The sequence below is a fragment of the Hemibagrus wyckioides genome, linkage group LG07 (assembly GCF_019097595.1).
Source record: "Hemibagrus wyckioides isolate EC202008001 linkage group LG07, SWU_Hwy_1.0, whole genome shotgun sequence".
NCBI classification, from domain to species: Eukaryota; Metazoa; Chordata; class Actinopteri; order Siluriformes; family Bagridae; genus Hemibagrus; species Hemibagrus wyckioides.
The window spans coordinates 9,974,158-10,118,336 of record NC_080716.1 but is presented as its reverse complement, the minus strand read 5'-3'; the positions used below and the strand labels follow the sequence as shown (position 1 = coordinate 10,118,336).

Genomic DNA, 144,179 nt, shown 5'->3' with positions numbered 1-144,179 from the left:
ATGTTTGACCACCCAGTTAGTTTTAGTTTTCATCAACACTTCCTACAGGTTTTGCTTGAAATATTAAGGCACATTATTTTACATCACATTATCTTCTATGCTCACATTCTACACGAAGAACAAATATGGTCACAGCTTATAACTCACATATTGTAATATTGTCTACAAAAAAGGCTTCTGATAAAAGTCTTCCACTCAGTATAACGTATATAGTAGTATTTGCATATGACACATGAAATATCTTCTTCTTAATATAGCATTTTTTTTTTTTGCTGGAGCTTGAAAAAAAGGCCTGATAAAACATCAGCAATTAGCTTTAAAACTCTATCAGGATCACCTTCCATCAGGATATACAGTATATGCTTATAAAATATATGACATGGCCTTACTGGTGCTGGGGTCGCGACAGAAAACGGTTAGATATGTTGTGTTTACTCAATTTGGTGTTCAAGAAATTTAGAACTGGGTTTTTACACTAGGTTGCAGTGTTTATGTCTGTTTGAAATCTGTTCACTGAGCGCTGTGTAATATTTAGCAAGTTTGAAGCTAAGATATTTTTTCCTGACAGATTTAGTGCTGTTTGGTTTAGCTATTTGTGTAGACGTGTAGGAAGGATTGGCTGGGCTCTGATGCGAGGCTCCCAGAGCTGCAACCGAGGGTGGCTAAACAGGATTTGAACTCACTGACTGAGTCTCTGAGATTTCATTCATGCCAAAACTCCAAAAACTCTGCACAACTGAAATTCTGTATAAATTCTTTTTTTCCTGACTGTCTCAAGCTTCTCAAGTTAACTTCATGTTTTCTAACTCTTCATTTAACGATTGCTTGTGATAACGGTTTACTCCAGTTCCTTACTTTTAGTCTTCTTTTTTTCTCCAGGCAATATTGCCGATATTACTGTATATATCACCACGTTCTTTGTGTATCCAGTGTTATTAGTGTTGATCTTGCCTTGTCTGGTTTTGACCTTGTCTGTGTAAGACTGTAATAACTACGTCTAGCCCATGTATGGACCCTTGAATGTGTGGTGTGAAGCAGAATAGTATGAACGTGACCCAAGACTCTTTTAACACCATCCCAACATGTTCAAACAACATACTGTAATGTATGATATATGTCTCATCCTTTAAATGATGTAAAAACATCATGCTAATACAGACTAGCAGCTTTGGGCATGTTCAAATGAACCATCAGATTGGGGATTAAATGTGACCTGTAGAGTTTACTGAATGGAACCACCTGGTTAATGAGAGAGGTCAGTGGAGAATAGCCAGGCTGGTTAGAGCTGATAGAAGGCTAAAGTAACTCAGATAATCACTCTGTAAAATTGTGGTAAGCAGGAAAGCATCTCAGGATGCATTACATGTGGAAATTTGAGGCAGATGAGCTACAACAACAGAAGACCACTCTGCAGGGATTGTGTGATGAATCAGAATCTCAAAGAAATGGTTCTAATGTCTTGTGGAATCCATGCCATGAGGCCCTCCCCACTATTAATATAGTCTCCCTAATTAAGTGATCTGTGATTGTACATAGACAATACTAAACATTGATTAGTCATTAGGACATGATGGTGATAAGTAGTATGTTGTTGGGAAAACAAAAGTGATCATTTTGTTCAAGTTGTTTAGAACACAGGAAGCTCAGCTAATTTACAAACAAGGTACAAGAGAATAACTACAATTTTTTCTTTGTTATTTTGGACCCTCATCAAAACATCAAAAAATCTTATGTATTTTGAAGCCTTGTGCCATTTTGCCTTATTTCCACAAGTATGTTATAATAACCCAAAATTGATGTAAAAGCTCTATATGTGTTTGAATTATTTGTAATGCAGATTAGTTGAAAAAATTGGTTTACTATACTCTTCTGAAATGCATTCACACTGTAATCATGTACACTGATTCAGAGTCCGTTAACCTGGAGCACTGACCTGTGTTTCTATGTTAGTCTTCTGTGCGGAAGAAGACTTTCTTGATGAGAGAACATATAAATAGCAAGCTGCAGTGAATGTTCCAGATGGACTAATCAGAGAGAAAAGTTTTTAGTCGCACCAGACACTGTAAAAAGCCAACGTTCAACTCTGCTGTCTCCTTTGCCTCTTTGGTTGGCATACCTGATTATTACAGAGCATGCTGGATTACTTCGATGCCACTAATGAGCAGACACAGGCATTTCCTCTCTGATGTTTGTGATTGATGTAAAGACACGCTCGCCACATGCCCTCCCAGCATGCAACAGGGTGTGAAAGAAGTATTGACCTGGATCATTACTGTTCTGTCTGTAAAACTGATCAGAGCTTTGCACACACTTTTAGAAAGGTGAAGAGTTTATAGAAGCAAACTATGGTGAGCAAAAAAAATAGTAGTAGAAGTAGTGTATTTTTTTGTAGTGATTCTATTGTGTATTAGAAGAGAGAGAGAGAGAGAGAGAGAGAGAGAGAGAGAAATACTCTTACCAGATAGGATTGAACCTCAAGAGGTTTGCACCTACTGACTTTTCATGATCATAGCATTTGCGATGCTTTCACACCATTCATAAGGACCGGGCATTCTATCACTTTATGTGAATGCTTTGTAGCTGAGCTGCATTATCATTTACCTGAAACAAAGAAAGAGGCTGGACAAGACAGTGTAGGTAATGCATCTTAAACAATTCTGCACTATCCCCCCACATATAGAATGTCACCCAGTGTTACAAATCCCTTTTTCTCATACCTCATAAAAATACACATCACTCCTGGTTGTATTTTCCGGCACAAGGAAGACCCAGACCTTGCTTACTTCTCTCTCTGTCAGTCTGAGCAGTGAGAACAATCTCAGCAGGACTGGGATAGTTCTATTTCATCCATCATCCTTCCCTCTGATGGCTCACCATAGAGACCACAATACATTTAAACACAAGGTTTGGTTGTTCAACAAGGCTACTCACCCCTGAGAGATGAGCACCATGGTGGAAAAAAGAGCATGCTGTCAAAAGCTGAATTCAAATTGGAAACATGTTGTTTTTCTGAGTCGGTATACATGGATCTGTATGAAGCTTGAACATGAAAGAAAAGCAAATGATTGTTTTTCGGGAACAAAGTATCTGAACAGTATACCACAGTTGAAACAAGAAAAACATCACCTGCAGAGTGAAAGGATTTATTATAGTCAAGGAAAAAAACCTGACCTTGAAGAAAAATAAAAATCAGATTCAAATTTCACTTACTATTAGTAACACTTCGTTATTGCATGTGATGGCATGGTAAGCATTGTTCAAAAATTAATTGTTCATAAATAGCTATAAATAGTACTATACCATAGTAATAAAACTATGTAAATAGTTAATAGTTGTAATTAATAGTAGTCAGCAGTATTCACTATTATTTGTTTTTATTATTATTATTATTATTATTATTATTATTATTATTATTATTATTATTATTTTATTTAAGCTTCCAAGATTTCACACTTTATATTTACTTTATATTTATTTATACTATATAAGTTATAATTATGTAATTGTAATTATAATTATAGTTATAATTGTAGTTATTTATATAACTATATTATTTATAAATAAATGTACTATTCCTTAAAAATGTAATTTTTTTTCATTATTCCTTATTTTCTTTTGCTATTTCAGTTACTATGCATTTTTAAGGCAGCAGAGCCAATCATTTTAGCTCTCACTTGTCGACCACAGAAATTGCAATGTTTACAGTATGTCTGCAGTTCAATATACTTTTAACCTTTAAGCGTTTTACACTAGTTAGAAAATGTTATCTATATGCATACATTGTGTTGACTGTTGAAATAAATTACATCTAAAAAAGTACTGGCAGCTGTAGTCACCAGTAGTTTACTGTAAACCTAATAGTTTACAGTACAATATGGTAAAACATTTTACAGCAATGTAAACATACAATAAAATACTGGCAGCTAGAGTTGCCACTGTACCTAACAGTATTTTACACTGTATTTTACTGTGAACCTAAACATTTACAGTACTGTAATACATGTTACAGTAAATAACTGTTGAAATAAATTACAGTAGTGCCACAGCTGACAGCATTTTACTGTCATTTTACAGGACATTTTTTTAGAGTGTATATATACACCGATCAGGCATAACATTATGAACACTGACAGGTGAAATGAATAACACTGATGATCTCCTCATCATGGCACCTGTTAGTGGGTGGGATATATTAGGCAGCAAGTGAACATTTTGTCCTCAAAGTTGATGTGTTAGAATCAGGAAAAATTGGCAAGGGTAAGGATCTGAGCGAGTTTGACAAGGGCCAAATTGTGATGGCTAAACGACTGGATCAGAGCATCTCCAAAACTGCAGCTCTTGTGGGGTGTTCCCGGTCTGCAGTGGTCAGTATCTATCAAAAGTGGTCCAAGGAAGGAACAGTGGTGAACCGGCAACAGGGTCATGGGCGGCCAATGTTCATTGATGCACGTGAGGAGTGAAGGCTGGCCCGTGTGATCCGATCCAACAGACGAGCTACTGTTGTTCGAATTGCTGAAGAAGTTAATGCTGGTTCTGATAGAAAGGTGTCAGAATACACAGTGCATGATGGGTCAGGGCTGTTTTGGCAGCTAAAGGAGGACCAACACAATATTAGGCAGGTGGTCATAATGTTATGCCTGATCAGTGTATATGTATATATGGTTAGATTAATTATGGTTATAGAAAATATTTAAACTCTGCAAAATGTGAAACTGAGAAATAACGAAATTTTACAGTAAGCAGTGTAATTTTTCATGCCTTTTGAATTTCTCTTTAACAATCACAAAATATTTTCATTGGAATAAGATTGTAACACTCTTACTCATCTATTAATGAGAACTGGTCTTGGCATTAGCCTACTTCTGTCCTGTCACAGACAGTGCAAAACTGATCAGTAGAGTTACTCTGTATTGCATTTAGGCTCTTGTACATTGTTTATGTCTACTAATTGAGGTACAGCATTATGAGTGTACAGAGTTAAAAATTAAATGAAATCATAAGCTTGCTCTAAATGGTGAGTGTGTATTCTTTTTTTTTTAATAAAGTATTTCGTTTCCAAAATAAGGGTTATACAGTATCGGGTATATTGGTAAACAATGTTTATTCAGCACTATTACTAAGATAATTGTCATGGCTAATTATATATGGGCTGTGTTCTGTGTTAATTGTCATGACAATTAGTTAATAATGGTAATTAGTTACCACTGAGAATTATTACTTAACTGTCCAGTCATTTAACATTTTCAATCCACTTGGAACAGTAAAAATATTTTATATGAGTCTAGTTCGATTTTGCATTCATACTTAAAATTTTAACCAAAAACAACAACAACAACAACAACAAATTTAAGCAGAAGTATTTTAAAATAACTCGAATTCATTCATTATTGCATTTGTTTTGAACAGTCCTTAAGAATGAGAATCAACATACTGACACTACTAAGGTAATGTTTCTGAGCCTTGGATATTGTTTCATTTCAACAAATTTGGGATCGGTGTGTTTCGGCCAATAATGAGCTAACAGCATTTTCAATCTTTCTGATATGGTTCATTGTCTATGTACATCTGCGTTTATCACTTTATTGTTATATCCTTATTGTATGTCTGGCAAACACTTTCAAAACAATAACTCTGGCTATCTGTCCTCTCCTTCTAATAAAATTGTCTTTGTGGCATACTGTGAAATGATGCTACCCATGCTGATTTACGTCATCCCTGTAAGCAGTCATTTGTCACTCATCATGAAACTTGACATGATCATTAGTTAGACAGAGGAGAGAACACAGTGTAAGCATGCAATCAGCAAGTTTCAGAATGGGCCTTCTCCTGTCACGACCTCCAGTATGATGAAGACACACTGCTGCTTGGGACAGCAGGTGCTGGTGTATGTGAGGGAAGAAAAATTCTGTTTAGTTTTGCTTTAATAACAGCTTGTAAAATAACACATTCCTTTTGTATGGGAAGCTTCTCTTGTACATGAACATCAAACATTTCACCAAGGATTGGTGACATACAGTTTCTCTTCAAAAGTATAGGAAAGGCAAGGCCAATTATTTTCTTTTTGCTATACACTGAAGAACTTTGCATTCGTTTGTAACAAAAAAAAAAACAAAATGCAGGAGGAATCAGATTAGAATTCACAAATCAATACAGAAATGATCAAAAAAGGATTAAAAGATCTTAAGCAAGGATTAAACTTTACCAAAGTGATGAAAAGGCCAAAATGTGAAGAAAGAAAGGATTTGATCATAATCCAAAACATGCAAGCTCATCACTCAAGCATGGTGGTGGTGGTGGTGTCATGGCTTGGGCTTGCAAGGCTGCTTCTGGAAAAGACTCATTAATCTTTATTGATGATGTAATTCATGATGGTAGCAGCAGAATCAATTCAGAAGTTTACAAAACATTGTGTCTGCTAATGTACATGGAAACACATCCTGTCTAATTGGGAGTAACTTCATCATGAAGCAAAACAACACCCAAAAAGAAACTGGCATATGTTTCACTGTTTGTATCACTCTACTTCTCTGTGTCGTCCATTTAAAAATCAACTACCTATAGTTCAAACCCATTACTACCGTAGAGTGGACATGGCAAATGACATTTTTCATGAATGTAACATTTGACTTAAAATATGAACGCTTCTCATATGAAGATGAAAAAGAAGAAGGGAAGTCAACCTCAACCCTTCAACAGGAATGGGCAATTCCATGTCAATGAACTAATCAGCTAGCTGACATGCTATAAACTGACTGCAGCTTCTTCAGGATCTATTCTTACTAGCGGACCAAAAATAAACAAATCATTTGGCCATATTGTCTCTGAAAATTCAGTTAGTTAATACTAATTTCTTCGACTGTTGTATGAAAACAACATCACACTCGCAATCATGCGGTTACACCATTTACCAGCGTAACAGGTTATCGCCTGCTAAGTAAGCCTAAATCTTCACCGGGGAAAATTTGGCAGAAATACTGTAGAGAGCACCTAAAAGTACATTATACTGTCATGAGATTTTAAAATACAGCACTTAAAAAAGGTGCAGTAGCTTCATATGCCTTGGAGGTTGGTTGCAACCTATCATGCAACAGGGGAGAAGTACATAGGAGGTGGTAATGACTAAAATGGGAGAAAATAGATTTAAAAAAATGCAGCTGATAAAAGCAGGGATCACCAATCCCAAAAAGCCTTGATGTAGGCTATATGTAGTTTAATGTAGGCTTATGTCAAAAGCCATGTAAGGCGTTTGTAAGTATAAAACACCCCATGAACAGTCCTCCAATGTCCAAAAGAGGCCACAGATGTTTGGAAGGTAGCTGGATAGAAATGCTGTGATAATTGAGAACTCACAGTGAAGCAGGATTGAAAATCCTGAAGGGGGACTCTAGATTTACTGCCACAGCCTTTCATGCTTTTCACTAAACACAACTGACTCCACTCTGTGCTTGACCAGGACCTTAGGTTTTCCTTCATCAACCGAAAGGGCTTTTCATAACAAGACGCTGCTCCCTGGTCAACCCACCATATATTGTGTGTATATGGTGGGTCAAGAGCGAGTGTAGGTTTGGTGAAAAAGCATTTCCTGAAGTAAATGTTTCTGTTTAGCACATGTAGGCTCCTCAACAATATATGGTAAAAGGATCTGTGTTCTGACAAAGGGTTGAAAATTGTGGCATCCTGGCATGATATCGTATATGAAATCATAGTCATATGAGAAAACGCAATGCTATGAAGTTAGGGACGAGCCTATAATATACACACTATAGATTCACCAAGCATGCAGTTAATCCTCCAGTGCTTTCCTTTTTTAGCTAAGTGCTTTCTAAACCAACTATTTGCTTTACTAGAAAACAGTCTGAATTAATTTGTTGTAGACTACATTTTCTGTGGGCTTGTTGATGAGCTGCATTTGGTGTTAAATCTATCAGTATAATTGAGCCATATGCTTTGACAGAAATTGGCAGCATTTTAATGAGTCTGGGTTTTTTTTTTCTGGGGATTCACTCTAACTAATAAGCATGTATGTCCACCTGGTTATATATATATATATATATATATATATATATATATATATATATATATATATATATATATATATATATATATATATATATATATATATATATATTTTAATTACAATTATATATTTTTATGTTCTTTTTCACCCCCCCCCCCCAGGCACAGGCATCTTAAGTGTTCAGAAAAAAAAAAAAACAGGCCTCCTCAATGCAACCAGCTCGATCAATGACTCCCTGCTCTGTTACCGGCTCCTTGCCAATCACTAAAATAGCATGTGAGCATTTGAAGCCTGATCTATCTGCCACTATTCTTAGACCAGACCTTTCTCCTGACCTAAACAGAGAAGAGAGCTGATGAATTAGCATCTATCCAACAAGATGTACATTGTCTTGAGATCAATATTGACTTTTCCTCAGCTGGGCAGCTTAAATGCATTTTCGAAGAAGACTGCCAGTCGTATATGGATCGCTTAACACCACTGGCACTCTGTCTTTCTTTTACCCGCAAGCAGCTACAAAACTGTATTATGTTTCAGCTGGCTGCCAAGTAAGTGCAATATCTGCATTCAGAGAGGCAGTGTGTGACTGGTCTGAAGTCTAACAGAGTTCATGTTGTTTCCCTGTTATTTGAAGGAATCGTGTTTTTTTTCCAGCATGACGGTTTTTGTGCATCCGGAAGTAGTGACTCACCAGTAATGTCGCAGCTCCACTTTGCAGGGGATGTCTGATGTGTGAGAGTGGGCTGACTTTCAACAAGTTCGAGAGAAACTGTGTGGTAGTGAGAAGCGAAGCATTACCTCAAAGAAAATATTTCTAGAATATTTTGTAACTTTGACGTACTTTTATCCTTATATTTTGTTGTTTAAGGACTGCCAGAGGAGGAACAAAGGAGAAAAAAAATATTTCCCTGTACCATGCAAATTTCATATGGAGAAAGCGGTAGCTTGTGTTGCTGTTGCTAATGCAAACTTGTCTCTCAACTCTGCTCATTAAAAAAAGCCCTGCGTGTGAGCAGAGTGTTGCTGTGGCATCGCTATAGTCTTCTCGTCTTCTTGGCAAAATCAGCCTAACGCGGGAAATGATTTATAAAGATGCCTTATCTAAAAGCACAGAATAAACCTGCAAGGCAGAAGTGCTATTACACCGACTGTAGATCCATACAGCAAATTATATCTCTCTAATAAAACGATGATATTGAAGTCATCCAACAAACGTAATTGGCAGTGGTGTCATGGCACTGCTCCTGAATGCTCTGTAATGCACCAGTGGGACCTGGACAGAACTAAGCCTTATTAACAGAAATATTCAACATTTTATGTGTTTTCTTGTTTGGAAAAAAATAGATGCAATATACGTCCAAGAAAAATTTGTGCCTCCCACTCAGGCTTTCTTACCTTTTGGACACATATGCAATTATTATGAGATAGAGGTAAATATTATTAGCTTGTGGCTGGTAAGAAGTCACTTTTATTACAGTTATCTCTACTAAATCACCTTTAGCACACTTGCAGTGCTGCCATCAGCTGTCTAACATGAGTTAATATATATTTTCAGCTTTCTTTCATTCGTTATTTTGAGCAAAATTTCCTCTCTTTCCATTTTGTTTAATGGAGAATTGAATGTTTTGTAGGCTAAATATGACTCCCAACATCTGGTCTGTACTGTTTTACTCCATGCCTGTGAAACTAACATCAGCTGTCAGTGCTGTCTCTCTTTTTCTAGTGTCCCAGCAGTCCCAAGTAATACAGTGCAACAATCAGTGGCCTCATTAGTGTCTCTCTGACATTTGGCGTATATTTAAAAGGTGCAATTAAGTAAAATGTCTCCTTTTCAAGCCACAGAGGACCGGAGGTTATGTGAAATTTATTTATTTTTTGCTAAGATAGTTTTGCACTAATATTGCATTAAATGCCACAGACTAATCACATTTATTTTTTCCTGTTGTTTAGGAAGAGCTAAAGAACTGACTTGCATTTCCCTCATTAAAATTACACACATCAAATGAGATCTAAATTCAATCACTGGAAATTGAAGTCAATTTTTTATTATTTTTTTTTTAATTCAAACCTGAATTTATGATTAGTAAATTGGCATGCAAATGTCTTGTGACTTACTGTCAGTTTCTCAAAGGAAAAGCAGTGCTGCATATCGCTGGTGTATTACTGGGACTTTCTCACTTGATTATTCTGTGATTCATGGAGAGGAAAAAAAAACACCTTATAAGGAGAGTCCCAGGTTACACATGATTTAATTCATGAGAGCAACTATTTAACAAGAAGAATGAGAGCTAATTACTGAAATCCGGTGACACTGGAGCTGTTACAGTCACTGTGCTGGATCTGGTATCCAGTTGTTTTTCTTTAAATCATCTTTTTATGTGGAAATGTATTATTGTAAATGTATTATATTATTTACCCAATTATTTTAAAATTATATTCTGCTGCTTCATAAACACAAACCTGTTTCTGGTGGCTGTTTTACAGCAAACCCGATTCATATATTTTGTATTTTGAGATGGACAAGCATCACTCCATGGTGTGTTTGATTCTCTCAGAATGTTATTTGACTTGTCAGGGGTCTCAGTGGTTGGTGGTGCCAGTCATAAATAGTGACCTTTTCATGTAACTCTCAATATTTCCCTCATGCTTTTAGTTCTTTGTCTTGCCTAGACCCTCTGAAAGGACATCCATTATTTATTTAACTCTGACAGGGAGAATGCTTTATAAATTGGATTTCTTCGACGTCTTCGAGATGCGGGTTATAGATCAATCCCTCATTCAAACTGTGTTTCTTTCACTCACGCCCGGCTCTGTGTACATCGCCTAAAAACATGAGTGAATTTGCGGAATCTGGTCTTATTGAATGGATTCATTTAAACATAATTTCATCTTCATGGCTGTTGTTAGAAGACGTCAATCGAGACACAGTCACGTATGGCTGCAAAGCCTGAATATGTAAATAATTATGGAGGGAGTGAAAATAGCAGTGTATTTCTAGAGAAGCCAAGCATTCAACTGGTTTTACCTCCTACAGCTTCAAAAGCATGTTTGCGTACACAGCCCATGATGGGCTTTTTTTCAAGACAACCAATTTTTTGGACATTTTCTGCAACTTTTTCTACCTTTTCATTTATTAGTTACTCCATGGTTTCTGCTTGAGATTTATGCAAATGAACGGCAGCAGAGGTTGCCAAGGTTTTATAGTATATTTTTGTCTCACAATGACAGGCATGGAAATAGAAACCAGTAGATAATTGAGAACGCACAAACAAAAAGGTCAATAATAGTATATTCCAGCATGAAAGCCACATGCCAAAGCTGAGAGGACACACACAGACACAAAATATGAATATAATTTAAATGATCCACAACCACTAAGAATGAACTGTAATGAAATATAGCAATGTTTTTATGTTTTAGTGTTTTGGTGAACTGGGATGTTTGGATGCTGTCAGCTCCCCTCATTCTTGCACATTCACTCAGGTTTGGTGACAGTTAAGAGGCTGGCTGTTTTTGTTCCGGTGTGCCCTCATGTCTGTGTTACCTACTGGATCTTTCTTTTAGTTTTGCTGTCAGAGTTAGTCTTGTTGGAGTCCCTCCTAACACTCTGCACAAAACACACATTGTACTTTTAACCAGTCTGGCTTCAAAGCAGCACATTCCACAGAGACTGCCCTTTTAGCTGTCAATGAAAAACTACATGCTGCTAGATCAGCCAAACTGACATCTGTTTTCATCCTCCTTGACCTTTCTGCAGCTACAAGACTCTCTTGTTGACCCTCAGGTTTCTTGGAATTTGTGGATCAGCATGGGAAAAGTTTGCTGTCTACCTGGAATTCAGGTAATGTGGAGGGGATCAACATCTGCTCCTCACAGACTTTTCACTGGTATCTCAAAAGGCTCAGTACTTGGCCCTCTTGTTTTCTCCCTCTATACTCACTCGCTTGGCGAAGTCATATCCTCACATGGGTTCTCTTACCACAGCTATGCTGATGACACTCAACTGACCTTCTTCCCTATCCCTCCTTCAGATACCACGTCTTCTGCTTGGAACTCAGCATGTCTGGCATCATGAATGACAGTTCATCAGCTGAAACTCAATCCTAGCAAAACCAAACTGTGGTCAGCCCAGGTGATTCATCCCCAGGTCAGGATTTTGCGATATCCCTGGACAACTCTCTGATCTTCTCTTCAGCCACTGCTCGCAATCCTGGGGTAATCATGGATAATCAACAATTTCCCAGCCATTTTCATCCACACAGGCCACTCAGGTGCATGTTGAGTCTCTTGTCATTTTGAGAATGGACTACTGCAAATCTCTGCTGGAAGGTCTAACTCTGCCCACAATTTGACCTCTGTAAATGATCCAAAATGCAGCTGCATGACTTGTTTTCAAACTGCCTAGGTTCTCCCACACCACCCCACTGCTGCTTTCCCTCCACTGGCTTCCGGTAGCTTCACACATCAGATTCAAAACACTAATCCAAGCCAAAAATGGACCAACACCCTCTTACCTCATCATTCCTTACACTGCACCACACTCCCTAGGATCTTCTAGCACTGCTAAACTGGTCCCAACATATCTAAGGGTACAAAATGGGTACTCATTGAGACTCTTCTCTGTTTTGGCACATAGGTGATTGAATGAACCTCCCCTAGATAGATGTCTGAACAGTTCACTGACTGTCTTCGAACAACGGATGAATGACCTACCTCTTCATGAAATACTTGAAGATAGCAATTGATAGGAACACTTTTGGTACCAGGGTTTCAGACTATAATTGCTATCATAGCTTTAGAACAGTTTTACAATCAAATCTCCACCAGTTGATAAACTCAACAAAATACTTCATAGCAACCTAGAATGAATTTCCTGGTTACCTAATTGCATTTTTGCTCATATCATACTGTCACTCAGCTCACCCTTTGAGTAAGGTTTCTTCCTCATATCATCTCAGGGAGTTTCTCCTCAACCATCATCACCTCTGGCTGGCTCATTAGGGATGAAGTTTTAAATTTAAAATTTATATCCTTAATATTATATATTTCTGTAAATTATTTTTACAGCATCCATTGTTAAAAGCACTATGCAAATAAAATTGAATTCATTTGAATTGAATGTTGCATTCATTCATTATTCGGCTCAAAATGTAAACGTGAAAACAAACAAAGAGTTTATTTATTTATTTATTTATTTATTTATTTATTTATTTATTTATTTATTTATTTTCCTGCCACACATAATTATTATTAATAATTAAACAAATATTGACTTATTATAAAATGTTCCTTTGTGTACTGCATTATACAGTATTTCCATTTTGACCTGGATTTATACAGTAAGCAATTTTAGAGGCAAAATTTCTAGTCTAAATCATTATTCTCTTTTTTAACATATGCAAAAATATTCTTTGGATGATTTAAATATTCTTCAAATGCAGCTGAAATGATGAAAAACAAGCAACATGTTGACATGTAGAAACATGTTTCAAAACCGAAGACTTTTTGAATATTTTATTGGCATAAAAATATATTTGTCAGTTAGAATTAAAAATGAATGAATGCCACTTACACAGAGCAAGGTATTAAATGTGATTTTTATTTAAATTATCGTAAACAAAATAGCAAGATTGAAGACTCTACCTATCTATTAGTTCAATTCATTCTTTAGGAGATGTAAGCTTATAGACTGTAGGCAGCAGCATCAGAGGACATCTAATTATAGAAAATGTTTGTGTTTGTGTGTGTGTGTGTGTGTGTGTAAGTAAGTGAGAGAGCAACCAACTTCGCTCTTCTCTTAATCACACAATCACACATTGTAAGCTGACCACCTCATTATTCTCAGGAAACATGCTTCAAGTACTCCTCTATAGACCTATTTTCCCACGCAGCATCATGGAAGCAGACAAGCGAATTATCAGACGTGCCTATTGTCATTATCTATAATTATAATCCTGATCTTTTTTCTCTTTTAATAAGTATAATCCTTTTTTAATACATTAGAATGCATTGATTAATCATAAATGTAGCACATATATTGCAAAATACCTTCATTAGGAAAATCAGAACACTTCTCATACATGCAGCATTTACCTAAACAGCCAATTGTGGAAGCCGTGCAATGCACAAAGTCATGCAGGTGCTGAGTTTCGGTTCACATCAAACATCAGGATGGAGGGGTGAGTATTTCATAAACTGCTCCTCTCCTGGGATTTTTATTTTTCATGTACAACAGCCTCAGAAAACACAGAAACACCCAGGAAAAATAAGTTCTGTGGGCAAAAACATCTTTTTAATGACCGGAATTCTACAGGCATTCTCTAAATACAAAATTGAAGCCAAACATATATGTAGGCTAAAGAAACAATCCTGTTTTTTTTTTTTTGTCTTAAGTCAATTAGGTTATCTACTTTTTTTTCAAAATGATAGACAAGAGACAGATTTATTTCAGTCTTTTTTTTTGGACATATCACATTTTAAGTATGTTAAATGCTATACACACTTTGTTAGTATTTATATATCGAACACTTAGGTTCTACAAGCTTTTCACAACATCTTTTTCCCATTCGTCCTGACAGAACTGGTGTAACCCATTCAGATTCTGAATAGAAATGAATAGAAACTATTCTAAATAGAAATGAAAAAATATTGGATTCAGGTCAGAGCTTGTGACGGTCACTCCAAAACTTTTACTTAAACCAGTTTGTTACATCCTTTGAGGTATGCTTAGAATCATTTTCCATTTGGGTCCAAGTTTTAAATTTGTGTCTGATGTATGAAGTGCACCGGTCCTTTTTTCAACAAAGCACCTCCACAACATGATACTGCCACCTCCATGCTTCACAGCTGAGATCTTCAGATTAAAAGCCTTTTTCCTCCCTACATAACCCTGATCACTGGACCCAAACAGTTACATATTTTGTTTCATCTGACAAGAGAACGCTCCTCTAAAAAGCTGCCAATAACCTACAAACTTCGGTCTCAATTTCTTATGCTGGTTTTAGAGTAGAGGCTTTTTCCTTGTATGGCAGCTTTTCAGGCCATGGCGATATAAAACTCTTTTTATGGCTGACTTTTCTTCCTGATGCCTTTAATTCTTTCACCAGTTTCTCTGTTGTTGTCTTGTGATTCAACCCTTCGGTACAACGTTTGTTCATCCCTGGGAGATAATTTGTACCACTCTCATGAACAATCCAGTATATATAGTTCCAATTGTTTTTTAGAGTTGCATAAAATTGATGCCCTTAGTACCTTCATTTGTTTAGAAATTGCTCCTAAGGAGCAGCTATACTTGTAAAGGTCCACAATTCTTAGGTCTTGGCTGAGTTGCTTGGAAATTCCCACGGTATACAGGAGATAAAAAAAATCACTCCCACTCCTAATAAACTCTTAATGAATTCAGAAGCAAAAGTCACTACACAATTTTCTGGAATCTTCCAGACTGTTTAAAGAGACAGTGAACGTCTTACATGTAAATCAATCTAATCCGTTGTTATGAAATGACCTCAGATGTGAGCATGTAGATGCCCTGAGTTGTTAAAAAAAATGAAAATACTTTGAACACAGGTGTATATAAAGTTTTTGCCTCAACTGCACAGTCTTTACAATCATGCTGAGCATCTCAGAATGCACAACCACCTTCAGATAGATGATCTACTACAGCAAAATACCACACTGGGTTCCAATCCTGTCAGCCAAGAACAAGAATCTAAGGGCTACACTGAGCACTGGCTCACCAAAACTTGACAGTTTTGTCTCCTGATTTTTTCCCCAATCTTTCACTGAATGTATATAGTAATATATACTGAAGATACAACCCTGTTTCTTCTGGTTTTCATGCATTGTGCTGCTGTGACTTGATTGGCTGATTGGATAATTGCATGAAAATGTGCTGCCTAATAATGCAGACAGTGAGAGTATGTGGTTAAAATCCATGAAGGCACATCTCACTTTAAGATACTTACACAGCCTTTAGAGAGCAGGTATTTAGGTTTATTTTCCAAGTGCTTAGATCTGCTTAAATTTATGGTATCAGATATATTTGCAGTCATATTATATCATTTTGAAGCTATTTTATTCTGACAGTAGTCTAACAGTAATCAATCATTTCAAAGTCTCAGCAATGCTTTTATATGCAGTTTAGTAGTAGTGGTGGAGAACTGCTTTTGTTAAGGTTACAATATATGTTTGATTGAAGGAATTATTTAAAAATAATATCTGCCAACATAAATGACAGATCTATTTTATGCATCCTAAACAATAGCATAAATGTCACATGGCTTGTCTATTTAAATTGATCTTGCTTTTTAGCACTGGAGTGTGGTGACAGGCAAGATTGTGAAAAATGTGAAAACCTCCCTTTCTCTACAGCACAGTTAGCTCAGCACAGGCCTCTCTCCAGATGGGGGGCTGCTGAGTGAGATTTATTGGGGTAGTCCACACATGGGGCACTGGGTATTTGTTGGCTAATTCAGCTGCAAGCCCTGCTCAATTGGGAGGCACATAAAGAGAGGTGGTAAGGGGGAGAGACTGGTGGGATGGTGGGGGGTGAGTAACATGGATGTACGGGTGGTGCTGTCCCTGCTTTAGAAAACAGGCCTCGCCTCATTAGGCTGTGTAAATGAAGGCTGCTCTCTGCTTGGGTCAGGAATCCACACACTGAGAGTAGGCCACCAGGGAATTGATGCCTGCCTCCGTGAAGAATGACAATGAATAAGCCACAACTTCATGTAATTAATGCATTCACGTGCCAGTAATTTTTCCTGAATTTGTTCCGAGTTCTCGAGAAAATTGGGGAGTGGGCTGAATTTTGATTAGCTGCCATTTGCTGATGCGTGACTGAGAGGGAATCAGCTCATATGCTCCATGCCCTCTTAGATCTGTATTTTATTTTATTCAAGTAAATGGTGCAGAGGATCTTGCCCTAATGTAAATTGTACACATGAATCTGTCATAAGTCAATTAAAATCTCAGCTTGCCCCTTTTAAATTATGTGGCCTGTTAATTAGGCTGAATGTTTACCAAAAGTATCATGGGCCTTTTTATCCTGACTTGGTCTTGTAAGAGAGCTGAGGTTTGATAGCTAATTACTGGCACATGAAACGGAACATGGGTGGCACTTTGACATACACACAGCGGAGATGGAACAGCAGGAGCCTTAGCTGAATTATAGGCAGGGGACCAGCAACAGGAGGCCCAGTTTCCTTCACTGGCTTACAAAGCTCCACCTTTAACTTGCTCTTGTTCTTGTTTGGTCTAAACGAAATGCCATACAGTCCTCTTCCAACTTATCTGAATGTCAACAGATTTGACTCAATTCTGAATGTGTTTGGAACATGGTCAGCCCTTTTCTATGTTTCCTAATAAACAGTGATAAATCTTACATGTCTATTTGGGATACATAATCTACTGAAACAAATGATTTACTGGTTGAACAAATTACTGAACATAAAGGAATTAATTTCAAGTGTGTTTTTTTGTAGTTATATTAAAGGTACTGGACCATCTCGCACTCTTGGAACAGTGATTTAACACATTGCTTGATGATTTTAACACCTTCATAGCAAATTGGCTTGACAAATACTGCATCGGTTAATGTTCCTAGACTTAAGCATATATAATTATTGACACCCTTCGTAAAGCAAAGCAAAATGGAATGTGGGAATCGGTCTGTGTGGAGTTTTGCAAGTTTTTGCGTGTCAGTGTGGGTTTCCTCTTGCTTCTTCAGTTTCCTCCCACCTCCCAAAACATGCTGGTAGGCGGATTGGCTGTCCTTAATTTCTTCTAGGTGTGAAATAATGTGCTAATGTGCATGCATGGTGCCCTGTCATGGACTATTATCTTATCGAGGGTGTTTTTCGTGCACCCAGCTCCAGATCCACTATGACCCTGACCAGGATAAATCAGCTTTTGAAAGTGGAAGTATACAACAAAAATATAGCATTTAACATTAAAACATTGTATTTAACAAAATATCCAACATATATATTTTAAGCTTAAAGTTGTATGGTTTTATTTAAACACAATATCTTTTCAACCAAAAATCATTTTCACAAAAAGTGGTTTTTAAGTATTGATTTTTCCCTTCCTGCAATTTCCTGGCAAATTCTCAACTGTTTCAGACATTTTAAGGCTGTGCTTGTGCTTAATGGCATTTCTAACCGTTTTGTGGGTCAACAAGCAGCTCTCTCTTTCATATTTAAAGCTCTTTGGTTTTCACCATGGTGATGGCTGACAAATGGATTTTCCACGGATCTCATATTTATACTCCAGGGAAGCAGAAAATAATCAATAGAAATGACAGAAAAAAACATGTATGTTTTGAAAGGATGACTAGGACCGTGACAGGGATTGTGGGCTTTCCTAGTTCTTAATAAGGTCACAGTCACCAGAGTTCTAGGGCAACCCATTATATAAGCAGTTCATGGGCATTCAATTAGTGTGAAGCCTTGCTGATATCTAATATTATCTAATAATGTAATATAGATATTAATATGATCTTTAAAAGTTTTGAAGTGTTTATCTAGACTTGCCTTTGTTGTGTATGATCCTCACTTAGTGTCTCGGTTTTGCGTTTTGTATTTTCTCTTGGTTGTTTGGAATATTGATTTATACTTGGTTTATGGATTTTGAGTTTGTCTTAGTCTTGAGAGAATACATAAAAATACAAGATACACATACACAACAAAAGAAGAATAAAATAAAGATTAAAATAAGCTAAAATAAAATAAATGTTGAAAATATTGAAATGACATTTAAATGTAAATTATATAAATGTTTGCATAGCATATGCACTTTATTAGTAAACTTTAATATTACTGGGTACTTTAAAAAAAAGAGACTCAATTATTTTGGCATGGATTCCACAAGATTTGGTGACTGTTATGTTCACTGAAAAACACTGAACTCATTGTCATGTTCATGAGACTAGTTTCAGGTGACTTTTGCTTTGTGACATGGTGCATTATCATGCTGGAAGTAGCCAATAGAAGATGGGCAATTGTGGCCATGAAGGGATGCACATGATCAGCAACAATACTCAAATGAAAATATAAATATTCCCACACCTTAACATCACCTCTACCAGGATGGACTGTTGAAACAAGGTAGGATTCCTGCTGGTGGCACCAAACTCTGACATTTCCATATATGAGCCTCAACAGAAATTTAGATTCACCAAACAGGTTAACATTTTTCCATTATTCCTTCTACTGTCCAGTTTTGTTGAGCCTGTGCTCTCAAGTCTCTGCTCTGTTTGGCTGACAGGAGTGGACCCTGATGTGGTCTTCTGCTGCTATAGCTCATTCACCTCAAGGTTCGAACACCTCGGGCATTTTGAGATGCTTTTCTGCTCACCACATTCATACATTAGAATGTACCATTCTAAAAAAAAACTGTAGAGCAGGGGTGTCCAGTGTTATCTGCAAAGGCTTGGTGTGGGTGCAGATTTTCATTCCAATCAAGCAGGAGCCACACCTGATTCTACCTGTTTAATTAACTGATCTTGGCTTTCATTAGACTCAGATGTGGCTTCTGCTTGGTTGGAATGAAAACCTGCACCCACAACAGCACTTTGTGGATCAGATTGGACACCCCTGCTCTAGATTTTTTTTTAGGATGGTGCAATAAAGAAAATCCTAGGAGATCAGCAGTTATTGAATTACTCATTCCAGCCCATCTTGCACCAACAATGACGCCACAGTCAAAATCACTGAGATCACATTTTTGTGAATATTAGCCAAGACTGCAACCCGAATCTGCATGACTTTATGCACTGCACCGCTGCTACATGATTGGCTGATTAGATAATTGCATAATCTGATGCATCCTAATAAAGTGCTCAGTGGGAGTAGTTATGCTATAAATAGTAAAAACACCTGTTTCACACCTATAGCTACAATGAAGGAATTATTTTATGTTGCAGTTCTACACAGTGTAATAGTTATGTATAAATTAGTATACGCTGAATATATGCATCAAATATTATACATCCGATTTTTCTGCACATGGATGTGGGTCTCATATTAACTATTACATTATTGCTTACAATACAGAAAAAATTGGCCTAGAAACTAGGTCAATAAGTATTTGTATCTAGAGATGATTTTTCTGACCAGCTATACAGTATCACATTTCAGCATCTTTCATTCCAGTAAACATACTGATTATAAATCAATTTATACAATTTATATAGATATTTAGCTTACATTTGTCTCTGTAGTTTTCAAGGTGGGAAGTGATTTGATTTCCTTCTGTTTTTGCATTTTAAAGAATACATCAAGAGTTTGTATCTCAATCTGTACTGGAGCATGAATTTTTCATCACCATGCTTTGAGACACCAGGGAAATGAACAAAGCCAAGGTGAGCTGGCAATTTCATCTATTTATTTATTCTTTTTTTTTCTTCTTCTTCCCCCTTTCCTGTCGGGCTAATTTTTCTTTCCTCATAGAAATGCAAAAGTGAGATGCCTTCCTCATTCTCAGGGCACACTGAGATACTGACAGTTGCTTCCACCACAGCTATTGGAGGTAGATGGTAAATAAGGCTTGGATGTCGTAATTTAGTGTGAGGTAGGCAACTCTCATCAACTTCCACCACTTGGCACGTGCAGTTCTGGCTGACCTTGTCTTGGTACTGGTGACTAATATCTGAACTCTGTGAAAGGCTAAAGAAAACTGGCATGGCTCCATCAGCTGAGTTCCACAACTCAGCAGTAGGCACTCACACTTAGCCAGAGGATGCTAGGCATGACTGGTGACAGGGAAACTATCCAACCCAACCAAGCCCACATGATATTCCCGATTTATAAACCTCCCCAAGACTAGCAGCATAATATCTTTATATTTTTCCCCCATTTTTCTAATAGCGTTGGTAACTCATTGGTTCCTTTGATTAAAATGTCTTGGACACTGTATTACAATTTAAAGACACATATAGAATAAAGAATAAACAAATCGCTTTCTGAATTAATAGCAAAATGATGCATGAAATACATCCTCACCATCAGTGTCTTTGTTAGAAATAAGAGACTGCAAGAAAAATAACACCTGATAACCAGTGTTTAATACAGCAGTAGACCACTGATGCTTTAAGGCTGTTTTGCATCTATTACATTTATTTGCATGATCTTGTGACGACTGATGGGATCATGACTTTTTTTATTTCCAGGATTCTAAACCTTTTTTTTTTTCAGTTTACCAGTCAAGACTTGACCATAGATGGATCACTCAAGATCATGACAATAACCATATACTGTTATTTGACCATATAGACAGCCTGGCTGATCTGTTAAATACATATACACTACTTGTTCATGCATCTTCAAATTTTTAAAGAATGTAATAATTTTGTATTAATTTTGTTTAGACCGCTCTAGACAGTTCCATATTCCAAATTCTCATCAATCCAGGATACCCGAGCCAAAAGTGATGACCCTTGCAAGGACCATTGGCAAATAATGCCTCTGAATGTACAGTACTGTAGCTGCTGTGAAGTGCTATCAAGTTTTATATTCGGTTGTTGTGGCTTCAAGCTTCAAGACTCACAGTTATCGATCACTATTAGTACCTTTCTGTATTCAGGGAAACAATAATGCATCTGCGTTAAGTAATAAAACAATGTCCCTTTTGGTTTTGCATAGGCATTAAGTCTTATTAATTTAGTTTTAGATCTTGCTTTTGGCAAGGAAATCTTGAGAAGACAATCCATTATTAGTGTATTTGCAAGATGAGCTCAGGGAATCACTCGACATCTATGTTTTTTCCCCGTGAACAGCATCAGTGCCAAGTCAGACAGATGTACATCTCTGCAGTTTCTCTCCCTTCCTTTATTGGCACCCAGTGCTGCACTGGCAATAGGCTTTAGCTGTGGCATGGCACTCCAGACGAATGAGTCACACGCTAGCCCTGTTACACATCAAAATCCCATGCTCCACCACAACAGTGAGCCCAAACCGCAAGGTGAATATTTTGGACTCTGATGAAAATAAACTGTTTTAACTCTGTTTTAATTACAAACAGGGGAGCTAGAAAAGCACTGATTGGAGGCGCTCATTTGATATTGTCCATCTGTGCTCTCACATAAGGACCAAGAGTTTTGCAATTTGAACAGACATTACATTGAAAAGACAACTAACCAGGGCACACTGACAGCATATTCCTGAAGAATCATTCCAATAATTTACCTTGAATGGAATGAGAGATGAGAAGCATTAAAAAGAGTTCCTTCGAGCTAGTATAGCATGCCATCCTACTATTTGGTTTCTTAGATGTTGTTAATGAGTGGGTGTGTTTATGGATTCATTGTTGCCCTCTATCTATTAACCCTCTATGATCCCAGCTTATAATTCACTTGTTCAAGTGAATAATTCACTATTATAAGGAGCAAAGTGACTACTGGTTATAATATCACCATATGTGTGTGTGTGTTGCTTTGGTAATGCAGTAGCTTCAGTATTATCTCTTGGATTTGGAAATTAATGTTTATCATATCTCAGTAGATGTATTGCTTCCTCAGGCATGAAAAAATCAGCTTAATTTACCACTGTGTGAGCTCTGCAATGCTCCACCAAAACTACAGCCTTGATAGTATCACCATGCTAAAGTCATATTGTTCCCATGGAAACAGGTTATTACTACCTGAAACAAAGATGGTCTCCAAAGGCAAATGTACTGACTTCAACAGGTTTTCTGCATCTCTGACTGTCACGACCTCGGTGGAAAGAGAGGAGTAGAAGACAGATTAATGGAGTCTAAAGTGAATATATGGGCTGTCCTCCTTGAGATTACCTCTGCACTCCCCAGCGACAGAGGAGTATACAACCTTGTTTTTCATTGTCACAATTTGCCTCCTAAGTTCATACATATATGTATATAGTATATTCCATATTAAGTTGGCATAGATGGATTTTTTTCCTGTTTTCAGAAATTGGTAACTAAAATACCTGTTTTCTATACTCTGAAGCAATGACACAATATAGGGGGTAATGCTCTGTATCTGTTACATATTATCCTTATATTACCCTTACCACTGTGTCCTGGAAATACTAGAAAACATTGAAAATATGGGCTGTGGGAAAGACATTTTCATTCACATGTTATAATAACATATAGCAAATTACTTTACTCAGCTTTTTAAACCAGAAACCCAATGGAAAACTTTTTATCTTTCTATGTAATGTGACTGAGAAAACAGGTTTACTTTAAAACAACTATTTTTATTTTTATTTATTTATTTATTTACATTACAGAAATATCATATCATAAAAACGGCCATACTCGCAGTGTTTCCGTACCTTTTTGCAGCTTCTCACTGTAATGCCTTTATGATTTTCTAAAAAGATCTCGTAAAGAATAACAAAAAAACAAGCACACCGAATGTACAAATTTTACAATATTTATTTTTACGTTAATTAGATCACTTATTTTTGGAAAGCCATGCCGAGTCTGTGTAAACTATATGGAGCAACAATTCAAAATGTGAATACATCCCAGCAAGGCACTGCTTAGGTGGAGTTTAAAAGCTAGCAGTTTAAGATAGTTTTAATCTCCCATTCATACAATGTTAATAAACTCAGCAATTAACTACAGCAATTAAGAAATGCACACCACTGTTAACTTGTTCCCCTGATAGGCTGTAGAAAATGAGGAAAAAGTCTCTGCATTTTCTGCTTGTTTTGTCTTTTTGCTTATATGAGCTTATATAAACTATAAGTGCATTACCTGTGTGTAAGCTGGCAGGGTTTGAGGTTGTGTGCATTTTAAAAATGATTTTGAAAGTGGTGGTTCATCGTAATTTAATAAAAATGCTAAACTTGGCTCTTTTATTTGTTAATAAAGAATGGTCTACCCCTCCCAGCAACTATGTCTCTTGAATATACCGAGCAGAACAAGAGTATCTGGTATAAAACCTGTTTGTTCTTGTGCAGTATCACCAAACTCAGAGTCTAAGGAAGTTCTGAGCACTGGTATTCATTATTTAAGCTTTGAATGATGTTAACAAGTCACCTTGTTACAGACACCTTATTTGCCAGACAACAGAGATTTTTATGTGATCTGCTGTTACTGCTCAAACTATGTTGCTAGGCACCCATAAGCAGCAAGTCTAGCAAATGACATAAGCTATGGAGGAATTGGTCCAGGTCTGCTGAGATATCATATCACAAGCTGCCGAGATCCTTCAATTCATGGTAAGCAACACTGAAGCTATTGTTAACCAATTGTAACCTCGGAGTCACACTCCCCAATACAACATAATGTGATCAGTTTAACTAATTTGCCCTCTGTGTAATCCTGCAGTGCATCTAAGCCCCTACAATGCATAGCCTACCAACTGATGTATATCAGAAAGGTTGTACACTTATCCACCCATAACATTTACCACAGCTGATTATTAAGAAGACTGCACATGAACCATAGCACTCTTTAGTGATAGAACTGTTTCTTGATCAATTTGGACCTGAAAAAAGCATAGTAACTGATCTGAATCTAAGAACAAATGATAATTTCCAGGCACTATGAATATCCGGTGACGCATTATGGACTGGTCAATTCCCCTTTCGTCTTCTTGGCCTTTGTAAATAAGCCATTCAGTTTGTGATAATTTATATAGATGTTTTAATCCCTAGACTAAGAATATATGAAACATGTTCAAGTCCTATCTAACATACTAGACATACACTGTATTGCCAAAAGTATTCGCTCACCCATCCAAATAATCAGAATCAGGTGTTCCAATCACTTCCATGGCCACAGGTGTATAAAATCAAGCACCTAGGCATGCAGACTGTTTTTACAAACATTTGAGAAAGAATGGGTCGCTCTCAGGAGCTCAGTGAATTCCAGCGTGGAACTGTGATAGGATGCCACCTTTGCAACAAATCCAGTCGTGAAATGTCCTCGCTCCTAAATATTCCACAGTCAACTGTCAGCTGTATTATAAGAACGTGGAAGTGTTTGGGAACGACAGCAACTCAGCCACGAAGTGGTAGGCCACGTAAACTGACGGAGCGGGGTCAGCGGGTGCTGAGGCGCATAGTGCGAAGAGGTCGCCAACTTTCTGCAGAGTCCATCGCTACAGACCTCCAAACTTCATGTGGCCTTCAGATTAGTTCAAGAACAGTGCGCAGAGAGCTTCATGGAATGGGTTTCCATGACCGAGCAGCTGCATCCAAGCCATACATCACCAAGTGCAATGCAAAGCGTCGGATGCAGTGGTGTAAAGCATGCCGCCACTGGACTCTAGAGCAGTGGAGACGCCTTCTCTAGTGACGAATGGCGCTTCTCCATCTGGCAATCTGATGGACGAGTCTGGGTTTGGCGGTTGCCAGGAGAACGGTACTTGTCTGACTGCATTGTGCCAAGTGTAAAGTTTGGTGGAGGGGGGATTATGGTGTGGGGTTGTTTTTCAGGAGCTGGGCTTGGCCCCTTAGTTCCAGTGAAAGGAACTCTGAATGCTTCAACATACCAAGACATTTTGGACAATTCCATGCTCCCAACTTTGTGGGAACAGTTTGGAGCTGGCCCCTTCCTCTTCCAACATGACTGTGCACCAGTGCACAAAGCAAGGTCCATAAAGACATGGATGACAGAGTCTGGTGTGGAGGAACTTGACTGGCCTGCACAGAGTCCTGACCTTAACCCCATAGAACACCTTTGGGATGAATTAGAGCGGAGACTGAGAGCCAGGCCTTCTCGTCCAACATCAGTGTGTGACCTCACAAATGCGCTTCTGGAAGAATGGTCAAAAATTCCCATAAACACACTCCTAAACCTTGTGGACAGCCTTCCCAGAAGAGTTGAAGCTGTTATAGCTGCAAAGGGTGGACCGACGTCATATTGAACCCTATGGATTAGGAATGGGATGTCACTTAAGTTCATATGCAAGTCAAGGCAGGTGAGCGAATACTTTTGGCAATATAGTGTATATTCCAGTGTCAAACTGGAATATATGTCTGGCTTCACCAGAGCTCCATATACTTCAAACTGGAATATATGTCTGGCTTCACCAGAGCTCCATATACTTTCTGGGGTGTATTTGCAATAAGCAACATATCAGGATGAATAACTCCAGGCTCAAAGATGCCACAGAATCACTACAACTCTACTCAGTGACAGTGCTTCAGTGATTTCTTGTGTTTGTCAGTATCTACGAAATGTTTATCACACCCTTCCTTATTGAAAGGGAAAGCTAAGATGTTAAAATAATGTGCCAAGCCCACATTCACCTATGCTTTCATTTTGAGACACCTTAAACTCAGTGAAATTATGACATTGGGAACAGAGTGTTCCTGGCCGTCAGAGGCTCCCTTAAAGAACGGAGACTGTAGGTGGGGGGGGGGGCAAGCACTTACAATCTCAAGTATTTGAACTCATCCGAATGTTTTAAGCTCTACTAAGTCTTTACTTGGTTCTGCTTTATTATTACCTATAGCCTTGACTCTAAGAATGGCAAAGCAGATGCTCTCTCCAGGTAATTTAATTTCCCAAAGAACCATGCCCAATCCATTCCATCATTCTTAAATCACGCAGAATGGCCCATGTTCCATGGATGTCATGGATGAATTACCTGAGCTCAAACTGGGTAGAAAAAATCCAAAAATTCCTAATGCATCATTTTATAAGATTGAAGAGTTTCCAGTGAATTTCAGGAGACTGTACAATGTTTTGATGGTGGCTAAAGTCATTCTGTCATCATTTTGAGGCTAAACTACTGTGACTCGCTCCTGGCAGGTCTAACTCTTAGCACAACTTGACCTGTGCCTGCATGATTTATTTCAACCGTCCAAGAACAAGGTTCTCCAACACCACCCCTTTGGTATGTCCACACTGCACCATGCTCCCTCCATTCCTCTTGCACTCCTTGACTAGTACAATATTTTCTCTGGGTACAAGCATGCACCAAAAGTCTTCTCTGTCCTGGCACCTAGGTAGTGGAATAAACTACATGTTCGAACAGCTTAGTCACTGGCTGTCTTCAACAGACACCTCTTCCGGAAGTACTTAAAATAACACTTTAAACCTTTAAACAAATACAAAAATATCACCACCAACAACAAAAAAACAGTGTTATCTCTGTGCTTTTCTTGCTGTATTTCCTCCTAACAGAGTTTTGTACTGATGGTATTCTTAGTCTGTGACCTAGTGAACCAGTATCGATGTATTCATTGATAGAGGCTTCAAAAGCACTTCTGTAAGTCTCTCTGGATAATGGCATCTGTCAAATGCCATTAATGTAAATGTAATGTAAATGACATAGGGGAGTGAACACACTGGGAATCTGTTATATCCACCTTCAATCTATTACCAGAAGATCAGTGTGGACAGGTATCATAAACCACACCCACAGCTAGATATTAAGAAGGCTTTTAACTTTTGCTTCCATTGAAAAGGCTAAATACCAGACTTACTCATAATAAGACTGTATTCTGTATCGTGAAGACTGCTACAATGGATATGAAAAGTCTAAACACCCGTGTTACAACCTGTTACATGTTTTTGTGGTGTTAAAAAAAATAAATAAAACAAGATAAATCAAGTCAGAAATTTTTCCACCCTCGATGTGAAATTTCTAAGTGAAAAATAGTCAGAAACTTTTTAGATGTTTAGAGTAAACCAATCACATTCATTTAATTTTCAAAACTAATTATCATACAGCCGCCATCAATAAAATTGATGAACCACAAAATGATTAGCTGTTTCTTTAGATTTGATTCACACCCTCTTGATTTCTTGGAAGCCACGGACTGCAAGAAGCTCACAAAGCTCCCTTGCTGACGGTGTTCCATGGAACATCTAATGTTTGTTAATTCTTTTATACCACTCTCCTGATCGATATCAGGAGAGTGGTATAAAAGAATTAACAAACATTAGAGGTACCATAGAACAGTGTAAAGACCATCATCACCAAATAGAGAAGATGGAGAACTGCAGTGACATCACCAAGAACAGGACGTCCCCAAAATTTATAAAAGAGCAAGACAAAAACTTACCAGGGAGGCTGCCAAGAGACCTACAGCAAAATGTAAGGTGCTGCAGGAATATATGATAAGTATAACATTCTCTCATATTCTTTAGAAGTGGCTAGACAGAAGCCCTTTCTCACAAGCTAAACAAAATCACCCCAAAACCATATGTCAAAATGTGTTATGGTCTGATGAGAACAAATCCAGAAGTAATTATAATTCCATAATTCCAAAAGGTGTGATTTGATGCAAAAATCACACCTCACCAAAAGAACCCCATACCTGTGGTGGTGGCCGCATCAAGCTTTAGAACAGCTTTTTATTCAACCTGAACTGGGGCGTTTATCAAGGTGGAGGGAATCATGAATAGCTAAAAATACCAGTCAGTTTTAGTGCAAAACCTTCAGGTGTCTGCCAGTAAGATGAAGATGAAAAGGAGTTTCAACTTTCAGCAGGGCTATTGCCCAAAGCATACATCCAAATCAACAAAGGAATGGCTTAACCCAAAAAGAGTAACGTTTTTCAATTACTTTAGCCAGAACCCAGACCTGAATCCAAATAAAAATCAGCGGGGTGACCTGAAGTGGGCATGCACTTTTTTTGCAAAGAGGTTATTGTCAGATTTTTTCTTTTCTTTTCTTCCCTAAAAAAGCTTGTTTCTGTTTATTTTTATAAGTTGTAATATTACACTGATGGTGGAAAACATTCTGACATCGTTTTTCTTGATATTTTTTTGACATTTCAACAGACCATTTAAACAGGGGTGTGTAGACTTGTTTTCTGTCCATTGTACAAGGACAGTACAGTATCTCATCAACTTTCATATTTTCTTGCTTATGTCTGTTCACTGTTATTAGAATCAGATAAATGTGCTACCCACTGATACAAAATGCCACAGTCAATGTAATTCTCAATGAATTACATTTGATAGGTGCAATATTGCCCAGATATGAGGTGTTAGGTGTTTCTGTGAGCACATGGTGGATTCCACATACTCACAACATCTCTTGCCCTCCCATAAAGGCCAGTGACACTTTTCTGTTTGTGTCCAGTTTGAAAAAGGTCATGCAGGAAACTGAGGCTATCCTTGAAATGGTGAATGTGAATAACAATCTCACGTAGACAGTATGACATTATACCAGATCAATGCAACATCATGTTAGTGACCTTTATAACTGCTATGTGCATTGTCAAACCTCTTGGAAGTGCAAAAGGTGCAACCGTACTACTCATTTCAAATGGCTAACCTCTGCCAGTGGGATGCTATAGCGTCTCCTTGTATGGTGAGCAATGCCTCCTCAGGGAACAATGCATAGGAAAAGAACTGTTATAGTTCACATGCTTTGAAGATAGCTGCAGTATCAGCCCCTGTGTTTGTGTGTGTGTGTGTGTGTGTGTGTTTAAAGCTTTCTTTAGGAAGTACTTCATCTTATACAAACCCTCATGCATTTCGTAGAGCCACTACCCAACATTTCTTCCTTCTTTGCATTCCCCACCATCAAAGCAGTGATATTATGGAGAGCACTAGGTGCTAGAGTCATTATCAATTAATGTGCCCTTTGGACACATGTTAACACAGGCTCTGCAGGAGAAGCAGCATCAGTTACACCTTTGTGATTTTTCCCTATATTTCTATTTTTTAATATAAATACGTTGATTTTATATTTGATTTTTTTCCCCTGTTTCCTTGATGTAATGCATATTCTCTTTCAACTGCCTACAAACATCCTGAATCTCAAAATGTTCTCTGTAACGCTCATACAGTTACACCCACTTGCCTTCTAAAATTAGCCAACGTCTTATGCATAGCATGTAAAAAATTTATAATACTAAAATTTCCAACATTTAAGGGCATAAAACTTGCAAATACATAAATAAAACAAATCATATGTTAACATACACTGTAAAGGCTGTGATTTCTTTGCATTATGTTCATTCAAAAAAGTGATTTTAGCAGCATGTGACTTTAGAAGAGTTCTTCATCTTGAGATCTGGATTTTTTTTCTGTCTAATATTTAAGTGTGCTTGTGCCAATAAATATGAATAAATAAGAATGTCAGTCACATTCAGGGTAACAGTGAACTGTCTGTTCTAATTAGTTACAGTGTAATCATTAGGCACTGCACTTACTGTACAATACTTATAATATGACATTCCTGCGTGCATTGTTCAATAAATTGTAAATGTATGCTTTACCTGTCCTGGTGTAACTTAATAACTAGACATGAAAGAGAAAGAGAGAGAGAAAACAACCACTGCAAATAGAAGACATGACCAAAGCTGTGATAGCACTTAAATATTACTTCACTGTGCATGATGGCAAAGGGAAGACATAGTCCCTTGGGCCCCATGATGCAGCTCTGACCTGAGATTCTGCATGCAAGAACATACGCATCAGCTGCTGGAGTCTGGGGACATAAATGCTCTGTTCAAATAAGTCACAAACTGATGCATGTCAAGGTGTCACTCTGTATTGATCTTATTTTTCAAGCAGAGGCTTGAAAATAAAGACAGCTATCCGTGGCACTGGGAGCCTGGCTAAAAACGGCTCTCTAGCTAAATAATTGATGGTACCAGCAATTGTCAGTAGTTACAGACTGAGTGCTGATGGATGTGTCACTTCCTCCTCAAAAAGCAGCAAGGTGAGAGTCACGAGGTTGCCTCTCAATAGGTTATCATGAGGAAAGATTTGTTTTGTTTTTTGTTTTTTTGGGCTGTGTTACACTGACAAGACTTGAAAATGACTTGAAAATGACTGAAGATCATACTTGCCAGGAGGTGTTTTCAACATATTTCACACCTGATTATTATCTATAAGAACTTATCCAACCTTTGTAAAGATCGCATCTTTTTATGTGCCTGTAAAATGTCTCAGGCTTGTCAGGTGATTCTCTATGACACCGACTGAGATTAGAGCAGGCCTATGAGCAGCATATTCTGACAGTTCTAAGCAAAACATAATTCATTTTTAATCTTTCTGACAAGCTTAAGAGCTGAGAAATGAAACAAGAATAAGAATTTCACATAGAATCTTTTCTATGTGGCAAATGCGTAGGCAGAATAAAGCAGAATTACGATCCAAGAACACAGGGTAGTGATACCACCACATTTGATCCTGAGCTTTGGTTACTGTCTGTGCATACAGCATATGAGCCCACTCATATAAGGGTAATATTGTAGGTATGATGACCATGGTGCAACAAGATATTGTTACCATTAGCATTTCAGTAATATTATGAGAGGACTGGAGGAGTCTGCTGCATATTTCCTATGTATTAAGCTTCCCAATACGCATTCAAAACTCACAACAAATATTTTGCCTGGAACACTAGGGCTTAGAAAAATACATTATGGCTTTCATGTAAGACAACATAATCCAAATACCTGCTTTGGTTGCTTAATTATCCAAATTACTCAGCCACCTCAACTGTCTTCTTCTGATCTCACATTTACTCTGCATTCTTTCACAAAGGGTTGAACTTTGTGAGCCGTGGGCCAACAAGTTTTAGAAACAGAACTAACACCTCTTCTTCTTAAATTTTTTTCTTAAAGCATCATGTTTTGCTTTAACAAGAAATAAGGCTTTTGCTTACTTCTTTAAGAAATTACAAAAAAGAAGTATCCAGGTAAACTGAGGTGTTTTCCAGGCATTTTCCGACAGGATCTGGCACAAATTAAGTACTAGAAAAGATAAATAAATGGATAAATAATCCAAGAGTAGTCCAAATGTGGTTCTCCGGCAGTGCTGAGATTTGAACTCTGTAAAAAAAAAAAAGTTAAAATATCTTCAGTATAGTTGAACCTATCAAGCATTTCTGCTTAGAAGGCTACAAGAAGCTAAATCTCAGCATTATTATTATTTCTTAGACATTTTTACTGATTTCAAGCTTGCTAATTTTATACATTTATTTGTAGAAAGAAGTTACATTACCTGCCGGTAAAATAAGAAAAAGGAAAATATGTGTATAAATAGGCTTAATAGTTTAATGTTTGCTTTATTGTACTCTTATAATCGGAAATAAATTGGATTATAATCGAGATATTTCAGTTGCTAATATGTCTTTTTTTTTTTTTTCAGTGAGCTCAGAAGTTTCAGCTTACTAGTGTGAACCATTACGCTGAGCTACCATAGCTACCACAATTAGGTGGATGCTTTGTGAAACTCATCATCATTACCTTACCCGATGAACAAAAGGTTTCATCAGTCGTGGGCTGCTGTCACTTGGCTGAGTGCTGTGGGACATCAGCTGCTACAAAGATCATGAATTATAGAAGAGGGCACACTCTGGCCTCAAAGTAGTGCTAACAATTAATTATTTAAGGACCATTTGCTGGAAATATATGAACGGTGCTGTAAGGCTGTTGCAAAGGGACATAGCTACGCTGAGAGATGTACACTTGTTTTATAGAAGTTTGCAGACTGTAAACAAAACAGATTTGCCAGGTGAAGCTCCTTAAGGGGCAAAGAGCATCTATAACAATAATACTTATGAAGGCTTTATGAGTGTTAAATGTATTCAGATGGCATAATGCCCACATTAGAGAAGCTGCACTGGTGGCCCTAATTGCCTAAAAAGATGTAGAGCTAAGATTTTTTTTTAATGTACATTACATTAATACATAATCTCCTGTTGTTTTATTACCAAACATTGACTTAGAGTCTGGATAATCACCATTTATGGATCAACAAAGTGAACGAAGTTGGGTTTTTTTTTTTTTTTTGCTGAGATTTTGGCATTCGGATAAGCCTTATTGAGAAACAGCAAATCAGTGATTAGAGATGTAATAATGCAATCTGTTTGGTTTTCAATAGTAAACACAAGCTTGGCTCCCCCGGACAGGACTGACTACAGCAAATTGCAAATGCCATTCATTTCTCTATGATATGACACAAGTGTACATGTAGATGATGCATGTTCATTTTTAGCTCTGTGGAATATCTGCAGCTCATTTTGTGTTGCATTATTATGGGCTAATACATATTTTATGAGATGGGTTATTAAGAGCACTTCTCTGCCACTTTATATTGACACTGATCATTTCCTATGTGCATTCATGTGCGCCTATTAAAGCGATGCCTAGTCAGTATTTCATTGCTATTTTGTACTGAGGGAAAATTTTGGAGAAAAATAATAATATACCAAAGTCAATCAAGACTAATTATTAAACCTAAAAAAAAAAAAACATTTGTATCCAAAAGAAATAAAAAATCTCAGAATTTCCAGCTTTTTCCATCAATTTTCTTGCAGTCATAAATTCACATGCTGCACGGAACTGGGTGGAACAGGGCAAAAGGAAATTTGACATTCAAAATTTACAGTCGGATTTTGGTCCAAAATTGCTCATCTGTTACTGCCTCCTGAGACCACCCTAGACTAGTGCAGATGCAGGGATAAGATGCTATTTTCCAGACTTCAAGTGCAGCTTTACGGCCTTACATTTCTTAACACCCAGTTTCGCAGTGTTTCACTATTTGTATCACTTCCTACTAAATAAACACAACAGATCTTGTTATTTTATTTGTAATGTAGTGATAGGTACAATCTATTAGCTGCATTAAATTGCTGATGTTGGTGTGAATAGGTCTGCAAGCATGTGTGTCCATCATGCTCTGTAAGGGAGAGGTGTCCCATCATAGGTGTGTTCCTGCTACACTTTCAGTGCTCCTAGGGTCGGCTCTGGACTCACCATGACTTTGAATGAATGAACAATAATTGTTTCTATCATAATGATAGAAAAGTCTAACCATATATGCTGTAAGCAGGTTCTACCACTATAAATTGACATGTAAATCCTGTACATAAAATCTATTCATGTGTTCAATATGTAAAGGGAATGAGAGGAGCTGATTTGTTTGAATATCTCAGCAGTATTTGAACAACTCTCAGCAGTATGCTGAGATATAACCTAATATTTTCATTTGTGCCACTCTGCATCAAATTACCAGTTTTATATATTTTTGCACTGTAGTTTGATCAGTTATATAGAGAGCCCAGTGTGCTTTATGTTTAGAGGCAGGTAAATGGGAAATTGATTTCATGACAGTTCTAAAATAGTGACTAGTCATCAATCATTAATAAAACTATATTACAACTATATCGCATCACTTGCGCTTGAAGTTGCGTATTAATTTAATAATGAGTGCAAATCTTAATTCTCTACTGCATGCCAGTCTAGTTGTCCTGAAAGAAATTCCAGCAGCAACACATCCCTCACTTTTACGCAATCTATCAACCAACTTGAAGCTGCTGATGAATGAATTACATCTTGGCCTGGAGGTGTCCACTCCAACACCTAGATTGAACCATAAACCCTATTTATCGTTTTCCCATTGGTGAGGCATATTTTGAAACAAATCATAGCAAAAAATCACATTTCCCCAACCAGCGTCACTATATCTTGTGTAATATAGAAGGAGGAGTGTCTTTTCACAGTAGGCTGTTCACAGGAACATACGCACATACATACGTGCATCTTAAGTGCTGGAAGCTGCTGTAGTGAATTATTTAGTAGGGCAATAATGTGAGAGGTCTGTTTGGAGGCTGATGGTATTCATACTGAGGAGTAAATACGCCTCTAGGTGAACAATTTCATGAGAAGCCTCACATATGTATGACACAACCAGCAGGGAAATCTCCACCCCCATCACCATGATGTTTACTGCATGCTAAACAATCTGATATAATGCTATGTTAACAGGCTTTAGTGTTTATTGAATCATTTTTTTTTCCAGGATTGACTAGAAGTAATTACCCTTCCTTAGATACCTTCCATCTATAGATACACTACATATCACACAAGTGAGTGCTGAATGAAAATGTGCCATGTGTGCTGTGTATGTGGCTCAGGGCTACCTCCATTTTCAGGAGGTAATAAATGAGAACTCGACTAAGGTGTTGGGCTTAAACCTTAAATATCAGGGGACCCAGAAATCTCATTTGCTGCCCTGATCTGTCAGTGTCATCAGTGAGCCGCAAGATTAATGTCCTTAATGTGCTCTGCATCTGCTGCCATAGGCTTCCTCATCTTGGGCATAAGTGTTCAGATCAATGACCATACTATATTACAAAATGCAAATGAATTTTTGACATTTTCACACAGAGTAACACTAGGACACAGAGTAACACTCAGCTATATTCACAATTTAAAAAAAAATGAGTTATTCCATCTTTCTCAACTACTCACTGACACTGCTTCATTTTGTGTGTGTTTTAATAGAAATGAGATTCTTTTCTTTTACGTGTATTATTGATTTGTCTGGATATATTATTTCAGCTATTATTTTCTAATCTGATAAAATCCGATCTCTATTCGATTTTAATCGGATCTATTCAGTTATATTATAAATGATCTTCCGAAAAACTTCTTCACGTTCCATATTTTGATATTCAGATGAAAAATGCAAATTAGTTGCTGACATCATCTGGCAACTTGTAGTGACATTTTGAGTATGCATTAATTACTTTCCTCTGTAAAGATTTAGCAACGCCGGTGATGGTGAGCAGAGGGAGACAGAGAGAGGATGTCTCCTGAAATGTTAGATCAAAACCTTTTAGAAGACACATTTTCTACCCCCTCTTTCTTCTCACCATTGTTCGGCGTATTTATGATATTGGGATCTGATAGGATTCTGCCACACTGTCATCCATCATTTTGTGTTTGATGAGACTATAATACACAGTATATCAGGTGGACTGTAAACATTCAGATATAATAATAAAAGAATATATTAATGGAAGCACACAATAAATATTTGCATTTATCATGTAACTAAAATTGACATCATAATCAATTACACAATCAGCTCTTAACCAAATGAAGAGTATGCACCATCTGCATCACCTTACCACCTAGGTTGATGGTCATGAAGATACCAAAAATATACATTACGTCAGTCTTACACTTTGTTTTAGATGTTGGCTTTAAAAAAAATAGAGTCCCCCTCTACCCTTTTTAAATATGGTTCCTTCCTTGCCTGCTATTTATAGGTCGGAACAAAGCAGCACATTCCTGTCCTGAAGGAAATTTGGTGTCTACGGCAGGGTCATTTGCACAGCTTCTTCTTCCTTTAGGTGCCTGCTGTACTACCCTCTGCGTGTCGATTTGTCCGAATCACATATGTCCAATCACACACATGAACATATGGCTGATGTCCCATGAGAATGCAATATATATGCACATAGCGTCCTCAACTATGTGTCAACGGTGGCCAATGACAGCACTGTGTGTGTGAGTGTCCATGTGTGTGTGTGTGTCTGTGTGTGTGTGTGTGTGTGTGTGTGTGTGTGTGTGGGGCTTTGTGGTAAACTTAGTCAATCCTGCTTGATGTGACACTTCTGCCTCTCACATTTTTTTTCTCACCCATGCATTATTCATTTTTTTTCCTGCGATGAGGAAGAAGGGGTGTGAAGTGCGTGTAAGGGGGTCTCAATTCATCCTGGTCAGAGTGAAAATGTACTTCTTATCTGTGGCTTTCAATTAAGTGGTCACTCGAATTATGGCATAATAATGTAAATAATTATTTTCAAAGGTCAAATGTCAAGGCAAAGAAAAGAAAAGATAAAAATGATATTAAGACACTGCACAAATATGATACCTCAGTGTCTCAAGTGCTACAACAAATCTTTCAGAACCTTTAATACAACAATGTTTTAAACAATAAGAAGTGACAAGTAACATTAAAGTCTAGATAAAAAAGAAAAACTGGTAGCTTTTGTGTCATGAAAGTGAACAGATGGGTGCATATGCAGGTAGACACACAAAAGGATTAGGCAGTACTCAAAAGACAGGCAAATGGTCAGGCTGTCAGCTAATAGGCATAAACTAGAAGGGGAAACAGTAAGCAGACTATGATAAAAAAGAATATACAACAGAGCAAAACATGCAAAGAACAAAAGTTCGAATGTGTCATAGCTATAATGCTGGAGCAAGACAAAATAGAAGCCTGGGTTATTTATGGGAAATGAAGTGATCATGTCACAGTGTTACTGGATGTTGACCATGGGAACTTTGGGAGATGGCACTGGTATTAGACATTTGTCTGGCATGGTTGGATCCATTTGTAAATTTAAAGGAAAATAAATAAATACAAATTTGTTTTGACTGATCATCTTTATACGTTAATGAAACATATACTATATTGCCAAAAGTATTCGCTCACCCATCCAAATAACCAGAATCAGGTGTTCCAATCACTTCCATGGCCACAGGTGTATAAAATCAAGCACCTAGGCATGCAGACTGTTTTTACAAACATTTGTGAAAGAATGGGTCGCTCTCAGGAGCTCAGTGAATTCCAGCGTGGAACTGTGATAGGATGCCACCTGTGCAACAAATCCAGTCGTGAAATTTCCTCGCTCCTAAATATTCCACAGTCAACTGTCAGCTGTATTATAAGAACGTGGAAGTGTTTGGGAACGACAGCAACTCAGCCACGAAGTGGTAGGCCACGTAAACTGACGGAGCGGGGTCAGCGGATGCTGAGGCGCATAGTGCGAAGAGGTCGCCAACTTTCTGCAGAGTCAATCGCTACAGACCTCCAAACTTCATGTGGCCTTCAGATTAGCTCAAGAACAGTGCGCAGAGAGCTTCATGGAATGGGTTTCCATGGCCGAGCAGCTGCATCCAAGCCATACATCACCAAGTGCAATGCAAAGCGTCGGATGCAGTGGTGTAAAGCACGCCGCCACTGGACTCTAGAGCAGTGGAGACGCGTTCTCTGGAGTGACGAATCGTGCTTCTCCATCTGGCAATCTGATGGACGAGTCTGGGTTTGGCGGTTGCCAGGAGAACTGTACTTGCCTGGCTGCATTGTGCCAAGTGTAAAGTTTGGTGGAGGGGGATTATGGTGTGGGGTTGTTTTTCAGGAGCTGGGCTTGGCCCCTTAGTTCCAGTGAAAGGAACTCTGAATGCTTCAGCATACCAAGACATTTTGGACAATTTCATGCTCCCAATTTTGTGGGAACAGTTTGGAGCTGGCCCCTTCCTGTTCCAACATGACTGTGCACCAGTGCACAAAGCAAGGTCCATAAAGACATGGATGACAGAGTCTGGTGTGGATGAACTTGACTGGCCTGCACAGAGTCCTGACCTCAACCCGATAGAACACCTTTGGGATGAATTAGAGCGGAGACTGAGAGCCAGACCTTCTCGTCCAACATCAGTGTGTGACCTCACAAATGAGCTTCTGGAAGAATGGTCAAAAATTCCCATAAACACACTCCTAAACCGTGTGAACAGCCTTCCCAGAAGAGTTGAAGCTGTTATAGCTGCAAAGGGTGGACCGACGTCATATTGAACCCTATGGATTAGGAATGGGATGTCACTTAAGTTCATATGCAAGTCAAGGCAGGTGAGCGAATACTTTTGGCAATATAGTGTATCTATCCTGATGGGTGTGGTCTCTTCCATAGCAACTCCACCCACGCATCCACAAGACACAAGGAGCCATGGAAACGGTGTATAAGGTATAAAAATGAGTGAGGCAAATCATATGTTAACAAATATGTTGCAGTGATATCAACCTAGTGGAAAAACTTGGTAATTTTGGACTTTTGAACTATTTTCACTGATGGAACAAACGCAATGAAAATATTCAGTGATATTGAATCTGAATGTCAGTTCCTCAATATTTGTTGTTCATAGAACTGTTGTAAAAAAGCAACATTTCATTTGCAATCATGTTGTACTAAATATCAGCACGGCACTCAGCTGAATCACATTTCTGGTTACCTCCAGATGTGAAAAAGACATTTCAATCCATATAAAATTTTGAAACATGACCATAGACAATATGTCAGTGTTTTTTTATTGTAGCTATCTTTAATAGCTTAAAGCCTAATACTATTTCCAGAAATCCCCACCATCTCATATTCATTGTATGTTTAATAATAATATCCCCTTTTTTATTTATAAAAATACAAATAACATTTATAAATTATTAGAAATAAACTAGATCACAGATGGAATCATTTCACCTGGTCCTGAGTTAACAGGCCAAATCCAGCAAATGCCTCTATGCCTCTGCTTGTTGAACCCAAGTCACTAAGAGAAAAACAATACTGATGGTCAAATAATCACTGATTCAGCCAGAGGATAAATGCCCCATATGTCCATAGGTTATTTAGACATTTTGCTACTCATTAAGTACAGTATGTGATGCAAAACAACACAATGAAGAAGAAAACAATTCTAATAAAAAATTATAAAGTGCTAAAATTGTTAGAAACCACCACAAAGATATATCTAATTAAATTAACTATATAAAATATAGTTTACTATACTATATAAATATATCTATTTAAATTAACAGCATAAAGTGGTTTAAGGGCAGTGTGTGTGTATCACGCTAGATCATCTGGAAAGGGAAAAATATGTGCATTTTTGACCAAAATGTCACTCGATTGAAGGCAGTCCACGTTTGTGTGACCCAGTGTTTATTCAGTGTGATTGAACTGGTAAGGAAGAGCCCTCATTGCTCCTCTTGTGTATTTCATGTTTGGGGCAGTTTTTCCTGAGCCAATCAACCTAAGAGTTCACGGCTCAAATTTCATAATCCCACTTTTTGCATGTATAGACACGTCCACTGCCCACGAGAACACCCATCTCAAAGAAATTAATCCATTGATCCTTTTCCTCCATGTCAGTCATGGCACAATTTAGAATATGATTTATGGGATCAGTGCTATGCTTGGCTCTCTAAATCAATAATTAAACAGTGATATTTTAAATGAAATTTACAGTTTTGTTTTTTTTCCAAATAAGCCAAAGTAAGTGACTTTGATCAAGGATGGATGAGGTTGGGGATTTTTTAATAAAAACAGCTAAATATTTGTAAGGTTGTTGAATAGTAATTCTTAAGGATAAGAATTCACCTTTATATTTGAGATCTATGGCATCATCTTGAAACTCATATATACAATGTCAGTGATATGTCTAGAAGGATACACCTGCTTAAACAAGGATAGAAAAAAAAAATGAAAAAAGCCTAAGAGGATGATGTATGAATGAGGAGATATCAGTCATTCAGATAAATATCTAATAGGAGTCTGATATATTGCCAATATATTGATTTTTTGCGTAAATAATCCTAGTTGTAATTATTATTAGAATATGGCTTTATTCAGCAGCTTATGAAATAGCACTTGATCCAGCACATCCTACTATTTTGCATTTTAGTTTTAACTGTTATCATGCACAAAATTTAATGAAGCCATGGACAATAAATTGATATCATGGAATCATAGTGTTTTCGTGGGATGTAGGATATTTTATCCTACACATTTTCAAACTGATATTTTGAAGATATAAAATAATGCCAAGGCTTTTGTTAATTCAGTGCATTCTCCTGTAAAGAAAAAAAAAAGCATGCCTTTGGATAAAAGCAGACCAAACATCCAACCTTTATGTGTACATCTTAAATTAAGTGTTGTTTATAATTTGATCCATAATAGGATATTTTTATTCTTTAATAGTGTCATATTTATACACACTGGCCATATTTTTTTTTTTACAGTCAGTGGACCAGTGGACCAATAATCAAGAGGTAGGGTCAAGTCATTGTTTTGGTATAAATAATTCATAAATAACATGACTTAAATAAAATGCCAAGTCCTGCCTTAACGTTAAGTTTTGACTCAGAAAGCCAATGCAGATATTTCTAAATTGTTTTCCAGCATAATCTAGACATAATAGAAACTTTATTACTCTGTGGAATTAATACAGGTATTTGAAAGGTGCATAACAATGACTATAGAAACTAAACCATTAAGTTCACATATCAATTCAATCTGGCTTTGCCTAGGGATTTGCTTTGTGGAGCTTCAAAAGCTGATCAGTTTGAAAATCTGTGGAGGTTTGCTGAAAAGTTGGTTCACTGCACACTTTTGAATGGATCATTTGAATCTTTGGTTTTATCAAGTCCAATTGAAGTCACAATTCGTTGATGTCAAAGTGAAAGTTGAGTGGCAAGTCTTCCTTTGATTATATTGATTAAGTTGAAAGTCAGCACAATTGTCTAGTCCACGTCATGTGAGTTTAGTCCACAATAATAATCATAATCACAATAATAATGATAATCACTGATATTTGCCCTGTGGTGCAACAAACCCAGTGTTCAGGGGATATGTTCCAGATCCACCACAATCATGATCAAATGAATGAATGAATGATAAACAGATCTATAGTCAAAGTATGTGTAATGTGTAACTGTGTAAATCATAAAAAATCCATAAAATAGCTTATTTAACTCCCTGGAGTTGATGAGAATAACAGCAACGATCAATCCATGGCTTGATGCAAATTGCTTTGACCTTGTTCTCTTATAATGAGAATAATTGGATTTGAATTTGGACTGAGCTTGTAGTGTTGATTAAACACAAACAAAAATTCTTTATTAATTAAGGAATAATATCAACAGACAAAAATGAGACAGGACAGCATGTCATTGACTTTCAGACTTTTCAGAAAATGTGTTTCAGCAGACAGCAGAAGTAAAAGAAAGAAGAGTGAAAAATGTAAGATAAAGATATAATGAATAAAAAGAAATAGCTGTGTACAGCTGTGTTTGTCTGTAGGCTCCTGTAAGCATCATCCTGACTCATTCATTCTGTTTGACAGCAACAGGATAATATTGTTAGTATAACCTTTTCAAACAATCCATGCTGAAGCTATCAATAACAGACAACACAAACGGTTACACAGCATTTGTCTTAGATTACTGCATAGTCACTTCATGTTGTTCTTCAAATCAAGTCAGCAGAGAGAGGAAAAATACAGTATACTTGAAAATAATATTGTTAAAATATAAATAATATAACAAAACACTTTTTTACTTCACTGTGTACTCGCAAAACATGAAGAACTTATATTAATTTATTACCTTATTACCTATGCTTGTGGATACTGCTGGAAGTTGTACATTTTCCATTGGGATGAATAAAGTATCTATCTATCTATCTATCTATCTATCTATCTATCTATCTATCTATCTATCTATCTATCTATCTATCTATCTATCTATCTATCTATCTATCTGTCTGTCTGTCTGTCTGTCTGTCTGTCTGTCTGTCTGTCTATCTATCTATCTATCTAGAAAGTATAGAAGTTTCTAACGTGTTTTTACTATAGACAAAATTTGTAAATTTGTAATCGCCAACAATCAGAAGACTTGGAACACTCACATAATGAAATTTTCAGGGCAGCCATTAAATTCATAAAATACACAAATATAATGCAAAAATACAAGTAATCAACTTTAACAATTAAGATGTCTGGATGCAAGAGTCAGAGAACATCATACCAACTCTATCAAATAGGTTTTTGAACACTAGGGCATTTCTTGGAACACTTTTAGGGTTTGGGGGTGTTCGCTGCATTATTAGGTAGAAAATTATATACTTCATTGTTTATCCTGAGCTACAATGAGACAAACAATAATAGAACCGTCAGACAGTGGTTCAAAAGGGACAAATTATACATCTTTTGAGGTTTCTTTACCATTTATATTTAAAGTGACTGAACAATTAGGGAAATTTCATGAGTCATATTGATGATATTCTACAGAAGTTTAGCATTAATGTTTATTGCGATCACGGTAACCAGGGCAAAAGACGAAGACAGAACAAGAATCAAAACCAGAAACCAATATGGCAAGATACAGTCTTAATATTTCGTATTTTGATACTCTTGGCATGATTGTGTAAGTGAATCCAGGGGTGTGTAATTAGAAGGATGGTGAACATGAACATGACAGAGTTTGTGATGGCTGTTGGATGTTGTGGTCATCACTGGCCATGTTTGTAAGCCACTCTGTGTGACGCTACACAGATTGCAACCTCGCACACTTGTTCACTTCTCCTGAACCAGTCATCGACGAGTCAGAGGAGTTGGCAATCAAAGGAAACAGGGGAGGTTGGTGGCCTAAAACACACTGAAACAAGGCTGGAAAAGGATCAGAATGAAAGCTATAGAAGCATGATAGGTACATACATGATAGAAATGTAGATCTGTCAAGTATGTACCTATCATGCTGCATAGAAAACACATGACAAATGTATATTGAGATGTGACATATGCAGCAGATGTCATATCTGAAGCTTACTGCAGTTTGTAAAATGCTGAAGAATTCCTTGAAAAGAGGGGAAGTGACGTCACCTGAACCTTTAAGTATCTGTATGGATCGAGACAGGAAGAGCTAAAAGCAGTTAATATGCAGTGTCACTCCCATTGTAGAATGTTTATTAAAATTAAAAGCTCTGATTAAAATTTCATTCGCTATTTGAGAGAAGCCAACCCTGCTAGTTAATACTCTGTTGAAGATGCTGGTACAGCATGCTCTCCAAAGGACTGCTCACATATTCAACACACTTCCCCCACTCAAATATTAATACAGAAATATTCACATATAAATCTTTCATTATCTCCATCTTTCCGGTGTTTGCATACATTAAGGGCTTGGGTGGTTACCCATAGTGAAATTAGATTTCAGCAATGAATAATAATAATAATAATAATAATAATAATAATAATAATAATAATAATAATAATAATAATGTTTCATTTAGATAGCACATTTCTCACAACCAAGGTGACTTACAAAAGGCATACAAAAACACAAAATAATGACAAACAAACAAAAAGATTAAACAGACAGACAGACTTCTTCAAACGCTGCTCTGGCTTAATTTCAGCGGCGTAGCTGCTCACAGTCCCACATAAGACTATGGCAAAGAGATCAGAAGCTTCACTCAGTCCACAGCGTGTGGGTGGACATGCATCATGCACAGGGAAATCCACTGTTTCAAGCTTGAGTCTGGAGCTCCACCACAACTGGCAGATGAAAGACAATTTTCATTAATGACCAATTACATTAAAACAATGCCACAGAAAACATTCAACAGTGAAAAATGGGAAGAAGAAATTAAAGAAAGAACAGAAAACTCTGAGGCAGCAGCTAAAATGTGCTATTATTATTATTATTATTATTATTATTATTATTATTTATATAGTAATGTACTGCAGTACACCTAATACTAATTGTTTTCTATGTTCTGGTCTATTTTATTTTTATCTTCCACTAAATTTAGCAGAGACTGTTCATTGTTTAAATGTTACTTAAGGTGTTTTCACAATTTCACACTTGTCCAAACACTTCTGAATATGGGCTCATTTAAGGTGGCTCATAATCACAAGTTTTCATTCACATAAATAAGTTTCCTTTAACCCGTCTATTGACTGAACAATTCCACACGTCACTTTTCTGCACACAGGTTAGCTAAATGGCTGGTACTATTTCCATCATGCTGGCCATAGGCAAAACGCTGTTATACTATTAATGTACACTTTGTATTTTACAAAAATAATAATAATAATAATGTACATAACACCTCTCGCCCTCAGCTTTTGTTCTGTATATACATTTTTACGTCTACTGTTTTGTCAGGTTTTGTGTATTAAATTTGTTGGAGAAGCTTATGTTGTGCCAAGGCAGCTATAACACTCTATAGTGTATTTAGTGCTGCTATTGTGCTGTACTCCTGCTTTATAGCATTATATGATTTATAGTAGAATAATGGACTAACAGAGAAAGAGATATAGCCACTGACAGTGCAACAGGTTCAGTCTCTATATGCAAACAGGTGAAACTCTGCAGATTCTTATGGTGTTGCATTGCTGATAGTAGCTCTTGCATTAAGATAAGATAAGATAAGATAAGATAAGATAAGATAAGATAAGATAAGATAAGATAAGATAAGATAAGATAAGATAAGATAAGATAAGATGTGTTACGTGTTACACATAAGTGTTACAGTGGCATGATTAGAATAGTGAGGGAGAAAAGTATCACAGTGTCAGGAGGCAGAGATGGATTGTAGGCCTTGTCAGTCATGTTTGTAGGCCATGATGTTCTCTGGGAAATTGAGTCTGATGCTGATTGATGTGACAGACACTATCACTGTCTTAATATGGTAAGTATACAGATTGAAGGGCAACAGCATGATAGGTATAAACAAGATATTAATATAGAATGAACAATTAAAACTAGCAACATGATCAGTAAATGTCCAAAAAGAAGCACTGATACAGTAGAGTAAAATGTCATGTTGAAAAAATGCCCATGATAAATGTATACTTACTTGTGACATATAGTGAAAGACAAGAGTGCAAGGCAAGAGTGCAAACTGTTAGTGAAGCTATTGTTCATTCTGTATGTGCAATTTACAAATGCTATAACGCAAAATAGCAGTGCTTGTACGTTCCTAAAGTTAAATGATTGCAAGTGCAATGCGTAGCAGCAGTTAATTTCTGAAAAAAAAAGGCCGAGTGCCCTCATGTTTTACGCAGTTGGTGGATGGTGTCGTCAGTGATTGTTCATCTTTTTTTTTAATCATCCACCTCCTCCAGAGAGCTTACCCAGCAGACAAGTCAACAAACAAACAAATACACCATTGAATTATAAAATGTTCACTGCAGATTCCAAATGATCTCATTCTCCTCAACAGATCAACTTTGGCCCTTTCTGTATGTGACATCATTGTTTTCTGTCCAGGCTAGTTTAATTTTTAAAAATAATAATCAGGTATTCGTACTTGGGTAGCATTCCTTGGGTGATGATAGATGTGGAAGGAAGATGATTTGACCTTGGAAAGTCCATTACAAGCTCCTTGACTCTACTCACCTTCAGCTGTTTGACAGCACCGTTTCACACCACTAGTCTCCAGAATCCTCCTTTCTGTCCAGCAGTAATACACCAGAGGATAAGTAATCTAAAAACTTCTGCAGGTGACAGCAAGTTATATCTAAAGTCTGATATGTAGAAAGTGCACAGTTGATCCAGAATTCTCCCCACTGTTCACCTGTGGACAATCCTGATGGTTCATTTAAAGTGGCTTAATTGTAAGGTGGTCCAGGATTCTGAAAATTATGAAGTGGTCCCCATTATATTATCACATTGCAGTGATATCTAACAGCATGGCTGTATGGTGTTGAAAACACTGGAGAAGTCAGAGAATATGGCCCACACAGTGCTTCCTGTCCAAATGAGAAAGGGTTCTGTGCAGCAGGTAGATGTCTACATCATCCACCCCAGTGTGTGGCTGCTAGGTGAACTGCTGCAGGTCACTTGATGGGCTGGTTAGAGGTCTTAGGTTGGTGAATTCACACCTTCAGTGCCTTCATCAAGTTTGGCGTTAAAGTCTTTTGAGTGTGCAGTGTTTAGGACACCGTCCACAGGACTTACTCCTGTCTCAGGTTGCACAACTACACATAGCTGGTGTGCACATGCCCTAAGCACCAGGTAGCTGATGTCATCTGGTCCATTGGCCTTTCTCACACTGATTCTCTTCGGTTCCCTACTCAACTGACAGGTTGTGATGGACAGCAGAAACGAAAATGATTCAATTTCAGGAGGAAGGGGAGTGGGAAGAGGCAAAACACACTGAAAACAAGATCAGCATGTTGCCCCAAACCACACCCACTCATCCTTCTTATCAATGGATGTGTCTAGTCATATTAATAATCCCCTTCCATACTTCAGCCACATTCTTATTTTGTTGTCTGTCCTCCTCTGTAGGCATCCTTAGCTCTCTGATCTTCCTCTTCTGTATTCACTTACTGTTCCTGCTGTCATTGCTGTTCTCTTTTTGCAATTCAGCCGAGCCGTCATTTCAGAGGTGACTTAGGGCTTGTTGTTGGCACTGTGTTTTCCATACAGAAATTAATGTAATCAACAATGCTGTGTAAGCCTGTTACAAGGCCTTCCCAGGTATCTTATAGAGTGTTGCTCAGTCAGTTGTCTCAAAATTTCACTACCCTAAGCTGATGATCTCCTCACTGTCTTTGTGGTTACCAGTTGCTGTTGTGAAACGGAGGACTGTACAGTGACTGGAAGTGGAGGTAGTAATGAGCTGTGAGTATATTTTGTATCTATGTTTAACATTTACAAAATACAAGCCAAGGTTAGCATGTTTCTGATGTAGCAGTACACACTAAGTAACCCACTTGCAGGGAACATGGTTGAAATAATAATGATAAGAAAGAGAGCCTGTTATTGCTGGGTCAGTATTTGGCCCATGCCTGTTACCAGCTCCTGTTCTGTGTTATAATGCAGCAAAGGTACTTTCTCAATAACACCATTTATTGCCTTTGCATTAAAAACAAAATCAAATCTTTTCTAAGGAAACTGACTGGTATGTTGCTCCAAGGAAGCTTGCTTCTTGGCAAACTTAGTCAGTCCTTCTTTTTCTGCAGGTAAATCATGTGCTTTAATAGGATTTATGATCTGTTGTTTTATGATATGTAATTTCTGTTAGATTGGATTTTTCTAGATGAGACAAAATGTATAAATAATAATGTAGTTTATACTGTATACATAATTTCTTCTGTAGCAAGATATGTTGTTAATCATCATCAGGCTCATCTTTATTTATGGTGGTCCCAAAGAACAGTGCTGAAACCATGAATTCATCTTCTTCTTCTTCTTCTTCATCGTCTCCTTATTATTATTATTATTATTATTATTATTATTATTATTAGTAGTAGTAGTAGTAGTAGTAGTAGTAGTAGTAGTAGTAGTATAGGAAACTTTAAATAATTACTGAGTGGGACAAAACAAGAGAAGCTTCAAATGTTGATAAGATGGATTAATGGTGAACTTTTCTAATAATATAATAAAAGAAACTTGATTACTTAAACATAACAGACCATTAGACTGTGGATTTCAGATTATTGAATCAATTTGATGAAATTACTGGCATGACTCACCTAAATTCAGAGATAACTTTCCAGATGATAAGGTTCTAAGCTGAAGATCTGAAATCTATTAACAATAGACTGATGATTCTACTGGTACAATATCGTTGATGTTAAACTGGTATATCGTTGATTGTTAAACTAGTTAGACATGTTCTCACCAACCAGGCCAAATTCAGCGCTTCCGGTTTCCATGTAGATCTGCTTTAGCACCATCTATTGGAAATTGCTGCTATATTGTTTTCTTCTCTTTCTCATCCTTCTCACTCCTACTGTGTGTGTTGTCTATTCTGGGCAGATACAGCTCAGTAATAAAATGTGTGGGCTGGAGCAGGTCTCAGAGAGAAAGAGATAGGATTAGGTGTGCCTGAACATTGCTATGTACATTCAGGCACAGAGGGATTTTTAGCATCAATACACACACTTAACATTTAACCAGGATGCGCGCTTCCTTTCTTCCGTCTCTCTCTCTCTCACACACACACACTCACACGCACACACACACGCACACACACACACATGTAATTATACCTTTGTGGGTATTTCAATTCACTAGTGTGTTACTGTAGATAACTGGTTAATTGATGCTTCCTACACTTACTCCTAACCTTAATCTCAACAACAACAACAATAACAACAAAAACAATGTTTGGCTGTTTTATACATATAAAAACATGCCCATACAGAATGCCCTTCTTTCTTAGTCACACTTGACCACTTATAGCACTCTCAAACACATTTGTACAGACACTCAAAATGTTCAAAACACAGGAGCAACTGAATCCATAGCAATACCTCTCTAGATATCAATGTCCAGTGCATGAGTAATAGCCAGAAGGACTAAGCGCTACAGTACATAGCAGAGATAACAGACATATGAATGTAATTTGAGGCCAGAGGTTCACTGTGGCCTGAGAGCTGATACTGTTTATTGTTTTGCCTCCCAGCCCCTGACGTGTTTAAGCATGGAGTGCAATGAGGCATTAGTGATTAGCGGAACTGGCTACAGTGTGTGGGACTTCAGTAGAACACCAGTGGGCTCGGCTGTTATCGACAAACCATGCAGTTCCTGCTTATAAGGAACAGGGACTTAGTACATCCACCCACACACTTTCATACACGCTGACACAGACAGAAGACTCAACTCTGCTGTGGTCTTAATGACCAGACTTATTATAGCTGTCTTTATTTTGCTTGCGTCATCAGTTGCAAAGGCAAACAAATGGTAAAGGTTAGAATATATAGGAGGTGTTGCCTGCTCAAACATCTGGGTTTTTCAGCATGTTTTAGCCTGATGCAGAAAGATTTCTTGTTACTGGAATACTTTTGGGGAAAACACAACTTTTCTGATTAGTCATGTTAGAGGTTTATAAGAATGTGTTCAGAGAGAGTAATACATTTGTCCCCCCCAAACACGTAATTATATTCCTTTTGTGTATTTTATTGTTTTGTTCTTTTCCACTATGATGGTTGTTGTTCAGATTTTACTGGGCTGCTGCTGTGTTACCTTTTTTGATTTCTCCAAGGGGAGTGCCTGTCTCACATGTGTCTGACAGTTCGTGCAGCTAAATGGTGCGTAAAGTTGTTTTGAAAAAAGAATGTCCGCTTCCTCTGGGTTTGCCACTGAGGACAATCTCACAACGAACTCACAACGGAACCCAGTACCCACAGGATTCCTCCATTCCCTCAGATTTCTCATGTCAACTTTAAGGACAAAAAAAAGGAAGAAATCATTAAACTAGTTAGTCATCCAGGGGGTCAAATGGGGGCATGGTGAGTTTCATTTAAGAGTGTCAAATAAGCACACATCTTGTTTGAATTTGTCAGGTCTGCACAACCCTTGAATACCCCCTGCTACAAGCCTGCCATTCAGCTGAAATATTTCTTGTCAATTATTTCCCTCTCCGACTGTGTGGTATTTTTTTTTTTTTATTAAACCTATTAAACATTTTCATGCCAGATGTGATTCTCCAAGAATTTTATTCACATATATATAGTGCTGCCACATTTGCTCACATTAAGGCCCACATGGATTCCTACATTTTTAATGAATTTATTTATATTTTATTATTATTATTATTATTATTATTATTATTATTATTATTTATTTTTTTATTTATTTTTATTTTTTTTTCATTTTCATCTTCGTTTTTCATGTACACATCTTGGATGTGATTGGATACAGCTGTCCCTTCACGACCTTTCCTATTTAACATCCTTGATTTCCTGCTATTTTTGAAGTCTTGATTCAGTGATTCAGTGATCATTAAGTGATTCTTTAAAATGTGGTCCTGGACCCCCATGGGCCCATGAAGCATAGCCAGAGCTCTGCTGACAATATTTCTCCTAAATACAGTGTATATTTAAAGGAAATGACCAAAAATCAAAATAACATCAATATCAAAATAATAGTATTTGAAGAGCTTTAATAACTCAAATAAAATGCAAATAATTTGTAAACAAATTGCGTTAATGCTTTGGCTAAATAACATTAAGAAATCAGTATTTGGTGGAATAACACTTATAGTTATTAATAAACATACAAAAACTCCAAAAGAAGATAGCAACAGCCGTTTTGAATAATCTGTTCTGCCATAGAAAAAATCAGGAAGAAACAAGGGTACTAGCATTCCAATAAATAAGCAAAAAATAAAAGTAAAAACACACAAGTAAAAAGCACACCTGTTATCCAACCAAAAAACCCAGTAGCACTGGTAACTTGAGAACAACCACTTCCAGTACCATTAAAGGAAGATTTCCAGTACCCTACATTAGTATCAAGTTCAAAACATGTCCTCAGCATCTAAAGATTACTTTTCTTGGTTCTCTGCTTAGGTAAAGTGCTACTACGACAGTTCATCCTACTGGGATTCTATAGACATGCCAGACAATGGCATGGCTATTTGTCTGTACATAGGGGGCTGACATTTAATGCATCGGCAGATCCAGACTGCAGTAATGACAGTTGGGTGGTCACGGGATTTAAACTCACAACTTTCTAAGCAGTAGATCAACATCTTAATCACTAAGATAAATAAAAGATATGGACTCCATCCCCCAGAACTTAGCCAATTCCTTGCTAATCCTTATGTAGTCAATCCCTACATCAAGTGCTCACAACCCACCTTGCAAATTTTGCACTAAGTTAGCTCATGGACATATAACATCCAACTAATAATTTTATTCAAAACTGGAACAGACTTTACGTGGTACTATAGGTAGATCTTGCTAGATCTTTTTAACTGAAGCATGAGCCCCAGGACATTTTTTCTTTGGAAAATGTTCCTGAAATATCACGAGCTAGATTATGTCTGAAAACAGGCTTTCATATTCATTGAACAGTATCATGAACATTATTTAAATCATTCATATTATTATTTTAAACATGAATATTGATTGTAATGCCAGCTGAAGTGAAGATAACTTGTACATCCCCTTCAAACCATGGCTTTAGGCAATTGAACAATCATTCATAATAGGACACTGTGTCTAAGGACTGAGGAGAGGTAACTAACAGGGAAATTTCTAATTTTCTGTTAATATGTAGTTTGTGAGTTTGTATTTAGTTTAACAAGGACATCCTTTTTTCCAAATCTAATTTACTTGACACACATTTGATCCTACAATTTTATCTTATTAACAGCTAAAGGAAGGCTCACTTTTTTTCTTCTAAATTGGCATTTTTCCACCAATTATGTGATTTAGTCATCAACAGTAAAAGCTTTTTGAAGTGATTTGTTTATTTAGCGGGGTAGTTAGTTGTTAATGTTAGTCACTGTTTAGAAATTACCATTATAGACAATTTTAGCAAAGCCCTTTACAGTAAAATAAAATGTAAAATTGAACTAATGAAATGATGTCTCAAGCCATGCTACAAGTGTGCTGGAGGATGCAGACTGTGAGATGTTTCAGCAAGATCAAGCAGCTTCAAATGCACTGGGCTCCATCTCACAGAAGACCCCTCCTGGTGACATGTGTGTGTCAGTGTCTCTACCTCTCTATCTATGACACCTGATCAGGTTCAAGGTCTCCCACCGACTGCTGATGGCTTTGTATTCTGTGGCTATGGCGAGTTTTCTCTTTTATTTTTCTCATCACCTTGTTCTGAGGTACTGAGACCAAAAGGTGCTGTCCAGAGTGATGAGGACAGCGGAGAAGGCCATCAGGACTTTTCTACCCTGCATCACAGACAGCTACACCCAACAATGCTGGGCTGGGCCAAACGAATTGTCAAATTGTCAAAGATTTTCACCACACTTGACAGTCTCATCTCACTGCTCTCATCAGGGAAACAGTAGTGGATGCTGAGGACCAACACAGAAAGACTCAGGAGTTTCTACCCTCAGGCGACTGAACCCTCAGGCTACTGAATGAGGATACTGGAGAAAGTCTGCACATTCCTACCTCACACAGATAGATATACAAAAAACAATTTGAACTATAAGAACAATTTTTGCACATAGTATAGTTTACTTTGTATATGCACTATTACAGATTTAAAATTATATTTGTTGTTGCAATTTAGGATGAGGAACTAAGGAAAACAATTCACTATACCATATGTTATTATCGAAAGACCAGTGACTGATGAGCTAGGGATTTAACAAAGCTTACATTTAGTGACATAAAGAGTACATAATGTGACCATGAAAGAAAACATTACCAAAGCAACACCAGTTTTGATTTTGCAAGTTACTTAAAGTAGATTAGATTGCAGGGTGCTGACATACATCAGAGCAAAGTGGGTTCTCAGTATGAACTGGTAAGGACTTTTTATGCAAAGAGCCAGCAAAGATGTCCTACTGACAGACTTTTTTCATTACCCTAGCACTAGGGGCCTTTTGCCCAAAAAAGGCCTTGAAAGCAGGGTCTGGAAAATTAGTTCGTAAGTAGTAGTATAGGTAAATAGTTGATGATCTCTGTGACACACCTATAGAAACCATTTAGAATGGATGTGCACATGATGAAGCTTTTTGTGTCTTCTTTGGAAGTAGATGTGTTCTATGCCTTATTCACTAACAAATTATTGTCATTGTTTTTACTGTGTGAGCCATTGTGGCCCTTCTGAAGTCTCCTGCTGATATTGAGAGAGATTGCTGTTCTTGCAACAGACATTAATCTGTCTCATTTCCTTTTTCATAGACCACCTCAATTATTGTTGATGACAAGTAGGTCAGTGGTGTCATAACCAAAATAATGTGGTTTTGCTCTTTCAAACAGTAGGTTAGTAGTGTATACAGCCGAGGACTCAGTACACCAGCTTAGGAGGTTCTGGTGTTTAGTGTGACAGAGAAGGGTGATCTGTAGTGGAGCCTGACTGTCTGAGGCTCTTAGGTCTGATGAGCTCAGACCAACTGAGTGGAGTTTTTGGGTCAGTATCTTAGGTATGGTGATGTCAATGGACAACATTTTAACATAAATTTCCTTGCTCTAGTGGGATAAAGACAGGTGAATAGCATAAGATATAGCACAAGATCCCCAATTAAAACATTCCCCCAGTGTTCGGTGTGTAATAAATTACCCCCCCCCCAAGTAACTTTAAATAAAACAATTCATCAAATAATGGTGGTACAGTGGTGGTCCTGGCGTCAGGTGACTGTCTCAGATACACATGTATTTACACTCACTGAACACTTTATGAGGACCACCATTACCAACTAATTCTTGCAATTATCTAATCAACCTATCATATAGCAGCAGCGTAATGCATACAATCATGCAGAAACAGGCCAGTAGCTTTGGTTAAAGTTCTTATCAGTCATCAGAAAATGGGAAAATATGATCTCACTTTTCATCAGAAAAACATCTAGTGAGTGGCAGTTCTGCACCTTGCTGAGAGGGCAACAGAGAATGGTCAAACAGGTTTAAGCTGGCAGAAAGGCTACAATTACTCAGATAAGCACTTTATACAATTATGGTGAGCAGAAAAGCTTCTCAGAATGAACAATATGTTGAACCTTGTGGCAGAAGAGCTACAACAGCAGAAGACCATTTCGAGTTCCACTGTCAATAAATAACAGAAGTCAGCAACTAAAAAAATCAAGATTCAAGATTCAAGATTCAAGAAGCTTTTATTGTCATTTCAACCATATATAGCTGGCGCAGTACATAGTGAAATGAAACAACGTTTCTCCAGGACCTGGTGCTACATAAACATACAACAACAAGTTCAATACTAAACAACAAACAACACCACAGAGCTAGGACAGAAGTTTGTCTTAGCCACGTAAAGTGCACAGTGTGCAGCTAGATGCAAACAGAGCATAGACAAGACAGTGCAAAAAAGACAATAAATACAATAAAGACAACACAAAAGAACACAGGACACTTAGCGCTGAAAAGAAATAAAAGAACGTGTACTGGAATGTAAGTGAAATAAAATAGATAAAGTGAAATGTAAAAAAAAAAGTATTGTGCAAAAATATTGTGCAAGAATACACAGCAGCGGTTGAGGTAGTGCAAATAGAATAAACATAAATATAACTATAGCAGCGGATGACAGGTAGAGGTAGTGCAGTAAGTAATGAACAGTATAAATTATGTGTGTGTGTGTTTGTGTCCACACAGTCAAGAGAGAGTGTGTGTATCTGTGTGTGAGAGACAGAGAGTTAGTATACAGTTCAGTCCTGAGTGAGAGTGTGTGTGTGTGAGAGAGTGTAGAACAGTTCAGTCCTGAGTGAGAGTGTGTGTGAGAGTGTAGAACAGTTCAGTCCCGGGTGTTGAGGAGCCTAATGGCTTGAGGAAAGAAACTGTTACACAGTCTGGTTGTGAGGGCCCGAATGCTCCGGTACCTCTTTCCAGATGGCAGGAGGGTGAAGAGTGTGTGTGAGGGGTGTGTGGGGTCAACCACAATGCTGTTGGCTTTGCGGATGCAGCGTGCGGTGTAAATGTCTGTGATAGAGGGGAGAGAGACTCCGATGATCTTCTCAGCTGTCCTCACTATCCGCTGAAGGGTCTTGCGATCTGAGACGGTGCAGTTCCCAAACCAGGCAGTGATGCAGCTGCTCAGGACGCTCTCGATGGTCCCTCTGTAGAACACAGTCAGGATGGGGGAAGGGAGATGGGCTTTACTCAGCCTCCTCAGGAAGTAGAGGCGCTGCTGGGCTTTCTTGGTGATGGAGCTGGTGTTGAGTGACCAGGTGAAGTTCTCCGCCAGATGGACACCAAGGAATTTGATGCTCTTGACGATCTCCACAGAGGAGCCATCGATGGACAGCGGAGAATGGTCACACTGTGCTCTCCTGAAGTCAACAACCATCTCTTTGGTCTTGTCGACGTTCAGGGAGAGGTTGTTGGCTCTGCACCAGGCTGTTAGATGTTGCACCTCCTCTCTGTATGCTGACTTGTCGTTCTTGCTGATGAGACCCACCACGGTCGTGTCGTCAGCGAACTTGACGATGTGGTTGGAGCTGTGCATTGCTGCACAGTCGTGAGTCAGCAGAGTGAACAGCAATGGACTGAGCACACAGCCCTGAGGTGCTCCAGTGCTCAGTGTGGTGGTGCTGGAGATACTGCTCCCAATCCGGACTGACTGAGGTCTCCCAGTCAGGAAATCCAGGATCCAGTTGCAGAGAGAGGTGTTCAGGCCCAGGAGACTCAGCTTCTTAATCAGCTGCTGAGGGATGATTGTGTTCGAACGTAGGAGTCTTTGCAGTCCAGGTGTGTGAGGGTCAGATGCAGGGTTGTGGTGATGGCGTCTTCCGTGGAACGGTTAGGACGATACGCAAACTGCAAGGGGTCCAGCAAGGGTGGTAGCTGTGACTTGATGTGCCTCATGACGAGCCTCTCGAAGCATTTCATCACGATTGGTGTGAGTGCAACGGGACGGTAGTCATTGAGGCAGGAAACCGTGGACTTCTTTGGCACAGGGACGATGGTCGTTGTCTTGAGGCACGTAGGGATGATGGAGCTGCTCAGCGAGATGTTGAAGATGTCAGTGAAGACATCTGCTAGCTGCTCCGCACACTCCCTGAGAACTCTGCCAGGAATGTTGTCTGGTCCAGTGGACTTCCGTGGGTTAACTCTGTATAGAGTTCTCTTCACGTCAGCCGTGGTGAGACAAAGCACTGGGTCATTAGGAGGAGGGATGGTCTTCCTCGCTGTTGTGTTGTTCTGTGCCTCAAACCGAGCGTAGAAGTCGTTCAGCGCATCTGGAAGGGAGGCGTCACTGTCACAGGCAGGTGAAGTTGTCCTGTAGTTGGTGATCGCCTGAATGCCCTGCCACATGCGCCGGGAGTCTCTGCTGTTCTGGAAGTGGCCGTGGATTCTCTGGGCATGTGCACACTTCACCTCTCTGATGGCTCGGGACAGTTTGGCCCTTGCTGTTTTTAAGGCCGCCCTGTCCCCCGATCTGAAGGCAGAGTCTCTCGATTTCAGGAGAGCATGCACTTTCATAGTCATCCACGGCTTCTGGTTGGGGTGTGTTGTGATGGTCTTGGAGACAGTCACGTCATCGATGCATTTCCCGATGTAGCTGGTCACTGATGCCGTGTATTCCTCCAAGTCAATAGAGTCGCCGTTGGTTGCAGCCTCCCTGAACATGTCCCAGTCAGTGCACTCAAAACAGTCCTGAAGAGCAGAGATGGCTCCTGCTGGCCAGGTTTTAACCTGTTTCAGAACCGGTTTAGAGCGTCTGACGAGAGGTCTGTATGCTGGAATCAACATAACAGAGATGTGGTCTGAGTAGCCGAGGTGGGGGCGGGGCTCCGCACGATACGTGCCGAGAATGTTTGAATAAACAACATCCAGCGTGTTCGCCCCTCTCGTAGCAAAGTCCACATGCTGATGGAATTTAGGGAGCACTGTTCTGAGATTTGCATGATTGAAATCTCCGGCGATGATAAACAGTCCGTCGGGGTGAGCATTTTGCAGCTCGCTAATAGCTCCGTACAGCTCACACAGAGCCTCCTTAGCATTAGCGCTGGGTGGAATGTAAACTCCGATAATGAGAGTAGTGGTGAATTCCCGGGGTAAATAAAAAGGTCTGCATCTAACAGTTACAAAATCCACTACCGATGAGCAGTAGTTAGACACAAGCACAGAGTCCTTACACCATGCCGTGTTGATGTAAACACACACACCGCCACCGCGAGTCTTACCGCACAGAGCTGCATTCCTGTCGGCACGAAACACGGTTAGTCCGGCTAGCTGAATGGCGACGTCCGTCGCTGAGCCACGTCTCCGTGAAAACAAAGACGCAGCAGTCTCTGAACTCACGCCGTGTAGTTTGCTGGAGTCGGATGTAGTCCAGTTTATTATCCAGTGAGCAGACGTTGGACAAGATGATGGAAGTCTTTGTCATCTTTATCTTTTTGAAGGGCCATGTGTACTTTGATGAACTTCTAGCACACTAGGAGCTTGCTACTAATGGAGCCACCATTGGTGAGGTCAGACCAACAAAGATCCTAATGATCCCAGTGAAAGTGTAACTAAGTGTGGGACAGGCAGTCACAGATAGACTCAACCCTTGGAATGGATTTTTTTTATGATGCAGTCAGATGAGGATACTGTCTACAACTCATCTAACCTCTTCTGCCAGGAACACAACAAAATACCACCATGTTCCTTTGACAGAAAAGAGGGTCTCCAGATCTTGAGCTGTTGCTTGGAGAAGGGCATTACTACTAATGCCAAGATCAATTGCTCAAGGCAATAACAGATGCCATATCTGCAGAGATTGGCCACAGTAAGCAGGTCCATCCAGTGAAGCTGGCCATGATTTTTATGAAGTTAGGAGAGATGCCACTACCACAGCTATAGGGCTGTTCTCTATAACATGAGATTCACAGTTTAAGATCACTTAGGGTAGGCATCTTAGGTGTGCAGATGCTATTGCATACTCAGATAAGATGGTCCTGACATCATCAACATCAATGTAAGTGGTCCTGCTTGTACTGACTGTACTCTGGAAAGATAAAATGGAGGAGACCAGTAAAAAAAATAGGGCAAAGTAAAAGGAACTGGTCGAACCACTTGAGAAATGGATGTCAGACTCAGTTGAAGTGGGCTACAGAGGCTTTGCCACCTAGTCTCTCTACTAGTCCCTCAAGCACCTTGGTATCCATTTCCAAATACACCCCAGAAATACAGATTCACAATATTGCCATGCAATGGCACTTATTCATTTCTTTGTGTAATGCCTGAAATAGGCTCCACCCCAGCTGAAGAAAATCTACTCAGCTCTGAGTGAGAGTGAGATGTCTGAAAGTCTGTTATTAAAGTCAGTCTCTTCACCTCTTCAGATTGAACAGTCTGTATTTTAGGATATAAAAAGTATGCAGAGCAATGAGAAACAGTTCTATGTTAAGTTTTAGATGAAGGTGCTACCTCTCATCATCTTCTCTCCAAGCACATGCTGATTTGCACATAATTCTCTGCTGCTTCCCCTATTCCCATTTTTGAACTCATTGCAAGGACTGATACTTTTGGTGTCTGATCAAGCTGGCATCTGGGATCATTTTTAGCTTGTTACTGCTTTGGTATTTCGAAAGCCTGCTATGAATTGTGGCTTTTGTTCTTCTTTAAATCATGAAAGTTGTCTTGTATGTAGAAACATACCTAGCAGCTTTGCAGAGAATTTGTGATAGTCACATTCACCAGCTAGTGTTTTATCATAATATGACATCCCTTTATTTTCATATCTGAATGAACTTAATTGTGAAACGTGTTAATCTTCACTATGACGTATAGATAAGGGACGGCAGTGTTGTTTAATATGGATGATTTATGTATGATCTAGGAAAAGATTGTGCTACTGATTTGATTTACTTTGTCATGTTTTAGAAACCAAAATGTTAGACGTAGCATATATAGTGAGTACCTGGGATGCAACACCATCTTTGACTAATAATATTTACGAAAGAATAGTGAAGAAGTGTTATATTAGACTACAGCCTATTTTATAGTCTATTATTAATTAGACTACAGTCTACTAGAGGTAGTTGTTGTACTGACTGCACCTTGGCCAATACTGACAATTGTTTAGTATTTTAATATTGAACACTTTTTTGTCTTTCTCTAACAATGTGCTTGGACTATGTTATACCTATACCTATATTGCTAATACCAGCAAGACACAAAATAATTTCCACATTACCTGTGCCTCTTTTCATTCACCATCCATGTGTGTGGCATTTTACTGTCTCAAACTCTCTTAAGAGTTCCTTTTGCTTGAAGGAGAAGTGTGAACAAGATAAACAAGTTCACCATCAGGAAAAAATGAGCTCACAGTGTGGCTTGACGAGCCATTGCTAGGCAACATTGCTTTGCAGCCATCTGTTGTGTGTGCAGCCATTGTTGCTCCCGGGAGCGTGCTTGGGGAATTCCTCTAAAGTAAGATTCACTCTCAGTAAATGGAGAGATTTACAAGTCAGACATGAAAATCTCTAACACTTCTAGAGAAAAAAACCATCTTTCTTTCTCTCTGTCTCTCAGCTGGGAGCATCATGGAGTTTCCACGATGAAGCATCTCATATGTGTTTTGGGTCTTTTGTTCCAGAGCTCATGTGTGTTGTGGGGCTTTCTTTGTTGTTGGTGTATGTGCTTTTCTCACCTCAGGAGGCTGAACCCGTTATGGGTTTAAAGGACATGTAACAGATGACCTGCGGTATTCTAATACATTATTTAACCACTGGTCACAAAAAAGGGGAAAAAATAATAGTGTAGACAAATGTCTTTTTTTTTATGCTGTTCAGACCTCTGAGAACTGGTGAAACGTATACTTGATTGAATATGCCACGGGATCATTAAAAATGGTTTGTTTTAATTTGTCATGGTTTAATTCACATTTTGCTGCAGTTGACTCTGATTCCAACCTGCTTATGATTTTTTGCCCAAAACAAATCACAAAGTTATCCATCTCAAGATTGGAGATACAATCATCAAAAAATTATGACAGAATAATGTATGCAGTTATGCCAAGGCTCCTATTGTTTTCCTGTTTTAGTGTTTTCTGCTTTTCTCCTTCCTTGTGCTACCCTTCCCAGTGCTCTGCTACTTCTGGTCCTGTCTGGCAACCATCGTGAGCACATTTGGTTGAACCTAATTTCCTCTTCATTTTCTCCACTGGTGGTGGGACTCTCAAAGTTAAAGAGACATGACCCACACATTGACTAATCAGCAGGGAAGAAAGTCAACTGGAGCTTCTTCTGTCTTTCCAACTGCCTGCAAGTCTGCTTTTCCTCCCACTGAGTCTGCTGTTGCTCCACCTGTCCTGGGACCACATGATATGTCGGCCGTTCTCCCCAAGTACCAATTCTTGGTCTTTAGCAAAGAACAGACCACCATACTGCCCATATTGTATTGGATTGTGGCATAGACCTGCTCTTTAGGGCCCCCCTTTTGACCACTGATGCCAACAATGCTTTTGACAGCCCCAGTGTTAATCCAGCCAGACATCTCTCTCTGTAATTCAGTGTGGAGTGTGAAGCTCTAGAACAAAACCCTCATTTTTGTGACTTCTTCTATTGCCACCTGTCTCTTTCCAAATGCAACTATAATATTGAGGAATGTGACTTCCTAGCAGTTAATCTGGCCCTGGTGGAATGGAGACAGACAAACAACCATTCATTGACCAACAGTTGATTCATGGTGTGGACCAATCATGTTGCTCCAGTCATACCTGAGACTTGATGAAATTATACTTCCCTTGGCCAGCCAAGGACACAGTCACCCAGGTCTTTTTATCTTTGACTGCACCTTGTGCACCCATGGGAAAGCCTCTCTCCATCCACCTGCTGGTCTGCTCCATCCCCTGTCTGTTCCCATTCACCCTGGTCACACATTGCACCTGATTTCATCCCTGGACTACCTCTCTTGACAATGCCACCATCCTCACTACATTTGAAAATTTCTCCAAGGCAGTGCATTTTATGGCTTTCCCCAAACCTCACACAGCCCTTGAGACTGATGGCCTCCTAATCAACCATATCTGCCTGCATAAAATCTGGACCTGGACCCTCTCTCTGACCAGGAACCCCAGTTTATCTCTCAGCTATGGAAGTCTTTTTGCAGTGCAACCCAGACTAATGATCTGGCAGAACATGCCAACCAAGATCTAGAAGCCAATAAAAAATTATCCCTGGTTTGTCTCTCTTTGAATGCTTTCTAGGTTATCTGCCAACCCCATTGTCCAGGAGAACAAACACTGTGGTCTCATCAGTTCAAGCTCTGAATCCACCCTTCCTCACAGCTAAACCCCATTCTTATCAGTTCTCAGCTTTGCTTCAGCAGCCTTGGGGTTTGTGGATAGAGCAACACCAACACAAGATTAATCCTGGCCTTGACAGTAAAACTAATTCAGACCTGGGTCCAGTCTAGTAGTGCTGGAGGATTTGAGGGAGGATGGTGGTATTACCCCCCCAGCAATGTCTTAGAAGGGTATTGTTGATATTCTTAGTCCATAACCTAGAGTATTCACTCATAGAGACTTTATAAGCACTAGTGTAGGTTAGGATAATGATATGGGCATCTGCCAAATGCCATAAATGTAAATGTAATAGCAGTTGCATCTTTCAGCAGGATAATGGGCCTTGACACATTGCAGATATTGTTCAGGAATGGTTGAGGAAAATGACAAAAAGTTTAAAGTGGCCTTGAAATTCCCCAGATCCCAATCTTATCAAGCATCTGTGGGATGTTCTTGACTCAGTAGTCTGATCCAAGGAGGCCCCATGTCACAGGACTTACAGGACTTAAAGGACCTACAACTTTGTCTTGGATGCAGATACCACAGCACACTTTCAGAGCTCATGTGAAGTCTATGCCTTGATGGGTTAGAGGGGGACCTACACAATATTAGGCAGGTGGTTTTAATGTTATGGCTGAATGGTGTAATTCATCATTTTGTGTTTGTTGTGACAATAGTTTCTTCCTTTTCCCTTGCATCCTATTAAAGTTCAAGAAGGAGGGAAATATTTTTTGACAGCCAAAAAATCTTTTCTCCTTCTTTCTATCACCCAAATAAAAAGCCCCAGTTTTAATAATCTACATTTGTATACAATTAACACACATATCCCCCCATACATACATACATACATATGCCTTTGTGTGTGAGCTAATGTTTTTGTCCAAATGTTTCAGTTTTGCTTGTTCTAGCTCTCTATATATTTCAATAAATATAACATTGACAGAAATGTACTGTATTTAAATTACCTAAAAATTAAAAAAAAAATAAAATAAAAAAAATAAAAAGATTATTTACTTCAGTTTTTTATGTGATCTCATTCATTTACATTTTCTTTATGGAGGTCTCAAACATAGCATGTGTGCATCTTATATACAATGGATAATTTGGGCTTTGAACTTATGAGTGTTCTTGGGTTAAGGCAGCGTTTAAGCATCAGATTCTATGGAGGATATCTAATAACAATTCTATATCATTTCTAAAACAAATTTTCACTTTTCATTTTTAGTCTCTTACACCTTTTGGCATATGAGAAAGATATCTTTCCTTTGAGACTGAGGTGGAAATTAAATTTGTAAGGTGAATGAGGTTATAAGGGATTGATTTGATTTCCCACAAGTTTAGTTCCGCTGACAAAAACAAAAGCCATTTCTAAAAATATATTCATACTTTCCAAGATGCTTTGACATTTTCAACATTGCCCATTGTAATCCGTTTTTGTAAATAATGTTTAGAATACACTGATGAGAAGTCAGAATCCTCTTACCAGTAAAGCCTTTATCAATAACTTGAGACCTTTCTCATTTAGACAGGACTAATATCTTTGTTTATGTCTTTCTGCTTTCATGGCACTGCTGGAAGTTCTTTTGATTCCATGCCTTGCTGCATCATTGTGCAATTTCCTACAGACTCAGGAGGGGAATGAATAGAAAAGCATGCCTTTGGAATTTTGCTATGGCTGTGATTAGTATTCTGGAAAAGGGTCCCATCTGCTAAAGTGAGGTGACTAGCTAAAGGGGGGGAATTCCCCCAGGGGTGCTGGGATTAACCACTAACACCAGTGACACCGGGAGCCTGTTAATAAGGGAGCACACTTCTCACAAGACCACTGAAGTGACAGTCTGAACATGCACACACATGTGCCCTCCCCACCCAGCCCCCAAGCACTGTCTCACATCTATATTGGATTTATACATGGGCCTCATCTGCTGCTGAACTCGCACAACAAAGAATAGCATCCAAATATTAACGGGGGAACCCCCACCATGCCCCCTGATGGTGCCCTATGAGGCAATAATATATTGGGTGGGGCCACATAGCAGATTGTGTTAGGTTTAAATTGGGGGGTCTCAGGTGCGAACATGGCTTTCTTATTTAATTAATCTAGGCGAGGAATTACCAAGTCATTGATAATCAAATGTTCTGGTCCTTAAACATTAAAAATATTGTACTGTTTGTGCTATATTTACAGATTACTGACTGCTTGGCAGATTTATAATATCTCCATTATGTGTCATTTCTAAACATTGTTTAAAAAATCCTTGTCTATTATCTATAAAAAGCATAGGCTGTATACCAATTTTTCTAAGATGCTGACATCAAACTCACTGTTCCTCATTAGTGCATGCCTCATCTGCAACGCATAGGTAATCTGCCACATGTGAGGCTAAATTAGTATAGATTGTTTTCCCTAAAGACTGCATAATTAACATGAATATAGAATGTCCTTCCTTATATTGACAGCTCGCATAAGGTGTGGTGTGGACATGTAAGAATTTGCTAATTTTGAAATACTTATTTTGGTCTTAAGTTTAAAAAATGATTTTAAAATTTTTTTAATAACAGATAAGATGTCACAGGTTTTAGCTAAGACATAACCTGAGTCACTTCCAAATTAATTTAGTCAGCTGTTTGGTAAATGACAAATATGACTAGAATGCTGAATTTCAGCCCAGCTCTTGAACTGAAATGGAATTAACCCCGGTGCTGCTTCCTGATGTCTCATCTGCAGCCTGCCGCATGGCACGCTTAAAAATAGAACTTTGCTGACAAAGGTTGTTGCTCATGAACAAGCGATCAATATATTTGCTACTGCATTCAACAGGGGCGATTCGTCTTAGCAGGGCAAAATGTTTAACCCTGTTTGGCATGGTTTTAACTAGTTGCAGTCTAGTACTGTGACTGAAGTACACTTTAGCTCACTATGGTATTAACAATCAAACCAGTAACTTCCATAAGTGTAGCTGTTTTGAGTAATGCTTGTCCAATTAGGTCCAAGACTAGAATGCATCATCAGTAACCTCAGAAAATGTATTATTATCGGAAAAGGCATAACAGCCTACAAATTTGTGATTTCATTTATTCATAAAAAAACAAATCTCAGAGATAATATTTGCGAATGAAGGGGCTGTTATTTTCCCCCAAGCCTTTTTGTCCAAACAATAACCGCACTTTTTTGCATTTTTCACTACTTTTCTATATATGGGAAGGCTATGTCAGTTGACATTTAAAAGATCAACTCATAAATCAGATCTTGTATTGAACCAGTATGAGCAAATTATCAAAACTAGAGATTTCTGTCACCTGGGTGTATTGGAATATTCCTAACAGAATTTCAGTTAGATAGATTTTTATGAGATGTATATAAACAATTGATTCATAGAGTAAAGTTATTGTTTAATAATAAACTGTGGCATGATACTCACGTATAACAAAAAAGGATTGGGAGAAATGTTTTTCCTAGTACGGTTTAACCGAAACTCACATATTTGCACACATCAAATACTAGGACATTTACTTACCATCCTTAGAGAACACTGACTTTGTTAGCTGTGAAAGGTTTTGTTTGCTTTTACCCTCCATGTTGCCAATAGGCAATCTCCAGTTGTCAAATTCAATAAAGAAATCGTGACCACCTGATAACATGATCACAGAATGTAGTCTACATTCATGCAAAAAAAAATAAATAAATGATGCATTCCAAGACCCAATCATCAGTGATGACATTAGGTGAAGAACAATGGGGTTTGCTCCGATTCTAGCAATCACTAGATATATTCCGACTTTTTGTTGAGAATTGTGTGAAACAGATGTTATAGGCTGTATATAGGAATTAAGAGGGCAACTGGTGTTTCGTAAAATGTTTATGAGGATATTTGGTGGTTTGTAAAGTACTACAACTAGCTAACTAAGCCTAGGCTGGCTACATAAACACATAATGAGTTCAGTTTTAGGTTATTTTTTGGATATTCCATGTTTTTCTTTGCTCTGTGGATGATTTGCGTGTCTCCTCCATGGTTAAATTCAAACATTTAGAGAGATATGACTGAAAACATGACACTTGAACTCACAGTAGCTTTCGTCCGGATAATTGCATTACTTGGCTCCCCCTGTTCTGGCACCAATGCATGGAGAATGTTTTTATTAAATGGATGTTCTGCCTCAGGCTGTCCCCCAAACCACATACCAGCATACTAAATAGCATGTCAAAAATAGACATATTATTTTAACTTAGTGTATAGTTTAACCTTAAACATTTTTCAAAACAGACACTACAATAAGCTAGTACTGGTATTATACTCCAACAGGTGTCAGCAATAACAAAGTGTAGAATTTAGAGTATGTTTTTATATATATTGTAGGGGTTTCTCAAACTTTAGATCACTTATAACTGGTGTCCCTGCTGTCAGGCATCTTGCTGTAAGAAATGCCAGCTATTGTTGCTTAAATGTTCATTATGGCTTTGTCCATTCAAGCCTTATCTGTTCAGGACCAATTCTTCTATTTAAACATTTTATGTATTGGGTGCCTTTCCTTAAAGGTATGCACACACAGTATGCAATATTTAAAAAGAAAAATCATGAAATGGGAGAATGGCAGCATTTTCCTTTCAAAGACGAACCCCTGACTTCCAGATGAAGAAAGTAGTCACACAGATGTGCAACATGTAATCAAACAAGACCATGCTTACAAGCCCAACAGCTTTAGGAAAATTGCTTACCCTTATTCAAATGAATGTGAATGTTGATTATTGAATCCCAGATATTTCATGCAAGAGAGCTCCTTTGCCACTGGGTATAAGAGCTAATCACTGGCAGTCAGTAAACATCATTGAGGGATTAAGTGGAAATTAGCATGAAGCTCTTTTGCCATGGTTTACTCTAACACTTAACACGTTACTGCACAGTGATCCTACTCTTATGTATGGAAAAAAAAACTATTGTAGTGTAATTGATTATGTAAAGCTGGAGATAAGAATAAAATACATCAGGGCTCGAATAAAAAAACAATGCACAGAACTTGTAGAGAGTCTCACCATCAAGTCTCTTGTGGGAATGTTTGTGAAAATGCAAATGATGAACCTAGTCCTCTGCACCACTGGTCTTTATTTCACCTAAAAAACATTCCATTGTCTGTCATTTTGTATTGTTTGGGGGAATTTTTTTTGTTACACTTGTGCTTTTATTCTTTACTTTTGTATTTGGGCCTTATTTAGACCTTTGATACAAATTTTGAAGATCTCTCCTTCTTTTATTTACTTTTATTTTTATTTGCTATATGTCAAAGTAAGCTATATGTCATTAGAAAAACGCTCAGTTTAAAAGATTCAGTCAAGTACACCTTTGTGTTGTCTTCCTGTTGACCATGAAACTTCTGTCCTCCCTGGTCAGTACTGACCCGGACTGGTTTAACTGTTTTTAAAGCAATGTCTGTGTTACCACTTTTAATTAACTTTATTTAAACATATTACCACAAAATCTACAATCCTTTTTGTCATTTATGGTCAATAGACCTCATTTACATGAAATAAAACCATCTTTCTGATATAAATACATTTGAAAACGGGTCAGATTTGACCCCAAGGACAACAGGACGGTTAATCAATGTAGAAAAAAACCTGTCTTGCCATTTCATCATCTGGTGTAACCTGATCATACTAGACAATGTCATTTCTACTATAGCTATCAGTGTGTGTTTTAAGATGGATAAGCCAGCAGATTGCAGTCATCCTTGAACCCTGGCCAAACCTCAGTAAAAAAGATACAACATGTTGAAGCAAGCAAAGACTCAACTGGCTATATTTAACTATGTTATTCTGTTTTCTTTGCAAATCCCAGATTATTTTTTATTTATAGGATATTTTACATCATACAACAATTTCTTCTACTGGACGTCTGGTGGTCCATCGGCAGGATCCCGCGCTCTCATTGCCGCAGCCCGGGTTCGATTCCCTGGGCAGGGAGCTAACCCAGCCACTGAAGCGTTAGCTCTTAGTGTATTTATAATTCATTACAAACATATATTTGGCAGATTTATTTTTTTTTTACCTAATATCGCTTATATTTATTTATTCAGCCTCAATGCTGACTCATTTACTCTCTGATCTGATCTCTTAAACCAGAACTTGACATTTTGTATTGAACATAAACAGTACTTACTACGAGTTTTCCCACCCTTCAAGAATCAGTTGGAAACCTGGCAGTACAGTTGCAGAGTAGAAAACACCTTTGGAACTCTCTTATCTTTATATAACTGACCACATAATCTTCACTGTAGGGGTCATGCATAGGGAGAACATAATCCTTCAAGTATTTCACACCCCTGGTTACAACAAAGTAATCGTGTATTAAACTGTTAAACTGGGAGATCATAAGCCAGTACCACTAAGCCCTTATCAGAGATCTTTGAGTGCTGATTTCATCTGTATGTCATGTGCCTGACCATGTCATGACCACGTCCATGATTGTGTCCATGTGTTCTGTGTTAATCCTACAATTAACATTTCTGTTTATACTCTGATGTTCACTGTTTTATTGCAAAATCTACTAGTGTTTTCATTATAGATAAATCCAAGACATTTATGCCTAGTTTTTATGCCTAGTTAAAAGAGGCATGATTGATTCTTGCTCATTTTGCTTGTTTTTGATTATGGATATTCCTTGCCTGATGTGGTCTGCCTGTTCTTTGACCTTTGCTATGAACCATGACCATTATTATTGGATTAGCCCTAATGAATACCACGATGAGTTTACACACTTCCTTCCTGCTTCTCTCTCAGACACGGTACAGCAAGGTCAGTATATGTTGCAAAACTAGCCAAGTGTTTTGGTTGTTTGCATCCCATATTCCTCACATTTTGAATCTTCTTCATTGGATTAATGTAGCAATGTACACTGGCTGATTGGCCTGCAAAGAGCTACAATAATCGACCTAGGAGATGACAAGTGCCTAAGATAAGGAGTTGTGTCCCATAGGTACAGCCTCATATGTTGTTAAACAGCACAATCATGCAAAAGTCTAACTAGGAAAATTGTGTTGGAGGTAGCAATCCTACCTCCAGGAGGAAATGAAATATTTAAGACTGCAGAATCTTCCAGAAAGAAGAACATGTGGAAATGCATATAATTATCCCAGCATTGATACAATTAACTGAGCGACACAATGTGCAGTGAGATGGGGATTCCTTTGGACAAGCCAGTCACCACCTTATTCAACTTGGTTGTCATCACTTATAGAGATTGGATCGGATATGCTGGACAATCTGCTGGTTTGCCGTATCAAAAGCTGCAGATAGTTCAAGCAATATAAGAACTGAACATTTGTCAGCCTTTCATGCAGACCAAAGACTGTTCACAGCTGCCAACAGGAAAGTTGGGGGAAAGTGACAGCTCACTTTTTACTTATAACTTTATCCTTAAATGCATGGAAAGCAAAGATTGACAATACAATGTGTATCCTGCTGTCACAAGTGCAGGATACATATCTAAGTTGGAATGGCTTTTCATATCCACTCCAGAAATACAGTTGTATATGGAATACAAGCCAAAGAAACAAACATCTACTATAGGTGTAAGCTCCATAAAAAGCATGTGATATTTTTGTATGATAAACTGTTAATCAAGACAAAATGAGCTCTTCATCTCTATGCATTATTTATAGCTTGCGGTGTGAACGTGGGTAATTGGTTGAACTTGACTTTTCCCCTAAAATGACTAGTGTGATGGCAATGTTTGACAAGCAGAAAGGGTCTTTTTTTAGACCAGTGACTATAAATGTTTGCTTCTTTCTCAAGCCTTCTTCCACCAATTTCTGCTGCTTGTGACAGTTTGAGTTTATTTGCAGCCATATGGCAACATATATGGCAGTTTTCAGTTGATTTTTGTTTCTTAATCATGAGTGAGCCTGGAAATGTGTTTCCTTGCACTTCCTGGCTCAAGTCAGGGAGTCTTGTTCATTATCACAATTTTTCATTCAGGAAATCAGTATGATGTCAGGTAGTGGATGATGTGGGTGATAATGGGAGGAGGCGAGGAACAGGCATGCTTGTTTTATTTTTACTCACAAAGAATGATAAGCACACACCCTCCAAGCTGGGTGGGTGGATGGATGGATGGATGGATGGATGGATGGATGGATGGATGGATGGATGGATGGATAGATAGATAGATAGATAGATAGATAGATAGATAGATAGATAGATAGATAGATAGATAGATAGATAGATAGGTTCACCTGACACTTTATTATGAATTCTAATACTAACACTAAATCTGTTTATGATCACTCTCTCTCAGAATAGCCCCCATTCTTTATGGCATGGATTCTACAAGGCATTGGAAGCATTCCTTTCAGACTCTAGTGCATGCTGACATGGACAGATTTATCAAGTGCACATTTGTTCTTTAAATCTTCCATTCTACTACATCCCCAAGGTTCTCTAATGGATTTAGGTCTGGTAACTGGGGAGGTCATTAAAGTTCACTGAACATACTGTCATGTTCATGGAACCAATTTGATATGACTTGTGCATTTTGACATGGAAGTAGTCATTATACAATAATATGATAATGTGATATATAAGAGTTATATAGAGATGCTATGTGGCCAGTAACAATGCACCGATAGATGACTGATGATTTACTGGTATTAAGGTGACCTATACGTAACAACACCAACAGCATCCTGACCTGGATTTGAGCAGCTGATGCCAATCTACATAAATCTCATGTGACTTATCAGACCATTTTATGCTTTTACAAGCTTTAACTGTCCAGTTTCAGTTCTTGGCTAACAAGAGTGGAATCCGGTGTGGTCTATTAACTGTAAATTATACAACCATTAGGTTATGTGTAATTATATGAACTTTAGTTGAAACAAAGGTTATCTTCAAATTCAATTTACTTATACTTTAAGGTAGCAGGTGAACTTTTGTTTAAGTGAAATCATCTTCTTGTTGTTGCCAATCCATCTTAAGGTTGACCACAGGTGTAAAGAGTGGATATTTAAGTATCCATCCTGCCAGCTTGAATCAGCCAGGCCATTCTATTCTGATCTGTCTCTTAAACAAGGCATTTCAGACAGCAGAACCACTGCTCATTTGGATGTTTTTTGTTTTTCTCACCATTCTGTGCAAGCCCCAGACACTGTTGTGAGTGAAGATCCCAGATGATCATAAGTTTCTGATGTACAGACAGTGCATTTAACTAAAGGTCTCTACTCATATCTGCATGATTTATCCACAGTACTGCTGCCATGGTGTTTGTAATACAACAACATAAATTAGAAGGAGTGTAGGCAACAAATCAATTGGGAATGGTGTACTTAACAACTGTCCAGCATTTCTGTTTACAAATACAAGATTTTCTTGAAGAGGAGGGTGGTAGGTTTCTGCTTATTTTCACACTAAGAGGCACTGAGGGACTGGGGAAATAACAAAACTGTTACAAAAACATGACAAACAAATAGGCATTATTTAATAACAGCATCAGGTAAAATGCTAAATAGAAGATATCCAAAGATGAACATACAATTAGTGCTAAATGTGCTTTCTTTTGCTCTGGGGACTTTTATAGTGGCCTGCATTTATGATGTGTACAATGTTTCTAAATTGTATTGAATAAAGAATGTACAAGGCATTTATTGCTGGTGATTCAGGCTTATTTTACCAGAATTGGGAGGAAAGCAGTGAGCCATCTGTATTGGATTTATTTTTTGACATACCAGCATAGCAGGAATGTATTACCAGCTATAGGCCGACAGCTTAATGCATCCCATATGGATGACAGATCAGCACCATGGACAGCTCCGGCAGCGCCTGAGCCGCTGTGGTTTTAATGTCTCAGCTGCCAAAAAATGTGCAGACATGTCCTGCTTGCGTCGGAAACACACTTCACAAATGCATGATCATTCATTATAGCTAAATATAGAAAAAAATTTGAATCATCCAATGGCCATAGATGCTACTACTTGTTCATTCCTAGCTGTTTGTTGCATCGGAAACTGTAAGATTTTAAGCTTATCAGTGATTTTTTTTCCTGTTCTTTCATAAAAACTTTATTTTTCCATAGAAGTGTTAAGGAAATTTTGAAACCTGCAGTTTAGCAACACTGATTTTTTCATCATTTGTTCCTTAGCTGCTGTGTGTCTCTTTATAACACAGTGACAAATACGTGATACAAATGCTGCCAAGATCAGATATCATTGTTTGATATGCAGTGGGTAATTAAGGTGATATCATGCTGCATTTGGACAGTAACGTGTGTGTGTGTGTGTGTGGTTCCTCTGCAATCCCACAGTGTGGTTCATGCAGACTAACATTAATATTTTTTGTCTGTTTATTTTGTATCAAGCACTTGTCTTGCACTAGTTGAGCACAAGTATTGTTATTCAGACCCATTCATTGATTCTGAAATTATTACCTGTTTTAGACATCTGTATTTCCTCCATTTTTTATTACTGTATGAAGCTGAATCTCTGGGTTCATTTGTAGTCTCCGCACAGGCACACCAGGACCAGTCTTAATTGGAGTCTTGTTTCCACTCTTGTTGTCTGTCACTGATATGTAACAATGTGAGGAAGAGGAAATGTTAATGTAAGCAAATGTGGCTATAATGAGGCTGAAAAATACAGTAGGATTAAGTACAGATAAGATTTAATCTGTCAAGCCAACATGAAGATATGCTAGCAGGTACTGGTAAAATCTAATTCGATTTTAGTATAATCAATATTTTATTACCATTTTTTTTAGTAAGATTAGAACTTTCTGGTTGAATAATGTGTGTTTCTAGGTATAAATGAAAGAAAAGAAAGCATTGATTAGCTCAGCACTTAATTCTCAGCCTTGAAATGCAACGTAAATGTTAGTTTCACTGCCATTGCTGAAGAGTTCATAGTTACTGAATACTATGATTTTTTGCGGAATAACTAAAGAGTGTATAAGAAATTAAAAGACATTGTGTTCCCATAGAGGGCACTGTGGCTTGGGGTTAGCATGTTTGTCTCACACCTCCAGGGTGTGTGTGTAGAGTTTGCATTTTCTCCCCATGCTTCGGGGGTTTCCTCTGGGTACTCCAGTTTCCTCCCCCAGTCTAGAGACATGCTTTGTAGGCTGATTGGCATCTCTAAATTGTCTGTAGTGTGTAAATGGGTGTGTGAGTGTGTTCATGATTGTACCCTGCAATAGACTGGCATCCTGTCAACCCTACCCTGCCTTGTGCCTCAAGTCTCCTGGGATAAGCTCCAGGTTCCCTGCAACCTAGTAGGATAAACGGTGTACAGAATGGATGAATGGATGTATTCCCAACGAATGTGCCAGTAAGAGGCTAAAATAAAAATTGCACAATTATAGAAGTGAAACCAGTATATGATTGCATTTGGCTAAAAGTACTACAACAAATAGTGGGGTAAGAAACAAAGTAGAGAGGAAAATTCAAATGCTTTAGCTGAATTAGTAGCATTGCTTAACTTTTGCTTAAATCTTTATTGCTGTTGGGGCTGCAATCATTGGCAGATAGATGTGAGCTCAGGTACAGTCTTGAAACTTACAGAGTTTTGTGTCTAAGAGCCTGCGTCCCTTAGAGGCCAGGGTCTGCATATGGTGTGAGCAAAGCAATGGAACAAATATTGTTATACTTATGTTATCTTAAGTATATTTACTGATGGGACCCAGGCTGCCAATAGAGAAAGATCCCACTAGCAGATGACATATTTAAAAGAGATTTCTCGTTTAAATTTGCTTATCTGTGGCATTACGTTAGTCTGAGGGGAAATCACAAACTTGCACTGAATGAATGGCAGCACCTGGGCATCATTCACAAACAAGTAAATATTAAGCTAAACTCAAACGAGAATAGAACCTAAATGTCACTGACAACAAGAAACCATCGAACCATTGTTGTGTTTCGTGCTATATCTAATATTATGACTTCCTGTTTGTTTTCCACATCTTATATATCACATAATATAACCCTGTGTTGTTTACAGGACTGAGCTAGAAATGACTCAAACATTTAGTATTATTGAACTAATTTCAGACTTGAATCCATGAGGGAAATAATGACATAACATGTTTTGAACAAAGATAACATTCCTTTTCTGCTATCTCTGTGATATGACCAGGTTCTCTGAAAACTAGCTCATGCATTCCATATATCCAAATGATAAAATTGTATTAGCACCAATCCAATTGGTTAGCATGTCCTTACTGCTGATGTATTGTGATGGTCAGATGTGGTCAGATGTCTGACGTGATGGTCAGATGTGGTCAGATGTTAGCTCACATACACCCTTGAAACTTGCTGAATATTTTCTTCTCATGCCCTGGAGCACTGGATCAAAATACACCCTGATCCAATCTCCCAGGGGAATTTTCGAGGCAATGAAAGTGATAATGCTGCCAAGTCCTAGTGTTAAGCATGACTCTTATTTTCCAGTTTGTGCCCTAGCCTGCCTGAAAATGCACAAACATGCTATAAATAATAATTCATTCATGCCATTTAGATGGAAATACTTAAGGGTGACAGTGAACATGCTCACTGTGTGTTCTGTCACAATGCGCAATGTGTTTCTAACCAAGCGATAGGACAAATTCAGGTTAAGTGCCTTCTTGTTTAGCAGGCAAAAGGGTTGACATCCAGTCACTTTCCATGCATGTTATGCTTCATCACTCTTTCCTCTGTGTCGCTGTCTCTCTCGAGGAAGGCCATGTGTCAGAGTCAGTGTAGTACTTGGGGTTGGATGTGAGAGCAGCAGGAGAGGAGATCACAATTTGGACTGCTGTGTGTCAAACTCCATGCTTGACCAAAGCAAAGACCAGTCTTTGGGCCCATTTAACACCATCTAATAAATTCATGACACTACAGGGACATTGCATCACTGCTAAGTGGCGTTTGTATTTAACAGCACTCTAAACTCAACATTTAAGAGTAGAATCAGAGGGTTGCTGGTTGCATCACCCCACTTAGATTTACCTTTGACATACTGCTCTCTGACTGCAAATTACTCCCACTGGGAGAATGCACACACACACACACACACAAATGCATGCATGCACATAATCTAGTCATTTTTCTCCAGCAAGACGCTGGCGGTGAGTTAGCGGAGTTCCCTCCACAGAAACCCCTATATTACAGCCTTCCATCAAACATTTGGCACCTTAGGATTGGAGTGTGTGTGTGGGGGGAGGTACAACAGAAAGATGGAGGCTCCCCACATGGCACCTGACTGGCTGCTGTTTTCACAGCTTTAATTGAAGGAAGAAAGGTTCAGAATGAGCCAGTCAGCTCCTTCCTTGCCAGTTCAGACAAAAAAAACCCTCAATGACGTATTTGAAACACTGTCTATGTAAAGGTGTGAGTGGCACTATACTGAATGTGTGACTGACAGATTTACGTGAGCATGGGATATTAGATTTTACCTTTTTGTCAATGAAAAAATAACAATAAAAAGGTTAATAGGTGAAAAAGACCACCTCTTACTATGATGATCATTCTTCTGGGTTAAAATACCTTGACCACAATTCAACTCGCTCTGGGAGCCAACCTCAAATTTCGTGAAACATCTTTCCCAAGTTCTCCAGGAGCAGTCACATGCTTGATCTCGCATAGGTGAACGCACATACACTTGCTCCTCTGTGGCCTGTTGCTCAGCAACACTTCCCTGATTAGGTTAGCTGGCTATGGGAGTAAGGATCTGGTATCTATGTGGAAAGCCGGATCAGATCACGCTAATGGAGCTGCAGCCACATGCTCATTCCTGTCCCATGAGGTGGTGAAGCACTCTCTGAGCCTAGATCTCATAGAGCCCAGACTCTCCAAAGGCCATGAGCAATGCAATGGAACAAATATTGCTATATTTATGTATAAAGTATATTTACTGGTGTGGAACAGGCTGCCATCATGGAAAGATCCCACTAGCAGATGGCTTATTTAAAAAAGAGATTTGAGAATTTTTGTTTAAATTTTTTTGCATTATGTGAATCTTAGGAAAGAAAACACAAGCTTGCATTTTAAGTCAGCGGTGAATGAATAGCTGCATCTGTTCAAATACTTGTTCTTTTTCATGCTATAGCAGATTTTTCTGGTCTCTGTCTTTTTTTTTTAATCGAACACATTGAATGGACCAGTTTAGAAATGATGCAAAGATTCATTTATATTAAGTCAGAATGCATCCATAAGAAGTATTAACCAGGCCAATATTTTGCTGGATATTTTTCATTCATCCCTGCTATATTTCCAAGAGCTCTGGGTCAGCTAAGTGCCAGCCTGTGCACTTCACAAATCCTGAGTTTTCATCATTCATTTCTTTGTATTCAAGTCCCCATTTGGAAGAGCAAGCATCTGATGGAGCTTTCAAAACCCAAATCCTCAATTCTCAACAGAAGCAGATGGAGCTTCTGCCACATGGAGACTCACTCCGAATGATTTCCTTACCCACTGTGACTACAGTTTCACTGAGAGATAGTCTGAGAGACTGATAGACTCATCCCAGGGTGCAAGAAGGGGGAGTGAACGAGTGAGAAGGAATGGAAGTGTAAGAGAGAATATTTCTGGTAAGGTCAGATACTGATACTGGTGTAAGTGGTAGGACTGCAATAGGGTTATAATAAAGTTAATTTGAATTCATTTACTACTTATGCAGGCTGCTGGGCATTAAAGAGGTCTTTCTTAACCTTCAGGACTGACAGTGGCTCTTGGCGTGGGAATGTGAGTCAGGATCACACTGTGACTGGATGTTGAATCCTAGCTTGTAGGACAGAACACCCATCATGTGTAATATGTGCTGCACATGTTCATACTGTTCAGTATTGTTTGTAAAACTGTGAGAAATCACCATGCCTCAAAGAAAGAGGCTGTAGTAAATAATGCACAAATTCATATTTAATCATCGCCCTAAACTCCAATGCTGGATAAACTTTACTTACCTTTTGCACTTCTTTGCGCTTCTTTTCTTCTTTTACCTTCACACTCTTTCCGAAATGGTTTTGGATTTTGGTTTTAATTTGGTTTTCAAATCAAAGCTTTCAATGTCTAGTTGAACCATCAACCCCTTCCTTATAGCTCCCTCTTGCCTTGCAACTTGTTCATTATTTCATCAGTGTGACACCTGATTACTTTTAATCATAATTACACCCAAATGTGCGTGCACAGGAAAAGAGCCCTATGATAAGTTCTTATCAGGTTCTCCAAGCTTTACTTGCAAGTGTCTTTTGAAAACCAAGAGATTATTTCCCATTCTTAAGTATTATTTTTATTAATATGTATTATTTATTAAGATTCAGTTGACTCCATTAATGATAATCCCCATGAAATGTATGATTGCATATTTTTCAGAATTCTCTCTCTCTCTCTCTGTATGAGCATATCTGTGTGTGTGTGTGTGTGTGTGTGTGTGCTTGTTTGTTTGTGGACATCTTCCACCACAGCAGACTGGCATATATGAATGTTGTGAAACATGTACATGTTGTTGGGTCGCTATCACACACTCTTTGTGGGTTGGGCCAATCCCTCTTACTCTCCTGTCTAATGCCACTAATTGCAATCAATGAAGAATTAGTGACCTAAGGCTCTTAGGAAAATGACAGACTAGAAAAGGCATGGGATATATTGTGTATATCTCATCTAAGACTGTTCTACAGTGTTTGTTTAGAAAGATTAGACATGGATTAGAAAGTGTGTTGTTTACAAAAATTTATTCATACAAATCTTACAACACTTTTTCAACATTTAAAAACGTCACCCCCTAAGGAGTTATGGATTAATATCTCGACTTCACATTTGCTAATATTCACTTCTCACACATAATATTTCAGATATAGATAAAACTTTCACATTAAGGCTTTTGGCGCTCTTAGAAATGTACACAAGAGGCTGGGCTGTGGGCTGCACTCCGTCAGGCTCTTTGCTAGCTGACAAATAACCCTCAAGCGATGCGACAAGAAACAACACAAAATCAAGCTAGGCTTCATGGCCCTCTACATAAGCTTGGGATATGATGAGTCAGTTTACTGAGAACAATGAAACAGGAACACTTTACTTTGCCACAACAACACATTCATTGAACTTATAACAGCCTAGAGACAGTTAATACTTTTGCCATTTACATCAGTTCAATATTAAATTGGATCACAATGTAACGCTGGCCATGCTTTTGAATGGAATTAGATATCGGCCCAGCCAAATTTGGAAAGAAAAAAAAAAGAAAAGATGGTTAGTGAAATGTAAGCTAATAGTCTGCAGCATTATAGGGCCACTAAAAATTGCCATCCATATCAAGTGGCGATTTTTTTTTTGTCATACGTTGTAGCAAGGCACCAAAGCCAGAAGCCATGCTGTCTGTCACATACCACTGTCTGGTTCATATTATACATGCTCACACTCTTGCAACACATTCACACACATTCACACATTGCTCTCCCATAAAAACATCTACACTCATAGAAATCCTAGGAACTGATGCCAATTTGGGGCGGGGGGGTTTGGGGGTTAACCAAGTTCATGTCTGGAAAGAATAGTCTGAATGCTAAATTAGTGGGGAAATACGGCCTGAATATTATTGTATAGAATACATAAACCATCAACTATGGTTTATAGACAGAAAAAAAAAATACAATTTGAATAGTACTTCGGGATAAAAGATATTCCAGGATTTAAGTGCTGCATAATACTTACTACTGACTTAAACCTACAAGGGTTCAAATGGATTAAGGGATGCCATAACTTTATCTGAACATCTGGCCAACTCCCTGGATGCTTTGGTTTCCTGATCCTCTGTCCATGCATCGCTCCTTTTACTTCCTCTCAATTTCTTCAAAGAGATGCATAACACATATGACTTATGCACATAGATAATGTAATGAGTTTAATGGATTATCAGAAGTTATAACAAGAAGTGTTAGCCAGGAATGCAGTAATACTAAGCTGGAGTCCATAAGGTGTGTAGGCAAGTGTACTACTATATCTATACACTGGACCTTAACAAAGGACATTCTGAAGTTAATTTTTTTTTTGTCTCCCAAATAAGAATTCATCCCAGTGATTGAGTACACATGACTATTTTTTCCCAACACGTACACAACTTCTACATTTTCAAACAACAATAGAAACAAATCTGATTAATACAAAGATAGAAATGACGCAAAACCATGACTAGGCTCACAGCATACATGCCTCAAACTGATAAAAAATGACATGCTATATAACACTTTTAAAAGGCCATTACGCATGCACTGGAAATTAGTTTTTTGTTGTTTTTTTTTGAAGGGGGGCAGGGATACCATTCTTCTCCATTCACCCTGAAGAACTCTGCAGTAGGCTGCATGAACATGTTTAATAGTCTTTAAGAAAGCATGTCTAGGTGATACAACAGAAATGTCTTTGAAAATAAAAGAAAAACTGCCATTTTCGAGCATATGGAATGCAACAGGGACTGTTTTACAAACGACACAGAGGACTGTACATGCATCATGCATGTAGGTGCAGGGAAGATGGGATGATTGTTTTAAGTTTAAGCAAGCGACTACCAAAATAATATGACAGCACTAATGAGCTAAATTCCAGTGTCATTCATTTCATTTTCAGTCACAAATCCTAACTTTTAAAACTCAAAAAAAATAAATAAATAAATAAAATAAATAAATAAAAAATAACAAACCTGTTGCATTTAGTCAGACAGGTGACTTGCACGTCTAAAACACTTACACAAATGTAGTTGTGTAATGAGGGATTCATGTTGGTCAGTGTGTATCGCTCCCTGACCCCTCCATAGGATCATTACAGCCTGTGCTTTTTTTTTCTTTTTCTTTTTTTTTTTTAAATTAATTTTTTTTTTTTAACAGAGTCAGCCTTATGGTCACTTACATCCCAGGGCCAACTTCGCACAAAATAAAAACTCTATTCTTTTTTTTTCTTTTTTTTTCTTTTTTTTTGCACTTTTTTTTTCCATTACAAAAATAAAGTATAACATTCAGAACTTTGATTGTCTTTTTTAAAATCTATTTATTTTTCTGCATATGATGAATTCGAAAAAGATATCAAGCGCATAACGTTCAAGGTGCACATTTGTCATATATATATTTAGATATATATATATATAATTCATATATTTTTTCCTAGATTTTTTTTTAGTTTCGTTTTCAACATATAAAGCTATATACATTCAACTGAACGATTGGTCCACAAAGTAGAACTGTGCGGTCTCAAGTGCTTTTATACAAAAAAAGGAAGAAAAAAAACATGTTCTTACTAAAATATTTTTAATGGCTTGACTTCGTACATAAAATACATGTTTAAAAGAACACAGGCGAGATCCACCGACTGCTCAGTTTTAAGTTAGAATGACTTTTGACTGTATGATTGAATGGACACAAGGGAGGGCAGTTGCTCTATTTTCTCTCGCGCGCTTTTTTTCCCCCCGCTACAAATAAGCAAAGCGGCGTCCTTTGTTTCTAAACCTCTGTCTGTACCTTCTTCCCAGCACTGCTGCAAGGTATTTTTTTACGGCCATTTGTTTCCGGTAGCGGCTGTAGCTGTCCGTGAAAATGCCGTCCGAGTGGCGCTTGGACAGTGGCTCCGAGTCTTCTTCGTCCTCTTCTTCCTCACTGCGAACACAAGCGCGCGCGTTAGCTATAGCTAAAGAAAATGCTAGCAAGCTAACAGGTTTCAATGTAGGTGTGAAAATAATAATTATAATAATCAAAAAAATAACAATAAGAGATTCGATTGATGTCCACATATTCCGCTCAGGTATCACCGAAGGGAAGAACTTAGGGTGAAGGAAAGCTTTGGAAATGGTTGGTTTTAAGGCTATAAATGAAATGGATCCTATTAATGCGCCGCTGCATTGCAGATTAATAAAAGGCGCTCGAGAATCAACAGTTCGCACCGTCGATAAGCTATTGAACTTTTTTGTTGTTGTTGTTGTTCTTCTTCTTCATTTTGTCTACTCACAATTTATAACCCAACCCAAGTGTCACACCCGAGCTAGTTCAAAGACAAAGAGACACCAAATACCGGGGAGAAAAATAGAGGAAAGGAAAACAAAAAAATAGGAAGTCGGAAACAGGACAACGAAAAAAGTCACCGCCATGAAAAAAAAGAGAGGGGAGGGGGGATAAAACAAGCAAAGGAAAATAATAATCATAATAATAATAATAATAAAAAAAAGATGACGGCAGGTAAACGCTTAAAATGAAATGCCCTTACCCTACGCGAACTGCCGTCAGAGAATGCAGATATTTTCGGGCTGATAACTGAACCAGGATGTCCCTCAAGGCTCTATCTAACAATCCGTCTGCATGCGTTTCGGCTCTGAGGTAAAACGCCAAACACACACACAAGGGTCAGCAGAAACAACAAACACCAAAGGACAACGCTTTTCGATTTGGTTTACGCCAGGCAAAACGATGAAACGAGCAAAAACAAAGTAGACTCAGACAGAGTCACCGAACACTACTGTCATCTTTCTTTGCTCAATCGATCTGCCTCGTTCTCATCTACCTGTCTGTCTGTCTGTCTGTCTGATTATTGCATTTGTGCATCTACAGTATGACCTTAATCACAAAAAAAGCCAAAACAAGCGCATCTTAAAGAAAAAAAAAAACACAACACTATGAATGCGATAATATAAATGTATGTAGAATATTTTGATGTGTTTGGGGTTAGATTTGGGGGTGTGTATAGCTCACCTTCTCTCGGGCGGGTAATACAGTGTATATGCGTCCTCCGGGAGGGCTGGAGCACTGCGCGCGCTCATCGTGTCGGGCTCATAGGAGAGCTCACTTAACGAGTTTCCCTCGTCCCCGAACACGTCGTTTTCTAGCCTAAAAACCGCAATCAGGAGTGAGAAATGTGTTAGATTTTAATTGCACCACATGAGATTTGTCATATATATATATATATATATATATATATATATATATATATATATATATATATATATATATATATTCGATTGCGATTTACTTGCATTAACGCCAATATTTAACGAGAAATAAAACGAATCAGAACAGCAAAAAAGAAAGAAAGAAAGAAAGAAAGAAAGAAATGAAATGCGCAACTGAACGATGGAGATTGGCGCTACGCTTAATAACATAGAATAAATATATGTAATATATATATATATATATATATATATATATATATAATGTCGTTGTTAGATCGAATTTAATTAATTAGTCACAAAAAACAACGTTACAAATGGCATTTCGTTATCACCGCGTATATAGATATACATTTACGCACAGATATTATATATATTTACAGATATATATCGTTTTAAAAGCTGTTTCAGTGATAATTATCAGGATGCGATTCGTTAGAGGTATTTTAATGCAGCACGCTCATGTTAGTCTTGCTGCTTGTAGCCCGAACATTGCGCTAGTATGAAAGTCGCGTGATGCACATTGACGAGTTCACACTGATTCCTGAGGCTTACAGTCACACCAGCTTCCTATTCGTTTACTGCTCGAGCTTGCTGTGTGACGCCACTCGACCGTCATTCCAGATTCATTCTCATTTTCATATAAGCACGTCCCCATAGAAATATACTGCCTAAACCCTAGCGTCTACACTCTCGGGGAAAATGCTTTGTTTCCTGTAGAAACAACTTGGATTAAAATGGCAGTCCGTATCCCACAAAAAAAGCAAGTCTTTTACGATGGTTATTGGAGCAATTTCACTGCAAAATAGTCCATGTCAAAATAAATACTCAGAATAATTCATTTTAAATGCTGCTACATTAAATTCGGATATTTGTTTCTTCTTTTCCAAAACAAGATCTATAGCAATAATAGTGATAATAAAAAAAAGATCTTCGAATTATGAAGACCACAAGATGAAAGATTAAAGAATAAAAGGAGAAAAGACAGGATTTTGACAGTGTGTACGTACCTCATGTTGGGGAAGCCCATTCCGATGGGTGTGCATTGGGCGCTGTAGCGCATTAAGATCCCGTAGATGAGCAGAGCCAAAGTAGCTCTACTAGATTTGGCCATGCTGTAAAGGGAACGCGAAGAAAGTTAAATCACTTACACGCTTCAAAGAAACACTGTAACACGCCTTAAAACGTGCTCATTTAGTTTTCTGTTTGTTTTGGGGTTTGTTTTTTTTGCAGCGCTCTATCGTCAATTTCCAAGCATTCTAATAACGCAATAAAACTTCTGTCCTGACACGTCCTACAAATTCCAAACGGCGTTTCTTTAATTCTCTAAAATCCGGTCGGGCTTGAAAACTTTAAGTAGAGCCAATGACGCAAACACAGTCCTTCTCCGTAAGCCGATAAAACTGGTAGTAATAAATTAGAAACAAACAAAAAAAACGTGGAGAATCCTGGAGTTTGTGTTCCTTCAATGCACGATTTTGTGGCTTTAAGCTGAAACTAAACAGGCTAAACGGTCACGTACCTACGGCAGGTTGGACAGAGAGCGAGGCTGCGGGACGCGCTTCGGGTGCGGCTGCTGAGCGTGTGTGTGTGTGTGTATGTGTGATAAAGAGAGAGAGAGAGAGAGAGAGAGAGAGAGTCGAGGTAAATCTTTCTCACGGCACCTCTTCTCTGAAGCGCCACTGCCGTTTCCTTGTGGGCTCGTCCTGATCAACCGCCTTTGACTTTTATACAATACAAGTAGCTGCTAAAACAAACAAACAAACAAAAAATAACCTTTCGCGAGCAAAAAAAAATCGTCGTTGAAATTCGTCGTGCACGGCTTATTCGTTCGTCCACATGTCCTTTTTGCTCAACTTTCACCCCCCCTCCAGTTCCCTCCGATTTTTATCCATGAATGGAGACTCTTGCCCTTTTTTCAATAAGTCCCATTAAGTATGCCTCAGACGTCATCAGCCCCTTCCTCCCGGAATATAAGTGTGTAATTTCTTCCTCATCGACAGATAAGTTACTCTGACACGCCTCAAACGGAACTTTTCCCTTTTAAACTCCATTTTTTAAGGGACGAGACAAATTGCAACTTTTTTTTTTTTTTTTTTTTCGAAATTCGACAGGAAGCCGAGATGGCACCGTTCTGGGAACTTACGAAATTGCATACGCATCCGTCTTTCTATATAGAAATATTATCCTATAACTGATTAATGTTATATAAATAAATGGTGGATCGGACAAATAAATAATAAATAAATAAACAAACAAATAAATAAAGCTTTAGTAGGGCAAATACAGGGAGCTGTCCATTGTTGTGGTGCTGACGTCTCGACGCAACACTGAAGCTGATTATTTAGCCTCTTGAAGTGTCCTTCTGTGCTTTTTTAATGGTTCACTGGATAAATAAGGGTAATAAGGACCCTTACATGTGTTTGTGGTTTCTCTAGCAAACATGTAGAATAAATTGCCCCAACTCGCCTAGTTTCTCATTAAACTGTGCTTATAAATTATTCTTAAACCATTTAAAGAAATATTGTCATTAATATAGAGAAAATACTTTGGTTTTAACTTAAGTGTAACCAGGCCTTGCTCCAAAGACAAAGTGCAAAAGGAGCAGTTCCACAGTCCTGATTTCACACCAATCAACAACTTTAAACCGTATTTAAATCCATATTGTTTGCATGCGGCTTTTGCACTCCTTTTGATCTATATTCTCAAATCCATTCTTTAACTCAATAGGCTTTACTGCCCCGACACGTGAATCATGCGATCCGATAACAATAATTCAATAATTCACGTGGACGTCTCGTTAAATGTGACGTAGTATGACGTTAAAAGCAATTCAGCCCGCCTGCCGTGCGTGATTTTGCTACAGCGTGAATTGCCCCGCGCTGCATAGTCAGTGTTCGTGGTTATGTGTGTGTGCGTATATGGCGTATATATGGCGTGACACATTTAAACGTTTCAAGAGCGCCATCGTGCGGTTGTAGGTCGGTCTACGGCTCTCTGTTTTTCAACTGCAAATGAATGCACAGAGCACAGTTTCTCAGCTCTGGTCATTGAGAAACCCTTGTTGTGCATATTTACAATTTTTTTTTTTTTTTTTTGCTGATACCCTCACCCTTGATTAACAGCTAATTAATAAAAGCCCCAACCTGAGTTGAAGTGGATGTGTCAAATCAAAGAAAAACACTTAAATTGGTGGTACTCCAGGACTAGGTTTGGGACACTGTGAATTAGTAAATCTTATGATTTCCTCTGAAGAACTGGAGATTTGTGCACCATTTCATTTCAGCCTTAATTTTTGCGATACATAAAAGGGATTAAAAGCAATGAAGCGTTGACATAAACATAATGCCGACAGCCTCTGTTGGCTAAATTATATTAAGGATATCTGCATTTAATGCCACAAGAAAGGTCTTGAAAGGTCTCTTTTCTACTAGACTATGCCTTCTGTTATAACCTTAAAGGCATAGGTTTTAGGGTTGTAGTAGGAGACATAGTTTAGTTTTTGTTTTTGTTTCATACAGCTTTAAAATGGATATTTGGTATATTTCTAAATGATTATTAGGGTGTCAAATCATTTTAAATAACATTGCTTCAAAAAAGCCTGCTTAATTCGAATAAATATAGAACACACTGCAATCTCCCACATTTGGAATTCTTAATCAGGTCCACTTGAATCACTCAGATCACAGTTTGCCTCTCCCTGTTTTAATTAAGGGCCATGTTCATCAGTTTTCTCAAGGAATGTTGGGGAAGAAGCAAGGGGAGGGGTATGAAAAAAATGAGCCAGGATGAGTCATTGTTTCAGCCCACATATGGGCCTAGGCTAAGAAATTTGTGCTGCAACTGTGATTGCTGACGTTGTGTGTTCTGAGACTGACATATGTTATGCAGTGTTATATGTTATTAAAGATTCTTATGTAAGATCTAGGCTGAAAAGGTTTAAAACTGACATATTTATCTGAATTACTCATCCAATTGTAGATTAACCAATATATTACATAGTTACTAATGCCAAGAAATGACTGTTGGGGGATGTATAATATAAGGGATGCAAGTATAATGTCATTATGTATCTGAGAATCCATTCTGATTCATTCTTATTTCATTTGAAACTACTGCAATCACATTACACACCTGTTCTGTGCTGTTATTGTTACATATGGCAGTGGAGAAAAAATTCATAGGTTCCATCAAACAGAAGAGTTCTTCAGTTTGTCCCTCTGCTGTTCAGTGTATTGCCTTAAAACACATGGTTTCTGTTTCAGAGTAGAGCCACTTAGCCATCCAGAGAGCTCTTTAGAAAGCATCGAGCTTGTGTAGCATCCAACTGTTTAGCAAGCAATGTTCATTTTCTAATCCATGACTGTAGACTATTAGTTTGTTTTTAATCAGTGTGGCATTCTTTTCATTTATTCCAGTTAGCAGTAATACTTGTCGCTATAACTTAAATACAAATTCTATCTGACAATTTTAGGTAAGGAACATATTTGAGATCATTTCAACTGCACATGGAGATAGTAGACACTTCAAGTTTCCAAAAACCGATTAGAAACAAGTGCAAGGTATTTAGGAACATTAAGCAGTGCTAGTATTCAGGTGTATTACTCCAACATCAAGACATATATGTACTTAAGTACCCCTTGAACCTATCCACATTTTGCTGTGTGACAAGCTAGAAATGAACTGGATTTAATAAACACTTAAAAATAAAACACTTAAATTGGTTCTGGTGCAGATGCCTTCAGAAGTCACATAATCAGTTTAACAGAGTTGATGTGCGTTTGATTAAAGTGTCACCTGATCTCAGTGTGAATACATGTGTTTATCACCAGAGTTTGTAAGAGAACATACCTAACCAAACAGCAAAACATGTCTTTCTTGGAAAAAATTCAAACTTTTTAATATTCCTTGGAGCAACATTAAACTTAGTATTTAAAAGAAAATAGAAATAATTTGGCATAATTCCAGGTGATAACATCATGGTTCTGGATGGGAAAATACTTACTCAAGCCATTGTATAAACATTAGGCCTGCTATGTTATATTTTGAAAAAAGCTAAATTACTGAGTGATGAACAAGACACAAATCTATTTTCTTTTATAAGTTTTCTTTTTCATAGTTACTGTATAACAGTGTGGCTGTGATTAATAGACATTTGTCCAGCAGGCTGTGCTAAAGGTAAGTGAATTACAGCCCTTTAACACTACTGTAGGTTGGGCTACAAGATTGTGGGCACTGCTGCTGGTGATAATATTATATGCTGATGGTCTGCTGTAGTCAGCTATAGTTTAATTAAAAACCGTAACAGTTTAGAGTGTCGAAGCCATTGTGATGAAACTGGTTAATTCTAACACTTACAAAAATGATAAATACATTTCAGATTTACTTTCAGTATTAACTCTTGTTCAGCCCTTGATATTTGTTCTCACTGGAGATTGAAAACAAGAAGTTATTGTGCAAAAGAAATTACGTAAAAAGACACAGAACTCACTTACAAACAATACTGACGACAAATCTGATTCATATTTGAAATGCACCTCTGCTAGATCACATTTACCTATAAAAGTGTCACCTGTTCTCATGTCATATAAGCAAGGAAACATGACCTATGATAACTAATATGTTTAAATCTTCTCTAAATGTTTAGCTCCATCTAGTTATATTCAAAGAAGTATTAGCTATGAGAAAGAAAAGCTATAATGAACAAATAGAAAACACACAAGGCGGCACGGTGGCTTAGTGGTTAGCATGTTTGCCATCCTGGGTTCAAGTCTCACTCCTGCTCACTGTGTGTGTGGAGTTTGCATGTTCTCCCTGCTTGGTGGGTTTCCTCTGGGTGCTCTGGTTTCCTTTCACAGTCCAAAGACATGCTTCTAGGCTGATTGGAGTCTCTAAATTTGCTGTAGTGAGTGTGTCTATGTGCCCTGCGATGGGTTGGCACTTTGTCCAGGATGTATCTTGCCTTGATGCCCGATGATGCCTGAGATAGGCACAGGCTCCCCTATGTTCTGCTCACATAAAAATAAGCCAAGGCCAGAGTTTCAGGTTATAAAATGATTGCTTTGCGTATTTCATTTATTAAAAATAAGAATTAGGGCACACATGAGTTAAAAGGTATTTACGATACTCATTGAAAGTAAGCTATATTAATACTAATATTGTAGTTAAACTAATAGGTACTTTCTTTTAATAAAGGGATGACTAACATTCAAGAGCTGATAATATTGTTGACTGCAGAGCTTAATATATTTTTTCTTTAATTAAAATAAACTCAGCTATGTCCTTACCTCAGCTGTCTGCTCAACTGCCCTGTGTAACCCTTATATTTCTGACACATCAAATACGATTGTATAGTACTTTACTAATCTAGGTGTGTTTGTGGCCTGCAATGTTCAACTGGATTCTGATTCACTAGTACGTTGCCTTGGACAGGAAGCATTAGAATTAATGTTAATGATTTATAATGAAATTGCCATCAAGTGTTTTGTTCAAGGGTCCCAAGGATAATGTGATCCATTTTTATATCTATGTCACCGTGACCACAACTGTAGTGCACCCAAGGCCTCTGATTATGCCTTTCACAGCCTTGTGGCTGAAGCTAAAATTGCATACAAAGGATTGAGATTTATGACTGAATCGTCATTCTTTTTTTTTTTTCTGTATATGGTATGGCACTTTTATATTATACACATTACCATAGTGGAATAATGCGCATACACAGCACTGAATGAATACGTAAAATCAGATTCCGCTTACACAAACAAAATTTAAATATATAAAATAGTAATTAAGAAATACTACTACTAATTAAAGTCATAATAGAATTTTGAATATTAATCAATCATAAAATAGAATAATACATATTAAGCAAACAATCAAGATAAAATAAATCAATACAATATATATATTACTGAAATTATTTATTTATTTTAAAGCAATTAAAATAAAAATTAATTATGCACGATGACTGTGTTTGTGGTAAAAAAACAAAAAACATTAATTTACATTAACTGCTATAATAGTTCAGCTATGTATTTTATAAACATTTTGCATATGTTATTGTCCCTTAAAGTCACAGCTCATTATTCAGTTAAACCTTTAATTTTAAAGCACATTATTCAGTACTTACTATGGATTATTTAGTGATTATAGGGAAACTAATAGTGCAAAGTATGTCGCTATAAACCTAAAGAATGTCAAGTTGGGATTTTAACAGGTTAACATGAAGAATTGTTTTAAAATATCCTTGTCCAAGCTCTTTCTTCATTTTTTTCTAGTGGTCCCAGCTGGCCAAGTCTATTCTATGTAACTGCCAACATGCTGTAATCATGAGATGAGACAACTGGGCGAGTAGACAAGTTTTATATAGAAACATAAAAAAAAAAAAAATGGTTTGGATCTGCTCCTGTTAGAAAAGCAAGACGTTGGTCTCTAAGCTGTCTCTAGTCATTTGACAGTTGTGAGTTGTATATAGTTGTGACTTTTCTCAGCTTCATCCTTATGGTATCTTCATCCTTATGGTCTAGTAAAGCATTTAAGGTACTTGAAGCTGTAAGGGCAGCAGCATAAAATAGAAAAGGCTTCATTTAGAGATTTAAAATAGGGGACAACGACTTGTAAAAGGCTGAAATACAGTGTTTGTTTATACAGTAAGTATAGATGGGGCAAAACATAAAAACTGGACAGCTGAAGACTGGAAAAAGACCAGGTGAATCTTTTATAATATTTTATTTCTTCAGTCTATTATTAGCAGAACTTAGCTAAAGATATTGAATAAACTCATATCTCTAGAGGGCTTTATCAAATGTATGCTATGATGTTTGTGTGCCTTGCTAGATGACAAACAAATCTGACATCTTTAACCTTTCCCTCAGCCTGGCAGACCAGCCACCATTATTCCAATTCCCAAGAAACCGTCTGTCTCCTGCTAGACTGATTCTTGCCCCTTTGTGCTGACCTCTGCTATTATGAAATGCTTCAACCAACTAGTTAAATCCCACATCTGTTCATTTTCACCATGCCACCACAGACTCTCTCCAAACAGATGTACAGGCTGTATCACTGGCCTGACAATGTACATGATTCTTATATTCGTTGATTACAGCTTGGTATTTAACACAATCGAACCAGTCAAGATAATTATAATCCCCCCAACCCCCCAGAGAGATGTGTAGTAAGGCTACCTGTCAAACGTATAATGCTGTTCCATATAGATGATCCTGAGTGGTTGTGTCACTGTAAGGTAAGGCAGTATGGATGGATTAACATATGGGCTTAGAAGGGCTTAAGCCCTGGGGCCCAACCATGTTAGAATTCCACTGACTAGCTGGGGAGGGGTGAAAGTGAGGAGAGTTTATTCAGTGAATATCTTTCAATAGATACGCAACAATGAGCTAATCTACACACATTCACTAACAGCAAGAAAAAAGAGCAAATATAACAAAATATTATCAAAGCATAATTATTTAATAATAGCAAGCACATGCAAGCAGAGATTGAGCCAGTCAGCTAATGCCAGGGCTCTAATGTGCAACCTTTAACTTCACACGTCTGCATCTTAGTTCAGGTCTGTCTCTTATCCAATTGGTCAGGTCATGCCAACCTGGTAATGAAGAGTGACAACAGAAACAAAGCACACCAACATGGAACCATCTTAGCCCCAGGACCCAACCTAGTCTTAATCCAAGGTCGGGGGTGAAAGAACAGATTTTATCACAGGCAGCAATCTTCCAATTTTATTGGTGACATTTATCAGTCATAGTGGCTGAGGAAATCACATCAGATGTCTGCCTTCTGGCAAATGTTACCAGACATCCAGTCACAGACAACCAGGCTAACAAACAGTTGTTTCGTGGACACTATCAGGGCTACTAAATTGCCTTGTGTCTATTCTCACCACCAGGTTGTCACTGGCTATCTTTACATGTCCATTTTATGTTGTAACTTTACTGTCACATTGTCATTTTAGTTCAGCGCTATAAAGTGTTACTTTCATTTCTTCGAATTTCATTTCTTTCACTTTGACAGTAACTAAAAATCCTTACACTTTGTTACTCCACACCTTCTGCCTTATTGTGTGCACTTAAATTGGATTTTGTATTTTTATATTATACTTTATTTTACTTTAGACATAAAATATAAATTCTTTTGGGGGCTTTATAAGCTAGTTTAATGTCAATTAAATCTGTTCTCAGGACAACCACAGCCTGGACATTTCATAAAGCTGGGCTTTATGGATGAGTGGCTAGAAAAAAGCAATCAATAGAAATAAAGAAAAATAAAGTCATATAAAACCTCATTTCCAGATGCAGCAAACATGTGGAAAACTCTGGTATGAGGATGCCTGAGACTGAACTTTTTGACCTTTGCTTGACTTGGCCCCTTAGTTCCAGTGAAAGGAACTCTTAATGCTTCAGCATACCAAGATATTTTGGACAATTTCATGCTCCTAACTTTGTGGGAAGAGTTTGGGGATGACCCCTTCCTGTTCCAACATGACTGCTCACCAGTGCACAAAGCAAGGTCCATAAAGACAAGTCCTGACCTCAACCTGATAGAACACCTTTGGGAGGAATAGAGCGGAGTCTGCGAGCCAGACCAAAACTGGGATATCTGTCTTTCCATGCACATGTATTTAATATGGAGTTGGCCCATCCTGTGCAGCTATAACAGTTTCAACTCTTCTGGGAAGGCTTTCCACAAGGTTTAGGAGTGTGTTTATGGGAATTTTTGACCATTCCTCTAGAAGCGCATTCGTGAGGTCAGACACTGATGTTGGACGAGAAGACCTGGCTCGCAATCTCCACTCTAATTCATCCCAAAGATTTTCTATCAGGTTGAGGTCAGGACTCTGGTGCAGGCCAGTCAAGTTCCTCCACACCAAACTCTCTCATCCATGTCTTTATGGACCTTGCTTTGTGCACTGGTGTACAGTCATGTTGGAACAGGAAGGGGTCATCCCCAAACTGTTCCCACAAAGCATGAAATTGTCCAACATGTCTTGGTATGCTGAAGCATTAAGAGTTCCTTTCACTGGAACTAAGGGGCCAAACCCAGCTCCTGAAAAACAACAATGGAGGGGTGTCCCAAAACTTTTGGCAATATAGTGTATCACTCTGTCCTGGTGGATAGGGGGATTAAAAAACCAAGGAAAAACAAAGCGTCATTAAATGTAACCTACAGGCAGGGGGCGGTAGAAACCTAATTTAAAACATTCACCAGAAAGTACCCTACGTTTAAAATACCCCTCGGTTCAGACAAAGCGAGGAAACTGCGATATTTGCGCCTCCACAAAATTTGCTGACAAATCATATCTGCTTCCCATTTGCCGATTCAGACAGATATTCTCCCCGGAAGAGATTCCCGAGGCGGCCATATTGTGGGATGCATTGGCCCAATCCCAAATTCCTCCATATGGAACATAAAGTGCGCTACTCTGCGTCTAGAAGCCATTATTTCACAGGCGACATAGTGCACTTATGCAGGGGGCAGGGAGCCGTTTGGCCTACAGCCATTGGTGCAAGTTGAATCAAGCGGGCAAAAAAAGGAAAAAGGAGGCGTCCGGCTGTGGGAAGCACTCAATTCCTCAGGCTGCCTTTTTGTCATGCTAGCATAGCCATGCAATCTCTACCGGTTCCGGTTTAGTCTATTTTTTTTCTCCCCTTCTTTACCACTGTTTGGTCTCCATTTCTGTTCTCCTGTTTAGTGACGCGACCGGATTTCTATAACGGATTGTATCAACAATAACAATAACATCCAGGTTCGCGGCTGTTATGTGAAGCATGGAAACATCAAGGCGGCAGACTGGGATTTTCATTTTGTAGCAAACAGTTGCACTTTTCTGTGTCTCCCGAGTCTGTGGAAGTCAAAAGACGTATGAAAATAAAAGAAGACAGGTTTGCGTGAAGGTAAGGAAACTGGGCTGCGGAAGTCTATCCAGTGTCCGGTTTCATAGTTGTTGTTTCTTTTTTTTAAACAATATGGTTTGAGTTTATTTGTAATTTCCTTTCGAGTCATTTTGTTGGAATTGTGCGTCGAAAGTACTTGGAGGAGAAAATGGTAGAGACACGCGCGTTTGCTTTTGGCGTAGAGCGATCTGTGTAATGAAACGTGGCTCTCTCTCTCTCTCTCTCTCTCTCTCTCTCTCTCCCTCTCTCTCTCTCCCTCCCTCCATGAAAGTTCATGTCTGACTTTTTAATTTCCATGCAAACATTAGGCCCACTCAATCAGATCCCTTGTGATAACACTCCACTCATTTTGTTTTATTGTGTCTCTCACATCATCATTTCAGGCCTCAGTCCATTTCCCAAAGGTTTCCTCAGGTCCAGTGCTGCTTAAAGCTTTGTGGACTTAGTGAATGGAACAGATTTTTGTAGCAGTTTTCCTGATCACTGCCAGGGAATTCATACATCATGTGCGCGCGCACACACACACACACTTTGCATTGCTCTCCCTGAGGCGTTTTCATTGTCATGCAACACAACGGTACACACACACACACACACACAACCTTGCATGCTTTCAGTAACATTTTGTCTCCTTGTTATCCTAGAAGGACTAATATTTTGGCTCACAAGCTGAGTGCCTTACATCTGGCTACTTTGTGGATAGACACAAGCAGTGAAGTTAACTATGCTCCATGTCTCTGAATGGAGCAAAAACTCTGCCAGTTTCAGTGTGTCTGCACTGCACTTTCCATTCGGTCTCAAAAAACGAGGCCACTTATTTGGAAAAAAAAAGACATGTGGTGCCCCGGGTAAAGCGAGATCTTCAGTAAGCAGATGTGAGAGTGCAGCTTCAAGTCTGATGAGTTTCAAGCAACGAACAGATGAACAAACACAAAGAGCTTCCGAGGTCTCAGCTTTCAGCCACCGTGATTCTCTCAGTCCAGTTCATATGCTTGAATTCTAACGTTCTTGTGGTGTTAATAGTGTATGAGCTCTATCTCAGACTTTTATGTGAAGTGCCGGAGTTGTTCAGGAGTAGAAACTCAATGGTGGCTGAATTCCGTGTTTTTTTTTTTGTTTTTTTTTTTAAAAACAGCTGCTTTTCTGTGTTTATCATCTTGGTCACAGGCAAAAATCTGGACGTATAGAACTTAAAGAAGTGTAAACTTTATTTTGTAGTATGAATGACTGGAGATGCATCCAGAAAAAGGACAGCAACCGAATCAGCTACACCATAAGAACGATTACAGGAGTTAGGATTTAATCGACGACGTGAATGATGTGAATTAGAAGCTGTACACGTTGTTTATTTGTCAAGTGATTATTTCAGACAGATACAGACCACTCCTTCACATCGCTTCCTGACTCATTTGGAGCCCTGTGAGTTCTTAAAAGGAAATCGGATTAATCAGATTGTCTGAGCAGCAGCAAGGCAAGTATAATGAGAGACAGAATGGATTTACCCTGACTCCTCACACACATCTGTTTACTATAGAGAGGTTATGCAATGCAATGCCCAGCCTTTCCCTCCTTCCTTTTAAGTTTTCCTTCAACTTTCTCTCATCTCCAATCTCGTGTCCCTCCTTCTCCCCCTCACCCCATCGCTCCAGCTTTTGACAGGCACAGCAGGTGGCTTTTGTGGTATGAATGGACTCGGAAGGAAGCCCCCCCCCCCACCACTCTCTTGGCTCTGATTGGCAAGTAGCGGCAGGATGCCATGGCGATTCTGCAGTGCTGTGAGAATGTCAGCTTAATTTACAGAGTTGCACGCGAAGCCATGCTTTCGCGGTCTGTCTTTCTATTTACAAACACTGCATTCCCCAAGCAGCTCCTCCATTCGAAGTCGATAGTCTGATTCAGCTTAGTGCAAATGTTATTTACAGCAGGGAGAGCGGCGTGAAAAGAAGGAATTTGTTTCCTTTTAATTCTTAGCTGTACTGCTGTAATACCGGAGTGAGGAACATTATAAATGCGCAGCCTTGGAGAAAACAACTTCTCTAAATTCATTCGCAGAACTTCTCAGATTAAAAACTGTCCATGGAGGGGGATTTGGCTGGCAGCAAAATTACAGGGATTAATCTTGTGGCTTAGATTATTGCATAACATCATGATTATTTCGCTGCAGCATCGAATATCTGATCTCATCCAGGCTGGCTTGGGCTTAAGCAGCACTTCTTGCTATTACTACGTTACCTTGGAACTGGGAGCTTTCTTGGAAAATTCCGCCATTTTCAACCACAGTGTCTTCAAGATACCAATTTGGAAAAACCCATGGACTCAACCTGTGTTCTCCTTTTGTTAGCCAGATAACAGTGAGGTATATTTTCTTCTGCGACATAGGGGAAATGTATAGTCAGTGTGTTATAGATTTAGGAAAGAGGTTGTATACAGCACGACTCGCATCGCTTGCTAAACTTTGGTGTGCAGAAACCATCCCAAGTAAAAATGAAGGGGGCTGCAATACGAGCTACAAGTTACGACACGTCGAATGCAGCATACAACCATAACAATGCTCTTACAAGTTACCATACTAGCTAGGATTGGCTTGAATAAAGTTTAGGCTAATCTAGATTAGCCTTTTTCTTATTTATAAACATTAGTTTCATTTGTGATGGAGAGGTTGATTGGTATATTTGTGTGCACAGCTACACTTCCAGTAGTATGTCACAGCACATATTGGGGAAAGGAAACTCTCATTATGTATAAATCACTTTATATTCAGTCATTAGCAATGTAAATATTTTTGACCCCCAAATTTTGACCTGATTGGTCAGGGGGTTAAAATCTCTTGATGCCGCTGAGACTTTTCTGAAAAGTTGAACCTTTTTCAACTTTGGCAGTGCTCCACATTGAGGCAAAAAAAACAAGCAGACGGAAGCGCTATTTAAACCCCGGCATCCCATAGGATTACATCTAAAACGTGCCCTGCAGTTGAGAAAAGCAGGGCCAAGTGTGAAAGCAGCCGAAATCATTATCTGATTCCAAGTTCTTGTCTGTACTTGCTCTGTGCACACACTCCTGCTGGGTGAACTGAATGAGACGTTGCCCATGGTTTCTAAACCTTAATCTTTGTCGGTTTGTGTGGTATTACTGGCACAGGGACATTCCTTTCTTGTGGTATCCGTTGTCTGTGTGTGTACTCGCATACACAGTTTGCTTGAAGCGCTGTCTCAGCTGCATGCTGTAATAGAGATCTGTTGAATCCTGCAGCGTTAAGCAGGTTAGCTCGGTTAGCTCTGGCAATTCTAACAAAACGGCTTTGTCTATTGTCTCGTCAGCACCAATCAGATAATCATGCAAGTTTATTCTTTCTCATTTCTCTAAACGCGAAGGTTCCAATATTAGAGCACAGGTTAAGTAGGTATTCTGTAACGCGGTTTGCGACACTCCCTGAATGGGAGTGTCGTTCTTTACTGACATCACTGATAAGCCAGAGCTGGCTTGAATGATTTCACATGGCACATACATGCACATTCTTTTGTAACTCTGGTGCAAGTGTATGTTATCTCCTTATGGTTTCTCCGCTTCAGGAGTTGAAATGCTGCTAAAACTATCCAGTCCTTCGTTGTTTCGGCAGTGTGTTTTGAGTCATTGTTCCTTACAATTAGATTGGATGTGTTTTTTTGTAATTTGGCAGACAACGTTTCCGTAGATTTCTGGATTCATTCTGCTGATACCATCATGAATTAGATTAGAGAGTCTGCTCCAGAAGCAGCCATGCAAACCCAACCAATGACACCACCACCACCATGTTTCACAGATGCTTTAGATCATGATCAGGCCCTTTCTTTCTCTGCATTATAGCCTTTTCATCACTTTGGTAGTGGTTAATAATTGGTCCCAGCTTGGCTTTCAGACTCTTACTGCTGATATGTGTTTGGTATGGATTCTGTATATCTGCTATTGAAGTCGTCTTCAAATCGTGGATTCTGATATCTCTTACCTCATACCCCATACATTTCCAAGATCTTTGGATGGACTGTAGCTGTTCAGTCATGATTTAATTGTCATTTCTTTTTGAGTAGTCCTGTGTTTATGCTAGCGAGTGACAAAGTGGCAGGTAGCTGTTCATTTTCTGTTGACATGCATGAGACAGAGCTGGGATTTCTGTGACAATGGCCGCTCCAAGCAAATCAACAACATGCCCAAACCAAATTATATATAAAAGATAAGTGACTTGTTGTTTAGCTAGTGTAAACATAAGATAAGACAGGTTTTCTTGTTGAATCTGAAAATACATGGTTACCGAGTCCGAGGGGACTCTGTGTAATACAAGATGTATCCGCTCTTGGGAATAACTGGAAAATTGTTTGCACAAGTTATGTCAGCTCAGATATGTCAAACTTAATCATACTCCAAATATAGTCAGGAAAGATTTCACTGCATAGTGACATGTAGGAGGCAGCAACCGATCAAGAGTGCACGAGGGAGTAAAATTCAGCTGTATCAGTCTGATTTGGTGCGAATCTAGTGGATGATCGTCATTTGTAAGAAAAATATCGTTACAAAGCTAAGAAATTTAGCAAAGAGAGCTCTCGATAGCCGGCTTTTGACCGTCAGGAAGTGTCCGTACACGTCTCTGTGTATTTTAAACTTTGACACAACAGGTGAGGGTGAGTCATCTGTCACATTTGCTTGAGCTCTGCTGTTTAATATGGGTGGCTGCTTGCGGAAACCCTTCACATGGCGAAACTGTATCCCTCTCTACCGTTAACACGTTCTCTAATAGTCGGGAAAACTATTTCTTTAAACACATCTGGAGTAAAGTTGTAGCATTTTACAATCTGAATATCTGGTAGGTCAGTTTCTTTTTGTGAATAAGCTACAAAGCAAAACGAAAGTGCAAGACGTTATCGAACCGCCGAGTCGTTCGTAACGCATGATATCCTAAAATGCTCACATGCAGAGGATTGCTATCAGAGTTAGCAGAACCATTTCCCCACCCTGAGGAGAACTTCATCCACCTTTCAAAATGCTTTGTTTTTCACTGGCCCAGAAATGGCATCTATTTCATTTTTTGTTTTAACGTGCTTGTTAGTATTCGGTTGAAAGCTCAAAAGTCGTCTTTCTTTTTGATGAAACCGCTTATCTATTTGCCCTAGAACTCTATGCTTATATATCATCCCAATATGTTTTTATTCCGGTTTATGGACTTATTCAGAAGCACAGGTTTAATAATCACATCCTGCCACACCTTAACTGCACTCGCGGGTAGTTACCTAGCTGAACTGAGTCACAGCGAAGAGCTTTTTTGGCAAGCTGTACAACTGGACATGTTCTACAAGAAGCACATATTGTGTTGGCAAGTAGATTATCATTTAAAAGCAGGCTTTTCACTTTGTATTTTATTTTTGATGATTAATACATGTTCCCTTTTACCAGCCCGGCCGAGTTTATTACCTGGAATTATCAGGCAGAGTTATTGCTCTGACGCTGCCCGCTGTGACACAGTTATAGAGAGCTCTGTAATGAGTAACTAATATCCTCTCACGCTGACTACAGGAAGAGTCGTGTGCAGATGATGCTCATTTGACTTTCCTCGATTGCCTCATTCTGTTTTATTTAATGTTGTTACTATTGTCAGTCTTACTAAGTATTGGAAATTCCTGCATGATTATTGAGGCTTTGGACTATAAACTAGCTTCCTGACGTTCTTAATACCGTAGTCCTATTCTCCATATTACCTGATGGTGATATTGTGTTGGCTGTAGATTATTCACTGTGGTAATAAACTGTGTCAGTAATGGGGAATTATTACTTTATAGAGTTGATTAGCATTTAGAGGAACTACTGACATTAAACATTCCCTTGGCAAACTTGAAGCTTTAATAAGAGATGTATTTAATGCTTCATCACAAATGATTTGTATTTATTTATTTATTTTTTATTTAATTCATTTGTTCCTGTTCTGCTTTCACACAGGCAGTTTAGTCTGAAACGGAATATGGTTTGCATGAAAGGTTGGTCTCGTTACTAAACCTGTATGTGTTCATTTGCACTGGAACTGTATCGCAATTCTCGTGAACGTGAACCAACTCGTACTCGGGTCTGCACTTGTCCAGGAAGTAAATAAGCGTGTGTGTTTTAGATGATATCATTAGTTTGAACAATTCACGTGTGGTGAATAAGCGACAGGGGAATGTCGTGGGACAAGGAAGAATTGAGATGCCTTACTGTGCATGATAGCACCATATTAATAGTAATAAAAATATGGTGAGTCGTTCTGTGTTGTCCAAATGCATTTGTGATGACTAGCGATGCAGAAATAGAATAGAATCAAGGTTTAACCGAATCAAGTGAGTTTGAAACCAAAGTATAAAGAAGTGAACAGTCACGCTCGGATTCAGACCAAAGCGAACTTGCCCAGTGTGAAAACCATCTTAGTGAACCTGGCAATACTGGAATAGTAGCTTTCAGTAGTGCACAATCATATGCCAGCTCAGATACACATCATGCCCCAGGTCAGATACACCCTCAGCTGACGAGCAGCCAAAAAGCTGACACTACATTTTTACTACAGCTCACAGCCCCACAGAGACTCAGGTTTGATCACAGCTTTGTTCACATGGCAGGTAGCTCTCAGTAATCCTCCTCAAACACACACAGGACCATTCTGTCATCTGGCAGCAGATTGCTTGCAGTTCCCTACACCAAGTTATTTCATCTCTCTGCTTCTTTCACAAAACTTTTCTCTTCGCGAAGGATTACTCATCTCTTTCTACTCCTTCTTGGTTGATATTTTGTGATATATACACACTATATTGCCAAAAGTATTCGCTCACCTGCCTTGACTCGCATATGAACTTAAGTGACATCCCATTCCTAATCCATAGGGTTCAATATGACGTCGGTCCACCCTTTGCAGCTATAACAGCTTCAACTCTTCTGGGAAGGCTGTCCACAAGGTTTAGGAGTGTGTTCATGGGAATTTTTGACCATTCTTCCAGAAGCGCATTTGTGAGGTCACACACTGATGTTGGACGAGAAGGTCTGGCTCTCAGTCTCTGCTCTAATTCATCCCAAAGGTGTTCTATCAGGTTGAGGTCAGGACTCTGTGCAGGCCAGTCAAGTTCATCCACACCAGACTCTGTCATCCATGTCTTTATGGACCTTGCTTTGGTCACTGGTGCACAGTCATGTTGGAAGAGGAAGGGGCCAGCTCCAAACTGTTCCCACAAAGTTGGGAGCATGGAATTGTCCAAAATGTCTTGGTATGCTGAAGCATTCAGAGTTCCTTTCACTGGAACTAAGGGGCCAAGCCCAGCTCCTGAAAAACAACCCCACACCATAATCCCCCCTCCACCAAACTTTACACTTGGCACAATGCAGTCAGACAAGTACCGTTCTCCTGGCAACCGCCAAACCCAGACTCGTCCATCAGATTGCCAGATGGAGAAGCGCGATTCGTCACTCCAGAGAACGCGTCTCCACTGCTCTAGAGTCCAGTGGCGGCGTGCTTTACACCACTGCATCCGACGCTTTGCATTGCACTTGGTGATGTATGGCTAGGATGCAGCTGCTCGGCCATGGAAACCCATTCCATGAAGCTCTCTGCACACTGTTCTTGAGCTAATCTGAAGGCCACATGAAGTTTGGAGGTCTGTAGCGATTGACTCTGCAGAAAGTTGGCGACCTCTTCGCACTATGCGCCTCAGCATCCGCTGACCCCGCTCCGTCAGTTTACGTGGCCTACCACTTCGTGGCTGAGGTGCTGTCGTTCCCAAACACTTCCACGTTCTTATAATACAGCTGACAGTTGACTGTGGAATATTTAGGAGCGAGGACATTTCACGACTGGATTTGTTGCACAGGTGGCATCCTATCACAGTTCCACGCTGGAATTCACTGAGCTCCTGAGAGCGACCCATTCTTTCACAAATGTTTGTAAAAACAGTCTGCATGCCTAGGTGCTTGATTTTATACACCTGTGGCCATGGAAGTGATTGGAACACCTGATTCTGATTATTTGGATGGGTGAGTGAATACTTTTGGCAATATAGTGTGTGTGTATATGTATGTATGTATGTGTGTGTATATGTATGTATGTATGTATGTATGTGTGTGTATATGTATGTATGTATGTGTGTGTATATGTATGTATGTATGTATGTATGTGTGTGTATGTATGTATGTATGTATGTATGTGTGTGTGTGTGTGTATGTATGTATGTATATATATATATATATATATATATACTCTGCAGAGAGAGAGCAACTGAACGAATAATTAAACTTGCTTTACAGATCTGTATTAGCAGCACATTGATCATTAAGACAGACAGCGTCTTCTTTCAACAAGCCCTCAGGTGCATACAAATATCCCTGCTACGCTACTATATAGAATGAAAAAAGCAGTATGACAGGTCCGGATCGCCAGTATTCATAAAGAGTAAGCGAGAAATGGCTTGATGCTATGACCTACTGCTTCTGCCGGAAACAATGGACACTGCGCTATCCCATAAGGCAACGCGGTGTTAAACTTTGTTCCTTGTAGCTGTACTGTACTTGTTTAACGACACTTGAGTAAACATGCTGATAGTTTAAACAAGAGCAGTTTTTGCAGATAATCTGACTCTTCATATTAACAGGTCACGTGGCAGGTCATTCATTCATACTACACACATGTACTTATTACATAGCCTGTCGACGGCTGAGCAGCACATACTCAATCAAGTGTCCCAGTATGTGATTTCAGTGTGTTGTAATGCAATTTTTTAGGTGAGCAAAAGTATGTGAGTAGATAGTCTTGACATAAATAACATCTACTCTGTTCACAATTCCCTTGCTTGCAATAACTGCGTCAAAGCAGTGACCCACTCACATCACCCAACTGGCAATTTCCCGTTTTAGTCTCCTCTTCAGGAGGTGGAATGCTGCTCAGCTGGGTTAAGGTCTGGTGATTGACTTTTCCAGTCTAAAACCTTCCACTTTTCCCCTGAAGAAGTGCTTTGTTATGTTGGAAGTTTTGCAGCATGATTAAATTCCTCTCGAATATTTCGGATGCATTTCTCTGTAAATCAGCAGTTTCTTCAGAACGTTTCTGCTTCCCTCATGAATTACATCATCCAGAAAGATTAGTGAGAATGTTCCATAAGCAGCCATGCAAACCCAAGCCATGACACTACCACCGCTGTGACTGACCAATGATGGTCACTTGTATGTTTTATATCATGAGCTTTCCATCACTTTGGTAGACGTTAATCTTCCAGTTCTTTTGTGGCTCATCCCTGTATTTCATTGTGAATTCACACTGCTGTTGAGTGGTTTGTATTTTTGTTCTATGGTCTCTGTAAGTCTTCTTTGAACAGTGGATTGTGATACTTTCACCTCTGCCATGTTGAGGATGTGTGTAGATCATAGTTTCCACAAACCCAGATATCACATGGATATATGATTGTAACTCTTATTTCACCAAGGTTCCTGCATTTGAAAATCCAATAAAACAATTAAACATTACTAGACGTTTATCCATGGGCTTGTAATTTTCTCACAGTGGAGCACCTGTAAATTATGGAATGACCTAAGGACCCTGTGTCAATTTGAATTTTATCCAGATAGGGCTTATGTCTATACTGTGTGTGTGTTTTGTTCCTTCGAAAACCAGTGTGTAGAAAAAAAATGTTCAGCAAATCTAACTATTGTACTTCACTAGTGAAACGCAACCTCCACAGTCATGCCTTTCACACACTTGCACTTTGTATGTGCTGTGAAGTTTGCATTTTTCTTATTTCAGAAAACCCGATCTGCTTAAACCATTTGTCTTTGTGGATATATATATATATATATATATATATATAAGTGGTTGTTCGTTGTGGATCTGTCTCCTGTCATTTATTTAAGTACATAATCACGACTGAGCTGTAATTACAGTTGACCCAACCTTGAACTTGTTCTGACACCATTGTATGTATGGGTGAGAGAGAGAGAGAGAGAGAGAGAAAGGGAGGGCTGGGTGTAGCAGTAAAGTAAACTACTGAGAAGAAGAAACCAGGTGAAGCATCTAGATCGTTCTCATTTCCCGTTAATACTTTGACAGATTCGGATCAGATGCCTCAGTAATTCTGCACGTTTTCGAGTTCACAGTATAGCCACAGTATGTTAGTGGAGCTCCAAACCTTCTTTGGTTTTTCTCACACTTTGTGTTTGTATCGAAACGCATCCCCTGCTGCTTATAAACACTAGCTTGGATTCAACAGCGGGCTAAACACTACAGTTCCTGACTGTTTTCCGTCACAAATAAATCGGCTTTAAATTAACGCCCTTTATTTCCTGTTTTATTGCAATCAACCACTTTAAAACAGTATAATGTTACCAACACATCAGCTTCAATTCAATTTGATTTCTTGACCATTACGTGTAGTAACTCTTTGGAGGATGCTTCAGACTGTAACAGAAAACGTTTTGCATCTAGCTAGCTCTGCTTTTTTTCTCTCTTTTTTTTTTTGGGAGCTCAAAATATCTCGGATATTTGCCGATGAGTTAGAGGTTTTGCTCTTGGCTAGAATGGGCATCATGTTATACGATTTAAAAGTATCTGTCGGAAAACATTCAGCTATAAGGATACTTCTCATAATGTATTTCCCATTCATCAGTGTAGTGCTGTTAATGTTTTCTGACAGTGGAGCAAGGCTGCAGAACATCTAGATCTAATGCATCTTCTCATTCGTGTTGGTTAAAGCTCTGCTAGTCTTCCACACATGGTATGAGCTGGAGATAAACAGGTCTGTTTTACTATAAGTTCAATATTTCCGTTACTGTCCAAAACGGAGCACGTGAATGTTTCAGTAATTTTATTTGTTTTACACTTAGCTGATAACTTGTTAGGATTGTTTACTGTCCTGAACTAAAAACAAGTTGTTGTTCTTTCGGCTGCTCCCTATTTTGGAACGCCACATCGGATCATTTGGTCCGCATGTTTCGATTAGGCACAGGTTTTATTCCGGATGCCCTTCCTGACTAAACCCTCCCATTTAACCCGGGCTTGGGACTTGCACTGAGAGATAACGTTTCATTGGCTGGGTTAGCACCCTGGGAATCGAACCTAGGCCATGGCAATGACTGCCGCCGGACCACCAGGCCTGACCTAAAAACAAGTAAACTGTCTAAATGCTTAGGCTAGCTATAAGAGTAACTGTTTATTTGGGGCAAATCTTTGATTGATCAGTCATATGTCTGTGAATTGTGTGGAATTTTATATGAACCAAAGCTCAAAAGTCTTGATAAAGTGTTATGGTCTGTCTGGTGTTGGACTTTGGTGAATGTGTATCATCATTTAATGATATGCAGCAAGAAAAGAACATTTTGTTTCACATATCCAATGGATGCTTAAGAGTTAATTTTAATGTGCTTTATAATTTAGATATCGTTATGTAGTTCCCATGAATAGTCCATGAAAAGGCCTTTTTTTTTTGTTTTGTTTTTGACGAACATGAGATGATGGATCAAACATTTCCTGATATTTACATCTACATTTACATCTTTAAATGATCACCCATTTCTAGGTGAGCAAAAGTATAGGAATCAATTGCTTGAATGTAAGTAACTCTTATAAATCCCTTGCTTGCAATAACCGCGTCAAACCAGTGACCCAAAGACATCATCCAACTGTGTCATCATTCCTTTGGGTTGCTTTTCCAGGTTTGTACCACAACTTCCTTCAGTTGTTGTTTGTTTTGTGGTGATTTCTCTCTTTAGTCTCCTGTTCAGGAGGTGAGATGCTGCTCAGATAGGTTAAGGTCTGGTGTTTGAATTGTCCATTCTTCATCTCCTGATGCTTTGTTGTGTGTAAGTGTGTTTTGCAGCATGATTAAGCTCTTCTCAAATATTTTGGATGCACTTCTCTGTAAATCAGCAGTTTCTTTAGAACGTTTCTGCTTCTATCACAAATTACATCATCGTATAAAGATTATGAGAATATTCCAGAAGCAGCCATCAAGCCCAAACCATGACGCTACCACCACTGTCACTGACCAATGATGTTCACTTGTATGTTTTATATCATGAGCAGATCCTTTTTTCCCCCCTTTGACCTTTCCATCATTTTGCTAGACGTTAATCTTTGTTCTAGTTCTTTTTGTGGCTCATCTCTGTATTTCTTTGTGAATTTCAACTGATTCTCACTGCGAATGAGTTATTGTGATACCTTCACCCCTGCCCTGTGTGTCCCCCCCCCCCAAAAAGTCACAAAATCTCTATCACCAATTGATGTTTTCCTTCGTTGACTTCAACATTTAGTTATTTTTCCAGACATTCCAAAGTTTTGCATTGGCTATACCCGATGCATGGGGAGATAACTCCGATAAGTTTCCCTCTTTACTCAGCTTTAAAATGGTCCGCTTGTCTCCTTCATGCTGGTTTATCCTTTTTAAAAACAAATGCAGTCACATTCTCAACCCCTCTTGAGCATGTGAAAAATGTTTTTTTTTTTTTTTGGTTTGATCTCAAACCCCAACCATCTTCAGCGATGGTGCAGTATTTACAGAGGGGACTGTATGTAGACCATGAAGCTTTAGTACCTGTATGAGTGTAAAAATAATAATAATAATAATTTAATAATGTGCTCTTATGCTTAATCCCTACTGCAACTGCTCAAATCCAAGCACTAAAATCTTCCTTAGGGATTATATTCTGGCAGTCAGTTAGAATTATCCCATGCTGTTGGAGGGCATGTGGATAGAGGCAGGGAATCCTATGTATATTTGTGCCTGCTATAAAATCCATTTGTAGTAGTTTTGTACATTGATGAATCTTGAATGTCCCTTCTAACTTGATATCCTCTGTGAGTGTGAAAGACCAGATTCGAGCCTAGGGGCTATGTTAACCAGCCATGACGCATCATGTGGTGTTTTTACTCCCTGTGCTTTATGAGTTCAGAGATGCTCTGATGAATATAAATGGACTTGGAAGTCTTGCATAAACAGCAGGGAATAGCCTTATATTAGGGTTGTTGCAACTTATTGGTTAGTCATTGTATAGTCCAGTTACTGACTAACAACTTTCAAGCAAGGAAAAAGGGGTTTTCTTTGGATCTGCTCCGTTTCATCATGATATAACTGATATATATATATATATATATATATATATATATATATATATATATATATATTTATATATTTATATAATATTATACTGATATATTCCTGATATATAAGTCAGGAATACTGAAAATGCCCAGCGTATACCTGGGGGAAAAGAGGTCTCGTTCTTTTTCTACAGTTTTTTCTACTCTTTATTACAGTTTATATACATATGATGTGATTTATCAGTCGAGTTAAATTCACTTGAACCAAAACAAGCCTCCTATAAAAATGTCAATTTGGAAAATTCAGGACTAAATAGCTCAATCAGTATCAAGAAACTTGTAAACATTTGAACAATGAGTCTAATATAGAAATATGAAACTGTTCTAAGGAGGTGTTATTATTATTATTATTATTATTATTATTATTATTAGTTTAGATAATAGATAAAGTATTCCCTTAGGAGCCATAGGAGTAAAGTGCGTGGAGAGGACATGTCCTCACCATCTTCGAACGCACAATCTGGTAAAAAAAAAAAATTATATAATGGCTTACAATAGCTTCTAATGCTTTCTAAAACTATCAGTTTAATCCTATTAGGGTGTTCCTCAGGGTTTGTCAGAAATAAAATGTCTCCTTTGTGATTAAACTCTTGCATCCTGATGTCTGTAAATGACTATGGCGTGAGCAAGTTTCTGGTGTCTTGTGTACGTTTTCATGGTTTTACCTCCCTCATGGAGACACGGTGCAGCCGAGGGAAACTGAAGCATCCATCATTCGTGACCATTCATGTTTGGAACGTAAGGATTCACATTCACAGTAATACTACAGAAGTCGTTCTGTCAATGGATCAAGTTAGAATCATAAAAGACATTTCACCTTTAATCAGGAATCGCACAGCACCAGTTTAGCAATCTAAAGTATCTGACTCCTGAGATCCTTTACTGTTAAATAGAGTGACTTAAACTGTTTGTGTCAGTGGACAGAGTGTCCTGTAAGGGATTAGCCTGTCAGACTTGGAGGATTAAACACGTACAGAATGGCAGAGGGTCAGTAGATTTGAGACAAGGAACCCAACACAGACGTACAGGATACTTCATTGAGTTACACGCCATGCTAACCTTTTCTTTAATCATGAAGTGACTCTTTCAAACATGGTCAAGGTTTCACTTCGAGTCTATATGAAAACTGGTTAGTTTTGCTGGTTATTTAGTCCGTGGTTTTGACGTGAAAGGTGTAATGACACAGGGCTAGGCAATTCTTTCCCGAAATCTTACATCATCAACCATTTGCATTATAACAGTTACATTTACTGAGTCTTTACAAGCACCTGGATTTCTTTTTATACTCTGGTGAAAATCCACATTTGTCCACCCTTAACTTCTCCTTTTCTGTGTACTCTCTCTGCTCATATCTGTCTCATTCATAAATCTAGGCATGGGCCTGGCATGTTGGGTAGAGGCAGTCCTTACGTCATGTCACCGCATGATTCATTTTCATGACCTATCCCTCTTATCAATATCCATATCTATTATCCAAATGTCAGCGAAACCTGGGGAAAGCAACCTTACAAACACTATCCTGTGAAACTAGGGAATCTCAATCAGGGCATATGTATAGATTATGAATTAAACTAGCAGCATATAGACAGATGCACTCGCATGTGAGAATGGAAAAAGAATAGAGATGGCGAATAAAAGCTCAGCATGGTGGTCCAATTTTTTTCCAGACTTGTCAAAATGGATGCATAATTGCTTTGCATGATCAACACTCTTGTGTTAGGAGGAAAGAAGAAAGCTCCAGAAATGTCATTTGGCTGTAAAATTTCAAAGCAGCCATATGTTTTCTTTTCTATGTGTCCTTGCAGCTACATGAGCATTCCAATAGGAGTGTAGAAACCGAGAAAAAGAAACAAAAGTCTCATGTTTCTAGTGCAGGGGTCGCACAGATACAATTGCTTAGCATGTAATAAATCGACCACGTAAAGGGTCATTTGCTACAGATCAGATTCCAAGCTTGTGTTGGAACCTTTTAATTCACAAAAATGTTCAGTTGAGTTTCCACGTTTTATGTCTTGCTGTTTTCTACCTGCCTTCAAGTTAAATGGAGAGGTAATCTCCTTCCTTTGTGCTGCTAAAACCTCCCGAACACTCAGGGCTTACTGAAGAAAGTACCGGCACTTGGAATTAGTTTGAGTCATCGTGTATAGCTGCATGAGTCAGTCTTAAAGTATATCATGTTCTCAAAAAGAAGAAGAGAGGGATGTTGTCACTGCGCTGGTTTAGAGCAACTCTTTATTAGAGCCTTTAAATGTACAGGATGTGGGAATCTTATCTTTATTTATATGATCTATGTATCTCCTGCTTTCATTTCTAAACCAGTACTTCTGTTCTTGGAAGGGTTGTATAAATGGTGAGATTGTAAACAAGTACATTTTGATTTTTTTCTTTTCTTCTTTCCCTCTAAAGGCTTAGATTGTGTTAAAAAGTCACACGCTCATTGCTGTTATAGGCTTGTTTTGTTTTATTTTCATCAAAGAGCTTTTAGCAGTATGATGTTCAATCTCAGAGGGATGTGCTTTGCACATTATTATGATATCCGCACATCCTTAAGAAATAAGGATTTATTCTTCCCCTTTCATCTTGTTGGTTTCACTGGTCTTTCAGCGGTGTTTGAGGTTTATAGATGATAAAACAAGAGGAATGCTGAACAGACACAGCAAAAGCTTGACTGAATGTGGCTCTGCTATAGCAGTGTGCGCTGTGGCATCAGCTAATATTCATTAAAAAAACTATATAACTGTATGTGTTTGTCCTGCAAGCTTCCTGTACCATAAGAGTGCAAAGACTTTCAGCTCCTGTGTCTTGTACATTCTGACAAAATCGTATCACAACATGAATAATTTCGGGTCATGATGCTGTACATAATCACAATATATCCAAAACTTATGAAACGTGAACGTTCATGACTGCCTTTTAATCATTTTGTGAAACAACGCCAGCAAAAGGCACTTTTTCGTTTGACCTTGAACAGAACTGCAATAAGAGAGAACAAGAAAAACATAACACTGTTAAAATGGAAGCGGTATTTATCCAAAATATTAGAAGAAAATATTAAAATACTGTATTCAGTACAGGGAGTTTTACTCTCCTCCATGCTCAGGTTTGTTTTTCTTACAGCAAACTGCTAGGAGCTCTTAGCTATTAACTTATTATGAAAAGTGGCTATTTGGCTCAATTTTTGTTACACATGACTGTTTTTCAACCCCACCTCCATTTCATTCTCTGCCTTGTCTCTTGCTGTTATTCGTTCAGACGTCTGAAAAGCAATTGATGTTTCTAAAGCCTGCTTTATGCTTCGTCAGAGCTGTCACTGGAAATGATGATACCGAAACACCGAACGTTGTGGTCAATTATGGCTCATGTTGAATGTTAGTCTATTACCCCAAGCTGAGAAACAACTGTTTTTTGTAATGGTCAAGAAACACAATTCATTAGTATTTCTACACCATTCACAATTCACTAAGAAAGTGAAGCATTGCTAATTGCTACATAAATGTACAGGAATGATTATGATTAGATTATCACCAATGTGTGTGCATCAATAAATTACGTTTCATGCCATGATGTCAGCATGAACAATAACATCAAAAAAATGACAGTGCTTGACTCTCTAGCAGCTAGTGGGAACCAAAAAACATGCCAATAAGTGTATTTTAGGTGTAGAGCTGTGGTTATTAATCACATTTGTCCAGGGACCCTAACCTCTCTCTCTCTCTTTATCCAGGCTTGATAATGGGCTGTGTCAAAAGTAAAGAGGACAAAGGACCTTCGCTGAAGTACCGACCAGATGCTTCTAACCCCACCACTGTTCCCTCCCACATGGGCCACTATGGGCCAGACCCCACCCAGCTGGGCCAATCACCTGCCCTCAAGGGTCCCAACAGCAGCTACAACAGCCATGCCTCCACCATCACTCCTTTTGGTGGCTCCTCAGCCACGATCACTCCCTTCGGTGGAGCTGCTTCTTCTTTTTCCACCGTTGCCGTGAACAACCCCTTCCCTGGTGGCGTCACAGGTGGGTGGTTGAGGATTGTGATTTTTAATGTCAGACCATGTGAAAAATTGTTAAACTGTTAATTCAACCATTTTTAAAGCTAAAGAGAGGACAGACTGACTATGTTATGTCTGTGCTTGATTAACAATGTTTATTTGCATTTATTCTGATAATGGACTCTTCTAATACACGTAATCATACACCGATTAAGCATAACATTATGAGCACTGAGAAGTGAAGGGAATAACGCTGATTATCTCCTCATCATGGCACCTGTTAGTGGGTGGGATATATTAGGCAGCAAGTGAACATTTTGTCCTCAAAGTTGATGTGTTAGAAACAGGAAAAATGGGCAAGTGTAAGGATTTGAGCGAGTTTGACAAAGGGCCAAATTGTGATGGCTAGACCACTGGATCAGATCATCTCCAAAACTGCAGCTCTTGTGGGGTGTTCCCGGTCTGCAATGGTCAGTATCTATCAAAAGTGGTCCAAGGAAGGAACAGTGGTGAGCCGGCCACAGGGTCGTGGGCGGCCAAGACTCACTGATGCACGTGAGGAGCGAAGGCTGGCTCGTGTGATCCGATCCAACAGACGAGCTACTGTTGCTCAAATTGCTGAAGAAGTTAATGCTGGTTCTGATAGAAAGGTGTCAGAATACACAGTGCATGATGGGTCAGGGCTGTTTTGGCAACAAAAGAGGGACCAACACAATATTAGGCAGGTGGTCATAATGGTATGCCTGATTAGTTCTGCCTACCATGTTTACTCACAGTGACGTTAACTAGCTAGCTATATCATGGGACATCTGGGAAGTTTATCTCCTCAGCAAGTGTTGCTAACATTACAGAAAATTAGCTTATCCTTCATCTAACAAGACTTTTTTTTTTTTTCCTTCTCTTTTTTGGTTGGGAAGAGTCTGTGGGGTTCTGTTTACTTAAATTTTTGGGCCACACTTCAGAACAGGGAGAGGGTTTGTGTAGGAGTCAGTTTAAATGGAACCAACAGTTTGGCGATGTACAGAAGGATTACAGTCTGGTGTATTGGCCTTTATTATTAATTAATTTTAGCCTCCTTTGCCCTTCTAGTTATGTTTAAGTTTTGCAGCGAAAAGCACCAGCAATTCGGTCTCAATTATGGTGACCATGAAAGGAAAAAAAAATTGTCTGGAATCACCGAATACTGTAAAAATGTGAAAACCACTTCACATTTTCAGTTTGTTTATGCCCACATATTTTCTGCATGATTTTTCATGTTCCCTTATGGGAACAGAGTGCCACATCTGAGATGTCTGATGACCAGAAAATCTTTTTAGCTAATCTGTGCAACCTGACCTGAAAAGTAGAGGGAAAGGCTCACATGTAAAGGCAAAATCCAGGAAATATTGATCTGGCAGCACACTGGGACATAATTCACTTTCCAGGGCGTTATTAGGACAGCTCATATGGGAACAGGTGTCTGTGTCAAGTGTGAGAATTGTGTGTCTATGATGCAACACACCAGCATGATTTTATGTGACCTGTTTTACATAGAAAAGAAAAGGGAAAGGTCCAAAGGAAAAGAACAGCAGATGAAAGAATGAAAAAATGTATGGAAATTATAGTGATTCATAAATAAAGCACTTGTTAGGCATTTATGCCAAAGATGAAATTCTCCTTCGGATAGGACAAAACGGAAATAGAAAGGGAAAGATTCATAAACCGTTCATAAAACATTCATAATGAAGAGTACAATAAACAAAACATGCACGCAAGAGACAAAACACATTTTATCTCTTTTATTTATTTACAGTTTTAATGTGGATTAGTACTCAGTTTTTAGTGCTTGCTCATTCCTCAAGCTTTTCCCCAAAAGTGGGACTTTATTACTGTTACATCAGTATTTTTTAACGTATGCCTTACGGGAGGACCAGAATTTATGCAAATGTCTCCACTGACGCAAATCCTGTACTAATATGTCACGCTCGATTCCAGTTGTGCGTGTGGAATAAAGAGTGATGCTAATGTGATTTGTTTCTGTTCAGTTTTCTCTGTAAGAATCTCTTCATTTCCTCAGGCAAGACTGTGAATAGCTCTATTGATGCCGTTTGTCTCTTTTCAGCACTTTTCAGTGGAATATTTGTTGTAATGTCATGTCTGCACCCAGAAAGACGCTGCTGATAACTAAATCTTTGTCTGACATCCATAAACCTCTCAGAGGTCGCATTCATTGCATTTAGCAAGTGAATATCGGCCATTTCGTGCCCGGGGATATGGCAGATTCAGACGTTAGCTGTCATTTACAGTTTTCATGGCTGAAAATCTTCACAAGAAGGAGGTCTCTGAAATTAACTGTAAATTTACACTGTGGACCCAAATGTTTCTCAGTTTATGCAACTGAGATTTCCATAAGGGAATGATCATGGTGTCTGTTATTACGATTTCTGGGCTAATGTGGGAAAACACAGCAGCTTAATGTTTGATTAATACCCATGTTATATAAGCTGATACTAGGGGTGTAACTATCTGTGTGAAGTTTGCGTGTTCTCCCTGTGCTTGGTGGGTTTCCCCCGGGTTCTCCGGTTTCCTCCCACAGTCCAAAGACATGCATCTAGGCTGATTGGAGTCTCTAAATTGCCCGTAGTATGTGATTGCGTGAATGAGTGAGTGTGTGTGTGTGCCCTGCAATGGGTTGGCACTCCATCCAGGGTGTATCCTGCCTTGATGCCCGATGACACCTGAGAGAGGCATAGGCTCCCCGTGACCCGAGGATAGATCGGATAAACCGTACAGACAATGAAATGTATGTATGAGAGGGGGATTGGAATTCGATATGAACTCGTACTGTTATGATCTCCTCTTTTTTTTTTCTTTTTACCTGCCTGCGAGATATTTTTAACAGTCCTTCCAAGATTTTGTAAAGTTTCTTTCTGATTGTTGCTGCCAAAAATGGTTGATTTTGCTGCAAAGATTTTGTGCTTTTTTTGCTGAAAACTACTTGATTTGGTGAAATAGCAGCATTCTTCTTTGAAACTCCTACCAGTGTAGACACCTATGTAATTGCTTTCTGTGATGGCTGTACTCATATCCAACGCAAATGATTGGAATAGGACCTTGGCCAAATGTGCATTGTGATTGGTCCAATTCTGTAGAGTTTGCTTCATTTTGTGTTAATTTCTGTTATTGCAAAATCCTGGAGGGATTGTGAATTTAGTGGGTGAATTTAGTTGGGACTGTTTGCCAAAATATGTAAAAACTAGTAGTCTAATTTAAAGCAGCATGATCTCGACCAGGCAGGTACTATAGATAAATAAATGAAAACTGTAAATGTATCTATCACATATTAATGAGCATGTTAACACATTGTGATTAGTAAAAACCTCCTGGGTCCTCTGGTTTCCCTGTATACAAATACAGATCTTTCTCAGATCTGTATTTGTATTGAAGACTCGTTTCCTGTTCTATCCGAAAGTGCATTAATATACGTTTACATACTAGAATGTAGAAAGGATGGCATGTCTAGTGAGGAAATACTGATTCCTTGAAACATACATGCCTTGATTAGTGAAAGTGTAAACACAGTTTACATGCAAGAGACAAAACATATTTACACTCACTGTCCATTTTATTAGGAATACCTTCATATTCATGCGTCTAATCAGCCAATCATGTGGCATCAGCACAATGCATTTACACCCACAACTCCTGCAGATACAGGTCAAGCGCTGTAGTTAATGTTCACATCAAACATCAGAATGAAGAAAATGTTTGACTTAAACCGTGGAATGTTTGTTGTTACCAGATGGTTTGGTCTGAGTATTTTAGAAACTGCTGATCTCCTGGGAATTTCACACACAACTCTCTAGAGTTTACACAGAATGCTGTGGGGGTGGATGGAAGAGGGGAAACACATCCAATCCTCCTATTCATGTATGCAATTGCAGTGCTTTGTCTGTTCAAGTGCATTTATATTTGTTTGTATACCAAGGTGGTACCAGACCCTCACTGATTGTGTACCTGTAGGGTCTCTGGTAAAATCAGGACAGCAATCACTGAGAGTCAAGAGCAGAGGACTGATTCGATGGGAGATAATCTGGGGTTCTGAGAAGCTGGCGTTCATTCACTCTGGTCCATCGGGTTTCACCTGTTAGTCTGGGCCCATTTTCACCACATGTAGACAGCACCACATGAGAGGACGAGCTGTTTATGTAATTAAATGCAAGGAAAAGTCTATTAGTAACTGATTTCGCTGAGTAATTCTATGAGTATCCCCTATGGGCTTCTATAAATCCTCAACTAACCTGTTTTGTATCAAAGATTGGAACCATTATGCTTCAAGACTGAGAATAGTGTTGACTTGTCCAGCCAGTTTTTTATATAATTATATGCAGTTTGATGAACTCTCAGCTTTGAGTCCATTATGGTTGATTCTTTATTTATTTATTTGTTTATTTATTTGACCGTTTTTAGGTGGTGTGACCTTTTTTGTGGCCTTATACGACTACGAAGCCAGGACAGCTGATGACCTCTCATTCAAAAAAGGCGATCGATTTCAGATCATCAACAACACGTGAGTACATAGCGGCTCCTGTGTGAGACTAGGACTGCATTGATTAGGGCTTTTTTCCTGATTTGGCCCTGAAAGATGATCCAGCAGCCTGAACTAAATTTGACAGGCTTTTATTTATTTATTTATTTATTTATTTATTTATTTATTTATTTATTTATTTATTTAAATTGTCATTGCATTGCAGCCTGCTACAAAAGGATATCTGGGTTAATGTTCGTCTGTTTAGTCAGTCTTCCAGTTTGTGTCTTAATAACAGCATGATGGATGAATTCACTCTGCTGATCGTGATGATTTGTTTAAATGCTTTGAATACCCAGATTTCACTGCAGTTTCTTCTTGGTTTTGATGTCTTGATATTGCAAGGCTGTCTGTGTAGGTACATTAATGCTGTTTATGTGCTGGCTCACTTCCACAGAGAGGGAGACTGGTGGGAGGCCCGTTCCATCAACACAGGCAAGAATGGCTACATTCCCAGCAATTATGTGGCCCCTGCTGACTCCATCCAGGCTGAAGAGTAAGCTACTCCTCTCCTCCTGCTCTCATGTCATGAACTGCCACTTCTACCCTCACTGTAATTAAGAGTGTATGATCGACATCACACTACAGCAGCCAGGCACTCGCAAAATGCCCAGGAGTACACATGACAAGATAACAAATGGGTCTCTCTCTCTCTTGCTCTCTCCCTCATCTCTCATATAAATATAAAATCACTTCACTCACACACAAACCTTTTCCACAGGATACATTAATGCACTGTCACCAATCTATCCTCCCACTGAGCAGGAAAGGAGGAGGACAGAAATCATGTCTGTACTCTTTAGCTCTTTCCAAGTGCATTAAAGCATAACACTAGCGAGATGTGGTAATAATCCAGTCCAGTAGACAGCATCTATTTTTCTTATTCCTATTAGATGCTATTTGTTGAACTGAAGTTGCTTCTTTCACAGCTATGTAAAGCAATTCAAGCATCAGATAATTGCCAAATGATCTCCCATGATGTTAAGACAATAACACTATCAAACCCATTTCTTATGGGGTGAAAATACAAAAAATGAACACATTTGCAGTGTACAAAAAGTACTGTCTTTAATTCACATAGATGATAATGACTGGTGAGTTTTTAATGCTCCTTTAAGGAGAGCTATCTCCGACCCTGACCACACTGCGTGCTAATAGTAGCTTTGTCGTTTGAATGTTTTATGCTGCAGGATAGATGTTGGTTATAAATATTGAACACTGCTCAGATTTTCATACATTTTTTAAAAAGGCTGTGGATATGCAGTGTTATCAGTCACATACACATGTATTTTACTGTTCTGTAAGCTGATGATAGTGCAGTGTCTGTAAAAGTAGGTTCATTTCCTTTCCTTATCCCCCCCCTCTTTAGATGGTACTTTGGGAAAATGGGACGCAAAGATGCTGAGCGATTGTTACTGGTTCCCGGAAACCAGCGAGGGACGTTCTTGGTCAGGGAGAGCGAGACAACGAAAGGTGAGCCACAGTCTGTACAGATTGTAAACTTTGGTGTATGTGAATGTTACAGCAGAGTGGAGCACCATGGAGTGTGTTATGTATATGGTTTGTGTATAAGAATGTGTGTAAATTCTTTTTCTGACAGGAGCCTACTCTCTCTCCATACGTGACTGGGATGATCTGAAGGGTGACAATGTGAAGCACTACAAAATCCGCAAGCTTGATAACGGTGGCTACTACATCACCACAAGAGCTCAGTTTGAGACACTGCAGAAACTGGTCAAACACTACACAGGTACGGCTTTACTACACAACACCTTTACAGTACAGTAAACATGAATTGTATGTTTGTGTCTTGGTTTTTTGTTTTTGTTTTTTAGTATATTTAGATTGTGCTGCTTATTTTACCCATGCCATGGCCCGAAAACTGTAAAAAAGAAAAAATGCCCCCTCTCAGCTGCCCAAACTCAGTAGGACCCATAAACAGTGCATTTTTTCTCAGAAGTGAACAGAGCACAAGTTAAAACATCTCTCACTTCCATTTCTCCTGTGCACCTACTTGACATATTCCACTGTTGTGCTGGGATTTGTTAGATCTGTAAATAACACATCTTTTCTTGAAGCATAGTCAGATTCCTTATGGAGCATCAAGAAATTCAAGGCCATATGAATGAAATGGAAGTGTGTAAGGATTAATTTCGTTCTTGAAAATGTGGTTTTGCTCCTGGTTTCTCTGGTTTCCTCATGCCACACAAAAACTCTAGTAAGTAAAATGACCTCTCGTTGTGAATTGGTGTATAAATGGGTGTGTCTATGGTATGCTGTGGGAAAATACACCACTCCACTGGTAATAAATTATCCACTAATACAGCAGTTTCATGGTATTACAGTTGCTCTGACTGCTCTAAATGCGACTTAGTGGTCCATGTGTAGCTTTTTCTCTTTATCTGCCCAGAAAAATAAAATTATCATGACACAGAGCACACACTCACCTGTGATTAAAAATTTCACCGCAAGAACTTTACACGATGATTCTCTGCTCAAGAACTCAAACTCGAACACACAAATATTAGAATAATTTAAGCATTTTAAAAAAGCACACTGTATAAATTCCCCTTATCACGCATTATTTAGCCTCTAGACCACTGACCGTTTACTAATTTTAACCCAGCCCACTGTACGTTATTTGTGTCTGTGTTCAGAGCACGCAGATGGACTCTGTTACAGGCTCACTACAGTCTGTCCGACTGTGAAGCCCCAGACACAGGGCCTGGCTAAAGACGCCTGGGAGATCCCACGTGAATCGCTTCGCCTGGAACTCAAACTGGGCCAAGGCTGCTTCGGGGAGGTCTGGATGGGTAAGGGTTAAACACACACACAGTGTTCTTTGCCATTCTTTATAGTGATCAGGGTTTAAACAGTTCTGTTTTTGAGTGCATAATGAGCAGTCCTGCTTCTACATCCCCATTCATGTTTAAGAACAAAAGTTTTGAACATCTTATGGTGTTAAGGACTTTAGTGAAGAGCTGAGGATGGCTGATGTCATGAATATTCATAGTGTCTATTGTTCTTTTCATTCCTTCACACATTTTAATCTATTGTCAGGCCTCATTCATATTTAAATGACGTACTATTGTGATTGTGCACCCAGCATGGAACGATTACCAGTTGGACTGTTTTTTCTCCAAAGCCTAAGGTGTTGGGGTGGATTTTCATTGTGTTCTGTATTGTGAAATATTTATTTTATATTAAGTTCCATCTCATCACATCTTTTCTTCAGAACATTATGACTTGACACGAGGCCAGCTGACCCGCATGTTAACCAGTCCCTCTAGGATTTCACCTTTTTGTGATGGTAGAAATGAATGCAAAACAAGGAAACTCTAGAAGTCTGCCTGTTTACACACATCTGGGCCAAGAAGCATTGTGTGATGTCATCACAACGCACATTTAACCAAAGCCCTTCACTGGTGGTTGTTTAGTAGAATAACCTGTGCTTGCAATTTCACAGATTCAAATAGTTTTCTGCAAAAAATGTACATCACATGTTGAAGAAATAGGAAAAAAGGAAACTCCTTGAAATCCTGTTTAGACTGATTATAACAGTCATAAAATCTGCTTCAGGGGTGTATAAAATTATTTCAAAAGGTTTCCTCTTCAAAAAACCTGTGTAGATGTATGGTATATCCATGGGTTTCCACATCATGCTCAGTGGTTTACAACATTTAAGTCTGCAACTAATGTTAAATAAACTATAAATATCATCCTGTAAATTCATTTGCAGGTGTAGTCAAAGAGTGGAAAAAAGGCTCTTGCAATTAGCGTTTAGCTAACTGTGTTAGCACAGTCTGCCACCAGGTCAAAGTAAAAAATTGCAGCGTTTTGGCTGGCAGGCCACCTTTTACACATTCTAAAAGAGAAGCCGCAGGCTGGTTAACATCTGTCAATGGGCTGCATTTGGCCCTGGAGCCGGACTTTGGACACCCCTGGTCTACTTCAAATAGCCCTCAAAAATCCACACAAACATTACGGCCTCACTCGCTATGCATTTAAACTACATGTCCCGGGCTTAACGCTGTTTGAGGCTCAGTGTGTCTGTCTATGGGAGGAGTGTGATTTTAGTAAACACATCTTAACTCTTTCATCAAAGTTTACCCTGCAGCAAGTCCTGGCACTCCACATCAGACTCTGCAATCCCTGGAATGTTTCCCTGCACACCGCACTCGAAACGAAGCAGAATTGACAATCAGGCTCAAACCTGTTTTTGACATTCAGTGAAAATTCGTGCGTATCATAAAGAATGCTTGTTTAGATCTACATCCACAATGGGATTTAGAAAATGGGATTTAGAGTGACCTCCAAGCATTGTGTATTCTAGAGGAATGGTTCTATTCCAGTTCAAGTCTTCAGGCTATGTATTTTTGCCAGGGTTGTGCTCCCCATGCCTTTAGCAGATGATTGGATGGTTGTGATTACTAGGTTTATATTGTTTCAGGAACAAGAATTTGACTTAAATTGTGTGTTTACACGTACACACATTTTGTTGAGTAACTTGCGAAGAGCAAGTTGTTGAATGAAAATAATCCATGACTGGGTGCTGTGATGCACCAGTTGCTAGCCCAAAAATGGTTTATTTCCTTATAATAGCTCCTACCAGTGTTTTATTCTTTGTATACCACAGTGATTAAACATTTAGTTCAAATTCAAATATTATTTGTCACATACAAAATCATACACAGTATGACATGTAGTGAAATGCTTTTTACGACTGTCCTTGTTCCAAGAGAGAGAGAAATAAGGTCAAAGAAAAATAGAAATATGAAAAATTAGTAGAAATATGAAATAGGTTAAAATATGATAATAAAAATATTAAAATATTTAAAAAAAGTGTTAAAAAATGATAAATTAACGAAAAACCAATGAGAAACCTATATATATATATATATATATATATATATATATATATATATATATATATATATAATGTGTGTGTATATGTATATATTGTATTTTCATATATATATATATATATATATATATATATATATATATATATGAGATAAATATATAGATATAAAAGACATAAATGTAAATATCCAATTAACAGTAAATGTAAACGGTAAAGTGACGGTGCAAAACAAAGTGTGACCTGTGCAGTGTAGTGCAGTTATGTGTGTGCAACAGTCTGCTGAGGTAGAATATGATGTGTGAGGAAGTCCTGAGAAAAAGTCCAGGTTCTAGGTGTTCTGGTTGAGGGCCTCGAATGGCCTGCGGGAAGAAGCTCCTCCTCATTCTCTCTGTTTGTCTTCAAGGAGCGGAAACGTTTCCCTGACTGCAACAGAGAGAAGAGTCCATTGTTGGGATGACTGAGGTCCTTCATTATCTTCCTGGACTTGGTCCAGCACCGCTTGTTGTATATAGTCTCCAGGTCAGGAAGCTCGGGGCGGATGGTACGCTCAGCTGATCGCACCACCCTCTGGAGAGCTTGTCTGTCCTGCTTGGTGCTGTTTCCAAACCAGGCTGTAATACTTCCTGTCAGGATGCTGTCACTGGTGCAGGTGTAGAACGTCTTTAGCACCTTTGACGTAAAGACGCTGCCGGGCCTTCTTCACCAGGTTGTTAACGTGAAAAGACCATGACAGGTCCTGCGTGATGTGAACACCTAGATACCGGAAACTGTCCACTCTCTTCACTGGGGTCCCATTTATAGTGAGGGGCTGGTAATTCCTCTCCTGCTTTGTCCTGAAGTCTACGATCAGCTCCTTAGTCTTGGTGACGTTCAGGAGGAGATTGTTGTCCTGGCACCATGTCTCCAGGTTTTCAATCTCCTCTCTGTCTCATCGTTTTATACCTTTATCCATTTCTATTTACATTTAATGTTATGTAAGATCCTGTGTCACTTCCATTATTATAGCTATGAGAGTCACTCATCTCTCAAGTTAATGGAATAAGATTTCTATTGAGCCAATAAAAATGCAACTTGTCATGTTACAGAGAAACCAAGTCCTCCATCCTGAAGAAAACTTACTGACTGTTACAAAGCTCTGACACTGGTGCTTCCTAACGTTCCTTCTACCAGTGTAAATGTAGATTATTATGCATTGTCTCTGTGAATGAGTTGTTAGGTTTGTAGTAATGAGCTGATCATTACTATTCTATCAGTTTGAATTATGGCTTGGAATTCTGTAAGAGCTTCAGCTTTAGAAACTTAAAACCTTCTTCCCAGATTTCAGCAGTGCTGTGGTAGAAAGCAAGATAACTCAGGGGTTTGTTTTCTCTTTCTCAGTCTTATTTCATTTAGTATATAAAAATGGCAGTAATCTCAATGCAGTAGCTGCAGGGTACTGATAAGACAAGTTCTTTTCTTATGGTTAATATAATGGGGTTTAATCCCCTGCTCTTTTATTACAATTTTACCAATTTTTCTAACAGCTTGACTCCACATGCTTTTGAATTCTAGTTATGGGTGCATGCCTCGTGGCTTTGTATATAATTTATATAATTGTATCCCTTGTTCTCTCTATTCCCTGATCTAGGCACTTGGAACGGTACCACCAAGGTGGCGATTAAGACGCTGAAACCTGGCACCATGTCCCCCGAGGCATTCCTTCAGGAGGCACAGATTATGAAGAAACTCAGGCATGACAAGCTAGTGCCTCTGTATGCTGTCGTGTCTGAGGAACCCATTTACATTGTGACCGAGTACATGGGCAAAGGTAATAAACACAGGATGTGCACTATAATTAGTATTAATACAGTGTGGGTATTTTAATGCACAGGTGTAGCTGTCTAGACTTTGACAGGGATCATTAAGAGGCAGTCTGTGTACTGCATAATAAATATTGCATTGTGTGTGGGGGAGTGAATACGTACCTAAAATTGTGTACTTAACCCTATGTTCACTCTAGCATAGGACAAGTGAGCTGCTTGAAATGCGTCTCTGTGGGTGTGGAGAGATGGCTCACGCCATCCTGTTCCGATTAGAAACGTTAGTAATCGAAACGCATGACGAAATAGTCCCCTTATGCGATTTTTGCTTATTGCTTTTGTCCAAACTGGATATATTTTGATTTATATGTTACATGCTAGGCTTCATAATAATTTCATAAGCAGATTATATAAGCAAGCTTACTATGTACACTCCCCAGAAGCAAAGATTCTTACAAGCTTTACATTTCTTCCTAATGTTTCTTATACACACTTAACGAGAGGTCATATTATAAGATAAGCTCAACAATAGTTATTCATAAAAATCATTTTTGTGTGTCAAACAGTAAATGGGAGATAATTGCAGGTAGTCGCTAAAGCTCTAGACTGCACACACCATAGCATGTGTCCAAGAAATCACATGAGCTTTTGACAAAAGTGAATTTGTCAATTCAAAGCATTATACCTATTTTGCATATAAGTGGGGGAAAATATTTCAAATGTCACAGTGTTGCTTGGCTACTTGCCGTGGTCACTGAAAACGCAGCTCTGTATCGTGCACATACATAGAGGATGAATAGTCACTTTGTCCCTTGCTAGTGTGAAGGTTAGTATAGGGTTAGCCATTCCAATCTCATGACTTTTCACAGATGATAACAATAATACCTTTCATTTATAACATTTGAGAGTTTCAGTTGGTTCCATGGAAGTAATACAAATGTACTTGTGATGTAATGGTTGGTTGTTTCTCTCCCAGGGAGTTTGCTGGATTTCCTAAAGGAAGGTGAAGGCAAATACCTCAAGCTTCCCCAGCTAGTGGACATGGCAGCACAGGTAAGGGTACATTACTACCACTGTTCCTTCGTTCTCTCTTCACTGCCTTTAGTTCCTTGGTTCTACGTCTTTCCCATTTTGCAGGCCTGTCAAGTTGTATACAGAGGCAGCTGTTTACTGCTACACGTGTCAACAGTCTGCCGTCTAGTTTAGCAATGAGGAATGTCTGGCAGAATTTTCTTTCCCTGTCTGCCTGTCACAACTGTGTAATGTGCTGTAACATTTCTCTGTAGCATTCTCGCGAGCTCTCATCTTCATTTCCACTTAACGCTTGGAGCTCTTAACCTCCACTCCTGAGGGACCACTTCACTTTAATGTGCCAATGCAGAGTTGCGCATTTGCTCTTAAACTAGCATACTCCCCTCCATCTTTTTTCCCTGTCTGTCCATTTCCCGCTTCTCTTCAAGCTGCTGTCACCACCACACTGTCTTAATTAAGACTTCCAGCATTCTGTCTCATCTCTGCCACAGAGAGGAGATTTTTGCTGTATAAACATAAATCATCTGGACAGCTTCTTAAACGAATGCCTGTCGTTGAGGCACTGAGAATCTGACTAACATTTCCCGTGTCCTTTTATTCCTCACCCTCGCTCTGTCATTGCCAGTAGCAGAGCTCTTTATGGTTGTTTCCTTATCAGCTGAACTACTTCTGGATTCTCTCATTTTTGTCCTTAATTAAACAACAAACGTCCACCTTGACTGTAACGGGTAATCTTTTTTTTTTTTTTTTTAATACTGTTATCTTTTCCTTGAAGGAATCTTGATTCTCTGTGATCTCCTACAGATTGCTGATGGCATGGCCTTCATCGAGAGGATGAATTACATCCACCGAGACCTGCGGGCAGCCAACATCCTAGTGGGAGAAAACCTGGTTTGCAAGATAGCTGATTTTGGTCTGGCCAGGCTGATTGAGGATAATGAATACACTGCTAGACAAGGTCTGTGTGTGGTTGCATAAAGTGTTTTGTTTTGTTTTTTTTGTTTTTTTTTTTAAAATGGTTTAATGAAAGTTACTTGTAAGCTTGTGTGTGTTCGGTGCCATGTCCCACCCTGGATCTGTTCAACATTTTGTAGTGTTATAACTTTGGAATGGTTAAATGTTCACAAAAATACTGAAATGTGTGGGGGGAAAAATCAGTTAGCTGAATTATTCATAAAAATAAAAACCTGTGATTAAATAAATATCCTCCCTGATTGGTGTGCACCTTGAAATCAGTCTGTGGAGGTAATATTAGTTAAATGTGTGCAAATAAAATCCTAAACTAAAAATAATTAGCAAATATATAGGCCCCCACACCGTCACTTCAGTATTATGGACTACCTTTAATGTAGATTTGTGATGTATAATCCCATTTAGATGATTAGATTTAATTTAATGTGTGCAGAGTGTTTGATGATATATAAAAGCCTAAACCAGGCTTTAAGGATCTTTCAGTATAACTAGACGTTTGCTTCCAGCACCAGCTTGCTTTGTAATCCCTGCATCCCCAAATGCCCCCTGCTGGAAGACCTGATTAGAGCTTTGATTTGCTGTCTGGCTTCATTGCTTCCTCCACCCTGGAATAAGCCTGTTCAGTAACAGCTATTTTAGGGACTTCCTGTGGCTCAGGTGTATTGTACTTGTTTTAAATGAAAGGTTCTGCCCACCAGACAGCTTTCTTCTATTTATTTATTTATTTAACCCTGAGCCGCCAGTTTAGTTGAAGGTAAATCTACCTGTAGCAAGAATTTTATTTTGTAAAAATAACACGTAAAGCATCACTGCAGGTGCAGATTTATTATGCTGCCTTCTGAACTGTATTTGGATTATTTTAATGAAATAAATACACACGATGTATAAAGTTTGAAAATCCTTGGATTAGGGAGTCGCATTTAGATTAGGGAGTCTGACGGACTTGTGTGCTGTCTGATTACAGAGCAGCTCACTGCTTCAGACTCGCAGTAAACACTCATTACTATGTACAGGTGAAGGGACATTCTTATCAAACCAAGGAATATACTATGCGACAGTGTGTGTTTGCTTATGCTTTTACGTCATCATAACCATGGTTGTAAAGAATTGGTGTTAATTATGTTTTTACAACATTGTAAGATTATCTTGGTGTTTCCTTGTGCACCTTGTGATCATGTGACAGGCTGCTGGGGATATGCTTTTAATGTAATGTTATAGGATGTGTGGCATATTGCAGTGTGTTATATAACTTTCGTCACATGCATAACTAGTTTGTCACTTATAGAAGAACTCAGAAAATGATAACCATAAAAGGAAAAAAAAAAGAGAGCTATTTTAAGGCAGCTTTTGAAACTTTACAGAACGGATGACTGGAGTTACTCTTATTGCTTTGCGACACCATCAGGGTTGGAGACGCATTCTGAAAGCTAACTCTCTGTTCCACTAGGAGCCAAGTTTCCCATCAAATGGACAGCACCTGAGGCTGCTCTCTATGGCCGCTTCACAATCAAATCTGATGTCTGGTCATTTGGTATCGTGCTGACGGAGCTCGTCACCAAGGGCAGAGTGCCGTACCCAGGTGAGACACATGCGTACATATTCTCACACACACACGCACACACACACACATACATGTATATACATATATACAGACAGACATATAGATACGGGAGTTTGTGTGTGGGTGTGTAATATGCGCGCACACAAACCAGCTTCTCAGCTCTCACTACCTCTCACAGTCCAAAATCCAGACCAAAACAAAGAGCATGCTTCTTTTGTTCTACGACATTAAGCTGCTTGGTTAGGAGATTTTTTACCCAGGCCTACAGTGCAGCTGCTGTTGTAATGTGACCCAACTTTAATTAACACCTTCACTGGCAGCCAGCTTAACAAAGGCTGTCTGTCGATCCTTTTCAAGGACATGATGAGTTGAGCTGTATGGTGAGCTGCACTTTAGTACATGCTCATGTGCGCCACCTGCTGGATACTGTTGTGTGTGATGACCGATCATAGGCTGCCATCTGGCTGAGGCAGACATGGAGGCTGACTGGGCACCAGTTCTTATTTATTGCCATCTGTGCTGGCCAGGCCTGAGGCCCTCCTGCTGCCTTTACCACACCCTCCTAGCTACTTCAGTATCTGGGTTACTCATCCTTTCCTCTCTGTTCCAAGTGTCCATCTTTCAGTTCTATTTATTTATTTTTCATTAGAGGATTGAATAATTAAATAAATGTTGAAAATGTTCTTCGTAATTTAGTTATTTGACAGTACCCTGCTGTAGAGGGAGGCAACTATTACCTGCTTCGTCCAAGACATTCATAGCCAACCAGCTACATTTTTTTGAACTGCTGAGGGCACTGTGGAAAGCCTATCCACCCTCATCCGCATGCATGAGCTCACAAACGTCCTTGATTGGATAGTGTCACTGTACTTGCCTGGGAATGGAGAGTAGGCCAATTTCGCCCTCGTGGATTCCCGGCTACGGATGGCTGTGGCATCATGGGATTCAAACTCGTGATTTCCAGGAAAATATTATTGCACCACTCTAGAATCCTAATTAAATTTTATTTGGATAGCACTTTTGTTAATACACAGAGTTACCGAAATCTTAAATCTGATGTAGATTTATATTTAGAACCCTAACAAGCAAGCCAGAGATGACGCTAGAAAACCCATCATCTTCTGGGTGACACCAGAGAATGAAATAATAAATGAATCATTATTATAACTGTGTACTATAAAGTCACTATGAGCACATTGTGTACGAGTCCCGGGATGATGACAGGATGGCTTCTGTCATTACAGCAGTGTCTGTCTGTCAGGTGTCTCCCCAACTCTTTGGATGTGTTGCCATTAACTATTGCATGATTGCATTAGCCAAAAACATAGGCTCATGGGCTCTGTCTGAAACATACTGCCGGGCTGAAATGTGCTTTAAATTAGTACATCTCCAGAATTTGAAAAGCTTATTAACTACATTTCCATTAACCTTTACTTGGTTTTCTCTTATTTGAAACGACAGGACTGCCAAATTAGCCAAGAATAAAATCACAGAATTTTTATTTCAATTTCATTCCATTTAAGTTTTCATATGTGCAAATTGCAAATTCGCAGAAAAACCTGTAGGATCAAGGCCTGACTACAATCCCTCCTCTTTCCCTGTCTGTGCATTACTTTGGCTCTCATCAGTTCAGTGTCATTAGATCTCATACGTAATTGATGAGCTCCTCGTTCATGTCTTGAATGATCAGGCACTCATGTAATCAGTTATGCACACTGAAGGATTTAAACTTCCACATTAGACAGCTCATGACAGGCTAAGCTCAGCATTAGCTACTGCACATCAGTGATGAGGAGCAGCATACGTCAAATGTCAGACAGCTGCCTTAGTCAGGAGATGAAGGCTGGAGGCTGTCAGGAACCAGAATGAACCAAACCATAATGATGACTTAAACTGATGCAAAGCTCTCATTAGGTGATCTCGAGCAGGCACTTAGGCAGCACATGTGAGACACTCTGAGGTGTGTGTGCTGCAGAGAGCAGCTTATCAAACATCCACTTAGACTAAATTATATAAGAGTTATTGATTAAATGTAGACGGTACTAATGGACCACTCTGGTACAGATAATATGTTATGTCATCTAAATAATGATTAGCCACTCATGTATCAAAATATGCAAGCTCAAAATGTACAGTAAGCGCCAGAATTACTGGCACCCTTGGTCAGGATGGGGAAGGGGGGTCGTTCAGATGTCTGAGAGTTGATTGGCTTTCATATGAGGAAATATATTCAAAGACAATAAATAATAAATCACACCTATATGTGCATGTTCTACATTCCATTCCAAAACTTTAATATGGAGTTGGTCCCCCATTTTTGCTCTAACAAATTCCACTCTTCTGGAAAGCTTGCCACTAGATTTTGGAGTATGCTCATTCAGCCCCAAGTGCTTTAGTGAGGTCAGTGACTGTTGTTGGATGAGGAGGCCTAGTTCACAGTCGGCATCCCAGAAGTGTTCAGTGTGGCTGAGCTCAGGGCTCTGTTCAGGCCACTTCCATGCCTACCTTAGCAAACCGTCTTCATGGACTTAGCATTGTCATGCTGGAACAGTTTTGTTCCAAATGCTCTCTGGGAACAATGCAAATAAAAGCTTTTATCCTGCTGGAACATCCCCAAAATGCAGCTAACTCTGCAAGTTACTTCCAAATTCCAGACAGGTTAATTATAGCTCTGCCCATTTTTAAACCCATTAATTGTTACCCATGCTGCATGTGGAATTTTTTCAGACATGTAGCTCTGTTTTTGTAATTATTTCCTGATTTTATTAAGATCAACACATTCTGTTTCATGGTGTTGACCAATGATTGGTGGTATTTCACCACACTGCCAGCTTATTTATATCCCAACGAAACAGGAAGTCATGGATCACTACTTAAATACTCAAGTAAACTTAATGGGAACATGTTTCGTATAAGATTTTGTATGAATTTGAATGATGTGGGGGTTTTTTTGTTTGTTTTATTTCCCCTCTTATTCTTATGTTTTTCACCACTCTTCACCGTGGGTGCCAGTAGTTCTCAAGTTGACTGTATATTGGCTGGACACATATAGGTCTACACATAAGTTGATCACTTCTGTACATGTTTTTTGTGTAGGCATGGTGAACCGAGAGGTTCTGGAGCAGGTAGAGCGGGGGTATAGGATGCCATGTCCTCAAGGCTGTCCTGAGTCGCTGCATGAGATGATGCATCAGTGCTGGAAGAAAGACCCTGACGAGCGACCCACTTTCGAGTACATCCAGTCCTTCTTGGAGGACTACTTCACCGCCACCGAGCCACAGTACCAGCCTGGAGACAACCTGTAGAGCCGTCTGCCTGGTCCCAAACCAGCTCGCTGCTTCCTTCCCTAAACCATCCGTGCACACTTCCTATTCCTCTTTTTATTTTGTTCTTTCTGCAGCGGTGTAGGAAGCACCATGTAACACCTTTTTGCATTTCGTTAACCCTCGGTTGAGTTCAGGATAAGTGTGAAGTGAAGTTCAGTCAGGAATCGAGCATGTGGGTTCGGAGGAGAGAGTGTAACGACCGTAGTGCTGATTGCGTAAATGTCTTTTCTTTTCTTTTTTTTTCCCTTTTGTTTTTATTTTCCACCAAACACTTTTCTGACTGTTTTAAGATCAAGAACTGATTTCTTTTTTGTTATTGTCATTGATTTTTTACTTTACATTTCACCTCCTCTTTTTTTTTTTCCCATTAATTTCAATAGTTTTGTTTTTAAAAAGTGACCAATAACTGTGGTTGAAAACGACGGTATCGCCTAAGACTGTCGGTGACGCTGTGAGAGAGAAAGAGAGAGAGAATATTTGCCAATATGAATGTATGAGTAGAGTGTAAGTGGTGTGAGCATGAGAAAGATGAAAAAAAGGATTTGACTTTAAGTTAAAATAGTGCTGGGAAAATAAATGGGTAAGATTTTTATGAATGGAAAAAACATGATTTTTTTTTCTTTTTCTTTTTAGTAATCTGTTATAACATGATCCATCATTGATGATTTATATTTGTGAACTTCTCTTAGTGCCAGCCAAAAGAAATATTTTAAGAGTGCACTAACCATACACTAAGACAACGAGCCCCTTGTCATTTCAGCCAAGTGCCAGTTCTGGGAAAATATGTGCACGTGAAATTTGTACTAAATCTTTTTTTTTTTATTGTTTAATAGAGTATGTAAATTGTACTTCTGCATTCGACAGCCATTATATTTTCAGTAGCTTGACTTACATGTATTCCTTCCATGGATTATCCGATTCAAATCATTTTGATCTTACTACTAAAACACTACAGTTGAGCCCAATACTAAACACAATCTGTTGCCGTAAAAAAAAATATTTAGTCACTTCTGCTGCCGTAGCTTTATGCTGTGTGAGAAATTTTGGGTCAGTGCAAAATCATTACAACGATCACTTTTATCCTAGGATTAAACATGTCTATCCTGATGGGTGCAGTCTCTCAGGATCCACAGGGCATCGAGGCTTACTGAATAATTTAATGAGGATGAAAAATGATGCTACAACCTTCACGCTCGCCAATTCTCATCTCACTCCAAAACCTACGAGAGCTTTTTGGAGGGATGTTTCAGACAGCGCGTCTACCTAAAGTCCAGTCTTTTGGAAAAGCGATGTTCGATCTCTACAGTACCGTTTCAGAGGGTTGCAGAATCAATTTGCCAAGATCTGTCCAAAAGCTGTTCTGGTGGCTTGCAGTGGCCCAGAATCTGGTTTTTATTACTTTTCATTATAATAGTACACTTCCAATATGCCATTTTAAATCAGATCAGCTCTTCAGCTTGACAATTATGTGTTGAAAGAGGATCTACTAATGCATTGATGATTTTAGTGCTGGAATCAACAATAGAGTCTGCGCTATTTGTTCATACCGTGTTATGACAAAAGCTGATTTCATGGAGAAATAAAATCCCTACATTTCATATTGGAACAGAACCGTTTTTGCGTTTGTATCACTGAGATACATTTATGAGGAGATGAAAATCCCACAGCTCTGTCTGCTTTGTCATGCTTTTCCGTGGCTGCTCCATCACTTCCTGCAACTCTGTCGTCCCCCACAGGTTGACAGTAAGAATTACGATGAGCGATGTTACGGCCGCTTTTACACCTCCACTGGGTGACATGAGGGTTGTGAAACACATTGTGCTGAACGAGATAGGGGAAAGAATATTGCCTTCCATTTTGCGAACAGAAGAAAGATTTTAAGGTGGTGTTTGAACACATGCTGGTGTTTAAATTTCACCTTTATTGACATTTAGTTGGTGTTTAAAGCTGGTCAATTATCAACAGTCCATTACCTCAGTAACTTTTTTTTTTTTTAAAAAAACAGAGGTGCTTTACAGAGTTTTGTGTCTCCTGGTGGTTCTTAACGCAAGTTTAAATGCACTTCATGTGAACCAGACACTAGCATTGTGTGAAAGTAAAGCTGAAAAGCCTTCTGAGAGTAGAGAGGACTTACCTTTGTTCTCCTGTGTCATTATCCCTTTGTTTTGGTCTCAGGGGGTTTTGTCCGAAGAACAAACCCCTCCTCCCTTCCCTTTCCCAGAGATCTGTGTGGTTTTCAAAGGGCTATGGACCAGTTTGATGAATCTCTTTTGCTCTTTCATGGAGACTTGAAGAACAGAACTGAAACGCTTTGGCTGCAGGGTTGAAGCCGAGTTATGGAGGTGGTGTGTACCGTCATGTTGGCAACAAATTACTAACCTGAATAATTTGTACAGTGAAAAAATAAAGTTGTACGTAATGCTTTTGACTTGTCTCTGGCTTTGTGTGCATGACAGCTCTCGCATGATTTTTAAAGCTCAGCTTTCAGTAAAGGAACATGGATTGAAAAAGTGACTGACGAAATATTCCTTTTATGCTGCAATGCAGTAGCACCGTTTAGTCAAAGTCAAAGGGAAGAGTGGGGTCAGTTGTAATATTTCAGTAATTTTATTCCGTAAATCTTGATATTCTAAAGCTGTATTGTTTATTCATGATAAAGTATTTATAATAAATGATAAATTTAAAAGTTACACTTTTATTTAAATATCGGAGGACAATATATGCAATAAATGAAGCATTTCCACTGCTAAAGTAAATGCTTAAGCGGGTGTATCAGTGGGGCACTATTTTAACTGGAAATAAAGGTGGCTAAAATGCCCGATTTCTACCGTCTCTATCTCGGGCACCATAAAACACAGAGGCAAGCTAGTGTTTGAATCTTACTGAAGAGAGTTTTTGTTAGCAGTTGTGTAAGCATATAAAATAAAATACAGGGCAGTCATTGCAATATAGGGCTATTGGTTACTTATAAATGGTTCCTGGTAATGGTGCAGGCTGTCCATTAAAGAGCACAAATATGACCAGCAATGTTCTCTGTATATCTGAATTATATGGCTTGTACAGTCTGAGACCTCTGGTGTTCAGATAGTGCAATTTGATGAACTGTGTTATATTTTTGCATTGCAGTGTCACAGTGCAATTGTCACTACCAAAACAAGCCCTAGTGTTACAACTAAACCCACATTTCTCTGGTAGAGGAGTGAGTTTTGTATGAAACACCATGAAGTAATTGTTCCTATAAAAGCTACTCAGCAGTTGTCAAATATCTCAAATCTTATATGTAATACAGGGTTGAGGTTCTAATGGTGTTAATTTTGGCACAAAAGGATGGTCTGACACAGCACAATGTAGTACAGTTTGTATTAGCATGAACGTTGTAGACGGAAAGGTAGGTTATGAAGGCTTGTACGTCCCACAATTGTTGCAGAAAGAAAGAAAACAAATAAGAGAAGTAATGTGTGTGTGTGTGTGTTTGTCAGGATGTAAAAAAAAATGAGAGAGATGTTCAGATAACGCTTCATTTATGTGAGACGTTAGACCAGGTGCATTATATCACACTGATCTACTGCATATACAAATTAAAATAACAAATAAATTAAGCCTAAAATTATTTTTATTCTTTAATATTAGAGCATTTTTTTAAAAAATAAACACAGCATGATACAAGCAAGGATGTCTAGAGCAAAGGCATTTTTAACTAACATGCCACGTTACACTCAGTGCTATGTCAGGTGGGCTGGACCAAAAATAAATAATAAAGTTTATAAGACCAATAACATAACAACTCACAAACACGGTGTATTTCATTACAGCATTAATCTGAAATACAGAATATCTGACATTCAAGAATAAACATTTCAGAATATAGATTTACTATACAATGTCTTCCATCATTGTTCAATTCCTCAAACTGTAGCTACTGGACTGTATGTCTGACACCTTGCTCTAGCTGATATACACCAATCAGCCGTAATATTAAAACCACTGAGAGGTTGCTTATCTCGTTACAGTGGCATCTGTGGAGGGGTGAGATACACTATATTGCCAAAAGTATTCGCTCACCTGCCTTGACTCGCATATGAACTTAAGTGACATCCCATTCCTAATCCATAGGGTTCAATATGACGTCGGTTCACCCTTTGCAGCTATAACAGCTTCAACTCTTCTGGGAAGGCTGTCCACAAGGTTTAGGAGTGTGTTTATGGGAATTTTTGACCATTCTTCCAGAAGCGCATTTGTGAGGTCACACACTGATGTTGGACGAGAAGGCCTGGCTCTCAGTCTCCGCTCTAATTCATCCCAAAGGTGTTCTATGGGGTTGAGGTCAGGACTCTGTGCAGGCCAGTCAAGTTCCTCCACACCAGACTCGGTCATCCATGTCTTTATGGACCTTGCTTTGTGCACTGGTGCACAGTCATGTTGGAAGAGGAAGGGGCCAGCTCCAAACTGTTCCCACAAAGTTGGGAGCATGGAATTGTCCAAAATGTCTTGGTATGCTGAAGCATTCAGAGTTCCTTTCACTGGAACTAAGGGGCCAATCCCAGCTCCTGAAAAACAACCCCACACCATAATCCCCCCTCCACCAAACTTTACACTTGGTACAATGCAGTCAGACAAGTACCGTTCTCCTGGCAACCGCCAAACCCAGACTCGTCCATCAGATTGCCAGATGGAGAAGCACGATTCGTCACTCCAGAGAACGCGTCTCCACTGCTCTAGAGTCCAGTGGCGGCGTGCTTTACACCACTGCATCCGACGCTTTGCATTGCACTTGGTGATGTATGGCTTGGATGCAGCTGCTCGGCCATGGAAACCCATTCCATGAAGCTCTCTGCGCACTGTTCTTGAGCTAATCTGAAGGCCACATGAAGTTTGGAGGTCTGTAGCGATTGACTCTGCAGAAAGTTGGCGACCTCTTCGCACTATGCGCCTCAGCATCCGCTGACCCCGCTCCGTCAGTTTACGTGGCCTACCACTTCGTGGCTGAGTTGCTGTCGTTCCCAAACACTTCCACGTTCTTATAATACAGCTGACAGTTGACTGTGGAATATTTAGGAGCGAGGAAATTTCACGACTGGATTTGTTGCACAGGTGGCATCCTATCACAGTTCCACGCTGGAATTCACTGAGCTCCTGAGAGAGACCCATTCTTTCACAAATGTTTGTTAAAACAGTCTGCATGCCTAGGTGCTTGATTTTATACACCTGTGGCCATGGAAGTGATTGGAACACCTGATTCTGATTATTTGGATGGGTGAGCGAATACTTTTGGCAATATAGTGTATATTAGGCAGCAAATAAACAGTTAGTTCTCAAGTGTGATTTTTTGGAAGCAGGTTAAATGGGCAGGTGCAAGGATCTGAGTGACTTTGACAAAGGTGATGGCTAGATGACTCAATCAGAGCATCTACAAAACTTGTTTCCCAGTACGCAGATTGCAGTTACCTACCAAATTTGGTCCAAGGAAGGACAACCGGTCCACTGGTAAACAGGATCATAGGCTCATTGATGAACATGAGGAATGAAGGCTAGCCCATCTGGTCTGTTCCAAGAGAAGAGCTACTGTGGAACAAGTTGCTGAAAAAGTAAATGCTAGCTATGATACAAAGATATCAGTTCATCACAGCTTGCTGTGAATGGGGCTGTTTATCTGCAGACCATTTAGAGTGCCCATGCTGACCCCTTTCCGTCACTGAAAGCAATTGCAATGGGAATGAGAGCATCAGAACTCGACCAAGGAGAAATGGAAGAAAGTCACCTGGTCTGATGAATCACTTTTTCTTTTACATCATGTGAACAGTTGGGTTTGTTTGTCATTAACCTGGGGAACTCATGGCACCAGGATGCATTATAGGAAGAAGGTAAGCCGACAGAAGTAGCGAGATGCTCTGGGCAATGTACTGCTGGGATATCTAGGGCTTTCATGTGGATGTTACTTTGACACATACCACCTAACAAAACACTGCTGCAAACCAGGTACACATGGTAAAGGTATACCTTAATGGCAGTGTGCTCTTCCAGCAGATAATCCTCACTGCCACACGGCAAACATTGTTCAGAAAAAGTTTGAGGAACATGACAAAGAGTTTCCAGGTTGTTGATTCGGCCTCCAAATTCCCCAGGCCTTACTCCGATTGAGCATCTGTGAGATGTGTTAGAAAAACAAGTTTGATTCATGAAGGTCGCATCTCACAACTGAAAGGATCTGCTGCTAACATGGTGCCAGATATCAAAGCACACTTTCAGAGGTCTGCAGTCAATGCCTCAATGGGTCAGAGCAAAAGAGGGACCTACACAATAATAGGCAGGTGGATTTAAAGTTATGGCTGATTGGTGTATTTAACCATTATGTTGAAATGTTTACTTTTTAGTTTACTGTACTGGAGAAGTTAAAATGTCTGCCCATGTTAACAGGTATATCACAATTCTACAGCTACATTTGTGTATCCAAGTGTAAAAGATTTAGTTCTCTCCCAGTCTCCAGTCTCAAGCATCTTCTGGCCTAAAATCAGAAAGGTGACATTGTCAGAAGTGATATCCAACATCCAGTTGATTCATACAACTACCTTGAAGTTTTAAGCCAGCATTATATCCATTTTGTTTATATCCAATCTTCAAAGCACTGTAGCAGAAATGTCTGGGTGTAGAACCAAAAGTCACATCAAAATGTCTACTAGGCCCAGATCATGCTAATATTTTGCTCAATGATTATAAAATGATTGTCAATGCTGATGCTTTTTTACACTGGAAATATGTATATGTATATCAGTCTCTGGATGTCTGGAGTCAAAATTTGGTGATTTCCCTGCTCAAACACATCAAGTAATTTGTTGTAGGGTTTGGGCAAAGAAATCCCTAAACCATATGAAAATCTGGCCCCCAGGACTGTGGGACCTGCAGCTCTATCTTACCTCATCTTCTGTTTGTAGAACCCCAAAGCCTCATTGGCTACATATTGGATGAAAGCAGGATCTTGTGGCTGCAGGCTACCTGGAACAGTGAGTGTAAGAGGAGGAGCATTCAGGATGTTCACCTCAACCTTAGTGTCAGCCACTGGAGCCTTTATTTCTTCTCCTGGAACTGTCTCCTCATTCTCCACCTGATATGAGTTTCAGTCATCATGACATTGATTATTCATCATTTTTCATGTCTGTAATTTCACTATTCAGGATCAGTTTCCACTCACCGAAGTGATGTTGAAGATGTTTTGATTCATGACGCCACCATCAGCAAGCTCTGCCACCCAGCCAAACTGGGCAGCCATGTTGTTGATCCAGCTGATGGTGTCCACAGTGTGACGCTCCACGATACCTAGAACCTCATCAGACTGCTCCTTAGCAATGTCCAGTAGCTCAGATACTTCATTCAGCTCAATATGTAACTCCCGCATGCTTGGGCACTCTGAGACAAGCATCGCCACATGTTTCAGTAACAAAGACAAACCATATGTAACAAATCACATTACTCAGACTGCAACACAATGCAGTTCACTTATATTTAATATGAATTAACATTATAGCAACATAATTGTCCATTTTTTTTTATGATTTTTATGCTGATTTGGGGGTATCATTACCAGAGAATAGTGGTCCCTGGCAGGCTTGGCACTTGCTCTGGAGTTGCCAGCACTCTGCTGACTGTCTGCGCAGATCTCTACACAACTTCTTGTTCTGAATGAATCCAGGGAGCAGCTGCTTCTCTGAAACATAGTGTTACTAGATATTACACTACACCATAATCTGTAGGGAGCCAAAAGTTATTTTACAGTTTGGTCTGTTCATCTTTTCTCTGCCTAATATTCATAAATAAATAAATATACTGAACATTTAGATTTCAAATTTTTATGACAAAGCTACATAATACAGATTTTCACAAGCCTTCACTTCCTCATACTAGATATTTCAGAATGATCTGGAAGACTGAAGACACTGGAATCACCAACAAATTCTAATCCCCAGAATACCTTGCTTCTTACAAACATGGCTGCCCTGGACTATAACACCCAAGCCTACACAAACACTCTAACCTTGTTCTGTCTCTGCTTCCTCCATGACCCCATGTAGGTCATCAAAGGCTTGCGTGATCACAGATTCAAACTCATCCAACACGCTGCTCGTAAAGTCAACAAACGACTCCAACACTTCTTTGAGTCCTACTCCTACTCCCTGTAAAAAGTCAGAGTCTAGTGTTTTGATCTTCTTATCTTCCTGTGGCTCTGGAGTGAAGGCCTGCTGCAGAGTTTCATCCATCTTACTATGGAATCTGAACACCAGTGCCATGCTGCGGGTTACCAGGGTGTCAACTCTGGAGACCAGATCATTAAATGTGTCCTCTATCCTCTTCAAATCCAAGTCAGGCATCTCTTCACTCTTGTTCATCGTGAGCTCTTCTTGGGTGTTAATCAAGCCAAAGTGTGTGCTTACCCTGTGGAAAAAGCCTTCCAGCTAAAAAAGAAAGAATCATCATCATCACTCGAGTTTGCATAGAATCAGTTTCATACGTATACATATTTATATTCCTAAAAAGTGGAAATTAAAATGGTAAAGACAAGTGGAAACAATGGAGTTGGACATATACATAAAAATCTGTCAAAGACTAAATACATTATTCCATCGAATATAAAGCAACTGTGCATTAGCATTTCAGTATGTTATTGCAAATGGATATACTTATAGAAAAACTAATCAACACTTTCTGACCGATGAGAATGAGAATTTAATAATGTTATGGTACAAGTAAATGGCATAGTGTGGTCGGTGTGTCGTGTCTCAGGATACAGTCCAGTCTTCGTCCCACCTTATTGGAGAAAGTAGCAAAGCCACGACGGCAGGTGCTGTTGTAGAAGCTCTTGCAAGCGTCTTGCAGGCAAGGCTGACACTCATCCCACAAAGTCTTCAAAGTCTCCTTACACTCCTGCTCAGCCTCGTCCAACTTCTTTACCACATGCTGAGCCATCTCTGACACTTCCTGTTGACGGACAGAGGGCCGTTTTATTAAATCACTAAATCATTATAATTTATTTCACACCAGAAGTGTTAAATTCAGCACCTTCCATCTTTTTTTTTTTAACCAGGCTTTTCTTTTTTCTTTTTCATGGTACACTCCACAGTGGTGCTTAATGGCTCATATGAAAGTAGATTTTTTTTCTAAATATATTGCCCCTTGTAGGCTAAAACAGAAATACTTATGAATTCACAAAGTTAAAAAAATTCGTAAATGGTGAAATCAAACCCATTTTCACTCTGTAAGATGCCTCCAAGTGCTTTATATCCAACCACTGAACTTCTGTATAAGGTTATCCCACCAGAAGTAAAAACGTCTCCCACTGAAGTCCAAGTGTCCTGACTCATTTTATATCAGACTTGCGGCCATAAAATAATTAATTTGTTTACACTGACTGTCATTTTCCATTCTGTTCGCAGACTGAAACACCTAAAAAGCCTAAAAAGGGAGTACTAATTTAACCCTGAAGACTTCACTATATACACTGCACATATTAGACACTAACCTTCTTCTTTTCTCTGCTGTTATGAAGCGTCTTGATCAGTTGCTCATGTTTCATCTCGTTGCTAGCCATCACTTCTTTCATCTGTCTAACGCCATAAAGAGCTCTCAGCACCTCCTCATCCACTAGCTTCCCAACTTCCAGAGAGAGTCCTAAAACAATCAGGACACACATCCATCAGCGGTATGATACCATACGTGACAGTCGAATAAACATATTTAAAAGCAGAGTTAACCTCATGGAGAGATGTTGTAGTGTCAGACTCACGTTTGAGAGTTTGTGTTGTAACAGCTGGTGGAGCATGACCAGGAGCTGTGTGGAAAACCTTCAGAGAGGCCAGGAAAGCCAGAGAGAACAGAAGCGCCCTCATCTTCTCCTTACAGTCACTCCACTCTCGTACAGTCTAGTTAAGAAACCAACATTTACTCATAAGCTATATGAATCCACTGATAGAAATGTTTTAGCACCTTAAAGGGTTCTTTGGTTATATATAACCCTATAACAGAGGATATATTTTTCAAGATCCAGTGCAATCCAAGTAAAAAAATGATAAATATGCTTGATTTTCTCATTACAAGATCACAAGGGTTATATGGCTTTTATTATTATTATTTTATTTATTTATTTTATTTTTTTTACTGTTGACCAGTAATTGGAAAAAGTAGTTAACTACTCATGTTTTCCATAAATACAGCAAAAAGTGGTTCAGGACATTTCTGTACTGAGTCTGTTTTTATGTGTGGAGCAAACTGCAAGTCAGCAGCCATGCACAAGCAACAAATTCAGATTCACCCCGACAAACCCAAGTTAGTATTTACTTTGGAAGGATTTAAGGAAAGCCAAAACTCATGTAACCAAAAACACAAACAGTGGAAATGCTTGATAGAAAAAAAAAACTGTGACATCATCCAAGGGGGTGTGGTCAGTATCAAAAATGAAGGTGACCCAGAAAAACACGTGGGAATTAAATTAAATTTCATGTACCAGTCGTGATTTCTAGGCATATTCCATACCATTAGGATGCGCATAGATAAGATGTACTACTATATCATGGAAAATAAGCATAATATTAGCTCATGTACAGATTTTCATGCTGTCCCAAATAACCAACTGCCAATAGAAAAAAAGATGGCAAGTAAAAATGTCTAGAATTTGGCTTAAATCTAAATTTATTACTGTTTTGTAGTTTTCCCATAAGGAGAATTATTGCACAGTTAATCCTTATACTATTACAGACTGAGAAACTTTCTTTCTTTCTTTCTTTCTTTCTTTCTTTCTTGTACAATCCATTAAAAAAAGAAGAAGCTAAATCTGAATTTAAAACAACTTTAAAGTCTAAAAGTATTAAATAAGCTAAGTTTCTGTCAATCTTTTGTTACTGTAGACGAAAAGAATTTGGACGTCGTGTTAAATAACAACTTTATAATGACCACTAAGGGGAGCTGGAGCTCAGGCAGAGGAACTGCAGTCATAGAGCAAGCATTCAGTAAACAGGGCTGTACTTTTCCCACTTCACATCATCAGTCAAAGTTCAAATTATTCCAGCTTTTACTAAAGAAACCCGCTAAAATGAATCCAGACAAAGAATAACATGCCATGCGATGAATGATATCTTAATACTAAGCTTAAAATCTTAAAAAGGTGTTTTTATGAGACAGACATGTCACTTTTGTCATGTCATTTTTAAGCACTGGTTTCAAATCACCCCCACAATTAATATCTGGTGAAGCCTCCTGAACTGTAGAGAATGGCAGCAGTCTGCACATTCCTGCAATGTCTAACAAGGTTGGAAACACTTGCAGAGAAATCCTTCCAGATGCAACAGAGTTTGAGGCTGAAATATCCTGGTACTCAGCGGAAATCATAATACCATCAATCTTCACAAGAGCTCCAGGACCAGCTGCAAAACAGCCTCCAAGCAGCAATAATCCATCACTATATTTTACCGGTGATATGTGAGCTTTACCTTGTTTCCAGTCACTGTTTTCCTGTCCTTATGGTGTTCATGGCCAAAACATCCAAACACAAGCTGTTCCAGTAAGTCTTGCTGAAGTTTAGGATCTACATTTTGTCAGATGCCCAAAGGAAGGATTTTTTTTTTTTGCAACCTTTCAGACAACCCAAGGTGTAATATTTTACAGGTAATGATATTTTAATTAAGGTGGTTTGATGACAGGTTGTTGGTGTACGCATTCATGATGATGATGATGATGATGATGATGATTATTATTATTATTATTATTGTTGTTGTTGTTGTTCTATGAATTATTTCATTATTATAAGCCACTCATATTAAATACATTAAATATTAGTACAATAAAATATAATATAAAAAAAAAATACATGATATAAAACCACATTTATATTAAAAATTGTCAATAAATTCATCTTGACATTGTTTCTAGAATTGCTTGTGTTTTGCTGTTGAGCTCTGGATGAAACTGAATTTAATTCAATCCCCAGCTGGCCAAAAGGTTTTAGAAATATAGGAACTCAATAAGAAATCTAACTTAATGATAATGATGCATCGCTGAACTATTCCTTTTCCTAAATATCTTGAGTACATGTAAATGTTGAGCAAAAATAATTTTTGAATGATTATCTTTATAATTTATCTCATACCACCATTTTGGCTAGGTGCCACTAACTGAGTGAATATGAGACTGATACATGCCATCAGAAATCCACTCAAAGGTTAAGGAGTTATGAGTTATAATACATTCTGTGCTAAATGGAGTCTTTTCGTATAAGGTGTGCTGGCATGCACCTGAGGTCTTGTGACCATGAGCTTCAGTTTACAAAGGATGACAAAGGTGACAAAGGATGTTCACGTGTAAGATGGGAACCTGTGTGTACTGAGGACTGCCTGGTTTACTTTAGCAGAACAACATTTCCGGTCAGTGTGGAAAAACAAACCACTAGATCAAGCAAACCTGAGAAAAGTTAGGTGAGGTCAAAAAAGCCTGAGTGAAAGTTTGTGAAAGAGTGAAAGAGTAAAACATGGCCTTATAGGGCATTACATTCTTTATAGGAAATGAATTAGCAGTGGGGTGGTATTGCCGTTATTGCTGTTAGTGATTATTTTTCAGTAGCAGCACATCAGAAATACAGCTTTATTAATTAAAGAAAGACACGTCACACATTTTAGTTGTAATTGTAGCTATGTTTGCATAAAACTAATTAGTTTCTGTATTACTTATAACCTCTATAAGTAGCCATTCCCTCTCAACGCTAACGTTTTCTGTCTCTAGAAGTTAATACAACAAGAACAAAAATTAGGCATTTTACTTGAGAAATTGCATTCATCCTGAAAACCCATGTCTGAGACGTTAAAGGATCAGCTTTACCTCTAAGTGTTACAAAAACGCTGACGCTTAAGACTCACTCCAAAAAAAGGAAAATAAATATCACTGAAAGCCTTACCACATGAAAAAAATTCCTCCCTGGTTTCTGTTGCAACACGCTTATTTTTGCAGTGTAACACACTTTGAGGAAAAGTGCTTTATTTACCCATTTCCACATACATGAGCTCGCAGATGCCCAGGATCATTTGGTTTTGCTTTGATTGGCAGGGGAGAGAGCTGCACCAATTGGGAGCAGTTAACCATGTTTTTTTACTCTGTTGTCTGGAGCAACCACCATACCAGCCCTGTCGCAAGATGTTACTAAATAAATCGCAACACACATATAAACCTTGCAGCTGGAAGTACTGTCTGAGCCAAACTGTTATAAAAAATTAAACACAATCAGCTGTTTAGCCATGTGTGGATTAGTTTATAACTAAGTTATGAAGTCACCTACATTTATAAACAGTCTTGTCCCCTTTTATTAACTAGCTTACACAACACAATGTGCAAAAGTTAGTAGGATGATATTCTATTCTAACTACAGCATCAGCGCTTAAGCAATTCATTACTTAAGCTTTAAGTTGTACATTAAAATTGGGACGTCCTTCAAACATGCTCATATACCTCATATAACTTTCTCATTGTCATATTTTGTTGTAAAGTAGTTTCATCTCTTATACACTGCGCTCTGACCCCAGCTTCTATATTTGGGACATGCAAAAAATGAATAATAATGATTTTACTCTGCCGTAATGTATATGTGACAAATAAAGGCTTATATTATTATCTATCTATCCAATACGCATCAAATACTTCTCATCTAATTGACTGCATTAATGTTTATGTTCATTACAGGTCAAGGTTTCATGGAAAGATATACTCATAAACACATAAAGCAATTCAACAAACACATTTTTAACATGAAAATCAATATCACAAAGATAGAAGTACTTCATGGCTTATTATTTATGAAACTAAGGCACAAGTTTAGAAAAGACTATTAAGTAGTGATTACAAAAATATAATCACAAATACTCACCAAAAACTTCCAGTAGCTTGATGTGAATCTGTGTTTCAAGCAGGGTGAGCGTGATGTTTATCTTTACCTGAACTCTTCTATTTATACTGTGATGAGCCAAAGGTGATCCAATTAAAGATTTTAATGCCTGCTAATCCAGGAGTCAACACAGTAACTCAAGCCTTCTTTCATCACCCTTGTTTACAACATATGCTGCATCACATACAAGCCAGGCACAGCTACTACTTCTGGAAAACCTGAGATCTAGAACTATTGTTCTATTGTTAGACAGTTACGTAAAACATTACGTTTTGCTTGGTCTAAGCTAGTAAAGCTATTAAGAACAACAGAATAGTCTCTTAGAGTAGCGTAGAGTAGATAAATACTTTATTGTTATAGCTGATATATAGATACAGTTGTATTTATACATACACAAATACCAAATACAGTAAACATGACTAAATCACATACTATCTATTAAATCTTTTTTTAATTGTTTAAAGGTTTGGTAAATAAGTCTAAATCAGGAATGTCCAATCTTATCCAGAAAGGGCCGGTGTGGGTGCAGGTTTTCATTCCAACCAAGCAGAAGCTACACCTGATTCCATCTGGCTAATCAGTAGATCTTGGCTTTCAGTAGACTCAGGTGTGGCTTCTGCTCAGTTGGAATGAAAACCTGCACCCACGCCGGCCCTTTGTGGATAAGATTGGACACCCCTGGTCTAAATTATTGGTTGGTAAAAGTCTAATTATTTCAAATTGTGTAAACTACTTAGAATGTTGAACTGACCAAATGTCTGAATATTTATGCATTTTTCTTGAAGTCATCATTATTGAAAGCATAACTTTTTCAAAGTGCCCTCTTCACATAACTGGCTCTGACCCAGAAAATGAGTTCTCTTTGGTCAGTAATCAAAAACAGCACAAAAATGCTGGATGCTCACAGCTTCGACCAGCACTAAGCCACATGTTTCCCATAACCACGAGGTGTACAGTTAGAAACTATAGCTAATCTATTTCCATGCACAATTTGTGTTCATTTTCATCTATCCTTTCACTGATGTCAGTTTCTGACCCATGTTGCAAAATGCTCAAAATGTCACCAAATGACATATGTCATAGTTACTAATTTGGAGATTCATAGAATAGAATAGCATGATCACTTGCATAAGAAAATAAAGTAAGAAGGTGAGCAGTGATTGGTTATTGGGAAACAATAGTGATCGATATTTACATTTGGCATTTGGCAGACGTCCTTATCCAGAGCGAATTATAACTTATCTCATTTTTTATACAACTGTGCAATTTATGATTAAGGGCCTTGCTCAGGGGCCCAGCAGTGGCAGCTTGGTGGACCTGGTATTCAAACTCACAACTGTCCTTAACCACCTTAACCACTAAGCTACCACATCCCACATTTGGATTAGTCATTGGGAACAATAGTGTCCCGTGATTGGTCATTGGGAAACAATGGGAATCAGGAATTGGTCATTGGGAACAGTGGTGATCAGCTATTGGCCGTTGGGAACAATAGTGACTAGTGATTGGACCTTGGAAAACAATAGTGATCAGTCACTGGGAAAAAATGGGGATCAGGGATTGGTCACTGGGAACAGTGGTGATCAGGGATTAGTCATTGGGAACCAAAGATGATCAGGGACTGGTTGTTGAAGAAAATGGTGATCGGTGATTGCTTGTTGGAAACAGGGTTGTGCAAGCACAATACAGTCACACTTAAATGACTGATGGTAAATTGAGCAAACTTGCTCTCTCGGCTTGTTTAATGTTGTATAAAGGGTAGGATATGACAGGAACCAATGTCTGATAGAAAGCTGAGCTCTTTTTTTAACCACAAAACACTTTTGGCTAGATATTTATGGTGGGCTAACTATTTTCAACCCAACAGTGACACTGGAGCATTCTAGCTGTGTTCATATTACTGTCAGCTAGTGGCTATAGGGGGACTAAGAGGTGCAGTGAAACACAAGCTTGTAAAGAAATTATTCATGAGGGAGCCAAGTGGTTTGTGTACATCTCTATTTTCACCTTTTCTAGTTTGCTGAAAAAAGCTTCAGTGATCAACACAGCACTGTATTTTAGCCATGCAGGAGCATGCAGCAGTGGTGAATCTGGTTTAAATTAGCTTTACCGTACCCACATTTAACTGTCATATGAGCTGAGTGGCTTATTAACCATTTATGGTGACTAGCTTAACTACTTTCGCTCATGGTCACTTAGGCACAAAGAGGCACTGTGTGAACAAGAAGTCATTTTTATTTTTGTGGTTGGGGTAAAGGGGAAACTGATGTAATCTGATAAATAATTCTTGTTGATACTTACAGTAGACATAGCACCATTCATTCATTCATTCATTCATTCATTTTCAGTAACCTTTTTATCTACTGAGGGAAGATTTCTTCTTCACCATACGTTGGCCAGGCTAGCTCGCTAAATTACAACAACTAAAATACAACAATAAAATTCCCAATCAAATCTTAAAAGAATAAACAGCCAATCTCACGAAGACTGGATTCAGATGATATTGGTTTACTGGCAGACAGCAAACAAATCAGTCCCACTGGACTTCAGTGTCCTTATATATATTTCATACATGTTCCTTTTTTCAAACTTTGCTTGATCATTTTTTCCAGTCTCATTGTATAGCCTTTGTTCAATCACATTCCAGGGCATGTAGTGCTCATTACACAAATATTCTCCCCCTTGCAAGTTTTCTATTCTTGCCTTTGCAAGCTTCTGGTTATCTTCAAAAAGGGTCACGTTTCCTCTCCTAGCTTTTGCATTAGATCATAGAGTTTCTCCAATTTGTAAAGCCCATAGCATGTCTATAAGTTTTTGTTCATTTTACTCTGAAGCTTTATTTCACTCTAAAACTTTATTTCACTTTGAATCTTATGAAACTTTATAATTTGGCCTGCTATAGGTTTCTTTGTTCTGGTCTTTGTCTTTAATATCCCTACTCTACCACAGTACACTGTGAAGCCTTATTTGTAATAGATTGGTGGTTTCTTACATGCATCTTACCATGACAAATGTTTATTCTGATTTCTATTACTTTGTCTCATGCGTGTGCTCTCTATTCCTTTTCGCCAAAAAATGACCCCATTGCTTCATTACTGGTTTTAAGCTTTTTCCATTGCCTGTGCACTGACTTTAATGAACTTCCTTCTTTTTGGGGTAGCTGCCCAAACTTCCTCAAAATCCCTAGCTTTCTGCAGTCAGTCTGGGAGGCTTATAGCTTTTATTCAATGATTTTCTACTTCTTTAGTTTATATAAATTTTTGTTATTTAAAATTTCCCACATATTCCTCCCTTTTGTGACAACAAAGTCACAAACCTTACCTATCAGCAGGCAGAGCTGGATCGCT

At 38.7% G+C, this 144,179-nt stretch overlaps 3 protein-coding genes across 6 annotated transcripts; 1 reads left to right on the top strand and 2 right to left on the bottom strand.

Moving 5' to 3' along the window:
- Positions 1 to 76,581: 76,581 nt before the first annotated feature.
- Positions 76,582 to 82,694, bottom strand: adcyap1b (adenylate cyclase activating polypeptide 1b). 3 transcript variants are annotated; one of them, XM_058393955.1, is made up of 5 exons: positions 82,450 to 82,694; positions 81,796 to 81,900; positions 80,592 to 80,726; positions 80,110 to 80,214; positions 76,582 to 79,505 (listed from the first exon to the last, which is right to left on the bottom strand). In XM_058393955.1, exons 2-5 carry the CDS (start codon positions 81,897 to 81,899, stop codon positions 79,322 to 79,324), a joined length of 528 nt encoding a protein of 175 aa, XP_058249938.1. In that variant the 5' UTR covers position 81,900; positions 82,450 to 82,694; the 3' UTR covers positions 76,582 to 79,321. The 3 variants fall into 3 exon arrangements, with proteins under 3 accessions (XP_058249938.1, XP_058249939.1, XP_058249940.1); XM_058393956.1 differs by lacking the exon at positions 82,450 to 82,694 and adding an exon at positions 82,308 to 82,448; XM_058393957.1 differs by lacking the exon at positions 80,110 to 80,214 and having other exon boundaries at positions 82,450 to 82,688.
- Positions 82,695 to 91,250: 8,556 nt separating this feature from the next.
- yes1 (YES proto-oncogene 1, Src family tyrosine kinase) lies at positions 91,251 to 129,351 on the top strand. Of its 2 annotated transcripts, none has more exons than XM_058394942.1 (12): positions 91,251 to 91,692; positions 108,537 to 108,827; positions 113,252 to 113,351; positions 113,767 to 113,865; positions 114,739 to 114,842; positions 114,970 to 115,119; positions 116,027 to 116,182; positions 119,861 to 120,040; positions 121,009 to 121,085; positions 121,869 to 122,022; positions 123,484 to 123,615; positions 126,694 to 129,351. In XM_058394942.1, the coding sequence occupies exons 2-12, from the start codon at positions 108,545 to 108,547 to the stop codon at positions 126,900 to 126,902; spliced, it is 1,644 nt and encodes a 547-aa protein (XP_058250925.1). In that variant the 5' UTR covers positions 91,251 to 91,692; positions 108,537 to 108,544; the 3' UTR covers positions 126,903 to 129,351. The 2 variants fall into 2 exon arrangements, with proteins under 2 accessions (XP_058250925.1, XP_058250926.1); XM_058394943.1 differs by lacking the exon at positions 91,251 to 91,692 and adding an exon at positions 97,011 to 97,033.
- Positions 129,352 to 133,830: 4,479 nt separating this feature from the next.
- On the bottom strand, positions 133,831 to 136,819 carry clul1 (clusterin-like 1 (retinal)). The gene is made up of 7 exons (XM_058395384.1): positions 136,696 to 136,819; positions 136,432 to 136,580; positions 135,720 to 135,890; positions 134,950 to 135,367; positions 134,500 to 134,622; positions 134,110 to 134,324; positions 133,831 to 134,022 (listed from the first exon to the last, which is right to left on the bottom strand). The coding sequence occupies exons 1-7, from the start codon at positions 136,796 to 136,798 to the stop codon at positions 133,831 to 133,833; spliced, it is 1,371 nt and encodes a 456-aa protein (XP_058251367.1). The 5' UTR covers positions 136,799 to 136,819.
- Between the last annotated feature and the right edge of the window lie 7,360 nt (positions 136,820 to 144,179).

Coding starts and splice junctions, on each gene's coding strand:
- adcyap1b (XM_058393955.1), bottom strand. CDS start 81,899: ATGGCCAAATCTAGTAGAGCTACTTTGGCTCTGCTCATCTACGGGATC. Junction 80,727..81,795: donor ATGGGCTTCCCCAACATGAG/GTACGTACACAC, acceptor TGCGGTTTTTAG/GCTAGAAAACGACGTGTTCG. Junction 80,215..80,591: donor TATTACCCGCCCGAGAGAAG/GTGAGCTATACA, acceptor GTTTTACCTCAG/AGCCGAAACGCATGCAGACG.
- yes1 (XM_058394942.1), top strand. CDS start 108,545: ATGGGCTGTGTCAAAAGTAAAGAGGACAAAGGACCTTCGCTGAAGTAC. Junction 115,120..116,026: donor ACTGGTCAAACACTACACAG/GTACGGCTTTAC, acceptor GTCTGTGTTCAG/AGCACGCAGATGGACTCTGT. Junction 123,616..126,693: donor GGGCAGAGTGCCGTACCCAG/GTGAGACACATG, acceptor TTTTTTGTGTAG/GCATGGTGAACCGAGAGGTT.
- clul1 (XM_058395384.1), bottom strand. CDS start 136,798: ATGAGGGCGCTTCTGTTCTCTCTGGCTTTCCTGGCCTCTCTGAAGGTT. Junction 134,325..134,499: donor CCAGGGACCACTATTCTCTG/GTAATGATACCC, acceptor TGCTTGTCTCAG/AGTGCCCAAGCATGCGGGAG. Junction 134,023..134,109: donor ACATCTTCAACATCACTTCG/GTGAGTGGAAAC, acceptor AACTCATATCAG/GTGGAGAATGAGGAGACAGT.